The sequence below is a fragment of the Aulonocara stuartgranti genome (assembly GCF_965226115.1).
Source record: "Aulonocara stuartgranti genome assembly, chromosome: 7".
Taxonomy (NCBI): Eukaryota; Metazoa; Chordata; class Actinopteri; order Cichliformes; family Cichlidae; genus Aulonocara; species Aulonocara stuartgranti.
This window is the reverse complement of record NC_138945.1, coordinates 16,409,437-16,542,946: the sequence shown is the minus strand read 5'-3', so window position 1 is coordinate 16,542,946 and position 133,510 is coordinate 16,409,437. Positions and strand designations below refer to the sequence as shown.

The 133,510-nt window shown below is 40.2% G+C and overlaps 4 protein-coding genes and 1 long non-coding RNA gene across 11 annotated transcripts; 2 read left to right on the top strand and 3 right to left on the bottom strand.

Annotated features, from left to right (window-relative positions):
- Positions 1-4,311: 4,311 nt before the first annotated feature.
- Positions 4,312-10,775, bottom strand: LOC309709749. Its single transcript, XR_014277592.1, has 2 exons — positions 10,724-10,775; positions 4,312-5,428 (listed from the first exon to the last, which is right to left on the bottom strand). It is a non-coding gene; the product is annotated as an uncharacterized lncRNA (long non-coding RNA).
- A 19,335-nt stretch (positions 10,776-30,110) lies between these two features.
- On the bottom strand, positions 30,111-84,089 carry arhgef28a (Rho guanine nucleotide exchange factor (GEF) 28a). 6 transcript variants are annotated; one of them, XR_014277889.1, is made up of 37 exons: positions 83,726-84,089; positions 81,281-81,335; positions 72,297-72,441; positions 71,843-72,208; positions 68,095-68,284; positions 67,606-67,795; positions 65,655-65,724; positions 63,288-63,334; positions 63,084-63,156; positions 57,519-57,625; positions 57,135-57,406; positions 56,876-57,059; positions 56,665-56,773; positions 55,633-55,719; positions 53,493-53,535; positions 52,462-52,563; positions 50,928-51,051; positions 50,091-50,226; positions 49,946-50,001; positions 49,804-49,864; positions 49,548-49,677; positions 49,339-49,454; positions 46,522-46,662; positions 46,085-46,335; positions 45,875-46,000; positions 45,652-45,769; positions 45,246-45,500; positions 45,083-45,159; positions 44,803-44,981; positions 44,401-44,492; positions 43,536-43,721; positions 42,214-42,449; positions 41,534-41,581; positions 40,400-40,918; positions 38,380-38,644; positions 32,256-32,891; positions 30,111-31,445 (listed from the first exon to the last, which is right to left on the bottom strand). XR_014277889.1 is itself a non-coding variant. In XM_082541159.1 (36 exons), exons 2-36 carry the CDS (start codon positions 81,311-81,313, stop codon positions 32,740-32,742), a joined length of 5,286 nt encoding a protein of 1,761 aa, XP_082397285.1. In that variant the 5' UTR covers positions 81,314-81,335; positions 83,726-84,089; the 3' UTR covers positions 30,111-32,739. The 6 variants fall into 6 exon arrangements, 5 of the variants coding, with proteins under 5 accessions (XP_082397285.1, XP_082397286.1, XP_082397288.1 ...); XM_082541159.1 differs by having other exon boundaries at positions 30,111-32,891; XM_082541160.1 differs by having other exon boundaries at positions 30,111-32,891; positions 83,848-84,089.
- Positions 84,090-89,765: 5,676 nt separating this feature from the next.
- Positions 89,766-95,318, top strand: ankra2 (ankyrin repeat, family A (RFXANK-like), 2). Its single transcript, XM_082539632.1, has 8 exons — positions 89,766-90,541; positions 90,636-90,794; positions 90,896-90,961; positions 92,044-92,141; positions 92,252-92,377; positions 92,469-92,535; positions 92,669-92,749; positions 93,688-95,318. The coding sequence occupies exons 1-8, from the start codon at positions 90,241-90,243 to the stop codon at positions 93,741-93,743; spliced, it is 954 nt and encodes a 317-aa protein (XP_082395758.1). The 5' UTR covers positions 89,766-90,240; the 3' UTR covers positions 93,744-95,318.
- A 1,554-nt stretch (positions 95,319-96,872) lies between these two features.
- On the bottom strand, positions 96,873-102,471 carry btf3 (basic transcription factor 3). 2 transcript variants are annotated; one of them, XM_082539150.1, is made up of 6 exons: positions 102,367-102,471; positions 100,648-100,716; positions 100,198-100,311; positions 99,881-100,082; positions 98,323-98,376; positions 96,873-97,407 (listed from the first exon to the last, which is right to left on the bottom strand). In XM_082539150.1, the coding sequence occupies exons 2-6, from the start codon at positions 100,714-100,716 to the stop codon at positions 97,361-97,363; spliced, it is 486 nt and encodes a 161-aa protein (XP_082395276.1). In that variant the 5' UTR covers positions 102,367-102,471; the 3' UTR covers positions 96,873-97,360. The 2 variants fall into 2 exon arrangements, with proteins under 2 accessions (XP_082395276.1, XP_082395277.1); XM_082539151.1 differs by having other exon boundaries at positions 102,304-102,397.
- A 7,972-nt stretch (positions 102,472-110,443) lies between these two features.
- foxd1 (forkhead box D1) lies at positions 110,444-112,313 on the top strand. Its single transcript, XM_082541533.1, has one exon. It carries the CDS (start codon positions 110,739-110,741, stop codon positions 111,786-111,788), a length of 1,050 nt encoding a protein of 349 aa, XP_082397659.1. The 5' UTR covers positions 110,444-110,738; the 3' UTR covers positions 111,789-112,313.
- The last annotated feature ends 21,197 nt before the right edge of the window (positions 112,314-133,510 follow it).

Genomic DNA, 133,510 nt, shown 5'->3' with positions numbered 1-133,510 from the left:
GGGAAGAGCAGCAGTTTCCTCTGGAGGGGAAATCACATCAAAGACATCAAAAGATCCAAAAAGGTGATCCAAAGATCCAATTTCAGACCAAATGAGCATTATCTCGCACGACCAACCGTCCGTGACCACCGCCTAGCTTAACCCAAATACACCGAAATGTGTCCGAACTCTGAATAAAATGTTACCAAAATATTACTTCCTGACAGACTTTAAGCTTATCCTGAGCAGCAGTCCTGATCTGAGTGCAAAACTATCACCAAACTGTGGTCGGGATAGAAAAAATCTGAATGACTCTTAGATGTCATATAGTCAGCAGGCGTTTATCATCAACAGGAAATTTAATTTCAGTGTAGCAACTAAGTATTAAAATAATAATAATTAGCCTCAGCACAAACAAACACATACGGGTGGTACTAGTCTGTGCTCGGCTGTATAAGGAGGAAACGTTTTCTTTTTCTACACTTTCAGAGTAATGTGGAATTTTCTGAGGAACTGTTGCTTAGCACTGATGGTTATCATTCACAACAAAGAAACAACACACTGAAAGGGGATGTTCTAGAGGCTAGAAGTGAAGTAATGTTGATAATACATAGCTTAGCTATTTGCAATGATAGCGCCACAAATATATAAACCTCCATAGTTATTATTAGCCATACCATTAATATGTGAGTTGGACAGTCCAGTATTTCAGTCTGTATTAAATATTTCAAATAGTATTGAACAGCCTGCCACAAAACTTTCCTCCAGCACCACTTTGAGGTTGACATGTGGTTCAGAGTACAAAATACTTAAAAGTTTGAAATAGTTTAAATCATGAGGTGTATTTAAAACTATTTTTACATAACTAAACCTCTCAACGTCCTTTAGAATACCACAAAGTTGTGTTTAAATACTCATTTATCCAAGAGTTGTGTGACCTCCATAAATTCATCATCTTGTTTTAATGAAATATCTTGCTGAATCGTACAGATAGTGTCAAATCAGACTCCTACATGCAATAACAAGTTCTTATAAGTTATCATTCAGTCTTCAAGCATTCCTTCACAATCATATGATCTGTGAATGAGTATTTCATGGGAGAGTGAGAGAGAGGTGAGATAAAATGCCATTTCCTAAGAGAATAACATAATAACATATTCCAATTGCTCTGTAACACAAACAATATGCAAGCTGTGTACCATTGTAATTAAGAATATAGCTTTTAATTCAACTAGGATTGTTTTGAATACCATTTTTTGGGCTCCAGAGATTCACTGGTAATTAGCAGCGAATGTTCAAATGTTCATCCAGCAGAGCCAATGGGGTTTGTTCATGTTAATGGAGAGTCCTCTTCACGCACTAAGGTTAATTATGGAGTTCCACAGGATTCCCTGCTAGGACCAATTCTGTTTACATTATGGATGCTTTACCTTGGCAGTATAATTAAAAGCATAGCATGCAGTTTCTCTGCTAAGCAGATTATGCCCAACTTTATCTATCCATCAAGATAGATTACACACACCAATTAGTTAAACTGCAGGAATGTCTTAAAGATATAAAAATGTGGATGACCTCTAATGACCTCCTGCTTCTACATATTACAGTGAATATGTAGATCTGCTACCCTCCATTTGCGCAATATCTCTAAAATGAGAAACATCCTGTCTCAGAGTGATGCTGAAAACTAGTTCATTAGTTTACCTTACAATATAAAGCACCTTGAGGCAACTGTTGTATGATTTGGCGCTATATAAATAAAAATCAATTGAAATGAATTAAATTAAAAATTGAAACAATCAGTTTGCAAAATTTGTACCCATGTTAATGACCACAAAATCACTGCAATTTTTAATTTTACAATTAGTTAAAACAACAAAATGGACCTTTCAGCTTTTCATATACTTTGAAAGTGTTTTTTTTGGAGACCCTTTGAATGTGCCTGTCTCTAAATCACTTTGGGTCAACTTTTTTTTTTTTTTCATTTTTAATGTGCTATAGCTATAAAATGAAGACGTTATAGTCAACGCCAGGAGGTTCAGACATTTTTTATAGATTATGTTTGAGCTATATTTTTTTTTATTTCCCAAAAAATAAATTCTTTGTGATGACCGACAGCCACCAGTGATGGATGACCCAAACATTTGACCAACAAATTCAGCCTTCTCTCAGGCAGCTGTGTCTGCAACTAGTGGTAAATGACCCCTCATAGCTATAATTGCCAGTTCCCCATAGTGAACAGGCAGATGGAAGTGACTGACCTTTTTTTCACCTAGTTTAATGACCAAGGAGGGCCAACTCACTATCTGTTACCTGCTGCCTCCGCTAATGCCAAGGAGAATGTTATCAAAGGAATGAGCCTGTCAGACTGTGGCAGGAAGTTCATGGTCCAGTGGAAAAAAGGGATAGATGAAACTGAAAATATGCATGTGAATTCAAATTAACCATGTTAAAGGATAGAAGATGGAGAACCAGCTTCAACAAAACAACGTTGGTGAAGTCTGGAGAGGCCTCAGAACCATCTCGGGCCACAAACAGCAGAACTCTCTGCCTGGGAGGGATGTGAGATGGGCAAATGAACTGAATCATTTCTTCAACAGATTTGACTCAGCCATGAGGCAGTCTGCAACATCGGCTGCAGACTCACCCACCCCCACTGCTGCTGTTCCACCTCAGACACTTCACACCTCCTCTATTCACCCTGCTCACTCCCCCCCACCCCCAACAACAGCATCCAATACACACTCAACACAAGGCTCCAGCCTGTCTCTCTCAACCACCCAGGTTAGGAGGGAACTGAGGAGGATTAATGGCAAGAAGGCAGCGGGCCCAGATGGCATCAGCTCGAGGGTCGTCAGGTCCTGCGCGGACCAACTGTGTGGGGTGATGGAGCACCTCTTCAACCTGAGCCTGAGGTTGGGAAGAGTCCCACAGCTCTGGAAAACCTCCTGTGTTGTACCAGTGCCAAAGACTTCACGCCCCAAGGACCTCAACAGCTACAGGCCGGTGGCTCTGACATCCCACCTGATGAAGACCCTGGAGCGGTTGGTCCTGGCTCAGCTTCGGCGCCTAATAAGCTCATCACTGGACCCACTTCAGTTTGCCTACCAGCCTGGCATTGGAGCGGATGATGCCGTCATTCACCTCCTACATCGTTCCCTCGCTCACCTGGAGACCGCTGGAAGCACTGTGAGAATCATGTTCTTTGATTTCTCCAGTGCCTTCAACACCATTCTTCCCTCGGTTCTAAAGGACAAGCTGGTGAACTCTGGAGTGAACCATCACCTCACTACCTGGATCCTGGACTACCTCACCGACCGACCACAGTATGTGAGGACTCAGGGCTGTGTGTCGGACAGGGTCGTCTGCAGTACGGGGGCCCCACAGGGAACGGTTCTGGCTCCGTTCCTCTTCACCATCTACACTGCAGACTTCTCCCACAATTCCACCCAGTGCTTCCTGCAGAAGTTCTCTGATGACTCTGCAATAGTCGGCCTCATCACTGATGGGGACGACAAGGAGTACAGAGGTCTGACCCAAGACTTTGTGGACTGGTGCCAGCTGAACTACCTCCAGATCAACGCCAGTAAAACCAAGGAACTGGTGGTAGACTTCCGCAGGCACAAGCATTCTCCACTGCAACCACTGAACATCCAAGGTATGGACATTGAGGCTGTGGACAGCTACAGGTACCTTGGTGTTCATCTGAACAACAGACTGGACTGGACTCATAACTCAGACGCCCTCTACAGGAAAGGGCAGAGCAGGCTGTACCTGCTGCGGAGACTCAGGTCGTTTGGAGTGGAGGGCCCACTCCTGAAGAAATTCTATGACTCTGTTGTGGCTTCTGCTATCTTTTATGGCGTGGTCTGCTGGGGCGGCAGCATCTCTGCTGGGGACAGGAAGAGACTGAACAGGGTGATCCGAAGGGCCAGCTCTGTTCTAGGATGCCCTCTGGACCCATTTTTACTCAGTTGTATATAGTATTTGTATTTGTATTCTATTTTTATCTTATTGTATATTTATTTTATTTTATTCTACTGTATACAGTATTTTATTTTATTCTATTCTGTACAGTTGTGTACTGTATTTATTCTTATTGTATTCTAATTTTTGCCTCATAACTTTTGCACTGTCCACTTCCTGCTGTGACAAAACAAATTTCCCACGTGTGGGACTAATAAAGGTTATCTTATCTTATCTTATCTTATTTCCAGTTAGTTTTAACTTGGGTCTAATTTTGTCATTTGGCTATCATTCTTCCTACTGTTAAGATTCAATATTGAGGAAGGGTACAAGAGGTGATCGAAGAATAACCACACCGATCCGGCCGGGTGAAGTCAAACGATGATTTTAATGAATACACGCGTGGGAAGACAACTCTGTACGCAGACAGGAAGTAGTCTTCGACTTAATCAAAGCATGAACAGATATTTTATAGCATCAGGGTTTGTTTACTGACGCCCCTTCATGCGTCACAGATACATTTTATACATAGATCAGATCAACATCATCATGACTTTTCACCTAGAAAATCATCTTCTATTTTCATGACTAGCCCTTCCTGTCTACCTTTCAGTTCTTGTCTTGTTCCTCTTTCTTGCCGAGACACCAAGAAACGGTTCCTCTTTTACCAAGACAATTTTGCAGTTACAGCCAAACATAACTAACCTCTCCTCTAAATAAATCTAATTTAAAGTGTGTGTGTGTGTGTGTGTGTTGACCTCACATGCTCTTTGTGTCACCTCTTCACCTACTGTCTGTGTCTCGTCCTCAAATGCTCTTTCTCAATTCACCTGTTGCACTTCTGACCTTTTACCAGACCAGAAGCTCACTGAGACTATGTGTATGTCTTCTACTAAATAAATGTTTTAATCAAGAACCTCTACTAAAACCTTAATATAAAATGATCTGATATATAAGTGTTTTGTAAGCATGTATTGCGATTCCTTCTATGGCTCCAAGTCACTTGCACAATAGATTGTCCGAACATCGCGCCGAACAAAGCTTCCGACCCCCAATTAATTGACCGAGCTCCAACTCTTTAATAAGCACAGATATGCATTGTGTATAAAATAGTCATAACTGCTTAAGGCCTTCTTAAAGCTATCTGTTACATTGTTAAAGCCTCGTCTTAGCCTGCGGCTCAAAATAACTTCCTGCTTTCACTTCTGCATACAACTTCCTGTCAGCCTGCAACTCAGTCTTTCTGAAAGAGACACTGTTTAAACCTTGGAATGCAATATCCATGCTGCAGATTATATTATTAATGCAATGACAATTATTTAACAATAACAGTAAAATAATTTCCCTCCTCGACACTCCCCCTTTTGACCTCTGGAACACCAGAGGTCACAATACATTGTGTCCTCACGCAGACCCTTCTCTGGTGGTCTCGAACCTCGAGATCTCCAGGATCCTCGCCCCTCCTGTGGTCGCCGAGATCGATCTTCTGCAAAGGAAACAAAACACCTTTCCTGCATCTCCCTAACTTATCCTATCTGGGACTCTTTAATCAAAAGCCTGATCCTAATTATCTTCTTAACTTATTGACTTGTATTTATGTATACTCTTCAACGTTACTCATCACTTTAAAATTCTTTTAAGCGCTGGTTTCACGTCCAGTTGCTCGCTCTACTTTCCCTTATCTGATCATCAACATCCTGTGCACAAGTTGTCGCTGCTGCAAGTTAATCTACTCCAAAAGAAAACAACCACTTTAATCAATTAAGTTTAAGCATATAAGCAATTACTCCTGTATACATTTCATCATAGCTAAATGCTGCCTTGAAACAACTCCTATGTGTTAACACTAACTTCATTTTAAAACCTCACATTTCCTATGTTATCACCTGTTTTGGTATAACCTTTTTATTTCATTTTGCTCCCTTTAATGTAACAATACCTTCTAATTCTAATGTATCAGACTTAACCAAAATATATGCTATCCTTCCTCTTTGGTCCTTCTTTAAGTTCAGTTAAAAGCTAAATGAATTTAGGGCCTTTTGCCTGGAATCAATACTGTCATGTGTGTTTCATAACTCTGTGTCTGTAAGCGTGTGCAATCCTTCATGAACTCATATTATCCTCACAGTAGATTGGCTAATCATAGCGCTAGCCAAAGGCTCGTGACCCTCCAGAGACAAATTTGAGCCACAACTCCTTTAAAAGCACAAAATGCAATATGTATAAAATAGTTATAACTGCACCTGAAATACAAAGTTAACATCATCATAAACATCTTATGGTCATCAAAGCAATGGGCAGGGCTGCGACCCAATTTAGCCCTGTCTGCGCACAAATTTTAGCCAACTTGTTTTTCAAATTTAGGTTCATCCTCTCTATGCTTCGGGCCATCCAGTCAGAACATCCACACACACCAACAAATACCTCACCCCACCTGGGCCTGTATCAATCATGTCGGTATAATCAATCACGACCTCTTCTCCTGGCCTTCCTGGCATGAGAAACTTACCAGCTTCAGGTTTTACTGCTGGCTTTGGGTTGTGTGCCCCACAAATTAGGCACGTTCTGGCCTTTTCCAGTAACATCCTTCTCAAATCAGGATGCCACCATCGGCACAAATTTCTCTCCATCTGTTTCACTCCCACGTGACCAAGCCCGTGAGCCTCATTCACCTTTTGTTCCGCCATTTTGGCCGTTAAAGCGGGACGCCCATCTGGCCCCCTCCACAAACCGCCATCTTGCCAGGCTCCTTTGTTTTCCCACACCCCCTTTTCCTCTGGGGATGTCTCCTCCTGAGCCTGTCTAACTTCTTCCATGCTGTTAGTGCTAACCTCCTCTTCTGGGGTTACCTGCACCAGTTGTCTCTGTCCTTTGTAGCCCGCTGCTTCCTTTGCGGCTTCGTCAGCTTTCTGATTTCCTCTTGCCACCATACTGTCTGCTTGTGAGTGGCCTTTGCATTTTATAATACTTACCTCGTCTGGGTCCTCCAGGGCCTTTTTGTGACAGATGGGTGCATTAGTGGCCGTTCTGAACCCGGCTCCCTTCCACTGAGCCAGTTCCAAACGCATATGCTGAGTCAGTGTAGATGTTCACTCTCATGTTTTTAGCCAACCTCAGGGCTCGAGTTAGGGCTATCACTTCAGCTCTCTGGGCTGACTGTTGTCCCTCGATTTTTCCTGCTTCTTTTGCTTTCTTAATACAGTCATGTGGTTCTCCTGACCCCATTAGGTCTGCCATATTTATTCCTTCATGTGTGAATATCAGATTTGGCGCCTCTAAAATTTTGCTGAACCTTTGTTGCGTCAGTGGAGTCATTGTGAATGCCTGTGAGTTCACATAGGCCACTACACTGTGTGTAGTAAGCACTTTCAGTGGGTGTTCCCTCACTATATGTGCTGTTTTCTGAATTATCTTTGCTACTCCTGCTGCGTGTTGTGTGCATGTGGGATGCCTTGCTTCTGTTGAATTTAATCTTATGCTGACATACATAAGTACATCCCTACCTCCCCCTTTTTTCTGAAACAACACACCATTCACAACTCCCTTTGTTTCTGAAACATCAAGATAAAATGCCTCATCATAGTTAGGTGTGGCCAGATCTGTGGCTCTTGACAAATCCTGTTTTAGTGAAATGAACGCTGTCTCTGTGTCCGGCGTCCAAGGCAATTCAGCCTTCAGATTTCGAACACCAACTTTCTTGATCAGGTCCCTTAAAGGGGCCGTTTTACCCGCATAGTTCGGAATGAACTGCCTGCTGTAACCTGTCAAGCCAAGAAAGGAAAGCAACTCCTTCACAGTTCTTGGTTTTGGATGTGTCAGAATTTGGTCTCTGTGTGTGTTCATTAACCCCACTGATCTGTGTGCGATCACCCGGCCCAGGAATGTTACCTCTGGCCGGACCAACTGCAGTTTTTCTTTGCTCACTTTGAAGCCACACTCCGCCAATCTGTTCAACACCACGAGCGATGCTGCCGTACAGGCCGCTGCTGACGGGGCTGCAATAAGAAGATCATCAACATACTGTATTAATGTACAGCCCCCTGGCAGTTGACATGGGGACAATGCCTCTTTCAACACCTGATTAAAAATTCCTGGTGAGAGTGCAAAGCCTTGTGGTAGGCGTGTGTACCTAAATTTGCGGCCTCTGTATGTAAATGAGAAAATGTCTCTGAGTGACTCGTGCAGTGGGAGACAAAAGAATGCATTCGCTAGGTCAATACATGTGAACCACTTTTGGTCTTCAGTTTTGTGCTTCTATTATGGTCTGTTAAATGGTATGTCAGACTTCAGCTGGAACAGGACAGGCGAACAGTTAGCTAGACCTACATCTGTGGGCCCTGCGGACCACAAAGTACCAGGCAATTTTGAGAGCTCAGCTACTGCATCAGGATGATCCATTCTTTCCCTGCCATGTATTCTGGAGATTTCTTTATGTTCTAAGATCACTGCATCGTTGGACAAACAAGTTATGCGATATATTTTACATTTTGGTGCATACCAAACATTTGGAATTTGGGTGCTTTGCCAGCATGCGTTGTCCAGCGCCCGCTTGACCATTGGTCCCAGATCTCTTGGCCCATGACCCTCGTGGACCGCCAATGTAATGTGAGGGGCTGAATCCTCTCCCACATTGTACCAAGGCAGTTGTTCATCAGTAAATTTCACAGCCGCGGCCACACCTTCTGGTCCAACATAAATGTTATGTGTTTGCACATTCCACGTCTGTCCCTCAAGATCAGACTGGAACTTTTCCCGATAGATATCGTTATCTTCCCTATCATAAAAGAGTGTAACGTGGAAAGGATCTCGCGGAGGGGAATAGACGGCCAGGCTCATTATCCAGGGTTTCCATAGCTGATAATGTCTCAGAATGCCTTCTTCCACTAGCCTCCCCCAGTAGATTTCGGCAGTGGGTTGTTCAGAGTTCTGGACTAAATATTGAGTCTTTGAAGGTGATCCCAGTTTCACAAGCAGGTCCCTGCCCATGAGATTTTCCAGGCACCTGTGAGGACACCACATATTGGTGCTTCAAAGTCTGTTTTCCCAGCTTTGTCAATGCTGGATCATCATCATTGACAGCATAGGTTCTGCCGTCCCCACGCTGTTCAGTTTCTCCGGGCTCCATCAGTATTGCTCCCCCTCCCAGCCCCAGTCGGCTACTGGGTACTGGGGGCTGGTGCTGCATTCGGGTTTGGAGCTTGATGTGCTCCCCTGTAAGCAACTCTTTGTCTTGGGCCTCCTCGTGCCTGGGGTTGATAGCCTCGCCTCTGATAATTTCGCTGCGATTCAGGGCATTCTCGGGACCAGTGTCCTTCTGCTCCACAGCTGTAACAGCCAGTCCAAGACACACTGCCAGGATTCCCCGGATTCCGAGCCCTTTGTCCTCCCCTCACGGATCCACCACGCCCTCTCTGCGGTCCACCGGTCCCCCAATTCCCTACGGGTTGACGCTGCCTTGGTGCATTGGCGGGCCAACGGTCATCAGGGTAGAGACCCGGATCCTGATCTGGCCAGTCAGGCACAGGATCGGGCTGAGGCCTTGCCACCATTATTTTCCTTGCGCTCTCTTTATCCTCTTTCTTTCTGTCTCCTGCTTTGTTTTTTGCTTCTGCCAGCTGCAACTTGACCAGCCACGCCTGGGCTTCCTCCAACTCTTTCTTTTGTTTGTTTGCCAAATCCTGTTCCTGCTGAAGTCTGTGGGTCACATGTCTGTCCCACTGCATCGAGTCTGCAACGGCAAAATCTGGATTCTTTTCCAAGTCAACTGCAACCTGGTTGGGCAGCCCTGCCAGCACTGCCGAACGAAACCACGCTCTACTTTCACCCTCCTTCCCCGGATGTATTCCTGTTCCTAACAACCATTGTTCCTTTGCTTTAGCTAAACACTCTCTGGGTGTGTTTTTAGGATCCCAAATAATTTTTGGAATGGCTCCAAAGTTAGGAGTTGGGTCCTTCTCCCGAACTGCATCTGCTAAGTCACTCTGCACCTCATGATATTTCAGGTCATTTGCATATCTGGTTGTTTGAGCTATCTGCTCTACATCTGCTAACCCACCACCCAGCATACAACGTCCGGCCAAAGTGCGAAAGTCGCCCAGCGCTAATTCTTCTCCTTCCCAATGTTCTCCCTTGGTTATTGGTGGAAGTTGTTTAACCAATGCTTCCAAATCTCTCACCTTATAGGCGCGATAAACTGGTTCGTTCTTTGGACCTGCTATTAGAGGCAGACTTAAACCAGGGTCAGGAGCTCCTTGTTCAAAACTCACTTTTCTACTCTTTGAGCTCTTAAATATGGGCCGTCTCTGTGCTTGATCTCTCTTCACACTTCTTTTCCTCAAAATTAGGCTTGTACTTGGTTGAGGTTCAGCTCCTCCATCTTCGTCCTCCTTATCATCCTCTTCTTCTGATGACGTCGCACGGTCTTCATTCTCCTCTTCTGGCCCTCCCTGCATTACTCTCTGCTTTATAACCTCCAATGCCGTTAATGCCTCTATGGACGCACGTAGGGCCTCATGCATTTGTCCATACACTTCTCCTTCAGTTTTTAACACCAAGCTCAGAGGTATTTTATCACCCAGCCCTTTCTGTTGGGATGTAATAGGTTTACTTACCTCAACCTCCATCGCTTGGCACTCTTTCTCTGCTGATTTTAATACTCCAGGGGAAGCCAAGCGAACAGCTTTCTTAAGCTGTTCGAGCTGATCCTTCAGAGGTTTGCATCCCCTTTTCCTACTAGGTGTCGCACCCGAGCTGTCAGCCATTCTCTGAAACACAGATTTACCTCTTCCAATGGCGTTGGTCGACTCCACCTTCTTGGTCTAGGTCACCCAGACACGCTTAACTTTCAGTTTCAGTCTTCATCTCGCTGTTCTCGCAACCACTGGCTCCTCTTCCCCTGCTCGGTGATACACAAAGTTTAACCCAGCACTTTAGACGCTGTCCTCGCGTTCTCAAGCGTTGACACTCAATCAAAATTATTCGCCCTCAAAGTGTTAATATATGACACCAGCAACCCTTATGCGCAACGCGCTCACCTCCGTATACTTACCTCTCCAATAGTTCCTCGGATTAGTGTTTTTTCATTTATTGTAAACCCATTAACGGCGCTGCGCGTCCCTTATATACTTTACAGCAACACACCCTCAAGGGTCCCTCAACTTGTCCCGTACTAATAAGTCTAAAACCAAGAAATCACCTTTATGACATTATGTCAAAGCTTTCTCCATGTTGCACAGCCTGCCACAGGTTTAACAAAAAATCGCTGCCCGAGAAGGCTCCCACATATCAAGGTGGTCGTTTTCACAAACTTCCAGCAGACCCTCAAATAAACAAAAACAACGACCCAGGCAGGCTTCCAGTTCAGCCTCCTCAATTTCTATGCATACTGAAAACTCATGGGGAGATTCTTCTGTCTCCCCGTGTCCTACACAATTCACCTCCAAATGATCCCCTACAATTGAAATTTCAGTGTGGAATGACGCAGAGATTAACATTTCCTTATTTATTCACTATATGTAACCTGAATTTTCTCTCTCTTATCAAATAACCAAGGTTATCTTTACAATTTGTTATTGAACTACTAATTAAGTTGCTTTTTATTGTGTCAGTGATAAACTGCCCCTAAAAAGTCCACTTTATTGCGTGCTCATTGAGTTACTTCTATCAAAACTATTTAACAAGTTCAATTTACACATACTCATTAATTTGTCACGCTTATTAGTGGCTCATGGTTGCTTAAAGCCTATGTCTGACTTGACCACAGAGTTAGAGCATCATTCAATCCTCTCCGGATGACCACTCCACTTACTCTGCATCCAGTCAGCTCATGAATTAACAACCCTTGCAGACTGTAACCCTTTTATTTTTTGTTTATGCCTTCAAATCCACCTTAAATCTTCTTTACCTAAACGTTGGTTTTAAACACAAACAATTCTTATATTCTATTTTGAAACGCTGTCACCATTCATATATTTACAATGTTATTATTTACTAAGCCAGCATTTTAATTGCAGACATTTATCCACATTTGCAAACAATAGTTATAGAGCTGAATGACACACAAAACCGAAAGCATAGTCCTCTCATGCGCTCTGCATCAGCTGCCTCATTTGCATGCACACACACTCTTCATCTAAGAATAGCAGCAGGCAGTCAGTGCATTGCTGACTCGACCCACAGAGATCTTTTTAATACAGAGACGTCTTATATTTACAACTGCACAGATTTTAAACCTTTTAACACCTATCGAATTTCGACAAATTTAACATAACCGTTTTTTGCGATCAATTAACCAGTATCAAGACTTTAACTGTTTCTGGCCTCATTTCTAAAATCCCTAACTCAATTTAAAAGCGTCAACCAACCCAAACTTTGCCTGAAGCTCTATTTTTGGCATTTCACAGCCAAGGCTTACCCCGAAGTGTTAAGTTAAAGTTACACGCCCGAAGACCACTTCTGCTGGCCAAAAAAGCGCAGATACCGTTGCAAACGGTAAGGAGACTCTAACTCCTAGCTTAATTCCGGGATGCCCTGTACCCCACAGCTAAACCACACTGAACTAACCCTCTTCGCCGAGAGGTCAATGTCGCGCGTCCACGACAAGGAGGGAGCGTAACCTCCGGGCTCTGCGCTTCCTAGCAGACTCGAACTGCCGTTCTAGAATAATTTATAATATTTTGAAACAACAATCAACACCCGAAACAAGTGTATAACTGAAGTAGGTGCAACCTAGTGGTCAAATGGAGACTCCAACTCACAAAATGACCGCTCAGGTCCACTCTTATGACCAAATTTGGACTCTAACCAACACAATAACCAATTCCCTACCAAACTACTTGAGACTCTAACTCAATTTCTTTGGGACTTCAACCCAATATTTAAACTTTTTCCTGGCAGACTCAAACTGCTTTAGCAGACTTTACTGCTTTCATTTCTTCTTAGCAGAACTCTAACTGTTTCAACTCATGAAATTTTCATCAAAATCAAAACAGACATCCACCAGTAATTTCAGTGAGTAGACTTAAATTTTATCATATCCAATTTGGCACACTTTGGAAATAATTCAACAGGTAGTGCCTTACCTTTTGGATAAGCCGGCTTATGCCCACTCACTTAGACCACTGGAATTCATGTCTGCCCGTCAGACCACCCAAGACCCCGGATTTCTCCGTCCAAACCTCCAACTCTCCCTCCTCAATAACCGGACGAAGCCCCCAAATGTTAAGATTCAATATTGAGGAAGGGTACAAGAGGTGATCGAAGAATAACCACACCGATCCGGCCGGGTGAAGTCAAACGATGATTTTAATGAATACACGCGTGGGAAGACAACTCTGTACGCAGACAGGAAGTAGTCTTCGACTTAATCAAAGCATGAACAGATATTTTATAGCATCAGGGTTTGTTTACTGACGCCCCTTCATGCGTCACAGATACATTTTATACATAGATCAGATCAACATCATCATGACTTTTCACCTAGAAAATCATCTTCTATTTTCATGACTAGCCCTTCCTGTCTACCTTTCAGTTCTTGTCTTGTTCCTCTTTCTTGCCGAGACACCAAGAAACGGTTCCTCTTTTACCAAGACAATTTTGCAGTTACAGCCAAACATAACTAACCTCTCCTCTAAATAAATCTAATTTAAAGTGTGTGTGTGTGTGTGTGTGTTGACCTCACATGCTCTTTGTGTCACCTCTTCACCTACTGTCTGTGTCTCGTCCTCAAATGCTCTTTCTCAATTCACCTGTTGCACTTCTGACCTTTTACCAGACCAGAAGCTCACTGAGACTATGTGTATGTCTTCTACTAAATAAATGTTTTAATCAAGAACCTCTACTAAAACCTTAATATAAAATGATCTGATATATAAGTGTTTTGTAAGCATGTATTGCGATTCCTTCTATGGCTCCAAGTCACTTGCACAATAGATTGTCCGAACATCGCGCCGAACAAAGCTTCCGACCCCCAATTAATTGACCGAGCTCCAACTCTTTAATAAGCACAGATATGCATTGTGTATAAAATAGTCATAACTGCTTAAGGCCTTCTTAAAGCTATCTGTTACATTGTTAAAGCCTCGTCTTAGCCTGCGGCTCAAAATAACTTCCTGCTTTCACTTCTGCATACAACTTCCTGTCAGCCTGCAACTCAGTCTTTCTGAAAGAGACACTGTTTAAACCTTGGAATGCAATATCCATGCTGCAGATTATATTATTAATGCAATGACAATTATTTAACAATAACAGTAAAATAATTTCCCTCCTCGACACTACTTATAAAGATGTTGCACCAGTATGGTTGATCGCATTTGCAAATGATTAAAACAAGATTCCCCATTTGGTTTTATAATATTTTTCCTGTAAGACTACAGCAAACCAATAGCACCCGTATGCCATCGTGAAATTGTTATTTAACAGTATACTGATGGTAAATTTCATACTATGAGAACTTTTGCCATAATGTGCTGTACAGAATATAAACATGACACTGTTATAGACTGGTTCTTGTATTTTCTACTGTACTTAAGCACTCAAAGTACTTCATACCACATGTCTCATTCATACAAAAATTCATACAGCTATTTTTTCCTACTAATATTCTAGCTAATATTCACATGATTGACACATTGGGAGCAGCTTTTGCCCTTATCTGATTGCCATTACATCATTATTTTAGTTTTTCTATTGTAATGTCTTTGAAGCATTTATCAGTGTCAAATATATTAAAGTGTTCTAGAGTTATAGCAATAAAATGATTTATACTGCTCAGTTCTCAACTTGCATATCCTCTTTCATATAACTCAAATTGATGTTCTGTTATGTTTTGTTCTTTTCTGGACTATGGAAAGATATCAATCAGTCGCCCCCTACAAAAAAGCACTAGGCATCAGTGGGAAGAAAAAAACTCCCCTTTAACAGGAAGAAACATACTTATTATCTGCTACTACTACTGTAATATGAAAATGTTTGCTTGCTGTTAATATTTGGTCCTTAAGGACATCAGCATATAGTAAGCAATATTCCAGGGGGTCTTATCTTTAGCTGGGATAGGCTCCAACCACTGGATGGATGGATGACAACTTGTTATGTTTTTATGTTTCTGTTAAGTCAACACTTTATAATAACTGCACACTATCAAGCATTAGTTAATCATCTGTTAAGCATTAGTTAATGGTTACTTAATTATCTCTACAGCATCTACAAAGTATTTCACATCATCAATTAATAGTTTACAAGCACTGCTTTAAACTCTTTGTTCATGATGAATAAGCTAATGTATAACACTTTTTATTAATCATGTTGTCATGTTTTAATGTCATGATTAATCATTTATAAACACTACTCTGCATCAGTTACAAACCAGTCATTTCAGGATGTTCAGTGGTATACAAAATCATTGGTAAAAGGTAAGTAGATGGTTAACATACCCTATATAATACTATAAACTCTGCATGTACTACACATACTAGTTTCATACGTTTTATAAACACTGAATATCAGGGTTACACGAGCCACTCAATAACTATAAGGTGTTCTGACAGTAGTATATCATTTCTGTTACCCCCGAGTCTCCAGATTTGCTCCTTGTAAGACCTCCAGGCTCTCTCCAGATGTTGGGTATGGGCACCTGTATGAGGGTCAACATACCACCTGGTGTGGTTAACAGTATGGTGTTCATACCCTAAATTTGGGAGTACACGATAGGCCCGCCATTCATCACTTATCACTGAGGAACCAATCCAGACATGAAGGGTAATCACAGGAACAAGATGTCTTCGAGATCTTTTCTCCACAAGTCGCAAGATAGGCCTTGTGTCTGACGGAGGTTTGTTTGACTTGTCCATCATGTGCTGCTCCACGACAGATCCTATTTTCAAAATAGTAACATGAAACATGTATGTTTAAATATATGTAATAAGTATTTTGTTTAAACTAAACACCAAAATGCTCACCGTGCAGGAGGTAGTGATCGAGGTAGTTCTCCAGGGCTTCTGGGAGCTTCCTCCTCGTCCGCTCCTAAACATGGCCTCCCAGACTCTAAGCATCCTATCCACAAGTGTCATCAAGGCCACTTTGGATCATGTCTCCAAGAGCCTCACGGCGATTGAAACACAGGCCATCTTCACCCGCTCCATCCGAGACAATATGGTCGACAGCATCCTGACGGAGATCAGACACAAATTTCCTCAAGAAATTCTGTCGATCAAAATTGCAAACTTTGCACCAGTGTTGCTTAAGACCATTGCTGATGTAGCAATGATCCGGATATCTGAAATGTTTGAGCCCCCTTCAACTCTTCCTGATGTGAAGAACACAAATGAAGAACGCTCCTCTGACGGTCTTTCAATGGCAGATGTTCCACTAGCCGAAGGATCTTTTTCAGAAAGTGTTCCAGCGCCTGACGTTCTCTGTGAGGAAGTTCTTGCTGAAAGGGCATCCAGTCGGAGTTATCAAGACCTTAAGAGCGAAGGACCTCTTTCAGAAAGTGTGCCAGAGCCTGATGTTCCCGGTAAGGAACTTCTTGCTGAAAGTTTATCTAGTCTGAGGGCTGAAGACCTTACGATCAAAGGGCCTATTTCAGAAAGTGTTGCAGTGGCTGACGTTCCCTGTGAGGAACCCTTTGCAGAGTCCAAATCCAGTCTTAACAGCGAAGATCTTGAGATCAAAGGATCTCTTTCGGAAATTGGGTCAGTTCCTGATGTTCCCTGTGAGGAACCTTTTCCTGAACCCAGTATGAAGTCCAAAGACCTTCAGCTCAATAAGAAGAAGAAAAATGGCTTCTTCAAAAGACTTAAAACTCTGTTCTGCTGTTGTTGCAGACCAAAAGACACTGACTTACACTGAAACTGTCACTGTACTGGGTCTGCGACCCAGTATTGGTGTTCCAGTAACTGTAAATATGTAAATATAAATGGTAAATGGCCTGTATTTGTATAGCGCTTTACTAGTCCCTAAGAACCCCAAAGCGCTTTACACATCCAGTCATCCACCCATTCACACACACATTCACACACTGGTGATGGCAAGCTACATTGTAGCCACAGCCACCCTGGGGCGCACTGACAGAGGCGAGGCTGCCGGACACTGGCACTAGGGCTGGGTATCGTCACTGATTTCTAGAATCGATTCAATTCCGATTCGATTTAATTCGATTCTATTCAATTTGAATCTGGGAAATTTTGACAGAAATATTATAATTCAGATCAGTACATTTACATATTTTTGTATCTATAAAAAGGAAGCTGACACACGCAAGACTTTATCAAAGGTGTGAGCATCACAGCAGATGCCTTTGTGTCAAAGTAGCTGAAGATAAAACACAGAAAAACATGAAGGTGATTTTCCTGGCCTGGGATTTTATAAAAATATTCTGCAGTACATCAAAAACGAAAGAAAACCATTAATCAACACATGATTGTAATCTGAAGTTACAGCGGTTTTATTAGAGACACAGCTAAGCATTTTGCATAATTTTAAAAAGTTTAAATTTGGTCAGTATTGAACGGCAGAAATTAGGTTTTCTTTTCGGAAGTATATAAAACGAAAAGAAAAAAAAAAAGTCGGCCGACAGCGCTGTAAACAACGGTAGACTTGTGCATAACAAGTAAGCGAATAATGAAGAAAACAGATTTTTAGACGGGAAACTGTTCTTGAAGTACAGAGAGAGAGAGAGAGAGCTGTGCATCGTGGTCGAAGCAAAACAGTAAAAGTCAGAGTGAATACATGACAATGTTTATGTGAAGCAGTTTGGATCTTCTTTTGCTGCTGGTTCGGTCAATATTGTTTGGAGAGACATCAAACTAACAGCTTTAGAATCAGCGCATAAAGGGCGTAAACACAAAGCGCGGACCCGCCGACAGATCAGAATCAGCAAGCTGTCGGCTTTCAGCCCCGACCGTGAGAAAGCCGACAGCTAACTGATTCTAATCCGCGGGTCGCACTGTGTGTTTAAGTCTTTGTGCAGAATCCGTGTTCCTGCTCTCATTTACTGTCTTAGCTGTTTGGTGGTGGTTGAAATTTTGTGAGATTTCACCTGAGATTCTGGCATTTCGGGCAAAATAAATTTATATTAAAAAATCAATTCAGGATTTTAATGAATCGATTTTACGTTATCCAAGCCAGAATTGATTTTAATCGATAAATCGATTATAAAAACCCACCCCTAACTGGCACCACCGGGCCCTCTGGCCACCACCAGTAGGCAACGGGTGAAGTATCTTGTCCAAGGACACAACAACCGAGACTGTCCAAATATGTTGCTTGATGATTGTTGTTCATGTTTTTAGGGTTTCTTTAGTTTTCAGTGGGCTGGGTGTGTTTTTTTCCCCTTAGTGTTCTTTACTTAATTCTTGTTCATAGTTCCTGATTTGTTTTCCTAGTTCTTGTTTCTTAGTTTTTAGTTTCTTGAGTCTTGAGGTTTTGGTTTGTTTTTTGTGACGTTTATCTCTAATGAAAATGTTTTCCAGCAATAAAAGCTGCCGATTTAAGTTTCATTCCACGTAAGAGTCCTGTGTTTGGGTCCTACAACCTGCCTGTCACAGCACACCATGACAGAAATCAAATTTTATAAACTCATTCATATTTCTACACGAGTCTCCCATCTATATTAAATAATTTTTTTCTTTCAAACATTTGTAAGAGTCTTATGGTTCTCAAAATGCTTCCACAAGTCCAGTAAGTGTAGTGCAGTAACATAACATATTGATTGTATTATTTTTTAATACAGTTTGAACTTATTCTGTTAACATATGAACAACAGTAACTGAAACTGGTATATAAAATGCATTTCCTGTAGAAAATGCAGTGTGAAAGCTAATAGCTGAATAGTTTGAGTTGAATTTTTATAATTGCTGAAATCTCTGGTGAAAAACATGTTTAATGGGCTGAAATACAACGAAATATTCACCTGACAGCCAATGCGCAGAACTGAAATTCACACAGAAGAACTTGGAAACTAGCTGAACAGCTTGAAAATGTACATAAGAAAAAGTGTCTAATGGCAAAAGAAAATTTAGAGCTAAAACACATCTGAATGAATATTAGTAGCTCATATTCTTTAAACCACTGGGAGAGAGGAATTATGTATTTTAAATGTCTAAACTCAAGAATCTCAAATGAAAAAAAATGGAACATTTTCTTAATATCTGCTGTTTTTTGCCTTACCCATGTGCAGTGGTTCCCAAACTTTTTTTGCTAGGCCCCCCCTTTGTTTTACAAGAAAAATGTTCGCGCCCCCCCTTCTCGCGTGTGCACGTTCAAAACAACACTAAAAGCCTATTAAGAGAGATATGAATTTATTTAGAACTCACCGGAAAGAAAATGCCGCGAGCAAACCAACAAAAAATTGGGGATGGCAGGGAACTTGATATCCGCTCATCTGACCGCTGCAATCCAAGGTCTTCGTTTAGTAATATCGGATACATGAGATCCCTCCCGTTGCCTCCAGGAGGGGAAACAATGAAAAGAGAGCCCATTTTCCAGCTTCTTGCCTTCTCTATCGTGTGATCTAACGTTGCAACCGACGTACAACCATAGCTGATGCTTCTGCGTGCTTTGTTTGGCCTACTGTCATGGTGGGAGGGGTCGTGCCCCTCCAAAGCCCTATATGTGGAGGGATAGTAATTGTGCGTGTATATGTAAGCATTTAAACACTGCAGAGAGTAGTAACCGTATTTTGTCCCCCATTGCAGAAATCCATTTCACCGAAACAATAATGTGGCGCACAGTGTGACGTCAAAAAAGGCGCACACCTTTCACGCTGCGTTTTCCCCGTTTTCCTCGTCCACACGTAAATGCAAAAACGGAGTTTTTGAAAATATCCACCCTGGCAGGCGTTTTTAAAAATCAATTCAGTGACCGAAAACGTTGTTTATGTGTGGACGAAAGGTGCAAACATATAGAAAAATCTCATTTTTCAAAAATACCCGGGTACGTGTGGATGTAGCCTTTGTCTGTGTGAGTGTAACGGCTGCCGCAGGTGCAGCTGTTTGGGCGGGAAAAAGTACACAGCCTCTCTGATTGGTGGATTCAAATTGAGTTCAGACTCATTGACTGGCATAGATCCACACAGGCCCCTCCGTGCTCCATGTCTGTGTGTTTGTGTGAGTCTCTGTGTGCATGTGTGTGTTCATATGTGTCCATATTTGTAATTTTGTGTATCTGCTGGCTGTTCTTCCTTTTCTAAGGTTTCTGCCAATTTTTCACAGTTGAAAAGCAAGTAGTTTTGAGAAAACTTCAGCTTTTTTCAGATGGCCATTTTGCTTTTCCAATATTCTGCTTAAGTTATTACTTTTCTACTAAATTATACTATTTCTGCTACTATTATACTACTGTATATTAAGTTATACTGTTACACCACTTCTTTCAAACTGTTATGTTTGTGCTAAATATTAACATTTATGCTGAATTACAATACTTATGCTGTGTTTTACCATTTCTGCCAAGTTATTACATTTTTGCCAAGTTGAGCAAAATGATTACAAGTTCAACTACTTTTAAAATACTGACTTCAGCTTCTTCAGCTATTTTCAGCAGACAGCTTCAGCTTTACAGCATTCACACAGCATTTTTGCAGGAAATGCTAATTTTTCTAGTATTATGTTAATAACAGATTTGAGAAAAATCATATCTACATTATATCTTACTGTTATTATATTATTATGATCTGCTGCAAGCTGGTTAGAATCATATATGAAAACTAAAAAAAAGTAATTCCAAAATTTTGTCCTAACATTCAAACATTGAAACTACAAAAAGTGATGGCAAGAAGAAGAAGGTAATGTGATATCAATATAGTACCTGATAAAAGAAAAAAAAATGTTCTTTTCTGATTTGTTCATTGTAAGTTTGATCATATATCACTCGTACATCAGTTTTACAATTCCAAAAGAAAAATAAAGGTCAGACGATACAAAGTTGGGAATGCTTTGTGGTAAATGCTTTAGGATTACACTACATCTGTTAGCATTCCGTGACAGTAACCTATTCTATAGGTTGCACAACACCCTAGTAATACATTATTATCTAGTAATTACGCCACCTCTTGTTAAACGTCATGACACATGGCTACCTGACAGTCCTCTATAATTTAAAAGGACAAAGAAGCAAAATGAGGGTCCCATTGAAAACCTGGTGGTTGGGTTGATCAAATGAGTGAACCTATTGTGAGGGATTACCTCAGTGTCACGGTGCAGGATCACAGTGAACAGCTCATCCACACGGTCTCACGAACAGCATCACATGAGTGTCCGACACTCCTCAAGTGCTGACAGATATGAACCTTTGATGTGTATTAGTATGCCTAAGAGATGATTCACCTCCACCCTGTGCATAAACACCAAGACTGCAATTAAAAGGAGCACTAACAATATGGGCCGTAGATCGCCGACGACCGCAGCGCGTACACATCCAGTTAAAACGATTTTCATCCCTTGCATACAAACACATGCGTGCATGCACACGCCTTACTAATACTGTTGTGCCAACAATATTGCAGGAACGACTGATGACACTGATGACAGAAAGATGAGAGCGCTGACAGGGCGACAGGCGGTGAATACACTTTCATGGAAATAGCTCACGATGAAAAATGATACACTATTCATAGCAGAAAAGTACCCAATTGGTGGCAGATGTTAGATGCAGTATTTTTATGTTATTCCTCTCCTCTCAATTTGAAAAAAGCAATATACAGTATAGCTGGAAACTATTATACAAGTGGACATTTTACCAAATCAATGTAGAAAAAAACTGCCATGAAATGCACATAGACGCACGTAGATCATACTTGTATTGATTTGTGCTCGCCCTCTGGCAGTGTGAGGTATTTGAACACTACTAGAAGGCCATGGTTATCAATTCAGATGCTTTTTTGATACATGATAGCCATTAATAGAAAGTATTTCTTTGCCTTTAGCAAATAAGAAAATCATTTAGTCGTGCCTTTTCTGCTATGAGGACATATGAGTTTCTGTTTTGTCCCTCTCCTCTGTTTTAATTTATTTTAACTTTATCTGTTGTGATGCCTTCAACCATAAGTCTGGGAAACTAGATTCAGATGTACTGTACAGGGATGGGCTTGGATAGACACGAAAAAGAATAGAAACTGATTTTAAAAAATAATAAAAAACAAAAGAGGTTTCAGTTACCCTTATTGAATTCCCTTCCTGTCCTCTCCCAATATTCTGATAAAATATAAATGTCTTTTAAAACAGTTTTTGTCGCCCAGAATGCAGGAATGAGCACAGACTTCTGTCAAATGAGGTAACGCGTGCTCATTTTCTCTACTGTGCACAGCATTTATGTTTCCAGCTGCGGATATTCGACCCCCCCAAAGGCCTTTTCCGAGCCAGGAAAAACTCTGATGTAGGCCCCAAAGCACTTTGCAAAGCAGTCCCGTGATAACAGTCCTGGAGAGCCTGTTAATGCTGCATTTACGTCAAAGGGAAACAACATATTTGTATTTTTTCCAGCTTATAAAACAAACATAGAAGTCCTGGAAGGTAACTCTTACGAGCTGTTTGATGTTTTTTTCCCCCCTAAACCTCTGATTTATCCACCTGTGTTTCACACAAAATTGAAAGGACTGAAAAGCAGCTCAATGCAGTCATGCACATATCCCTACTTAAGTTCAAACTGAGCATCAAAATGGGGAAGAAAGGTGATGTACGTGACTTTGAATATGAAATGATTGCTCATGCCAGAAGGGTATGGCGTTATTTTTGTGCCACTATTCTGAGCGCACGTTAAAAAAAATTTGCTCTCAAGGTTCTTTCTGTGAAGTTCTAGCTGTTTAGCAGTGAACAGGACTCCTGCATGACTAAGAAGTCCTTCACAAGCTCCAGATGCAGGAAGAGCTGTACTGATTTTGATCGACAGCTTCCTGATGTGAGAAACGCTATGCAATGGTAAGTTTTCTCTAAATCTCTTTTTAGTTGTGATGGGATTTCCGGCTCTTTTTAGAGAACCGGCTCTTTCGGTTCAGCTCACTAAAAAGAGCTGGCTCTTTCGGCTCCGAACTGGCTCTTCAGGTTGTTTTGTTGCTTTAATTAATTTATTATTAACAATAATACAAAATTATGCACAAAAGGAATTACTAATGTAAAAAAAAAGTGGTTTTATTTATATATTTATATATGTTTATATATAAATATATGCGGTGGCCCCTAGAGACATGTGTTGCTTGGGATGAATTGGTTTCTTCTAAACCCAATTCATCCCTCCCACCTACTTCCCTCTCAAACTGTCTTATTGAGATTAGATCCTGGTTCTCCTCCAATTTTCTCAAACTTAACAAAGTTTTACTTGTTGGTACACCATCTATCTTAACCAAATCCCACAGTTTTTCCATTAACATTGAAAATTCTCCCACCCTTCCCTCCCCTCAGGTTAAGAGTTTGGGTGTCATGTTGGATAATACTCTTTCATTCCAGTCTCACATTAATTACATAACCCGGTCTGCTTACTTCCACTTACGTAATATTAACCGACTCCGTCCCTTCCTTACCCCCCATGCTGCTGCCATCTTTGTCCATAGTCTTATTACTGCAATTCCCTCCTATTTGGTCTCCCTAAAAGGTCCCTTCATAAACTCCAACTTCTTCAAAATTCTGCAGCTCGGGTCATAACTTGCACTCCGTCAAGAGCTCATATTACCCCAGTTCTTCAGCAGCTTCACTGGTTGCCCGTAGAAGACAGGATAAATTTTAAAATCGTACTTCTTACATACAAGTGTATCCATAAATCTGCTCCTTCATATTTGTGTGACCTGCTCCATATCACCACTGTTTCCTGCCTTTTCAGATCATCATCTGCTATTCATCTTACTGTTCCATCCTCACACCTTATCACTATGGGGAACAGAGCTTTCAGTCGCTCTGCTCCTCGGCTCTGAAACTCTCTTCCTCCTGCACTAAGAAATATTGACTCCCTTTCCGTATTTAAGACACAGCTCAAAACACATCTGTTTAAACTGGCTTATTCGCTTTAATGCCGATTTTATCTGTTGTCAAGCTCTGTTTTGTAATTTTAACTTATTTTATGTATTTTATGACTACTGTTTCTTTTATTAATTTAATTTTTTGTAAGGTGACCTTGGGTTTCTGAAAGGCACTCTCAAATAAAATGCATTATTATTATTATTATTATTCATTATTATTATTATTTCCTCAGGCTGAGTTTTTTCACGCTGAAAAGTTGATTTGTTTTGGGTCACACTGAAGACACCGACGCTGAAGACATAGCTGTTCTTTTGTACTGCTTTTAAGCGAAACATTCTTTGTATATGAGGCCAAGGGTGTTCATCCTCTTCAGCTCTAGCGTAGACAATTGGCTCTGCCATGTTTTCATGTGTTTCTTCTTTCCGTGTGTCCGCCACTTTGAAATGCTTGGGCGGCTCTGCCCGCCACAGTTTCAGACTGGTCATGTGACTGCATGGTCACATCTGATTGCTAAAAAAGTTACCGGAAACCCCACTGGCGGCATGTTATCTAATGTGTTAAACTAATTATTTTTTTTAAAAAGTAACGAGTAGAATTTTGCAAATGTAACGGAGTAAAAGTACCGTTTCTTCTTCACAAATGTACTCAAGTAAAAGTAAAAAGTACATTTTTTTCAAAAACGTACTTAAATAAATGTAACGGAGTAAATGTAACTTGTTACTACCCACCTCTGTTATCCACACACACACACAATAGCAGCCCCTCCTGCTCAGTTTTTGCATTTGCGCTCGCTCGCAATGTGTTGCTCGTGCTCTCAACATTTCTGCCCGTGCGTGTTCAACTCTTTCTGTACACCGTTATATTTGTACCTCAAAATCACACATTGCGAGCGAGCACAAATGCAAAAACTGAGCGAGAGGGGCTATTGTGTGTGTGTGTGGATAATAGCAAACACTGAAATACATTTTTTGCACGCAGCAATGAATTTTGTTCACTCAAATTGAGCTTTTCTTCGCTCAAAATAAATTTTTCCTCAAAATGCAACACTTGCACCTGCAAACCTTTTTTACGTGCGCTCAGAATAGTGGCACAAAAATATCGCCATAGAAGGGCTGGTCTGAGTATTTAAGAAACTGTTGATCTGCTAGGATTTTGCCACACAATCATCCCCACAGTTTACAGAACATGTCCAGTGAGCATCAGTTCTCTCTCTCTTTGCTGATGTCAAAGGTCAGATGATAATGGACAGACTAACAACGAAAGATTAACAGGCATTTAAGTAATCACTTGTTATAACTGAGGTATCCTGAAGAGCGCAAATCACTGAACACCGAACCGAGTGCCACTCCTGTCAGCTAAGAACAGAAAACGGTGGTTAAAACTTGCACAGGCTTATCAAAGTTGGTCAACCGAAAACTGGAAAAACATCTGGCCTGATGACTCTCGATCGCTGCTACAGCATTCAAATGGTAGGGTCAGAATTGGTGTAAACATGAAAGCATGGATCCTTCCTGCCTGGTATCAATGGTTCACGCTTGTGTTACCGATGTAATATTGCAGAGAATCATTTCTTAGCATGAAATGAGCATCTTTTAACTGCCGCAGCCTACCTGAATACTGACGCTGACCATGTCTATCTTTTTATGGCCACGGTGTGCCCATCTGCTGATGGCTGCCTCCATGAGGATAGTGCTCTATTTTACAAAGCTTAGATCATCTCACATTGGTTTCTTTAACATTACAATGAGTTCACCTTACTCCATATGATTGTGCAGCTGACAAACCTGCAGCAACTGTGTGATCATGTCTGTATGAACCAAACTCTCTGAGGAATGTTTCTGGCAGGCTTTTGAAAACATGTCAAAAAGAATTAAGTTAAAGAGTGGTTCAACCCAGCACTAGAAAGTGTCTGATAATTGTACTGTATGTTATTAACAGTGATAATCTTAGCTAGAAAAGAACATTTTGTAAAAGAGTGCCGTACCTGACCTGCCTTTGCTTTGAAGCTCAGACCCGTGGCAATGACACTGAAGCTGCACAGTGTGTAAGTGTTGTAATTAGCACTTATTTTGGATTAAACAGCATCACACTTGGCTTTGACACAGCTGGAGGAGATGATCGTGATTTTAAAGGGACGTGATGAGTGAGACCAATTAAAACGGGGGTCAGACATAAAGATCAGAGGATGTGTCAGTTAAAAATGTCTCCTCAAAAGAAGCAACTTTTTGCAAATGCTGCAAAGGCGTGTCATAAGCAAATCTGAACGGAAATGTTTGCTTGCACCAAATACAGTAAAAAAGAGAGAGCAGAAAACACTGAAAAGTACTGAAAGTCAAACAAACATGAATCACGTTGTTATGGTCATTATAGCTGTAGATTTCCCTCTCTGGGTATGGTTTTGAACAGTCTGTATATATACTGAGTCTATCCTGTAACTATAATTCACCCCTAAGAGAAATCTAATAACCTGTATATGTGTTGTATATTGTGCAGGTTTCTCATAAAAGCATCACTCACTGGGATAAGCTTTAATAGCTGTTATTTATATTTGGACTGAGCAGGTTTATTCTGTGTGCCTACAGAAATCATTACACCTCCTCTTGGGAGAGCCTGTAGCAACGTGTGGTTCGACCTGCCAGATGACTCAGCGATAATATGTTTCCCCTTTATCGGTTTTTCCGTCGGTGTTATTGGTCACCTTCCACAGAGGTCATTAAAAAACAACTAGGGAAGAAGGGACAGAAGCCTCGTGCCGTAATAAGGAACAAGCTTTAATTATTGATCCCAGACAAAGAAAAGCTAAACGGATGAAATGCTAAAGAGCTATTACTTTCAGCTCGAGTGTGTTTATGCTTTAAATTATGACACTTTTTGCTCCACTCCTCAGGTAGCCGCAAATGAAAAGTGTTTGTGATGATATCGGGGAACTTTCAGCTGAACTGGAAAAATCTAGATGGTTGATTGACATCCTACTGCTATAGCTCGAGTTAGAGCGTATTTCTCTGTCAAGCGCCTCCCGATTCCGCAGTTCCAAACATGCACCACACCGTAGATCCTCTGCATGGCCACATCACAGCAAGAACATTCCAGTTTTTGACCTCGCTGAGCCGGGAATTTCTGTGGCAAGTTTAAGGGCGAAAACACAACTTTACACTCAGTTACTTTTCTAATAGTTCAGAACCGTTTAACTCTTTGTGATGTACGTTGAACAACGTGCTGGAAACATTCCGAATTCCTGATCCATGTTGAAATCTACAACAGTGCAGATGATTTCAGTGTATTCATAGTTTTCACAGGACTTCAAATCATTATGGAAAGGACCACCTGAAGAGCTTGACAATTATTTATAAGCATGTAAAAAATTGGGCAGTCTGCCTCACACCTTAGTGGAGCTTAGAAGAAGATAAATGATACCACCCTTCACTTGCATCTAGTTTAAAGGAGCCAAAAGTTCAAACGGAACAGGAGAAAAATAAAGCAGAAGAGCAGGAGGAAAATTAACATCAAGAAGAATGAAAGAGAAGAGGTAAAACAATAAAAAGGTGGAGTTCACACAAGGCGTTAACGGGAAGAAATGAAGGAGAATATGAGTTAGCTCCACAAGGCCATCATTTCTCTTAAAACTTACAACGCCACCCCCGAACTTATTCACTGCCTCTTACTTCAAACCTTTACACCAACACACCCCCTAACTCATGCACCTGCCTATTTAACCCTTATAACATACACATTTACCCCAACCCATGTTTCCCAAATGTAGATAGACAGATATAGCCCAATAAAATCAAAGGAAATAGCTCAGAACAACAGCACAAAAATTGCTCAGAATGTGTAACAAAGAACAAAGACGACCAACAAACCAGGTCTGTTGAAGTGAACTGACCCTGTCTGTAAGGTCCTTTTTAACTAAAGCTCTTAAGCACTGTATTCTAGTGCTTGTTTATATAACATGTGGCTGTGCGAACAATGACACCTGTCACATATACACGCACACACACAGGCACCTCTATGACATGCATACAAAAGCTTGCAATATCATAAAAGGCTGTTTCTTTCTCTTCCCACACCTTTGTCCTAGACAAAAACACAAAAGATTCCTTTTCAAACAGCTGTTTGGTTTTCCTTCAAAACTGATGAGGTAAGGTACACCCTATTCCACTGAAAGCTCCAGAAGGCCTGAGGGAAATGGGCGTAATCTCAATTTTAAAGCAAAGGTAATACATACAATGGATCCTTGATAAGGTCTGACTAAAATGAATTCTTTTTAAATGATTTTTAAAAAAATGCTAATAGTGTTTTACCCAAAAGGCACAAAGTTATCGTACAGTCTCAGTGTCAAAGTAGCCCCTAATTTAATAAAGCAGTGGTAAATAGAAAACCATCAATTTTGCAGCAGTTAACATTTGAAAAAGCTCAGATCTCTCAGCAGCTTGTTTCAGATCTGTACCACAGAGAAGCTAAAGGCGTCATCACTATATTTTATTTCAAAAGTTGAAGGAGAAGCAGTTCCCAGATGACCTGAAAGGCCTCGAGGGTTTATAAGAGCGCAGATCAGAGTATTCAGAATGTCAGAACTGTTTTGGTCTTAAAACATTTAGTGTTTTATAGGACTGAAGTATATATATATTCACACACAAAGGAAAAAATAAACAATCAAGCTCTATGATCAATGACATTACTAGCAGAAAAATTACTTTCTGCTAAATATACTTAAATATATATATATATAGACTCTATATATCATTGCCATAATGATTGTGAAGTATGTGCAGTATGCATGTTTGCTCCTTAACTCCTTTCTGTGCATTTACACATAAAAACTGCACGATCGAGGAAAGGGTCATGAATGTACGCCATATTTATGCACATAAATCCAACGTCACATTTGCACATTCATATACACGCATTTATATTTAACACTCACTGCAGGGGTTCAATTTTAAGAATTTTAATAATGGTTCTACACCATTAATAGAGGGTTAAAGATAATCATAGAAGATGGCAGACAGAGGGGAATCTTTGCTAGCTATGTCCAAAACACCATGATCAGCGTACAGGCCACAGGTAATGGCTGTTTATTCCTTTAAGGTCAAGTACTGATTTCCAAATTTCTACATTTCCAATTAAAAGCTCTTATTATTAATATAATGTGACAGCTAAAGTGTCTGTCCTGCAGCAATATGTTGAAAAGGTGACACTTTATAATACTTTTATGCTATTAAGCATTAATAAAGTATTAGTGGGCGCTTAATTCATCATTTGTATATCATTACTCCTCCTTTGTCATTTTTAAATACAGATATTTTTATACAGCTGTTACTTTTTACACCATGTACAGCTACCACTGTGCAGTCACAGCTATCACTGCTAATACAGCACTGCTAGTAATAATCATAATAGTTGTAAAAATCTTAATAATATTAATCATAATATTAATAATTCTTTTACTAAGCCCAGTTTGATCACCTAGGCTACCACATGCAACCCTAACTCTGAGTCCAAAAAGTGATGAATTACACTGCAGGTCTTTAAACAAACAAACAAAAAAATCATACTTATTAAATGCAAAATGTACTAAGCCAGAAAAAAGACCGGGGCGTGCAGCTGACATGGAATGAAGTGGGCGTTTACAAAATATGCAATAGTCTGTGAAATAATAAGATGCAAATTGGGGGCAGAGCTGGGACCCTGTTGCTATCACAGACATCTGCTCTTCTTAAACCGCGACAGACGCAGAGACACAGGTGGAGCACATGAAATACATTACTTTTATTGTCAGGAAAAAAACCTGGAAGCTCTGTTTTTGTTTTTGGCCTCTCGTGAAAAGATCGATTTTGGTTCGCAGGAATCCGTATTTGAAAATAGCAAATAATGAAATGCCCAAGAAACGTATGGTTTGTTGCAAAACAACATATTGCATTCATCTGATACTGGAGCGGATTTTATGATTGCAATTCAGCAGTGCGCTCACATAGGAAATCATTGACTTTCACGCACCTGGTCTGCCACCTGTCACTGCTGGCAGCTGAACGGGAAGCTCAATCACACATCTGTTTACACTGTTGGAGACACTGCACAAGGAGACCAAGGACATAAAAACTGAAGTGTTATTGTCACCTATGCTGAGCTCTCTGTTTATGATTCAGCTATTTTGCTGTTTCAGTGTAATAAACCCCATCATGTAGCCCCATCAAACAAACCTCAAGAAAAACAAAGCACCGCGGGAAATTCTTTTTAAATGCAATTTTATCAGTAAAGTCAAGAATGTACAACACATGAGCTCAAAACAAGAAAATAGACCTGGTTACGCACGTTCACGTCTTTGTGCAATAGAACCCTTCACACCGCACAGTAAAACATGACTTTTTTTAATAAATAAATAAAAGCACATAAGTTATGTACATGGTATTAAGTCAAAATTTCAAAATACTCCACTGCCTTGTGGTCTGATTACACTACAACAGAAATCAAACAAGATTCATGTTATAGTGCCTGTACAAACACTAGGAGACACCTAAAGCATTGGCACATTTGATACAAAAAAAAATAAAAAATCGTCAGGAGAAGCAATATGTAAATGCTAGCTGCATTGTAATAGTTCAGCACAGAGCACAAGAGCATCAATAAGGCAACTTCTTATTGTTCTGGGCACTTGGGAGGATATTTATATTAGGACATTTTTCACCCTATGAAGCAAGCAAAGAAAGACAGCTAAACTGAGCAAACATATTTATGATGCTGAGCTTTAAGCACTGTAGTTCAATGGTTCCTCAGTCTTAGTTTAGGGTCTTAGCACACTAATATTACTAAATCAGCACTAAGTACAAAGAGAGACCCGTTAGGTCATTTTGTTTACAGGAACTGTTCAAAACTGTAGCATTTGCAAAATTAAAGGGACATTTGGTTTTATGAAAGAAGCACATTGTAATGGCTATGAAATGACAGTGTTTAGGCTTGCTGCCAAAAAATATCACTGTAACTATGCAGTTCTTCCTGCCACTAGTACTAAATCTGGACTAAAAAGCAGTAAGCACTTTCCCCATTACAATGCACTAATCAGGCAAGGAATAACTGTGGTCGGACATAGTTGCGTGACTGAAATTATTCGAATATGTGCAATGAACATTAGCTACTTACATTCAGAGTGCAGCCATAGATTTAAAACAGGAATGTAGTAGTTACTACATGACAGCAAGTTCACTGAAAAGGACACAGGCACTTAAAATCAACCTTGCTTTTATGTAGACGAATAACTAGACTACAACCAGTTGGCAACCAGTTCGAGTACATATTGCAAAAGACAAGACGAATTTCACTTATTGGCACAGACTGACTCGGACTGATTCCAATTTGTTGGCAACTTGTCTGTGTTTATAAATTAGGTGCCAGTTATTTGCAACCCTTGACAAATGTGTCTGAGTGATTTCAATCCAAGCTTGTGACTGTTTGGAGACAGGTATGCCTTACCAGGTGACCTGTGCAATCTTCTTGCAATAAAAAGTCGTCACCCAGAGGTTGAAGGTGTTGCACCAGTTGGTCAAGCTAACTACTTCCAATTAGTCGCTGAATGCACACAAAAAAAAGGAAAGAAATCAATCCAATTATCACTTTAGTCACAAGTAGGATGCAATTTTATTTTTACTAGAGCAGTTTCTTTACTCTAGTGTGACTGAGCCATTAGTGAGTGGTTCCTCTCCCCAGTTAGATGATGTGATGGGTGTGACAGCGGGTGCTGAAGTCTGTTGCCACTTTTAAATGTTTGACCTGAACATGACACTAGACGAAATGCTAAAGGCTCAATTACGGTGACATTTTTTCCTGTGGAGATCATTAACGTTTGTACCAAAGGTCATGACAATCCCATCAATATATGTCAAGACGTTCCAGCCAAGTGTCAAGCAGGATCACAAATGTCTTTAGAAAATGTTATGGAAATATATCCAACAGCTTTTAGGACATTTCATTTCATTTCTGATGGACAGTTGGACAATCCAAAGAGCCAGGCTAAATTTTGACTTCAGGACTTAAGGCGGTTTGAGCGAGTGTGCTTTTGTGTATTGCAGGAAATAATACTCAAGTGCTCGAAAGCTTATTTCTCATTTCTACTCCCTGATAAAACTGACAGATTAGCCCAGCTGCAACATCCCCACTAAGACCATAACTGGGCTTATTTTTTAAACAAGAAAAACATGCTTCAGATAAAAGGAAATAAATGAGACGGCAAGACTGCAAAACGTGGGACTGATGTTGTCGGCTCTCATCTCTCATTTCTAATGATCTGTGCTCCCCATTGCTCTTTAGCTGGTAAATAAACAGGACCTGTCTGATGAATGAAACAGGGACAGTTTACTCCAAGGGAAAACAATCGCCCACCTGAGAGATCCAGGCTGATGTTTCACTGATATGGAGTATATGCTTTTCTCTCACTCAGTGGGAACAATAATAAATATAGCGCTGGAGGGGTGAGATATGCAGGACCTGAGAAAAGGGAGAGACGGTAAAAAGCAGAGAAGGGGAAAAAGGCTGCAGGGGATTTGACAGTCAATATATGGCCAGATATATACACAGACACACAGACACAGAAGAAGAAGACAGAAAACAAGGAACACTGAACACTCAGTGGTGTTTTGAGCTAAGGTGCATGACAAGTGAGACAGAGTCTGTTTCTCTCTCAATGTTGCCAGAAACTGTTTACAAAAAAAGACCAAAATAACCTTTCAATGGTAGAAAACAAGCATGCCGAAAAACAAATGTAAAAAAACAGAAATGCTTTTTTAAGGCGGCACAGTCCAGTACTGATGCTGATCGTGAATGTCTTTCACCGGGTGTTTTTTTAGAGTTTGAAATGCACCAACGTTCATAGGTACACAATAGTTTCCTCCCTGCCCTCCTCCCCTCCACTGTCGGTCTCCAGGGAAACCAGCTGAGGGTCACCGGGATGCCGGCGCACCGGATACGGGTCAGTTCCACTTGCTGTTAGTGACCAGGTCTCCCCATTGTAGCTGTGATCTGAGTGGGCACAAAAAAAACACACCATTTGTAGGAGAAATACAATTACTGAAATTGAACAATGAGACATTATTTATTCACCACTGATCAAGTATCCGACAGTATGGGACACGTAGCCACGTGTTTAATGAGCTCGGTCTAATTGCTTAGCCCCCTTATGTAATCACTAACAGCATACAGACTAGGCGCTGCTGAGCCTGCTGCTCCCTCCTGCACCGTGTCTGAAAATGGGGAAAGAAGAGAATTTCAAGCTATGCATCACACCCCCTCAGCTCAGGCGTGTCACTTTTATCAGCAGCTTTCTCAACACGATCAATTGTCAGGCTTCGATGACATCAGCCTCCTCGCAAGCGATGGCGGACAAAAAGAGAGGAGGAGACAAGGGACCAGAAATGACAAATGAAACTGCTAACACCTACGAGTTGGCAAGCATATGGTTATGCTGAAGTACTCTCACAGCAAAATACTATAACCCTGACCAGCCTGTAGTTGCTGTTCTCATAATCTTTTTCAAGGATTAGTATCATTATTATTCAGATGCAATTAGCTCTTAAAGAGGCTATGCTTTTGTAGGTGGTAACTATCACTTGTCTCTGCTACGCTTGCATTCTTTTTTCCCTCCATGTGCTGTCTAGCATTAGGGCAGGTGTGCTGTCATGGTAACAGATGGCGTGAACTATAAATTGCCTCATTGTGTCCCTGTAGGAAAGTGTCTGTTTGATTAATTATATAAGAGTCTGTCAGAGTAGCTCTGTTAGCCAACACACAGGCCAGGCCTCCACTAGATGAGATGTAAAGATAAAAATACCAAATCTCTTTCTTTGAGTTTCATCCATGAAATATTAAGATTGAGTGATAATGTGACATGCATGCTGTTAAATATTTAAATTGCAATAAACACAAGGCTGTTAAAGCGTGGCACAGGGTTGTTTTATTTTCTGTCTACAGCAGTGAAAGGTAAATACTACACTACTGCTGTGTGTCATACTTAAACTCACTATTTTGAGTGCAGAAGTGTGTTCACATTATCAACTATGGATACATGAAGTACTTTAAGAGTTGGTGTACTCGTAATGGTCAGAAAGCCCAAAATTCCTGATGTTTGACTCGTCAAAAATCAAACACTACAGAAACAAGTGCTCGCTCTGCAGAAAGTAGTGTACAAAAGAGAAGTATCCACTTTAACAACTTAGCATCGCATTTTAGTTCACAGCATGAAATAAAATGCAGCACAACAAGAGATGAATCTATTTTTGAAGTGTATGTATTTTTTTGATTTGCATACATAAACCAAATGCAAAATTGGTGCTGACAGTTTAACCAGATGATTTACAATCAGGGAAGAGCTCGCACTCTCCCAAGTTCCTGATCAAATTCAAATCAGCAATGATTTTCTAACACCAGCCACCCGGTGATTGTCACCGTTTTATTTTTAATTTAACGATGCTCCCAATGTCTGGCATAATTATTGTTTGGAAGCAGCCACGACCAAGAGAGTATGTGCTGTAATAAATCCTTTATTGACCAATTATGGCTCAGTCACACTAGAGTAAAAACAGCACGCTGACCTCCTTGTGTCTACGAAAAGTCGATGGTTGACTGAGAATTGCAACGAACTTTGTTGCTTTCAGAAACTGATTGCGGGTACTTGCATCCCAAACAATCACCATCCAACTCAGACTGACTGCAGACAGGTTGCTGAAGGTTGCCGTTCAAATCATAAATGCAGGCAGACTGCCAACACAATAGTGGACTTGACTTGATTACTAACAGGTTGTATTCTGGTTACATTCGTATATAAAATCAAGTATGTCTGATTTTACAGTTTAATCAATGTCCTGCAGCAAATACGTCGTTATTGGTGGAGGCAATTCTGAATTCCTGATTGAAATCTACGAGGTTCTGGTTGGACTCTGAATTTTGCTGAATGCTTTTCGGTTGTCTGTTGTATTAAGAGTGTGCATGTGAGGATGGATGACTGACGTCTGCAGATCAAATCTACCTACAAATACAAATAAAGTAACCTCAAAGTGACCAGTTGTTAATATGATTTTTTGTGCAGAAGACAACAGATAAACTGCAGTTTTCAAGAAATTGTTCACACATAATCGACATATTATCACAAAGAGATTTCATTTAATTGCCAACCTGACCCAATTCGGTTGCACACTCATAGCAGACTAACTGCAGACTGACTCCATCAAGCATAGCTTGTTGTTCTATTGCCGTATTGTTGCAGTTGCTTTAAATATATGTCTCCAACTACTGTTTTCCCCGTGTGACTGAAGCATTTACAGATTTCTAGCTTTCTGTAGGGGATATCATGTTCTATGTATAAAAAACGAGCAAAAAAACAAAAACAATAGAATGTTACTTTTTCATTTAAATTCTGACAATAAATAAAAGCAAACTTAAACAGAATTAGGGCTCAGATTAACTTTAGCTGGCTTCAGCACAATGAAATAAAAGGAAGTGAACGGGCTCTCTGTAGATGGGCTCGATGGGTTTGATTGAAGAAGTGGCTGCGTTAAGCTAGTTAAATCTAACCAGCCTGGAGCTGCTGGCCTTAAGCAGAGACAACTCAATTCATTCTTTTTATTTCAGTCTTTTAGTTTTGTGAGCACTTGGACTGACAACAACACGCTGGTGTCAAAAAAACGATACCGTTTATTAGGGAACTAATGATGAATGAATAATGTGCCGTGATCGTTGTGTTATATAGGCTCACAGTGTACAAAGAAGCTTTTTTATTGAATGCCAAGGAATTTTTAATGATACACAACACTTGGACACCTTTCCACAAATAAATTGTACACAACCAGTGTTATAAAGGAAGCAGTAAAATGTCTTGATGAAGGGAGGTTTTATTAAGTTTGCACCTTTGCAAGAAAAAAAAACATTCCTAAGTTATGTGTTGCATTATTATTTGTATTGTGTTATGTCCACTGTTTTCTAAGTGTGTGGCAGATTCACAGAAAAATGATCTATTCAAAAGCTACTGTCCACTGCGATGCTTGAGCACAAAGTCACAAAGCAGGTTTTTTGCCTCCTGCAGCACTTTGCACAGGGTTTGAATTCGTCAGCGTGCCGTAAAGTGAAGCGGCTTCACCTTTCTTTTCTTCCTCAACCTCCTCACAGAGCTCTCGTCTTTTGTGTAAAAAGGTGAACAACAAAAACCTGATACGACTCATCAGATGAAGCGTCAGCGTAAAAAATTCCATCCAACTGGTTCTCCAAGATTACACTGAACCAGAACGAATTATTGAAATCCACTGAATTAAAAAAGGTGTGTGTGTGTGTGTGTGTGTGTGTGTGTCGTATGCACAAGAAGAAATAGTCACATGCACAGGTGAGGATGAGAAGAGAGATCATATTTTGATCCCTGTGACTGACAGCACAATGGATCATTTGCATCTGAAAGAGATTCCTTTTCTTTTCACACGAAAAAAAGAAGAATGGAGATACCAGGTTCCTCCACATACCAGGCAGCTTGTGACCCAGAATGAGATCGCACGAGAGCTCTTAAAATATAAGACTGCACCTAAGACACAAAAACATGTGTGGCGATTTGGTCTTTTATTAACTGTTGAGAAGACCCTCAAGGGACCCACTGAAGAGCCTTGTGGTTACACATCAGCTGGAGCACACCCTGCACTGTAGACTGCAGGCAGACATCCACCCCGGGCTTGTTAACAAGTGACTCAGGTTTCACTGGGGCATTGCGTGTGCTCAATAATGAGGAAAGGTTAATAAGCTGATCAATGGCAAAGAGATTGTGCTGCCTGCTGTAAGCTGGTAAACAATAGCGGGAACACCACATTAGGCTGCGCTGACCCGGTTTTTACGAGGGCTCAGGGAGACAGGCCGAATGTAAACTGTAATTTTCCCCGCCTGCTGAGAGCATCGGGGCGAGCACGCTGATGAATGGATTAGAAATGGAGACGGGCAAACATGGGATTGTAGCCGACACCTCCAGAGCGCAACCTGATTAATCTGTGACTGCATCTCTCATTCCTCCCCACCCCCCGCACGCTCACGCCGCCCCCTTTTCACCTGATGCGATGACAAGCCATGCTGTAATGAGTTTTGCAAAGATTTCTTTCAGATCGATGCCCCAATCAGTCAGCCATCGCCTGCAGACTGTGATTCACACGCTGTTGTCTCCCCGGCCACTCGATAGATAGAGAAAGCATTGATTTTCTTTTTCCTTTGGCAGGCTCGAGCATTGTGGGGTGGGGTGGAGTTTGGGGGACTCAATACTGCTGCAGGTGGAGGTGGTGGGAGGACAGGCAAGGCCTCACCGTGGATACGGCCTTGAGAGCGCGGCGTGTTTGTGTGTACAGTAGGCTCTCGCATGCATGGGTGAAACCAGTGCAAGCAGAAGGTTTGTTGACATTCTCACAGGGCGCAGATTTCTAATTTATGTTGACAGGGTGATAACACAGTACGCTACTGTTCAAATACATGAGGTAGATGCAATGTGTAGCACTGTGCTAAAATGCATGTTCTTATTACATGTAGTAGAAATGGAAATAAGAAATTGAGCTATTTGGTGCTATAAAAAATACGATCCTCTTTTGAGAGAATTGTCAAAATATATCCCAGCCTCAACTTTGAGAGGTCTGTTTGAGCAAAACAAAAGCTCTGAAACCAGCACTGTTACAAGTGTACCAGAGACTCAGATGGAGGCCAGCTGAGGGCTCAGTATCATTAGGTCTTCCTCAAAGAGGAAGGTCCCATCTTATCTTAAAGGCTTCATAGTACCATATCCCCTTTGCTCTCAGACTAAAGGCTTACTTGTGGTTCCTAGGATATTTAAGAAGTAGAATGGGAGGGAGAGCCTTCAGCTTTCAGGCCCTTTTTCTGTGGAAGCAGCTCCCAGTTTGGATTCAGGTGATAGGCAACCTGTCTAATTTTAAGACAAGCCTTTAAACTTTCCTTTCTAAAAAGCTTATAGCTAAGGTTGGTTGACCCTGCACTTTCCATTTGTTGTGCTGCAATAGGTCTAGGCTGCTGGGGGCTTCCTGTGAGGCACCGAGTGTTTTTCCTTCCCACTGTTGCAAACTATTTGCTCATAGAAGGTTGTCTGAATCGTGTGGTTTTCTCCCCACTATTGTAGTATCTTTAGCTTTGAATATAACAGTGACTGTTGTGATTTTTTTTGCTAAATAAATGAAATTGAATTGAACAGACAGAGGAGAGTAAGTACACCAGTGTACAGAAAAGAGACGCAATCCCATGAAACTAAAACCAAATCGAGACCATCAGTATATCTCAATTAGAACCACTGAAAGCCAAAATGTGAATGCAAATAACATTCAGTGTATCATACAGTCCAATTACTTCATTAGTTTTTGATCTGTTTGGAAATTAATATAGTAGCAAGTAAGTGACTGGAAAAGTTTAAAAAACATATGAGGCCCAAGCTGGATTTGCATTTGTGTCTTCTCTTTCTAACTTTGAAACTGAACTTTGTGGTAATTCCTACCATGCCTTCCTGCAGGGCTGTAGAGGTATCCAGTCCCCATCATCCATCCCTGGGAGTCTGAGTGTTGGCCGTGGGGAGTCTTAGCTCCAGAAGGCTGTCTGCCGTTGGATTGGGCCAGCAGGGAGTTGAGACAATTGTGTGTGCTAGCATCATTTCTTCTGTGGTGCACATGGCGGTTGTTGACGCTGGTACTGGCTAACGCGGCCTCGTTCACAAACACAGAGCCATTACCGGTATGGGCTCTGGACGGACTTGATGCCGAGTCCTGAGGGAGAGGGAGGAAATGTCAGGGCTCGATCCAGACTAGCAAGATCATCTTCGAGAACCGTGAGAACAGAAAGAGGAAACCCATTTTCGTTCCAGGATAAGGTCATTAACAAATCATGAATGCTGACAGCTGGATGGCATTCACACCTGTGAAATCTGTCAACAATCCACCTTTGAAATACACTCACGCATTTACATAAAAAGACCAGGAAACACATTTGACATACCTGCCAACAACTAGAAAAGCCTCCATTTCAAGATCTCTACTTTCCTCAAGCTTTAATTACAAAAAGACAAAAAGTGAGTCACTCGAAATGACATTTTCTCACTTCATGCAATAAACGGATCTCTTTCTCTGTCTCTCTCTCCAATACAAAGAAAGCGAATGAAATTTTATTTTTTGATGCTCGCAGTACTGAAACATTTCTTTCTGTGGATAATATAAAGACTTCACTGTGAAGTTTCTGCAGAGGTAATTTCTTCCAGAGAAAGCCATTTCCAAGAAAAGTGCTCACAGTATGTTCTGTGGATTTATGTGAATAATGGAGAAGCTGTTTCTGGAAAGACACTCTCGCTGACATTTTTTTCTCCCTCACAAATGATTCACTTATTGTTGCAAAGGCAAAAACTCTTAAGAGAAAATGAAAATAAAAGTATATCAACTAAAGGTAAGTGAGGGAACATGTTGTCATTTGGGTGAAGCGACCCTTTAATGTTTGGCTAAGGGCAGATTAGGACTCATCTTCACATAAACATGGCCTTTCCCTCTGCTGAGTGCAGGCAGCACAGCTAATTAGATGCAACCAGAGAGTCAAAGTGTGTGTGTGTCATTTGATCTGTCTCTGACCCTATGAACCATTGCCTCTGGCTGAAGCATTAGTGTGTGTGGGGGGGAAACATTAGGACCTGCACTGTCTCGGCACGCTTTTGTTGGACCGACTAAAATAGATGAATGGAAATAAATAAAGACTGCAAAAAGCCAGGAGAGCCTCATCACGTCTAGCCTGGAAAAGACCAAGGTGGGGGTGGCGGTTGTGTGTAAATTAATGAGGGACAGAGGGAATATCGAAACCTGAGCCTGCTCATTTGTCCATCCATTCTGTGCTCTCTGTGTGTCTTCTGAACAAGTCACACCTGCTGCCGAACAGAGCGACACAAGCCCCATAAGCCAGCGGAGGTTCAGATAGATGTATGTGCTAAATTAGTTTCACCACTGCTGCAGTTCCACGTGAGGTATATTGGGACTTAAAGGGCAGGGGGAACAGCACACCCTTTATCCTCCATGCCTTCCAGCTGTGTGGGACATTTTGCTGGAGTGCTTTTCAAACAAAGTGTCGATAATCTAAGCCCCTTTGGGTCACAATTGATTGGTTTCTTAGGCCGTGTGCCTTTGGTTTTAATTATTTTTGTCAGAGCTTTTATTTGCAGTGGTTTAATTATCATCAATCATTAAGATGTTTACTGGTGAGCAGAGCTGCCGGAGCACTAAGACAAATGGTGCTGAAATTGCTCTCATTATCGCGGGTCATATGTCAAGAGGGGATTGGACTGCTAGGTGTGAATGTGTGAGCCAGCGTAACCCTGGCTGATGGCTGTATGAGAAAAGCTTCTTATTAATGATTTTAGCACAAGAAATACTCCATAGATGCTGTATATCTGCTCCCACTGAGGTCACGAGCATCAGTGAGGGGCATTACTGGCTCATAGATTCACTGGTAAAAGAAAGGGCTATCACTTCTGGTTCCCCCAATACCTGCTGTCCATCAAGAGGGATGAACATGTGAGGATTCGCAGTTGGAGGGCTGTCCTGCGGCCCGTGCTTCCAGCACTGCAGCAGCTTTTGCTGCTCATCCAGGCGCTCTCGTTCCCTCTCCACGCTCCTCTGGCCCTCCCTGAGTCTCTCCAGGTTCTGCTGGTACTCCTCGAGCTGCTCGTCCAGCTCTACACGTTCACGTCTCAACCTCTCCGCTGCCACCTGGCACTGCCTCTCCCTCTCTTCCAGCATGCTCTCCTGCGCCCCCTGCTGACTCTTCCTAGCCTGGCACTCTCGCTCCCAGCGTTCCTTCTCCTGGCGCAGGCGGTCATGGAGCCGCTGGGCCACCGCCGCCTCCTCCTTCTGCTTCTCCAGGTTACGTTGCTTCTCCTGATCCTGGAGGGCGCTGCCCCGGACACTTGGGAGATGCAGCCGTTGGGCACGAGGGGAAGGGCGGCCGCTCTCTTGGAGAAGGAGCCTCTGGACCTCATAGCAGCTGTCCTGGATGGTCACCGCAGCCTAGCACAGAGAGGGGAAAGTCAAAAGCGACATGGTTCATCAAAATGCAAATGATCAACTGCCACTTTTACCACCGTGTTGCCTCCTCGCAACGTATTTGAATGGCAAAATGTGACGGAGATCATGATCAAGGCTAAAGTGATGACTTTTAATTTTTATGCATTAAGGTCACAGCAACTAGTGACAGGAAGCCACAGCTGCTCATACCCAAAATGAAACTTTGTATATGGAAATCACATCGTGATCAAATCCTCGAGCCTAAGTAGATAGGCAAGAGCGCGCAAACACGTCATTTGCAAATACACCCACATTCTCGTCCTCACACAAATTTTAATTTTACACCAAAGAAGGAGCGTGTGTACAGTGAAACAAACGATCCTGCTACGTCTCCTGACTGAAAAAACAAAACAAAAAACAGATCAGTGAGATGAGCTCCTGGAGCTCCAGCAGAGTGATGCTTCTGTTTAAAGTGCACAGGCGAATGAGAGCCTGCTTATGATACAGAACGTATCTGTTCATACTGAGATCACAGGAGGTGTGTTTCTTTTTCTTTTAATTTCTTTGTTGGCCTAATATAGATGAGGGCTGTGAGGGGGGTAAATAAAAATAGCTCACCTGCAGACTGTACAGCAACTGAGTCAGGTTTTGGACACTCTGAGCCACCTGTTAATAGACAGAGTCAGATACAAAATGCAGATTAATGGGTCTTCCGCAGTTTTCATGTGTGAACATCAAGATTTCACTTCCTATTAGTTAGCTACACAAGTAACTACAAGCTGCATTCCTCTTTAAGCTTGAAGTTGCATTGACAGAACACCTGTGCCCCCTGGAGGCCACGCGTGAAATGTCACCACATTGTTTAGGGTTAAATTATCACTCTCTCTTATCAGAGTAATTTACCTCACAGGCCACAGAAAGCTGCAAAGAGCAGCAAGGCTGTTGCATGGTTTTTGGAATAAGTCCCTATATCAATATTTAATGCTGCAATACCTCAGGAAACTAAATGGACTTCCTTTATTATGAACTTATCAATGATTCATTAGATTAAGGCCAAAATGTAATTCTAATAGACTGCACTGAATTATTAAAGCAACAATCTTGAGCCACACATCTGTAAAGACGTCGAAAGAAGCCGTGCTCAGATGCAGGGAACACGTTACCTCTGCAGTACAGCAGCGAGGGAGGCATTGCCTCCTGATATCTGCATCAATATTTAACTCAAAAAGCAATTTAATTTATCTTCTCTGTTTATATGGTGAAGTCACAGCACACATTTTAAACAGCAGGTTGCGTACCTTCAAGTCAACGTCGCCTCGATTGTCTTTTTGAAAGTCAGTTGTGGACTGAAATACAAAGGTCTCAGGCCAGCTCCCCTCGCTGCCCCGAGGGTCTTCAGGCGAGACCGTCAAAGAGTCTGAGGGCTCGACGGGTACGGCAGGGCTGACAGGAAACACGGAGTCTGTGTCAGAGTTCTGGCTGTGACTCAACGGTGAACGAGCCTTGGACGATAACATGGCCTTTAGGTTCTCAGCTGGAAAAAAAACAGACGGGACAAGTGTAAAACTCAAACTAGTAAGATCAGTAACAACATTACTGAATCAACTGAAGCCATCAACAGTTCAATTTTGTTGTAAGAACATAATCCAAGTTTTCTCGCCGGAGCCATTGGCCTTTTAAAAATCATGTAACTCTGTTAAATTAAAGCGCCAGCATCTCATACTTTATGAATTTTCCTAAAATGGGTTTATTCATCATGTAGTGCAGCGGTCCCCAACCTTTTTTGCACCATGGCCCGACAATATTTTCATGGACCGGCCTTTAAGGTGTCGCGGATCAATACAACAAAATAAAACTAGCACCGGTACTGAAAAAAAGAAGATTTATTCATAACACACGTGAAAAGACCCAGGAAAACCGAGTTAACGATAAAAATGATAACAAAATAACGCTGAAAACCGATAAAAACCCTGAAAACCATACATTTCACACCTGAGCCTCAACTCCCGCGGCCTGGTACCAAATGACTCACGGCCCGGTACCGGTCTGAGGCCCGGGGGTTGGGGACCGCTGATGTAGTGGATTACAGGGTGTGTGGAACAAAAAGAAAAAAAATCCCTTTCAACCTAGCACCAAAGACGTTACTTTGATCCCATGGAAATTAAGCTAAAACAACAGATGCTGCCTGCCGTGCTGTTTAGCATCATGCATTTTTTGCACCCCTTTAAATATATATACCAAGAGCTAGAGCTAGCTTGCTAAGATTATTTATATCTCTTACTTATATTTGTGATTTTTTGATTTATTCTTACAGTGTAAATATGTTTCTTCTTTTTGCATGTATTGCTCTTTATGTTTATAAAACACAAAAATAAAGGAATTAGGAACATGTGTTTTTGGATATTTTTCCTCTGTACTGTATTGCTACAGTAGATTTTTTAATTAAATGATCAAGATATGATCAAGTGCAAACTCTCAGCTTCAATTTAAGGGGTTTTACAAAAGCTTTTCAATAACTGTTTAGGATTTTTACAAGTATTATAAGGAGTACTGTAAGTTGAGAACACTGTGGATATGAAAATATGTTTGCTGAAGTGTGCAGTGCATGTGAAGGTTTCACCTTCTTGCAGCGCAGCGGTCAGCAGCACAGCAGCCTGGAGAAGCTCCTCTGAGTGTGGCTGCACCAGCAGTCGCGGTTCAGCTAGCGAAGCCTCCATCCTCCCACTCAGAACAGAGAGCTGTGTGTAGATCTGCAGCTTCTCCGCCAGGCTAGAGCAGATCTGCTGGTCCTGGCTCGTCAGGCTCTCTGGTACAAGAGTTCATGTAGTTCAAAGAGCGGAAAATGTTAACAGCTACTATGTTTACAGTTTTTCTCAGTTGCTTTGGCTCATTTCTTAAATGAAAGCTGAACGTAGCCAAATCATGTGTGAAACTCTTCAGAACAGTCTGTTACTTTAGCACTTCAGAACAAGCTTTAATTGTTATTAGTGTTTGCAAATATTTTAGAACATTTAGGCAAGAGACGACACTCAGTGTGGTGTAATTGAAACCATTCAGAGATGCTTCAGTCTTTAATAATGCTTCTATACGCTCAATATTTTTACTCTTGATAATATGTGAGCATCAGTTCATTTGCAGCTCAATGAACAGTGAATAGTCCATCTAACAGTCACAAATATGCTGAGCCAACATGTGCAAGTCATCAGACTCTAAAGCATCTTTTAGAGCTTCAGTGCAACAAAGTTACAACAATGTAACATTTTTCCATTACAATAGATGCAAAACATCATTTTGACAAATGCATAAAAGCGGGCAAGTTAAGAACCTTTGGCAGTTCATCTGCAGTGTTTTAACATTTTAAGAGAAATGCATCTGCAGAGCCAAAACAACAGCACTGAAAAAAAAACCCAACCCTGTAATAAATCTACATTTAAAATAATTACGGTCAATAGGAAAAACACCCCAAACAAAATGGTTAAAAATACCTTGTAGCTTTTGGATCTTCTGAAAACGAGCCTCGGCAGCTCGCTTCTCCTCGTCTGATTCACTTGTGTATTCCTCTTCGTCCTCCGGACAGCTGAACAGAAGCGACAGTTAAATCAGGTCAGGCAGGCAAATGTGTACACATCATAAAATCTGTGTATTCAGTTCTCAAAATCCTCCTTTTCCCCACAATTTAAACTGTAATTTAATTCAGTTTAGTTTTATTTATATAGCACCAAATTACAACAACAGACACCTCAAGGTGCTTTATATTGTAAGGTAGAGACCCTACAATAATACAGAGAAAACCCCAACAATCAAACAAACCCGAATGAGCAAGAATCTGGTGACGGTGGGAAGGAAAAACTGGCAGAACCAGGTTCAGGCAAGGGCCTCATACACACCTCTCTACGGCCTCTCTAATGAGCCTCATCCATGTGTTTCGCTCCTCTTTGGACGACGTGTGGACCTCATACATTTCTGGTCCAGCTGCTGAGGCGCTGATCAGAAACATCCCTCTCTCTTCGTTCGCTACTTCCCGAACTATTAACTTCTGTAGTGGAATCACTGGAGGCTTCTGGTCCTTTAACACATTTAAAGCATGGAGAAAAAAAACCAAAACAAAACATCAATCATCCTTACACGGTGCAGTGTTTATTACTGATTTCTTTACTGAATGCGTACCACAGTTGCAAATGTGTACTTCTGGTCTTTTTCTTGGAGGAAGATGAGGGTGTCTGTGAGTAGCAGCGCCAGGACGTCTGGGCAAAATAACGACGGGTGGAAAAACAGTTAGATCAGATAGGATGCAAAAATGACACATGAACTTCTGAGTATCATGTATCACCTTTGAGTCGCCCGGTGGCAGTCTTCCACAGGAGCACCCCCTGGTGTTTGAGCACTTGTCCGGGCCCCATCATATCCTGCTTGCGGAAGGTGTGTCCGCTCTTCAGCTTAGCTGCGCTGCGGTTCTCCATGCGATTAAAGACTTCCTGTAACCTCTGGTGCCGTTCGTATTCGCTGACCCTCATGTCCACGGCTGCTATCGCCTCTCGAATGTGAGCCAGGGCTTTCGAAAGGTCTGCGTGCTCCTCTGTTTCCTCTGATGGTCAGAGCAAAGGAAAAACAAAAAGAAAAAAAGAGGGTTTTCTTGTTTTTTTTAACTAAAGTAAGGTTTTATTTTTTGTCCCCCCAACACGTAGGTTTAGCAATCATAAGAGCCTGTAGCCAGCAGAGGGCAGTAGATGACTGACCTTGAGTATAGCGTAGGATCCTCTCTAGCAGCACTGGGTACTTTGTAATCCTTTGGGTTACCAGCAAGATGCACTCTGGGATTTCCCTCCGTCGTACCAAAGAATTATTCCCTTGTTGCTTTAAAAATGAAGTATAGCAATTATGAAAGATCTAGTGAGGTGAAAGGGAGTGAGTCTATTTTAATTTAATGATTTTTGAAAGCATGACACAAACGTTAAATACCCTGATGAAGGTCTGAAATCTTTTGTTATGTTGTTGGAGCTCTTTGAAAAAGCTGACAGCTTCATTATGGCGGCTGCAGAATTCCCCGTATACCTGCTTCATCTTCTCCCCGTTCTCATCCGTGAACTGCAAAAAGTAGAACCAGGCGACTCAAACATGACCGGTCTAACCACACCTGAGACAAAGGTATACCCATGAACACCAGCTAACCTGCTGGAGCAAGATGTCTCCTATTCTCTGGATGAGGTAGTTCCTGTGGCCCTGAGGCTGGGTCGAGCTGTGTCGCCGTTCCTTCATGGCGGCAAAGAAGGCGTGGTGAAAGAGGAGCAGCTGGTCCAGACAGGGGAAGACTCGCTCCACCGCTTCGGTGTCCAGCTGCACTTCTTGTCTCATGCCTCGCCGGAAAATCTCGGCCATGATGTGCAGAGTTTGCAGGTGATGAAGCTCGGTCTGCATCAACTCTGGATCAGGGTGGGGGAGGTGTTAGATTTGGGACATGTGCTAAATTATGCCAATAAAAAGCTGAATCTCTTACTCAGTCTTAAAACGGTTTTCTGTGGTTTGACACTTTTACATATGAAATCCTGACACATGCAGAAAGTAAAGCATTCCAGGAGACGCCTTTCACAACAGCAACATCTGCTTACCATAGATTACATCCTGCCTCTTGACAGCTCGTTTGTCTTGCTTCTTGCAGAACTTGTGCTCAACCGTCAGGCTCCATGATTCAGCTTCATATTCCACAGAATCAGCTGATATGTCACTGTGGATGTATGAGTCTGTGCAGTCTGCAGATGGAAAGAGGCATACGAATCACTTTAATTTCTTTCAGTCAGTTTTGTTTATTTTCTGTAACATTTTATTTAGTAAAAAGAGACTCCCTAGCTTCTTTCCCCACAAGTTTGACAAAATGACACCTGCAAGCTCTAACAAGGTGTTCAACTTTTTAACTGTTCAGCATTTTAATTGAGTGATAAAAGAAAGTTTGGACGCTTCTTATCTCACATAATGTTTCTGTACGATTCAATAGCGTAACCTTGAACTACAAAATGTTATGAGAATGTCAACAAAGTGCAGGTTATAATGTTCTCACTACAAGATGATAACAGTGAAAAAAAGCTTAACAGTACAGTGTTCTGAAACCACCTGCAGGATATCAGTGAGGCCTGAGATTTAGAGGGAATCACAGAGAAGTTGTTGGAGACAGATTATACAACAATCCACACTTAAAGTCTTCACATGCGAAAGTCTGGGATCACATTTTTGATCTTCAGTTGATCCTAGCAGCACTGGGTACCTCGTGATCCTTCGTGTAAACGATCCTTAGACGCCATCAGACCAAAACAAGTCAAGTTTAGTGACTATATGTTACTTTCGGCTGCTCTGGACACACACACACACACACACACATACACTGATACACACTCATCCCCCCTCCCTTTCCAAACGCCTTCGATGCTTGTCCCCTCCCGGGGAAGATGGCGGTCGACTGGACCAGCGCAGACATGCTGCAGGACCAGATGCGCTGTCTACACCGGCTCTCTCTCACCCTTTTACCCGCTCCTGTTGCTTGTCTTGTGTTTCTGTGGTGTATTGATAGTCATGTGCTTTTTGTGCCGGGGTGTTTTTTTCTGTTATCAAACTGTTCTCCCATTAGGAGCTCAGTCTGAGTGGAGGTTTTTTTTCCTCCTCTCACTTCATGTTATGTATTTTTGTTGTCTTTTCCTGTCAGCCTACCTCTCTGACATGTCTTCCCAATGTGTTGTTTGTGTAAAGTTTGGTCAGAAGGTTCCTTTATAAGTGTGCATGCGCCATTAGCGTGCTGCCTGCTGTAACCCATAATTTCCTTCGGGATTAATATTAGTATTAGTATTCTGATTCTGATTCTAACTTGTTACAAAGGATCAGCAGGTACTTAAATGTTTAAGCAAGAAAAATCCTCTAAAGTCAGATGTTGGAACTCTGAGCTTAGTGCATTTCATTAGCAAAGACAGAAAATTAAGGGCTGCTCTAACTTTACAAATCCAAGTTGAGGGGGGCATTACAGATTAAAATCCTCACTTAAATATTAGTTTAACTGGTGTGCATAAATTGGCTAGCTGTCTGTCCCTCTGTGTTAGCCCTTTGATGGACTGGCACACCCTCCAGGGTGTCACTAGTCCCTCTGTGACCCTGCACTAGTTAAGTGGTTAAAAAAAAGGATAGATGCATTTCAAATACTGGACAAATTGCTATGATATTCTGCAAAACAGAAAAAATAGTGCAACCACCATTTCCACTAATGGTTTGGCTGAAAGTTGGAATGCACAAAAGATTTTACAAATGCTTCGATAAACACTGAACGTTAAACATAAATAACACAAAAAAATCTGGCACAAAATCTTGCCCCTATCATATAGTCTCCATGAAATAATAATTCAAAAGATTAAAACTAACACTGAAACTAATAGAAACGAAATTAAAACTCAACATTTTTAAACAATAAAGACTGAAATTTAACAAGAAATTCCATTCTGGACTAAAGTGGATTCAAAACAAAAAGTCAAAATGGAAAAAAACATCAACTAATACAAAACTATAATACTTCTGGTTAGGCAATAACATTTTAAAATATTATTTGTATTGTTACAAGGTTATAAAAAACTAGGAATAGTTTTGGAGAATGTTTTCCCAAGTTTAAGAAGAAAGTTTTGGGAAAAAATTAAAAGCGCCACTCAAAACTTTACTAGATCTCTTAATCATAATCATTGGGGGTCCTACGCTATAAGTGTGTCTCAGAGTTGGTAAGGATAACTGCCCTGTGAATATAAAAGTCTAAAAACAGTGGAAGACCCCTGATTTATTTACAGACTGTGGAATGCATGTTAATGGTTCACTAAAGCTGTGTAAATCTGAGACTTGTCTGACACACGCTACATTTCAGTACATTTTCTTCCCCAAAGCATCTTCTCTCGGATGGTTTAAAAAAAAAACCCTTAAAAAACCTTAAAGTTAGTATTTAAATATGCATTTCACTGTTACATACAATTTTTTTGTATTTGGGGATCCTGAACGCGCCTTTATCACACCTTTCCTACAACTATTCTATTTGAATAGAATTTCTATTCATTGTTTCTATTTAAAAGTCAAATATAATGATCAAAAATGGGTGGAAAGCTACTTTTTACAGTAATATTATAATATAATACTTTAGAAAATAGGAATGTTTTGCAATTATTCTTTGAACACCCATCTGCTTCCAAACATTTCCTGTTTTAATCTACAGTAATGGGAGGAACTGTGATGCCTACTTATATGCCTTTGTCCCCCATAAAAAAAATACTTTCAGTTTCTGAAAAATATTCTTACAGTTTGACCTTTTAAACTGCACTGATCAGCTTTTTCTTGCAGCAGCAAACAATGAAACAGAAACTGATCTGTTTCTTTTTGGGTCTTTTAAACAACAAGCCCTATTCATACCTTACCCTCTCCAAAGGACGACTCGGTGGAGGTGGAAGACACTGGAGTTGGCAGGAGCTCTTCGGATTGGCTGCTCAGCTTCAGGGTATCCGACTCTGTCTCTGAACTCTCAATGAGTTGGCTGTACCAAGAGGAAAAACACAAACAATCGCTACTTCTCGCTATTTATTTCTTTTTAACACAACAAATTGTGTAAACGATAAAGATTAATAACCTTTCCACGTTGGGGAAACTTCGTGAGAGAGACTGCGACACGGCGTCCTTCTTCTCCTTGGGAGTCATGACGGGTAGAGAGGTAGAAGTGGGGATCACTGAGTGAGGAGGGCTGTCTCTCACTGTGAAGTCTGAGGGGGGTGACGGGATAGCAAAGCAAATTAGCCTAGATAACAATAATCATCCCAAGTTTTATAAACAGGAAACTCTTGCATGACATGGTTAAAATCACTGGCGACCAAGTGTTGTAAACTCACTCTGTGGAAGGGATGCTGTCCTGTTCTTCACCATGGACACGGCATATTTTTCCTGATGTTTCTAAGTAATACAAATGAGGGAGTCTGCTTACAGCACATAAACAACCGACAAAGGGACGATCTGCTTTAGGCTAAGACTCACCTTTAAACACGGGGGGACAGATTCCTTACAGCCCTTATGGACAATCGCAGTGCAAGCTGTGATGGAAAAAAAAACACAATTTTAACGTTTTTATACATGAAGAGAAATTAATATAAATGCTGGTTGGAATTTAAGTTTTACCAACTTGAGCAATGTAGTAGGTCCTTTCCAGAAGCTGGTTTGTCACACACCACACACACCGTGGGGCCTAAACAGGACCCTGTCGCAAAGCGATGTCCATTCGGCTGCCTGTCCTTGCCTTCTCTGTCCTTCCCTTTCCCCTTTGAAAGCCACGCCAGAGACATTGGAGTCAACAAAGAGGCCATACATACGCGAGGCGAAACGTGACTGACTGTTACACCTATAAACTCAAGCCCATGCAGGACTTAATACAAAAGACGATAAACATCTTTGTGAAAGTTTCTATTTGCAGGGTAAACTCTCCAGCATGCGAGCGGATAAACGAGGCCACCAGGAGGACCCGCCTTTTTCCAAACCGTAAGAAAGTCCACTGACACGGAAACGAAGCGTGGTGTAAACAACAGACACAAGCAGGGAGGGCTTCCACTCTCTGTGCTGACTCAACAACAGGGGATTAATCATTAAAAAGGAAAGAAGCTGGACATGTTTGGTCTGTCCCTCTGACCTTGAGTGCTTCCCAGAAACATTTCCTGGTTCGTGTCTCTCAGAAAGCAAAGACTTGAGTCTAGACGTGGGAATCACCCAATGACAGAAATAGGCTCACAAGAACAAAACACGAATGATCCTTTAATCTACGGATTTCATCACACCAAGGTCTACAGAGCAAACACCTGAAAATACTGCATGCCCTTTTAAGGTATTAGACTGAGAGTTTCATGTTGTAGCTAAAGCCAGCTTTAATCTACAACAAGGTGAAGTTATGCGAGTTATTCTTTACATTGTTGTTGTAAGTAAAACGTTTATAGGTGTAACAGCAGGACTCTTTGTGGCTGGGGTTTACCTTGCTTTTGTTACGTGTACTGGACATCCTGCTCTTGAGAAAACTGAATGTGCGGATGACTTTGTACTTCTCCGACTCCGTTTTGGCTGGAATGTTGTATTTATCCAACTCCTCCTCTTCAATTCTGTAGACAGGTTGATGTAAGTAATGCAGTTATTATTATTTTTTTGTGTGTGTTTGTGTGTGTGTTCTGCTTACTAACTGGATCGAAGACATAAATTAGTCACCGTGATCTGATTTCCTTATTCCTGAGTCAACAAAAGTAAACCAAGCATGACAGGTTTGTTGAGGTGCACACACTCTTACATGCAAAAAGTCTGCAAACCTAACGGATACATGACGTGACAAAATAGCGTTTCAGCTGATACTGTGCAGCATGTTGTTTCTGTTAGGGACAGGAACTGAAATAAAAGGCTGTACAAACATTTCTGTTATCTACAGTGGGGGAAATAATTATTTGATCCCTTGTTGAATTTGTCAAATAAACATTCTCTAACTTTTACGGTGGTTTCCTTTTAAAGCAAAGAGACAGAATATTGAACACAAATTTAGGAAATATGTCAAGAGTTATACACTGATCTGGATGTTATTGGGTGAAATAAGTATTTGATCTCCCTATAGCCAGAATTCTCTCTGTGAATTACAATCACTCAGTCAATTACACATTTTTTTTGTTGTCAACCAGTTTTTTCATTCTAACTTCTCCACCACCATGGGCCTGGCCAGTGAGCTGTCAAAGGACGTCATGGAGAAGATTGTAGACCTGCACAAGACTGAAATGGGTCATCAAGAACACCACACACTACAATGCAATGACTGCAACGATCTCCTGCTTAAAAAGTCACATTTAAAACCCTCTCCTAAGTTTGCCAATGACCTTATAAATGAAGGCTTGGTAGAAAGTGCTGTGATCAGATGAAACTAAAATCGAGCTCCTTGGCATCAGCTTGACAGAGAAATGCTGGGTATGATCCAAGTAACACCATCTCCACAGTAAAGCATGGAGGTGGAAACATTATGCTTTGGGGCTATTTTTCTGCTAAGGTTACAGGACACAAGTGCACTAAGAAACCAATGAATGAATCTATATTGTACCAAGCCATGTTTTGCTTGGGGATCAAATACTTATGACAAGCAAATCATTTTTTTGGTTGATATTCAAAAAAATGATTGAGACTGTTGCCAGTTAGAAAACTTCAAATTCAGTAAGAGATTAAATAATTACTTCCCCCACTCTACAAGCACAGACCAAATAACAAGTTCTCCATTTTTGCAACACTTTGCTGTGAAAGCAGGTAAAAAAAAACAAACTAAGAACTGTTAGAAGTTAGAGACATGCATGACAAAGAAAGACATTCGGTGCATATTGTTAAAAGATCCTAATTCTGTTCCTGTTCTGCTGTTAGAGGAAATGTGGTTTGTTGACAGGAGGTACACGTGCTGTAGGTTTTGTTACGTTTTTTAACGGTTAGTCTTTTATGTCAGATGGTTAATGACGCGGAACCAGGCAAACAGAGGTGGATCCCCCACATACTCTTTGAGAAACTCAGACAGGGTGAGATGTTGTAGGGACTCTGCCAGCTCCATGCTGCCTTCATCATCAGCAGACTGGGCACGCTTACGAAACTTGATCTCCCTGTAAAGAACAGCGCCATAACACACCATGTTTATAAATTCTCTGCCACTAGAGTAGCTTTGTATGAGTCACAGTTCAAAATAATCCTTATTTATCCAACACCGGGCTTTGGTAAAACAAAAAAACAAAAAAAACCCAAGCGTTTTCTTCTGTAAACAGGAGAGCTGAACATCAGATTGGCCCTCTCTGCTCCTGAGATGATCACATTAAGGATATCTACTCTCTTTGACATCATAGAGATCCTAGAGTAAGGAAAGCTGTGCGAGTGAGTGTTTAGGGCAGTCAGAATCCCAGGAATTTGTCTCACAGGGATTACTTTTGCATAGTTTGTCATCATTATACAAAACTATGAGCATCTGCCATTGTTATAAAACATCCACATAACCAGAAAGTTGAAGCGCAAAGTAGGTCCACTTAAAAGTGATTGATAAGTAATATCAATTGGCTTTTCTTCTTTAATGGAAGAACTGGAAACTGTGCTTTCATATTTAAATCATAAACATTTCAACTCAGTGATGAAAAACACAGAGCAGCCTTGTGACACTGACAAAAAAAATCAGGTTGGGTGTAGAGCAGGGTCACATTGATATCTCTGCGTCACTACCGCTTTTGTCCCTAGAAAAAAAAAATAGATCAAACACCAGTAATGCCAAAGAAAAGGCTCTGAGTCATCAGGACAAAAGAGCTTCACAAAAACCAGCAGCCAAGTTCACAGAGCGCCTGCTGTCACCAAGCAACCTGGTCATGATAGTTACCTACATATGCTGCGCTTGGGATTGCAAATTTATTGACGCATACGGCACTTTCAATTAAGAGCTCCAAAAGGTCACATCAGTTAGTGCTAGGAAACAAAAGGAGACAGAAAAGAGACCCTGGAGCACAAAATGATCCTAATAACGTTGAGTAAATTAAATGCAAAGTATAAATACCTTTTCTCATGAGACTGATCTGATATACTGGAGGCTCTTGGCTCTGTGAACACAAAAAAGGGGAAGATGTTGCTAAAGTTGAAAACAATAAAAAATTGATTATTGATAACCCAAAGAAAAACAGCAGGTAAAGTAATATTTAGACTAGGCAACAAGTTTTGTTGTCAGATTTATCAGATTTTATTTCCATTCTAGAGAAGCTGTTCAGTTTCATATGACAACATTTGAATACAGACACAATTGTTATGCAAAGCAACAAAGATGGTCCTCAGGTATCAAATCAGGACAGGATGATAATATGAAAAGCAGTAGCACAGACAGACAATCACAAGTGCTGACCCGCCAGAGACCCACAAGCAGTCATCGCTGCTGCGAAGCGAAGCTGTGTCGTGATTACGAAAGCCATACACAGACACAAAGACAAGCCAAGGTTATTACAGTTTGGTGATTCTAATTGAATTCTCTTTTTTAACTTTCTTTCTAATTTCTTGTTTCATGTGTTTTGATTGAAGAGCATTCGAGTATATTTTTACATTTTGCTGTTTTTTTAGGTTAATATGTGTTTTTTCTAAAGTCCGTATAAAACAAGAATAAATGTTTTCTGAATTTGTCACATCGCATAAAGTTGTGTTATTAAGTGTTTAATGTATATGATTAAAATATGATGAACAAATGAAGAAACTCAAGCGTTGAGGGCATTTGCAAAGACGACAAAACTACGCCCATCTGTGGGAAAGGTGCAGCCTCTCAAAAGTTGAAATACCAGTTGTGATTTGGTGAATGCATAACAGAAAATAAATGCATCCTAGCGGCAGTTTTAGAGTTTAAGCCAAAAAAGAAATTCCAGGCAACAATGCCCTACCCAAGAATCAACTTTTCCAGCAGACTGGTGTGTGGCCAAGTAGAGTAAGGCTGTCAGTAACAAAGACCCAAACATTATTTGGTAGTATTTCTTTGTCTCTCTAGAGTTAGATTAAATTGACAGATATGCTCCAAGCCATCTAAGTTGAAGTGGCAGTCATTGTGTAAACTATTCTCAAATTTCAGGTTCATGTTTCTTTTGTAGTAGTTTATATTTGCACACGAATAAAGACTGTACTTTTGTGCTTCGTGGGGGAAAAAAGAATTTAAATATGATACGCATCCAGCAGGCAATGTAATATTACTATAGGTTACTGTTACTAATTGGTTTTCCCTCATTGACAATTTGCATTTTTTGCTCAATATCAGCCCTAATTACCCCATTATATAGATTTTAGGCTAACATTGAACCTTAGTTGATAGTAAATAGCAAGCTATCATAGTACCGTATCATCCCAATGGAGCACTTTGCTCCCAGACTTCTAGTGTACTTGTGGTAGAATGGGAGGCAGAGCCTTCAGCTTTCAGGCCCCTCTTCTGAGCTCCCAGTTGAATTTAAGAGACAGACACCCGCTTTACTTCAAGATTAGGATTAAAAGTTAAGAGCTGGGTCAGGTGTCCCTGAATCCTTGCTTAGTTACGCTGCAATAGGCCAGGCTGCTGGGGGCTTCCAGTGATGTATTGAGTGTTTTTCCTTCACACTTGTTTTTATACACCAATCTGAATTTAATCATTAATTATTATGGACCTCTTTCACAGTGTGTCTTTTGTGCTGTCTCCCTCCACTCACAGGCTCAGAGAGGGGCAGCCGTCTGCTGCCATCTGGTTCCACAGGAAGTTTCTTCCATGCAAATGGGACTATTTCCCTTCCCACTGTCGCAAAGTGCTTACGGATAGTGGGTCAACCGATTGTTGGGGTTGTCTCTGTATTATTGTAGGGTCTTTACCTTACAATATAAAGTGACTTGAAGCAACTATTGTTGTGATTTGGCTCTATATAAATAAAATTGAATTTAAAATTAAATTGAATTATATGACTATTACTGCTTTTTCTCCACATTATTACCAAACTATTACCATGTTGTCACCAAGTTTCAATATAAAATTCTATCAAATTATGACTCAAGCCATTTTTCTTTTTTTTTAAGAGTTGAATCAGTTTACAATAATAACCTTGACTCGCCCCTCCCACACATATGCAAGCATTAACAGTGACAGTGGCATGCAGGCTTTGCTGGGCCTTAGCACAATGTGACGGCTGCAGGTGTCCAGTACTTACTACCAGGGTGGAGCAAAGACAGAGATTTAGACAGAGAGAGGGCCTGAAGAAGAGATCGGCTGTGGCTGACACTGTGGTGCACGGCATCTACAGGGCACAGTGGATAGAGGAGTGCTCATAGATCAACTAAAGACACTTGAGACTATCAGCATGTACAGTCAACTCTAAGCTAAAAGCTGTTAAACAGTACTTAAACTTTAATTTCATTCAGTTTCGTAAACTTGTTTTGAATAAAAACTGCTAATAACAACTATGTAAAGAAAAACCTTAAACTTTGATTGACATTTGGGGAAAAAAGTGTTTGCTTGTTTTTGTTTTTTAAATGGTTGCCACTGTTATGTCTACGCATTTCATATGAAGCTGGAGGCAGCAGCCAGTTACCAGCTGGCTCACCATTTTAACAGGAAACAGCTAGCCTGGAAGCTAGCAAAATCCATCTAATTTGTTTAGTCCGCACAAAGAACACTGTTTAAAAATGATAAATTGTGTTTTTCCAGGAGAAGTTTTCTGCCAGACTATTTCTTGTCTAGGTCTGGTACACTCATTGTGATGTCAGGACTCCAGAAATAACTGACTCCAGCCAAGAATTTGTCTGTCACATATAAGCACCCCTTTTATTAAATGCATAACGTACTAATTTGTGAACTATAACTGTTGCAGGTAGATTAGCTTACACCCGCTGTTTCCACCTTTAGATAAAGATAGATATTTTTTCTCTGTACATTTATTTACTATACAGACAAGAGGCTGAATGTTCTCAAATGCAGGAACGTGAACAAGCATATTTCCCATTCAAACCACTAATTTACTTAGAGTTGACTGTACATTATATTAGTTGTAAGGCTATCTAGTTCAGCTGATCTGTCACTTGAAAGCTAATTTAAAATTAGCTAAATAGAATTCTCACCAACCAACGATGTGAGACTACCCCATCAGTGACAGACAAAAAAAGCAAAATAAAAAGGTTAATTGGAAATGTTATTAGTCATGTGTTAAACTTTTATCATGCTCAACGATCTGAGCGTTACTAACCGGGGCTGATATCTGAGGCTTGGTTATCTCGAGTAAAACGAGCCGGACGTAAGCTGATTTTGGAGGAGTAGGAATATGATCGCAATCGAAGGCCCTCGTCAACCAGTTCCTACATGAGAAACAAGTAATGTTTGAAAGCATGAGTATAAAACTTGTAGAGCACTTCATGTACGGATAAGCCGAAGTACTTAATGAGAGGATGGTATATTACTTGTGAAGTGGGTTCATATGCTGATGCAGACTGGCTGCGGGTGCAAGTGAGATCAGGAGAGGGAAGAGGGAAAGTTTCCTCTTTGTCTTCACTTCTCTCCACATCGGATGAGAGTGGGGAAAGTGGAGACTTTGGCCCGACGCTTTCTTCTTCACTGTCCACTTCCAGAGCCACCAGACTGGGACTGGAGTTATAAATGACAAATTAGTTAGACACTATCGGTACACACAACGCACCGGAGAAGACATCTGATTAATACCTGAGGTCACAGGTCTCCATTGGTGGACTGCCTCTCTGATCGGCCTGCTCGGAGGAGGCGGGACGGATCAGCCTTGTGAGGGCCAGATCGACAGGTGAAAGCAGGGGAGAGCCGGATGCAGAGGATGGGTAGAAGTCTTCTGAAAAGGGCGGAGGGGTATCGGTGGCTAAAAGAATTTCCTCCGAGTTGATGGTATCCCATAAACTGCCATCTGTCCCTGTACTGTACCTCGTCACTCCGCTGACATTGTATTTAATGTTAACATCATTCGCCTGAGGTGAAAACATAAGGCGGGACAGGAAAGAGCAAAAAGAAAGAAATTTATTAAGCAGCAAAGCAAAAACTGAAATTTTATAACTAAAAAGAAAGAGAATGACGTATGACCTGTGCGATGGTGTGGCCGCTGCTGTGGATCGCAGAGAGCAGAGGGTGGGCAGCTTCCTGAGTGAATTGGCTCTGTACTTCACTGGACGGCATGCGATCTCCATTTACTATGACAAGCATAAGAGATTCACTTTGGTTTAGAATAATTCAAACAGACTACTTCTTCTTGTCACACACACACACACACACACACACACACACCACTTTCTTAGTAAAGATCAACTACTGCACACTCTTGATTACAATAATTCCTCCCAGCATCAGCCCCATCAGCCAGAAACTAGAGAGAGACAGCTCTCAAGGGCAGGATAAAATAATCAGGCGACTTATCCACACAAACAAATCAAGGAAACTTCACCATGACGTGGTCAAAAAAGCATGTCATCAAAATAGACCTTTGAATCATTTTTGCTTCTCTCTCCTGCTTTTTTCTGTTATTTGAAGTCTTTTTTTAACCATAATTCAGTCATCCTATTGCTTAAATGTCATGGCTTAACACGCATAAAGCAAAAACGTGATGACCTTTAAGGGGTTGTTTTTATAGAAACTTCCACATATGATCCTTTCAGGCAGCCTGTTTGTTTTCTGAGGGGGGAAAAAAAGCAGATTACTGATTTGCACTGAGTCATGCTCACTATCACTCTCTCTCTCTCTTTCCTTCAAGTGCTAGGTCAACACAGTGTTTACGAACACTCATTCTTAGCAATATTCAGAAATACAGGCAGTGACCTTGGTTAGATTTTAGATTTGAGCTCATAAAAATCCAATGATGAAAAATAAAAGAAACAATGTTGCCAAAGTTTTATATCCATGTGCATGGGGGTTTTTTCCCCAAAATTGAAGAGGTCATAAATACTTGAAATCAGAGTTGAAGTTGTTAGACTTGCTTGGCACTGAAGAGAGGCACGCATCTCTGTCTTAATCTCACCTTTCAAATCTGATCTGTTTTCCTTTTGTCGCCATATTAATTTTTTGTGACATTTTCTGGTCACTGAGCCTATTATACATGGTTAGGATCTGTTTGCGTGTGCTGCCTCTGGCATTCGGGAGTTATTTTGCCAATTAATAATCTCTTTTTAGGGCGACATAACATTAATATCTACTTTGTCTTAAAGTTTCTAAACACTACATACTTTGGTATTTAGACAGAAGTGAGGTTTTAGGACTGGTCAGAGTTTGTGTAGAAAGGAACAGTTAGTTCCAGGAGGCTGACGCAGAGAACTGGCAGTTACATCAAGGTTCCGATCTTGGAGTTAATGACCAGCAGGGGACGACACCTTTTCCTGCATACAGACTTTTGCTTGTATAGAAGTCTACGGCAGTGTTTCCCAACTACAGTGCCGCGGCACATAGGTGTGCCATGAGAAATGGTTAGGTGTGTCATGGAAGATTATCTGGTTCCACCTGATTTGTACTCTAAGCGATCGGCGTAACGGGCAGAACAATTACATTCTCTTCCACTAGAGGGCAGTACAACCAGTACTACAACTACAACTGCTCTAATTAAATGGGTTGATAACTGCCAATAAAACAGAAGAAGACAAAGAAGAAATTATATAATAGTCATGCTGTGAGTGAGAAAACACAGCGCGTAATAGCAATAGATAAATATTTGAAAAGAAAAAGTAGTCAATCTGACCTGGGTCCTGGGAAAAATTCCAACCCAGATGAAGTCCCTAGCATGAGTAGTGGCCAGAAGAAAGCAAAAACGGTATAATGGGGACAAACGGAGCCAATTCTGCTTTACCTGGTGCGCAGGGGGAAATGATCAATATGCTTTTTGTGACATTTTTGTTTGGTGGTGTGCCGTGTGATTTTTCTAATGTGAAATATGTGCAGTGGCTCCAAAAGGTTGGGAAACACTGGTCTACGGTCCTGTGCTCCCTCACTACGTGACCTCAATCGACATTTTTGTGATGACTCCCAGAGGACAATCACTAGTTTCAGACTATAGTGACTAAAACATGAATTTTATAATGTGAATCAGTCATTAACCGATGAGCATGCGGTGCTCTTTCACAGTCAGAATCATACCATATTCATCAGCTTGGGTTTCAAAACACTAAAATCACAAAAAAAGCTCAGTTTAAGTCTTCATAACAAGATGAACCAGTGGGTAACATACCATTAGGTACTTTTTTATAGTGTCTATGGTCCCAGCAGCTCCCTTATTTTGCAAGGGGTCGCCTTAGATACATTCAGTGACTCCCTGAAGAGTTTGTGGGTGATAACAAGCTATTATACTGACCAGAGGTCTGAGGTAATGAAGTACAAATACTTGGTTACTGTACTTAAGCAGAACAGCACAATTCACCATTACTCCACACTTCAAAACATTAAACCAATATGAGTCTAGATGGAGGTAACAATAGCTCATGAAAAACTGTCTCATTGGTGTATCCATTACAAGGGCTTTCTGCCTACACAGAGATGAAAAAGGCAAATATCTAAAAAATTTATGCATCGTTTATATCACTATGCTCGAGTTAAAATGGGTCGGAATGATCTGGAATGGCGTTTTTAGTCCAGATGTACATAAGTTGCGGTCACTGTACTTCAGCGTCTAGCTAGCACTACAATAGGAGGAGCAAGCATTTTAAGCATTTTAAGTAATTTAAAATGCAGTGTCACTAACAGTTCAACACACATCAGCAAACACACAAACTGTTTGTGTGCAGTTTGTCACACAGTGTGTTGCTAGCTAAAGGTGCAGCTGTTGCATTTCACAGGAAGAAAAGATAACTTCACTCAGACATGGAGAAAGATGTAAGAAAGAAAAAGATGTAGAAAGACGGACCGGACAAAGGATGTAATGTCCTCATTTTTAAAAATATGACACTGGATCCGTATATGATGTGAATACAGTAAAGCACTGTACTGGGCTGGTGCACAGCCGGTGACGTGTTCCTGGTCAGAGTTGGTTTACATAAAGGGTAGCAGAGATTAAATTGAATTTAAGATGATGATGCTTTGGTTCATTCAACTTTTATAATACTGTCTAGTATAATGATAGTATAAACAGTACACTGCCAGTGTAGGGAACGGAAATCAGAGAAGCTAGCTCATGAAAAATTTGCTTACAGCTTGTTCAATTCAGTTGTGTAAATCCACAAAGACCAGCAGCAACATAGGTCAGCTGATCACAGCATGTACACAAAGAACACAGCTCACAATAATAAACAGGAGTAGAGCTCAGAATAGAAATGACTGAGTTCCCTCCAGTGAAATCCCACTTTAATGTTGGACTGTACTCATTTCCCTGTTCAAAAAAAGTTTGTATTCTCATGTGTTAATATCATTTAATTATTTAATTACTTTATTAATATAGCACAAGGTTCAGTTTACTTTTTTACAAAAATAGCTGCCCTCCAAAAAGCTACTTTTAACTTTTTTAATCTGAGCACATCCAGAGCTTGTAATTTTTCACTTTTACTTGGGTAAAGAATTTGAATCAGTGCTTTGACTTTTACCAAAGTAATTTCAACACAAGTATGTGTACTAGTAAAAAATGCTTTTACTTTTGACACCCCTGTCTATGACACTGTCAGATATTTTAATCTATATTTTATTGGTGTTCAGATATTTTTTTTCTCTTGCTTTTTTCTGAATCTTATTTTTTCTTCTTTTCTAATCTGCATTAGTGGTTTCCAGTTAACTTCAGATGAATCTTGTCTTTAGTGCCTATTAGAAAATGTGAGCGTTTGGTTTAGATTAAAGGTAAGGCAGATTAAGCTTCTTTGTATAACTCTGCATGTATTTATACAAAAATACACACTATAATGCCTGCCACATGATCTGTATATTGTGCAGAACAAAAAAAACACAACAGTAATGTGACCGTTGACTATGAAATGTAGTAATTTAAAGTAGCCTGAACAATGTCTCAAAGTAAAGTCCTGTTGAACGTGTACAGTGTACATAATTACTTGGGCAACTGTGAGGGAGTGGTGGTTGGCATTTTTATTTTAAACACGTGGAAAATTGCCTTCCTTGATGAGTGCACTTTCCACCCAGACTTTGATGTCTGGACCTGCCATGGCTGCACTAATGTAAAGGAAATCCTGGGCATCACAGAGGCATTTCCTCTTTGCTGCTCTCACACAGTGAAGACATACAAGTAGCGCACATGGAGCTCAAATATACAAGGCAGACTTCTCATATAGTTCCATGACTTTTATCTTGTTTTTATGTATCTGCTGTGACCTTTAAGTAGAACCTTTCACACAGGCAAAAACAAAGAACCACGATTCCAGTACTGGATCTAATGGTGACAGACACAAGCAGCACAAGTCTCGGCTGGTAGACTAATCGTAACACAAGCTAGCTCCAACAATAACTGCCACCGCTGAGTTATGTCAGTGAAACATGAGAAACTGTTATGATCATTTCAACAGATCTGGAAAAAACAATAACTCCAAATGACACTTTTTCACCACAGTAGCCCCAAGCCACTGTCATCCCATCTAAAGCACTCAGGCCAAAAGAGAGTTTAAGAACTTGAGGAATATAAGGAGAAATCTGCAATCTGTGGAAAACAATGGGATCGATGCCTCGTGTTTTTCACGCGACACTACTTGACGCTGACACTTTATCGTAAACGCACACACATAATTTCATTTATACAGCATTTACAAGCGCCATTGAGTAGCACCAGAGCCTCTCCAAAGTTTACAACAAACTCTTCATTCTTCCACAGCATCACACAGGAAAATTAGCATTCGCAGTAACCGTGGTGACACCCGAAACACTTTAGCATCCTTTTCAACTTTTTTTTACTAGCCAATGAGCTTCAGCTTATATAGTCTTGAGTAGATGTTGGATTTAAAAGGGAATCAGTGTAAATGCATGTGTCTTATCTGAAATGTCAGCTTTTGTAAGCCGAGGACACTTTAGCTTGTTAACATTCCACCTCTTGCTTCGAGTACACAGCTCTACTGTTTGATCCAGGAGAGAATCGGGGGAGGGGATGGCAGGGCGACAAACCAGAGGGGGGGGGGGGCATCTCATAGCTCAGACAAAGTCTGAGTGGGACAAGCCTGACCCCATTCCTGTCTTTGTCCCACTGACAGGGCAGATTCCTGGACCCCTGGATTGAGTCATTATGGAGCCAGTGCGGGTAAAGACACAACCAGCATCATCCAAAGACTCCCGGAGGACAATATGTCCATTTAATAAACGAATACCACCTCTGTGCCTAATACAGAAGCCCATCCCTGTCTGTGCCTGTGAAGCAGCAACCGCATCGATTTCCAATGATGTGATTCAAAACAGAGCTTCGCATATTGTGCTAAGACCACGAGAGAAACAGTTCCTCCCCAGGCTTCTGTACTAGCTTAATATGTTCTGTTCCCACACCCCGCTGTTCAGTGCAGCCACAAATATGTTGTTGTATTTTTTATGGATTACCCATTCATCATTTAATCCAGATGCTGAAGAGTTACTGCCGTAATATTAAAACGGAAAATAAAAAGTTGTGATTGCTGGGCCAAAACGTTGGACCAGTGAATAAATCATCTGAAAATACTTGAAGCAGAGGTCGAAGAGAAGAGAAGAGAAGAGAGTTACCAGATAATGAGGATGAGTACTCTTCTTCATCATCATCGTCATCTAAAGACAGGACGAGCTGCTCTTCAAAAACCTTTAAGCAAACACAAAAAGCATGCACACCATTTCACTAAATTTACATATAGTTTACTTGAAAAAGTCATAAATGCATATGGCTGCATTCAAAAATCTGCAAACATCTACAACGTATGTATGTATACTCACACTGTCCACGAGCACATGCTCTTTCACATGTTGTTCCTTGTTGATGCCTGTGCAAAAGAAAAACACTTAACCAAAAGCTGAAGCCTGACACACAAACACCCTCATCTTCCTCCTCCTCCTCCTCTTGCTGCTGCTGCTGCTGCTACTCTAAAAAAGAGAGTTATGTGGAAGGCACAACATCAGGTTCTCTGGATGTGACTCTGCTATCCAGGAATGGAAAACTAACCAATCAGACTTTGCGCTCGTCCAAACCAGCAGGTCCAGAGAAAGAGCACAAGCTCCCTACTGTGGAGCTGTTATTTCAAGAGGATTAATGGACGGCTGCTAGAGTCGCGACGGGGTTAAGGTCAATACCGTGGTACACTTCCTGCTTCCCTTTATGAGTCGATGCTGCCACCTGCCATCTCTATGGTTACCAAAAAGAGTAGCCACAGGTTGAAGAAACACAAAATGTGTGTGTGTGTGTGAGACACAGATATAGAATGATAGAAAATAATTCGCGGCTGGCATCGAAGATTAGCAAAGATTACTCTCTGCATGTCTGCATGCCAGCCTGAACATGTCACCGCAGGGAAAGAGAAACAATGTGCTTCTTCGGTTTTCTCTGAAGGCTCAGATGTGCTGTGGCTGTGCCTTTTATGGTGTCTGTTGAAAGTGTTTTTCTAGTCTCTTTAGGTCCTAAGTGATGGATGTCTGATCATACCACTGTTTGCTCAAGTGAATCTGTGGCTGTTCATTTTTCCACTGCTCCAGAGTAAAGTCTCCAAACTTGCATGCCACCGCAGGCAGACAACACGCATGAGCTGTTTGCGCACGCGCAGATCAGTGTGATGACAATAGCAGGGTTGTAAGTAATTATTATTTTCATTATTGCAAAATCCTTTGATTGTTATTTTTGACAAATCAAACACTTTGTTTCGGCTACAAAGCATCAGAAAGCAGTTTAGAAATGACCGCTACAGGTTCTCAGAGCCTGGGATGAAGTCTTTATACTGCTAGACTGAGGTCCTTCAACATCTGCCAGAAAATGCTGAGGATTTTCTATGAGTCTGTTGTGGCCAGTGCGATCCTCTATGCTGTTGCATGCTGGGGGAGCAGGCTGAGGGTCGCAGATGCCAACAGACTTAATAAACTAATCCGTAAGGCCAGCAATGTTGTGGGGATGGAGCTGGACTCCCTCAAGGTGGTGTCGGAGAGGCGGATGCTGTCCAAGATAAAGACAATGTTGGATAACACCTCCCACCCACTCCATGACATGCTGGTCAGTCACAGGAGCTCGTTCAGTGAGAGACTGAGATTACCGAAAAGCACCACTGAACGACACAGGAAATCATTCCTGCCTGTGGCCATCTCCCTGTACAACGCATCCACTTAACACACTGTTTGCTGCTATAACTACACATGTTTCTTTTCCAACTATTTATTTATAAGTGACTTATGTATGTATGTATATATATGTATATATTGTACTATTCTTAGTTAGTGTATTGTCTGTCTTGTCTTAATGTTGGTTTAAAATGGAGCACTGTAACAAAAAATAATTTCCCCCAGGGATCAATAAAGTATTCTGATTCTGATTCTGATTCTGATTCTGATTTTGTCTGACTAAACAGTCCAAAGTCCAAATATGAGAGTAAGTGATCTGAAATATTGAAAAATGCAATGATCAGTTTATTATCTGTCAATCAAGAATTTGGATCATGACTAAGTTCATGGAAGAAACAGTACTGACATGTGTGTTTATGAACCTTTGTGTGTGTGTGTGTGTGTGTGTGTGTGTGGGGGGGGGGGGGGGGGGGGGGTTATACAGCCGGAAAGTCCATGTAATATGGGACAAGACACTGCTTTGGTGTGGACTGAGCTCAACCACTGCTTCTGTAGTAATAACATGGGTAAGGACAAACTTGATTAAAGCTATTTCTTATATTTACTGTCAATTAGTACGGTCGAAGACCATTCTTTATTCTAAAATCCATGATTCTAATCCAACATTTTTGGTGAAGACTTCCATTAAAGGTACAATCAGCTGCATTTTGAGGTTATTTAATAGAAGAAATACTGCTGTGCTCATAAATATAGACTGATTAGTGTGTAATTACATCTTCTAACGTACAAATTTGGAATTAATCCATAAAAATACACAGGAACAGACACCGGTTTGTGGATGCTGCCATGTTATCCCACCATCTTGGATACAGTGATAAATTGGACATGTGGTTAGAGACCGGCCCCATACAAAGTACACGAAAGGCTGGATAAACATTGGCCTAATATTTTTCAGATAAAAGCCTGAAAGTAATCAATTTCTCTGATATTATGAACACAAATTGACCACAATGCTACACATTAGTTTAATTCAGAACTTACCTTTGTTAGTCTGAACACCTTCATCTGTATCCCTCTTGCCCACCACAGTATCAGCTCTGAGCACATTGATCTTGGACAGAAACAGATGTTTGAGTAAATTAAAACTGCCATGAACTGTACAAAGAAACATGACATTATGATAAAGTACAATTATTTAGTCACTACTGCAGTCTTACTATAATATGTGTATATACAAACTATGTATGGATGTATGTCCATATGTACTCACATACACATACAGATGGGCCAATCTGAACCAAACTTTGCATGAACAACATCACACATCCATTATTAACATCACTATGTTTTTTATTTGCGTATTCATCATCCAGGAATGTCAAATGTCTCTGTTTGCGTTTGCTTCAGATGTGAAGTTCAGTGTAGGTCGGCCTTTGCTTTGTTTTTGCTAGTATATCAATATCAATGTCAATTTTGTTTATAGAGCGCATTTCATTGCATTTAAACTCAATGTGCTTAACACTATGGGTGGGTTTTGATTATCGATTTATCAATTAAAATCGATTCTAGCTTAGATAACGTGTTATCGATCCTGAATTGATTTTTTAACATAAATTTATTTTGCCCGAAACGCCAGAATCTCAGGTGAAACCTCACAAAATTTCAACAACCACCAAACAGCTAAAACAGTAAAAGAGAGCAGGAACACGGATTCTGCACAAAGACGTAAACACAACGCGCGGACCTGCCGACGGATCAGAATCAGTGAGATGTGGCTTTCTCACCCGACGGCACGGACTCTAAACAAACCTCTGTAACTTTGCTCTGCTTCACTTCAGCAGCATCAGGTAATGTTCATATGTTGTTTGATGACTTTCTTTCGTTTTTGATCTACTGCAGAATATTTTTAAGGTTATCTGCTATAAAATCCCAGGCAAGGAAAGTCGCCTTCATGTTTTTCTGTGTTTTATCCTCAGCTACTTTGACACAAAGGCATCTGCTGTGATGCTCACACTTTTGATAAAGTCTCAAGTGTCGGCTTTGTTTTTATAGCTATAAAAATATGGAAATGTACTGATACGTGATGAGAATTATAATATTTCTGACTGAGTCAAAATTTCCCAGATTCAAATCAAATCGAATCGAATCGATTCGGGACCTTGTGAATCAGAATCGAAACGATTCTAGAAATCAGTGACGACACCCAGTCCTACTTAACACACAGACACACACGTCCACACATAGATATTAATTATAAGCCTGTGAGAACAGAAACTCAAAATCTTTCTATTGGTTTTTCTGAGTGTAGACCCATTTGTAACTGACCTCAGGTCAGCAGGCATTATGTTCCAAAGAACAGGACCACATTGACTGAAAGCTCCCTCAGCTCACTTAGATCTAATTCTGGGAATAGTTAAGAGCTGCACCTGATGACCTGAGTGGTCTGATTGGGTTATCAACAGGAAGCAGGTCACAGAGTTATTGGAGAGGTCGAACCATTGTTTGCTTTATTAGCTCACAAAAGGATTTTCAAGCGTGTCCAAACATTAAAGGTGGACTCATTATATTGATTTTTAACTCCATATTTAAACTCGTGGACACTGCTATTGTAGTTTCACATGATCCACAGTTCAAAATAATCCTTACTTGATGCGACCCCTCAGCTTATCCTCTGCCTGAAACAATTTGCTTTGGCTTCTCGCTCTTTAAGGTAATCCCCTTAAGCCTGTTATCATCAGCTAACATCATCCATTTTCTTCCCTCGTGCCCTTCGTTTTACTGTACTGCAGAGGTAATGTATCTACTGCTTCACTCTTATCAAAACCTATGATTGTTAAAGAGCATGAGTGTTTACACAAGGGTTTACTAAACTTATGATATGGCCTTAACTTAACAACATAACTTTACATCAAGCACAGACAGGCATTGGAACAGTCTTTTGCATTTTCTTCCCTAAATTTTTTAACAGACATCCCCTGTGGTTTATTCTCACCATTTTAGAAACACTGAAGTCTTCTAGTCTTTCTCGCAGGACCATGATGCTATCCTGAGGGGAGCTTCCCGGGGTATGCCTCACAGAGAGGGCTAGAGAGTCGGTCCCAGGACAGAACCTCAGCATGTAAGAACTGTTGGACCACAAGCACCACACACCAGGAAGAGGGCTGACTGCAGGACCTGGAGAGCTGATGAGGAAAAGATTTACTACAATAATCCCCAATATATCAGCTATTGTACATACTTCTCAAGCTCAGTCTTTACAATGTTATTACTGCATGTGGAAATGTTAGAGGTTTATCATATTTAAAATAAATTTTATGCATGTGCATTTTGTGTATATTTCCATCTTAATTTCTTTCATCATTACTCATCATTTACTTCATAAAGCAATTATTTACGATATTACAGTAATACCTTCAAAAGGAAAATACTACTACCTTTCAATAGTCGAAAAGAGACAACAGTAAAATAATAAGAGTCTTACGCTGCTAGCAGCATGAACATGGCATGCTGTCCAGACTTTTGAGCTAATTGGAGGGGTGTGTCTCCATCCTGATTGGGTAAGGTCAATGCCCTTTGACCTCTTGGTTGGTGAATTAAGAATCGGGCAAGGTGAACCAAACCCAAACGCACCGCAACGTGGAGAAGGGTTTCTCTGGGATGATGTTTGACAGCTGGAGAAAAAGAAAAGAAAAGAAAGAATTATCTGGAGGGAGAAAGATGCTGAATAATCTTTCAATCGAGGAGATGTTTAAAAAGCGCTGACACATGTAAAACAGCCTTCTTAGCATGTGTCTTCTGAGTAATCAATGTCAGAATTGTTTGTGTGATTTGTTCATGTAAACAAAAATGACTTTTAGTCAATATGAATGTATTTGGAAATCCCAAATATCAAAAGCGGTATTAGCTTCAAGAATCCAGAACTTTTCCTGCTATTTCAAATAGACTTCCAGTGCATCAACACAGCAGCAGGGCACTGTGCATATAAGGAATGAGTGACTCTGCGTTCTGCCTGTATGCACTATATGAATATTATCATTGCCAACTAAAACCAAATGCTTTCCTAAGCAAACACCTGCTGTGACACAGTTGCTAGATCTAGCCTCCTGCTCACTGGAGTATAAGGGAACATAAACAATGAGTATGAGGACATGTCAGCAGTCGTTATTCCCTATGACTGACTGATCTTTTAACAGTCTGTAGTCTAATGTAGGGCAGCAGGAAAGAGCAAGCGAAAAACCACCAGTAAAATCCTTCTCTCTACATCGTTGTCGTCTTGTAAGCTCAGGAAGAAACTTTAAAAAAGACTTTATCTTCTGGGTCTTCCCCCCGTCTGTGGGTGAGAGTTACCATGGTACCATCTTTCCAGTGCAGAAACAATGTGCAGAACAATTCAACTATTTCTCTTCTCCTTTCCAATTCTTGTTGAAACCCCAAAATGAACTGAAATGTCCTGCCGCCTCAACAATGGTGCCATTAAATTGTGACCCAGTTTGGAGAGGGCTGCGAATGCTGCACATGCTCTTTATGCAAAGTTCAACAAACAAGCACGTCATTGTCAAATTGTTGCCATTGCAAATAGTGCACCGCATGGCTATGGGGGCCAAGAGCTACTTTGAATTTGCACCACACCCAAGCTTTGCATCAGCATTTGCTTTTTTTTTTTTAAGCAAACCATGACCATACATGCATTGTCAAATACAAGGACACACACACACACACACAGTCTGAATGCAGCCTTTAGCACTACATGTGAATATGCTGCTTTAGGCTGCCTATAGTCTCATTTGCTTTTTCTGCTTATGATGAATACAAACAGTCTGGAATTGTAAAGGCATAATGAAACAGCTGGACCAGTATATGTAATTCCTAATTTCTTATTTTCATTAAAATTTTGTTATACTGTTGAGCATTTTAATCCTTTTCATTACAAAGGATAGCACAAAACATAATAAATAACTCAATCTAAGGCTAGATGCCAGAAACTCTAGCAATGGGAGTGTAGTGCAAAGGGTTGTGGAAGTTGATTTAGCAGCCACGGAGGTCTGCAGGACAACTCTAATCTGACCAAGAAAGAATAATGGCAATAATTACTTTGTCTTTGGAGCAAACCAGCCTCTGCCCGACTGGCTGCCTGGTCCTCTGGATCATGTGATGACTGAGGTGAGCCGCACAGTCAGATCTCATTGGGTTTGAAACCACTGAACACCAGAGCACCGGAGCAATAATGACCTGAAGGATTAATACGTTCCTTTCCTCAAAACTACAAAAAAAATGTTTTCCAAATGATTCAATAACTTTACTTTTGTGATATCAACGTGTGAAGATAGTAGGCACCTTGTGTGCTCCTTTCTAGCACAATGTTTTATTTATTGTTTTATATTATCTAATACCAGACCTTGCTGCAACCACTCAGTTTCATCTCTGTCTGAAACCAACAGTTTCCCCATATTTCCCTTTAAGGTCAACTTTTCTGATTGGCTGCCCCTTTTTAACAGTGTTGACTGGCAAGTAGGTGGGGTTTCTCTACTCACAGCCAGAGCTGTGTGGCTGAAGTCATGATATTAGGCATATCCACTCTCAGTGGCATCGTTAGACAGCCAAGAGACTGTCCTTATTATATTAAACTTGACCAAGTTTCCATACACTCATCATGCTAATTTGCAGCTTTTAATCATTTTTTTGAAAATTTCTTTTTCCAGGGTGGAATATTTTTACAGCATAGATCTTACTTTTTTTTAAAAAAAATCTATGCACAAGTTTACATTTATTTTGGATTTTCTCTAAAGCACAAAGGCACAACAGTATTTGGTTAAATTTCCCGATAACAATTGCACATTGACCAGACACTTTAACTAGCTTGTAGCATAATTTTGGATGGATATTTGACCACTCTTCTTAGCAGTATTGGTAAAAGCCTTTCTGATGTGTATTTGGGATTGTGTATCACTCTCCTGTTGTAACACTCAGTTGGTATCAGTACCACAGCAGCAAAACAGCCCCAAAGCATGATGCTGCCACCACTGTGCTTAACAGTTAGTGCAGTCTTCTTGGGTTTAAAAACCTTACCTTTACCTTACCTGCCTCCAAACAAACTCTTGTCAATGTGACAAAAGAGCTCAATCTTTCTGTCTTATGCCCATAAAACTTTTCTCCAGAAGCGATTTGACTTGTCCATGTGGGCAGCTGCAAATTTTAGTTGATTTCCTTTATCAGCGCCCTCTCATTTGTTCATCCATCCATCCATTCGCTTCCGCTTATCCTTTTCAGGGTCGCGGGGGGCGCTGGAGCCTATCCCAGCTGTCATAGGGCGAAAGGCGGGGTACACCCTGGACAGGTCGCCAGTCTGTCGCAGGGCTAACACATAGGGACAGACAACCATTCACACTCACATTCACTCGCACATTCACACCTAGTGGCAATTTGGATTAACCAATTAACCTATCCCCACAAGCTGCATGTCTTTGGACGGTGGGAGGAAGCCTCTCATTTGTTGATGACGCAAAACACGTTCCACTGAGAACAGCGACTGGTATTCCTGCAGTTTACAGGTCATGTCAGGCTTGAGTTGGTGGTTCCTGGGTTGTTCTTGAACATTCTAACCAAGTTCCTCTCATCTGAGGCTGGCAGGTTGGGTTTTCTTCCAGACCTTGGCAAGTGCCAACATATCCAAAAAACTTGTGATTGCTTACAGTTGTTTGATCTAATGATCTTGCAATCTCTGATTATTTAGAAATGGCTTCAAGAGACCTCAACTTGTGTAAATCTACCGTTATTACTTGGACATTCCCATTTTTCAGAGTACTGGTCAATCTAATGAGTGCTGTCAAAAAATTTGTTTTATTGCTGGCAAAAAAAACAGTTAATCATGATTGAATCATGATTGAATCATGATTATTAACGAGATGTTAATAGGCCTTCACCTTGTCACATTAAAAGACATAAAAGAATCTTCAGCACCACGTAAAAGTTTAAAGTCAAAGCATGTATATATTTGAGCCTGTGTGGATGAAAGCTTCAAAATAAATTCAAAGTTGTGTACCCACAATTGTACTTTTTAAAGTCATTAAAGATGTGTGGTGTACAATTATTCTACCATGGAAAAAGAACATGAAGCAAAAATAATACGAAAACACATTTGGGCTTTAGAGATAGAAACCTGAGATGCAAGTGGTTACTGAAGTCTCCAGAAACTAACCTCCGACTTAAAGTTGGACGTTTCATTTCATTACCTTCTTTAGGTTGGCCATCTGTTTTCCACTGCTGAGGGTAATCCATGTTAGCCAAAGCATGTGTGATCTTCTCATCCAGCAGCCGAAGATCAGCTGAACTTTTATTGATCTCCACCTCCTGCTCAAGGTGAGCTAACTGTTCAACAAAGAGCTCATCATCCTCTCCCTGTGCGCAACAAGGAAACTTCTTCAGGATCTCTAAGAAGCTCTGGGGGTCAAGCTGGTCTCTGTTTTCACTTAGGTATTCTGCTACTTCCTGGGCATCATCCCTGACGTACTTAAAGGACGCTTCCCCCTCACAAGGTTTGACTTTGTTCTCAATGTGAAAGTAGGATGTGACAAAAACAACTTCCTCAAGGTTGTGGCCTGTGGAATATAGAGAAAATCATTTTAAAAAATCAAAGCAGGAAGTGATGACAACGTGAGAGCCAAAGTGGTTGACTAAAGGACATACCTGGAACTGTGAAGCAGAGACTCAAGCCATCATTGGCTCTTTTTGCTCTAATCACGTGTGCAAGTCTAGAGCCTTGTACAACAATGTAGAAATCTGCATGTTCAGAAACTCTGGTTTGCAGCCTTACATGAGCCTCCACTTGTCCCTGGTTTGAGAAACAGAAAGTCAGGCAATATTATCACCCTTGAGCATGATTTCTAGTAGAACTGAAGAATATTCTATCACTTTGGCTAGAAATCACCAACTTATGCGATTGAGTCCAATGATGATGTTTCAAAGATGTGTACCAAGTTTGCAAGAACTTGCAATCAGTTGCAATTCAGAGCAACTTTTGTGCATCAAGACAGTAATAAAACAGTAATAAGACAGAGCCACTCTGCTGTCAGTGTGCAAGAGAATGTGATAACAAAGCAATTAACTCTGATACATCGATGATAATCATGAACTTATTGCGAATCTATTGCCATCAACATGCACAGAATTTCTCACTAAACATTAATTTGCATTAACTACTTACATTCAGAGTCCAGCCAGAACCTCATGTATTTGAAATATATATTCAGAAATTCCTTCACAAAATTAGAGACAAAATGGCACAGATGCTCAGCAACCTTGATTGTATAGTCAGTTGGCAACCGGTTGAATCAAGCCCACATATGCAAAGAAACTTGTCCCAGGTGACTTGTGCTCATCTTGACAATCCATCTGCGTTTTTAAGTCAGACAGCAATTATCTGCAAATCTTTACCAATCTGTCACAGTGTGGTTGTAGTCAGTCCAAGTCAGACTGTGACTGTTTGGAGACAAGTTGCCTCCCACCAGGCAACCTGTGGCTTATCATTCAACTTCTTGGTGACCAAATGATCACTGCAACTACTTACAATCTGTCAATTCAATTCAATTTTATTTATATAGCGCCAAATCACAACAACAGTCGCCTCAAGCCGCTTCATATTGTAAGGCAGACCCTACAATAATACCACCAAACATAAAAAAAGTTTATGCAATTACTGGGAAACCACCAGTTGTTCCTAGGATGCAAAATGTAAAAACAGGCCATCCTATTTTAAATCTAGTGTGACCGAGCCACTAAGTGTGACCTATACTGTAAGAAACCCGAACTTAAAAAGGCAAAAAATGGGCGATTTAGTTTCACAACTTTTACTGCACTCCTTGTACTTAACCCTCCTGTTGTGTTTTCCCAGGAAGAAAACAGGGGCTCTTATGTTCTCACAATCTATCCTATGAAGAGATTCTACTTTTTAACCCACTCTAGCCTTCTTTCCTGCATTATCCGACTATACGACTGTCATAACTTTACCATCTTTTATGGATATCAGCAGGAAACATGACGGCACTGACTTATTCTGTTTGTACACAAACACCAGCAAAAACCACCAAGGTTTTCTTGCATTCCAGCTCATACATTGCAAAGAAAACACAATGACATCGAATCAGGAATATGCTGGAAGGACAACTGTCCTCTGTAAACACTGTCCTCGTGCCAGTATAGATAGCTCAACACTGGAATTCATCTACTTGGTATTATGTTCATCCATAAGAGAGTCGGCAAACAGTTTGTCCGGACTCTGACGTTCCAGATACATTGTGTGCAATACTCTTATCTAAAACATGTCACTTTCTAATGGATTGGAAGTGCCTGCAGTGATTTCACTTTCAAGGAATTTTTTTCTCAGGACAACTTATGTCTTCAAACATGTTTTGACCTATATTATACATGCGAGTATAGGTCAATCTTTCCCATGGAAACAAAAACAAAACAAAACAAAAAGTCTATAATCATTTCAACTGCACTTAAAATCTGGTTCCAGTCAAATTTCTAACCTTTACCCCTGTTCTTTGGAAACCCTTGGGGGTTTCAAGAGTTGCTATCTTCCTGTTGTTTGCGAGGCTGCTATTTGAAAGTGATAAACAGGTCTGACTCAAGCTGCAGTTTCTCCGTTTTCAGCGGTTAGCTGCAGTACCACTTAGTGCACACTTATCTCTGATTGTTTTTCCGCATAACAGAAGATAAGATTTCATCCTGCTGCTTGTGTAGCCTTCGTTATTTCCTGTAAGTCTAACTCCACATGAAGAGTCATTCATAAAAGTACATTTACAAAAAAAATTTAATAGAATTTATTTAGATATTAATGCTATGTGCAGTTTTCTGTATTTTTTATACTGTATTCCTTTGTAAATGTCTATAAAAGACACATCACACAATATTGTTTGATTGCATTTTGAATCCTGCACAGAGGATATAGTTTCCACTCAATTGTCTCAACATTGTCCCATAGCCTCAGACAATATTACTTTAAGAGGGGCAAAATTTGATCAGACAAATCTGTACCTCCTGAGTCTTGGAGATTAGAACAGAGGTTGGCTGGGGTTGCGATATGACAACACACCGATGTGATCTATGGCCTTTTTTCCAGGGCACCGTCATGACACAACCTGATCCAGTAACAATGAAATATTCAACACCTTGTGGTTTTTTACTTCATGCCTTCCACGTGGCAAGGTTGAAGGTCGGGGAGTATATTTAGTTATGAATACAAGGTTTTTCATATATGCCTGCTATGAATCCACAAGGTGCTTTTGCTGTTGTGTGACATAACAACTGGGCTGCTTTGTTTTTAATGTTTATTTTTATTAAAACACTAACACTAAACACAAATTAAAACACTAAGTCAAAGTCAAAAGTCAAAGTCAACTTTATTTGTCGATTCTGCCACATGTACAGGACATACAGAGAATAGAAATTGCGTTACTCTCAATCCCTAGATAAATAGCAAATGAACATTTAAATATATTTAAATATAAAAGTGATTAAAAATGCAAGTAAAATAATTAAAAAGTAAAAATTTAAATAAATACAATTTTACATATAACAAGAAAGCTATACAATATACAATATAATGGGTAAGTGACATTGAGTGTAAACCAGGCAGAGTAGTGCAAATAGGCAAATAGTGCAAATGGAGATTTAGTAGTGTACGGTAAGAGAAAGTGTAACAACAAAGTCTTATGAGGTAAGTTTGGGAGAGAGAGAAGCCGCTGCGTGTGCACGCGCCGCCATGTTGGAGGTAAATGATACACCAGAGAGATGGTCTTCTAACCTCCGCATGTTATTGTCCATTCAGTGTGGGGGGTGGGAGGAAAAACAACATCAAATCTGCTGCCCGGTCTCCAGGAAACCTGTAGTTGTCAGCTCTACAGCTCTTTGCCATGATCTCCTGAGTGTATCACACGGGTGACGTCAGGGGAGTAAGATCAGTGCCACCGCAAAAACAAAAACAGCTCCAATAACAGTTAGCTCCCCTCAGTGCAAAGACCTACTGATGTCAGCTCTCAAGCATAGTTATTTCAGTTTAATAACCAATACAAATAACATTTGGTATCATTAAGAAAAACTGCACTGTGCAATGGAGTCTGCTATAATCATAGAGTCACTATAAACCCTCATAGCCTATTTAATTTGATCAAAGAACAACAGAGGCCACCGTTCCACTTACTTCCACATGCTCTAAGATGATATGCTCATGAACGTTCACACACAAAGGCATTACATTAAGCAAAACAATTGTCCAACCACAAGTATGTGACAGTACGTCACACACTACCATAGTGACACTATGGGCTGTTCACATCTGAACTAACATAAACTCCAGAGTCTTGAGAGTGACAACCAGCTAGTGCTGAAGGCCTTTTCTCATGCTCAGCTGAGACACATACCTCTGATTTAATCTGCTGTGCAAATGGGATACTAATAACTAGTCTACATGTCAAAAGGGGCTGGTGCAGTGCCACAACCATTCATCTCAAAGAAAAGTCCTGTCGGTAGACTAGCTGTTACATAATATTCTCAAGAAGTACTGAAATGAATAATTACGACATCTGAGAAAGCAGCTGTAATAGGAGAGCGTGTCTATTTGGTGAAGTAATGTTGTTTTATCCTTTATGGACAACTTTCTTGTTCCGCATCAATAAATATTTGGAAACGTGAGTCTTTCTGTTGGTTTGACATGTGAAAAGCAAACACAATCATCACAGCACTTAAAGGGGAAAAAAACCCATAAACCATTACACACACACATACCTGCTATAGTTTAAAGGAAACCACCATTACACTACACAAACCACACTCGCAATCTAACAAACATTGTAATAAGGGGACACCCAATCTATCTTCATTTGTCAAAATGTGGCAGTACTGCGCTGAGATAAAAGCTGCTGTTAAGGGGAAAAAAAGAGCCTTGCAAGCAGATGTGTACTGGTTTAAGTGAAGCCCAACAATGCATTCACCAGCCACTTTACTTAGTACACCTTCCTATTAAGTTGGACCCCTTTTGCCTTCAGAAAAGCTTTAATTCTTCATGTTGTAGGTTAAACTAGCGGTCCCCAACCTTTTTTGGGCCACGGACCGTTTTTTTGTCCAACAATATTTTCACAGACCGCCCTTTAAGGTGTCGCGAATAAAAACAACAAAATAAAATCAGTACCCGTACCAAAAAAGGAGGATGTATTCATAACACACGGGGAAAGACCCAGGGAACGATAAAAACGATTAAAAAAAATAACGATAAAAACTGAAAAAAAACCCTGAAAACCATAAGTTTAACAACCGAGCCTTAACTCTCGTGGCCCGGGGGTTGGGGGCCGCTGGGTTACAACCAAACAACCAGTCTGATCACCTGCCTCCCCAGTTCTGATGCTCATACCGAGCAGGTCATCTTAACCATGTTTACATGTCCTGAGTTGCTTTTTGGATTAATGAGCAGTTGACCAAGTGTACCTAGCGTACTGTAGCCCCAGTGACCTAATCCCTAAATTAGGGATTGTGAGTCCCAAGCAGAGTGGCTCAGTAGAAGTGTTCTGGGCCCATAACCCAAAGGTCGATGGCTCAAAACCATCCTCTGCTCGAAAAATATTTAACCACAATTTTGTTGTACAATGACAAAAGGCTATTCTATTCTAATAAAGTGTATGTGCGAGCATATGCTGATATTAACAACTGATACTGGCCTATAACAGATGTATCGTCCTGCCAGGTATGTTGACATGTGCCAATACAAAAGCGTTTTCACAGAAAATAATCCAGATTACAAAAATGGAGCCAATTTTAAAGAACTGTTTTTCAACAAAATGTACCATAATTGTATCAGGATCAACCTGGGTTATTCTTATTATCATCTGTCAATATTAGCTATTTGCCAATCAATTGGTATCTGCATTTATGTTATTCGGAAATTGTAAAAAAGATGCAGGAGCAAAATTATTAGTAAACAATGTTGAAATAGAGCAAGTTTCGGATACAAAATTTCTGGGTGTGATAATAGATAACAAAATCTGCTGGAAACCTCACATAAAGCATATACAAGCCAAACTGTCAAGAAGCATCTCCGTACTAAGTAAAGTTAAATATTTTTTGCCTTCCAAATCACTCCGGGTACTTTATTGTTCACTTATATTGCCATATTTGGAATACTGTGTGGAAATTTGGGGAAACACATATAAAACTGCACTTCAACCAATATGTAAAATTCAAAAAAAAGCAATCAGGATGATTAATAAAGCAGGATTTAGAGACCATACTAACATCATGTTTTTGAAATTAAAAATACTGAAGTTTATGGATCTTATAAAATATAAAACTGCAAAAATTATGTACAAGGCCAGATACAATATGTTACCAGGAAATATACAGAGGATGTTCTATGACAGAGAAGGAGACTATGAATTGAGGGGGAAATTGAATCTAAGGATTCTTAAAGCACGGTCAAAGGTTAAAACCTTTTGTGTCACTATTTATGGGGTAAAACTGTGGAATAGTTTTACTATAGATCTACAGCAATGCTCAGGAATTAGTAAGTTCATGAAAATACTTCGAAAACTGATTTTGGAAGAATATGATACCGATAAAGATGATCACCCATTGTATGTATAAAAAATATCAAATTATATCCAAATTATATCAGTCACGGTAGCCAAGTTTATATAGGTTCTCCTCGTGTATCGTGTGGAGTATGTGATGATGGGAATTAGGTGAATTATGTGGGATCAATAAGATGTTGAGCAGGGGTAGGAATTAATAAGTATGTTCATACTTCTTCCTACTCCTTTTCAGACCAAACATTGTTACATTATGTCAGACGATTTTGTTTTATTTCATTATATATTTTTTGTTTATCTGAACACATACGTGTGTGTGTGTATATCTACATATATATTCGTATCTGTAAATGAAAATATATGTAGTGTGTATATATTGTTTTTTGTTTTATATGTCTGAAACAAATAAAGATACAATACAAAAAAACAATTTATAATAGCCAGTAAATTCAAGTTTAAAATACAAAGGGAACCAGGTGAAAACACCCTTCAGCTATGTTATGAATGTTAACATTGCATAGTTTGTCCAGCAGAGGCACTTTGCAACTTCCTTGTTGGAACCACATATGTTTGGAAGACCACAAACATAACAACCACGTGATCCAAGCAGAGTCAGACACAGCATAAATGTGTAAATAAATAACTTCACATAATAAATGTTAGGGAAATTTATTTATGTTTCATTTCTGAAAGCCAAAAACTATTGGCCGGCATATTGAATTGGCCGGAATATTGAATATTTATGCTGACTTGCTCACAACAGCACTGCTAACATCCTGATGTTAAGCAGTTGTTATGGTTACCCTATTTACCACCTTATTTGGCAATCCACAGATTTAGATCAACTAAAATGACCTGAAAAATATAAAATAATGTACAAAAAATGTTAAAATTACTATTTACCCCTCCAGAACACAAATATGTCAGGCAGATTTCTATATAATAGCAGTAACAGCAGAATTTTGGGGTTTTTTTTAAATCTGCTGTCTAGTTTATCACATTTAAGCCTCATTAATAGTTTCAGATCCTTAAGCATGAACGAATGTGGTGGCAAACCAAGAAAGAAGCAAGCTGCTGGTGTTGCTACAACTGGAAATGCAGTTAGTTCAGCCTCTGTTGTGGTAAAATTGCACTTTCCATTTCACCAACATGGCCACACATTCTTCTTTCAGGGGCATAAGTTTGATTCAATCATGCACCTGGACAAACAAAATGACTTTCGCATGAACCTGAAGCTAAACTACAGCTCAATAAAATCTCCTTCCACACAGGAACTCCCAACGCTTTTTCCATCCAACTCATGGCAGCCACTTCTCCATTGATCTCGTTCATCAGTATTTGCTATGGGCATGACACTGTGTTGCGTGCGTGGAGGTGCGCCATAAAACTTTACTAGGCATGCTACAATAGTAGTCTTTATATCACAGCAGTGTGCCACAGCTTGTCTACACAAAGCCCAGCATTGAAATCTGGATCTCATTCAGTCCTGAGAGTTGCTCCTGTTCAGCTGTGTCCTCTGAGGGTGGAGACACCACTTCCTCTTAGTATGTGTAAGTTCTAGCGCCCATAATGATTCACATGTCTGGGCCTCGAGACCGGCCCTCCATCAGATTCTGTGAGCGAATGGAGGCAACGATTTCGAAGCGACCCCCACCCCCATCACCATCCCTCTCTCAAACTGGTGACACAGCAAAACAAGCAGGCACTCCGCTTACCAGAAATCTGGCAACGCTTCAGTGACTGGCCCACCCAGGCTTCCACATTTACAGGAGAATAGGCAGAGAGAGAGTGAAAGAGGAAAAGAGAGAAAGAGATGGCGAAACAAAACTAAAACGTCCAAAAGTTAAAACAAAAAAAGTTGAAAAGACAACAACTTGACAATTTTAGAAAAGAAAATCCACTTTTCTTTTTTTTTTAAACTTGTGTAACCAGTAGTTTTTAAAGAGCCAAGAATACTCTATTATTCTTAGTCCCATGTTCACTATGGGAGCCATGCTTTCAGAAGCCCTTGTCATGTGGTGGGCGGCATAGAGCCTGGCTTCCCCAGGGACTGAAACCCTGCTGGGTTGGGTTTCACCTGCGACACAAGGCTCACTAGTCAACCAGTGCACACAGAGAGAGTCAGGACTGAGAGAGGAGGAGGATAGCTGGAGGGAAACACTTCTGCTGAGGTAAAAAAAAAATCATGCCTGAAACATAAGGCTTTGGGGTCAGTATCAGCCTGGCAAAGACCTCAATCTGGGCCACTTGATGGCTTTGGAGTATATGAAAGAGGGCATAGATTTTGCACTTTCAACTGTGTTTTCTTAAGGTTCACAGCTTTTCTTACTGATAAAGATACCCCCCCTCCCACCCACCCACCCACACACACCCCACCCCACATTGCCATTGTTGTTCATATTACACCAGAGTAATTAATAGATAAACTTGAACAGAAAATCTTCTGTTTTTAATTTTTACTATCGCCTGTAGAAATTTCTGTTTTTACAATGGGTCCACAGAAAAATAAATAAAACCTTTTCTGTATATTAATGAAGACTTTCAGTTTTGCAGTTGCAAGAGAGTCTGGGCAATGACCAATGACAATTTCTTTGATTTACTACAGCATGTCTGTGAAGGTTCTCAGTCATCCAGGTCATCGTAGTCAAAGGAGCTTGCAAAGAAAAGCATCTGGACTTCTTTAAGTTACTTGAAGACGTTTCACCTCTCATCCGAGAAGCTTCTTCAGTTCTAAGGTCAAATGGTGGAGAGTCCCAGATATAAACCTAGTGGGAGTGACCCCCCACAGAGGGACAAAAGGACCCCCTGATGATCCTCTAATCGCCTGAGCCAAGGTGTGAAACTGGGTGTGGGTCCCAATCAGCCAGAGTTTCTACAGCAACTTTTCCATATAGAATAGAATTCAGAATAAGCATGTAAAAAATAAACACCTGCTGTTCAAATTGCACTTCTTGTTCTTCTTCTATGAATTGGAATTAAATGTGTCTTTGACAGTAATGGAAACTGTGGACCATCATGCAGAATAAGTTTGACAACCCTGCATTATGCAAACACCTCAGACACACACAAGCTAAGGAGGTAGTCACTTACAAATAAAGGCAGCTCCCTCTGGTTCACGTCCATTTTCTCTCCATCCACCAAAGACCTGGAGACAAAACAGAGGTGTTACTATGACATCGGGTTAATAACAGCACCGCCTAATGTAACCTATAGCCATGCTACAACTGAAGCATTGAATGTTGCACCAAATTTATTGCACTTATGTTATTGTTTGGCGTGAAACTTTAACCTCCAAGATCTGACCCTCCTCTTAGCCCCACTGTCTCCCAAAGTCAGGACCAAGAGATCGCTTGCTATTTTTGTGTGCCACGTTTCAAAACATTTCCTGAGGTGAGTAAGATGAAGACTCTTATAGGGCTTAGTTCGCTGCCTGCATGAATGGAAAAACAATAGCCTTCAGACAGGATACAGCAGTGGTAGAAAGGGTAACTGTATCATCAGCACACACCTGATCCACTGTGACTTCAGTCTCAGCTGTGAATAGTGCATGACTTCAAAGCTGCACAGCAGGTCTGCAGGCTGCTCTTTGTCTAGACACTCATCTGCATCAGCTGGGGCACATCCAGCAGGCCTTGTGGCTCTGCAGACTTTTTGCATGTCCCAAACAGGCAAAAGTTCCATTAAATGAGCCGAATGTTAATGTAATCCTAACCCATAAATGGCTCCCTTGCATGAATAAACTGTAGCCATGATTTTATTTTAGGAAAATTTTCATTTAATTGTAGAAAGTAAGCCACGTGAATGTCCTGGCTAAAATATCGAGGATTTTTTTTTATGGTAACCATAATGAAAAAACAGCTATAGTTTTGGGTAGATTAAGTACTTCCTGCTTTTAAAAGATGAACCTTTAAAAAAAAATCTACCAGTATGCAAGTTTTCACACTTTTGAAGAAATTATGGTTAAAATTGTGTTGTTGGTTTTTTTTAACCAACCAAAATCAGGAATCATGCTTTCATGTTTATTAATTTATTAACTGAATACTCTTCTCGGCTTTGATTTCAATACACATATTTTAATGATTGTTGAATATTTTTTGATTATGCCACTTCTTCCATATAAAAGTACGTAAAGGAAAGGTGGGCAGGTCAATTCATTTACAGTGGTGGAAATGATTATTTTAATTTCTAGCTAAATTTTTAAGAATAGAGCAGGATCTAATTCTGATGGTAGTTTAAATTTAATGGAGAAAGACAGGATATCAAAAAGAAAAAAAGACTACATAGAAATTATAAATCGATTTGCACATCAATGGGTGAAATAAGTTTTTTTACTTATATCTATAGGATTACACTACTGTGATGTACAACTAATGATGGTTAATCTATCCTATTACAGATTTTTTTTAAAATGCCCACAAATGCGATTGTTCTGCTCATCTTCCCTTTATAGAAAGTTCAAAACAAGATTCACGTCCAAACACAGAAGGAAGACCTCACCTGAGCTTCACGAGCTCAAAAACAACTTTTGAATAGACTGCAGGTGAAAACAAAGATTGGATGACCAGGAAACCAAAGTAAGGCACACCACCATCTACGGATTAACTTTAAACCCAACGTTTATTGTCTATTTTTTTCTAATACTATGCAAAGCATTAGTGTCATTCATTGTCCTCAGTCTGACTATTCAGTATGAAGGAGAAACCTGATATGAGTCGTGGCCAGGCACGCCAGAACAGAGCGTGAGAAAACAGAAAAAAGATTACACATAACCGCACGCTGTCAAAAAGCATTTGGAAAGCATTTTGACATACATAGATGGGAGTATGTAAACCCTGTCTTCATCAGCCCTTTTTCAGATGACGCACGGTTAAACTATTTAATTTCCGTTCACATGGCAAGCTGCAAAAACAGGCTGTCGAAAGCATTTTTATGCACACATTGAATGACAACTGCATAACTCCACAATTTTCAACATGACGTATTTAAACTTAATAAAAGAGCTCACAAATTCATGAATGATGTATGGCGACTTATGAGCGTCTCCGTAAATTAGAGTTATCGGACTCAGAATGTAAGGTATTACTTCGAGGAAAACCACCTCGCTTTCACACTAATGCATGGAGCAGCCACACAAAGAAGTGAAAACGGGGGACCGCACACATTGTGAGCACTCCTATGAACAATAAATGATCTCCACTGCTACTGTCAGTAGGAAGCGAAACCCCTGCACTTAACAGTCAAATACAGTCAGTAAACGAATCATTTATCTCTCTCCGGGATCACAACAGCGGGTTTGAATAGACGACATAGACAGGGGAAAACGCGCGTTTTGCCTTTTACCTGTGAACGCACCAGCATTTCACTCCATCCACGCCTCACGTGAACAATTAACAAGTAAAAAATATATATATACAAAAATTAAAAAGTACATGAAAACAGTTTCGCTGTCTGCACACTGCTCCTTCCTTTAAGTTTTAATGAAAATCTGCGTGAAACGGAACTTTTCCGAGTGAGGATGAATCAGCTTCCCATTACCTGCTGCGCTTTCCTCCCTCCCTCCGCTTTCTCGCTCCGGGAGTCTATTTGGAAAGTGTTTGAGCCGCTCGCTTCTGCTCCGCGTAGTAGTTGTGACGAATAAACATACTTTATTAATGCACCTTTTATTCCGAATGAGTTGTTTCTTTCCGCTTCTTTCAGGTTTCCATGTTTTTGCTCCGAGAGAGAGCAGGTTAGGAGTCTGCAGGTGTCGCCAATGTTTTTCCTTTTCCTTTGCTGCCTGTCCTTTTTTTTTTTTTTTTTTTGGTCCACCCCTTCAAGGACCGGGCAGCATGAGTGAAACCTCTCCGGGAGGCAGGGCCAAACGTGGCGACATGTGCTTAATTCCGTCTCTATAAATGTAACGTCCCCAGCATAGGGAACTCATAATGACATTTAATGCTTCATTTGACATTTCCTTTAACTGAGCTCCTGTGTTTAGTGTTCATCATTTTAATTTTCTCCAATCAGAGATCAGCCTGAGTGATGTCACTGTGATCGAGTACAAAGAAACCACAGCAGCAGCGGTGAAAAGACTATAAGTACAAAGTCAGTTCAATTCACTTCAGTTCAGTTACATTTTCTCACACAATAGTCGCCTCAAGGGACTTTATATTGTAAGGTAAAGACCCTACAGTAATACAAAGCCCCAACCATCAGATGACCTTGTTCAAGCAAGCACTTGGCAACAGTGAGAAGGAAAAACTCCCTTTTAATTGGAAGAAACCTCATCCAGAATTAGGCTCAGGGAAGGACAGCCATCTGCTGCTACCTGCTGGGGGTAAGGGGAGGGAGACAGATGGAAGAGAGCTAGAGATTAATAATAACTGGAAAGAATGCAAAGTGATTAAAGCACATTTTTATTCTACTACACTTCTTCCACACTTTAATTATTATTAACCTTAGAAAAAAATTGCTCCACTTTATCAGCCCCAATGTTAAAATGCACCTTACACATTAATACAACATCAACATGCCACATCACTATTCTTTGAACTTCTTCTTGAGTTGGATAGTTGTAGAGTGTACGTCCTTGGTAGGGATAATGGATCTTTTAAATACCAGGCAGGCTGTTACAGTAAAGTCCAGAAATTTACTGACAACTGTTTTGGATACATTAACTACATTTTTTTTGTTGTACTTTTACTTTGTATTTGTAATACAGTCTCTCACTGAGTATTTTAGCACTTTGGTGTGTGGCTACTTTTGGCATTAGCTAACATGGTAATAAATATAGTATAAATACACACACGATAAGTGTGTTTCACAGAATTCTAATGTATTATTAATATTATAAGCTAGACTGGATGTATGAATGGTCATGACCTTACACTGATAAATTCCATGTTGTTGCCAATAGCCAACTTCAGACAACATGGCCAATATCAGCTGAAACAAATCTTATATACTGATGTATCCTCATCAATCAAGGCTAGCTTTCAGTTCAGTTCAGTTTAATTTCATTTATGTAGTGCCAAATCACAACCACAAACCCCATTTATATTGTAAGGTAAAGATCCTACAATAATAGAGAGGAAACTTCAGCAATCAGATGACCTCCTATAAGTAAGCACTTGGCAACAATGGGAAGGAAAACCTCCTTTCCACTGTTGCCAAGGAAGAAACCAGGAAGAAAACTCGAGCAAAACTAGGCTCAATGCAAAGTGATGTATAAACATACTGACAGTGAAAAAAGGTGAATAAAGAAGAAATACTCAGTGCATTGTGGGAAACCCAAGTAAGCTAGATCTATTGCAGCATTACTAAGGGAGGGTTTAGGGTCACCTGATCCGGCCCTAACTATATGCTTTATCAAAAAGGAAAGTTTTATGCCAAATCTTAAAAGTAGAGATGTGCCTGTCTCCCAAATCCAAACTGGGAGCTGGTTCCACAGAAGAGGGGCCTGAAAGCTGAAGGCTCTGCCTCCCATTCTTCTTTTAAATACTCTAAAACCACAAGTAAGCTCACAGGCTGAGTGCTCTACAGAGGTGATGTGCTACTTTGAGGTCTTTACGATAACATGAGGCCTGATTATTCAAGACTTTTTACATCGGCAGGTGCATGAGGGAAAAGTACAAATGAAAGGGCCTTTCTGGACTTTGAGATGATTCTTCTTCTTTTTAGTATTTTAGCATGAACTATTGACTCAATAAACGTGGCTGTACAGCTGTTTTATGTAGTGACATCAGGTGTATCAAGCATAACTCACATTTAATATGTAAGCTGATTGGTGATTTTTGCACAATCTACTTTAGGAGTTATTTTTTCTTTTTTATGAAAATGAACTCAAGTGGAGTTAATTGCACACTGATAGCAGAAGGACAGAGCTGTCTCAAAATAGTGCTTAATTTGTGTGGGACTCTATACTTACTTTTTAACTGGCTCGGGGGGGAAAAGACCTCTTTCATTTTCAGCTGGATTCTCATCTTAGTTGCACACAGAGGAGGGCAATTTATCCTGACATTTTACATTAATAAGAAACACAAAAAGAAGACAACTTTCCCACAATTCCTGCTCCCTGGTCACTCATAAACCCTGTTCCCCCACTAACTAATAATGAGCAGCAGATGAACTAAAACGATGGTCCAGCTTTCACACAGTTGGCAATATCAGTTAATTTCACCCTGTCCACCAAAAAGTGCTGTCTTGCTTAATTGGGTGATCAAAGGATTATAGAAAGCTTGAAAGAAGAACAAAGCCTCCCTCAAGTTCAAGCTCCGATTTCAGAATTCATAAGACTATGGTGCCATCTGCTGGTGTAACCAAGAAGTGACTAAAATAAACAACACTTGTGCAGGAGGCTTTTCCATACCACATTCCACTTGCATCCTCGGTAATGTCATACACTAAATTCCAAAGTAGTTAAGGTGCAGTAATCTGCTGTATTTTCTGCATGCAATTCCTGTTTCCTGTAGATGGCGAGAGCGGTACACAAAAAGACACACTGAGGTTCACTGAGTCACATTTAACAAGGCACAGCTTCCTCAGTGCAACTGACCTGGAAGGGGTTTTTTTTCCATCAAGACCCCCTGGTGTTGTTGGAGCAGCTTCATGGACATCCCAGGACCCTTGACCTCCTCGTTAGAAGCTTGAAAAAACAAAAACAACAGAACAAAAAGGCCTCGGGAGAAGCATCGCCATCACTTTTTTACTTCAAAACAACAGGAAACAAAGGCGCTAATATTTGAGATACAAAAGCACTTTCCTAAAACAATTAAAACAACAAAACAAGAAGAGTTTCTGTCCCAGCGCAGCTGCCATCGCACTGTTTCAATGAAGCCTTTTTTTCCCCAGCTGAAAAGACATTTCAGTTACAGTCCAATAAAAACTGATTTTGAATCATAACTTCAATCTCCAAATCCTCCTCTGATTTCTTAAATATGTAAAGCATTTCAAAAAATCATCCAGGGGTTTCAAAGGCAATAATTCAAATAACTGTATTTGTTTTCTCTCACAGAATTTGTAACGTCTGTGTCTTTGCAGTTTAACACGGTGATAGATTACCAAGTTTAACTCAAACACTGCATAATCATGAGTGAGGAATTAGCCATCAACCAGCAGTAAACATTGCTCACAGAAGCATTAGAGGAAGGCTGCTGGCATGGATACCAGGCAGTTAGTCTGATTTTTTTTAAAGAAATTATACAGTAAAAACACTATTAAACCTTCTATTTAGGACTGCAGGGATAAATACTGCAGGGACTTAAATACTGTTTATCCTCCAAAGCCTAATCACACCATTAAGAAATCTCTACTTTGCAAAACAAACAGAGAAAGTCAAAGAACACAAACGCTTTCAGAACATCGACAGCAAGCAGGGAAGCGAGATATGGAAATACACAGATTGTGAAACAAACAACATAACACGAGAAAGGGGGGACGGGGGGGGGGAAGGATCATTCCACATTTATTTCTGAATAAAAGGATTTCACTGAGGAAATAGTTGTCACGGCCTTTAAATCTGATTATTGTGTTGTAAGGTTGACCTTGCCATGAAAATAACCACGATTGGCAGGACGTTTGAATTCCCTGTCATTAGTGTGGCAAACTGTTTAAAAGGAATAAGTAAACAAGCTCAAATTCTTCAGCTTTTGTAGCTTTTCTCACATAAGCCCCTACTTAATTATATAATTTGAATATTATTTAGAACACGCGTCCACACAAGGTGGGATTCATTTCTCTCAGACTTTAGCTTGAACCAAAGACATATGCAAACTAAGCATTTTATTAGGTGCACCTTGCTAGTACTGGGTTGGATCCCCTTCTGCCTTTAGAACTGATTTAATTTTCATGGCATAGAGTCAAAAAAGTGCTGGAACCATTCCTCAGAGAATTTGGTCCATATTAACATGACATCAGCACACATGTTGCTGCAGATTTGTGGGCTGCACATCCACGACACCAATCTTCCATTTCAACACATCCCAAAGGTGCTGTACTGTGTGCTAAGAGGTGCTGACTGTGGAAGCCGTCTGAGTACAGTGAACTCAGTGGTGTATTTAAAGACCAAATTTGAGATGATCTGAGTTTTGGGATTTTGCGTGTTATTCTGATGGCAGCAGGCATCAGCAGATGGGTTACACTGTCTTTATAAATGGGCTGAGATGTTCAGCAACAATACTCAGGTAGGCTGTGGTGTTTAAATGATGCTCAAGTGTGCCAAGAAAATATCCCCCGACACCATTACTCCATCACCATCAGCAGCCTGAACCGTTGCTCCAAGGCAGGATGAATGCGATCCATACTCTTTTATGCCAAATTCTGACCCTACCCTCCAAAATTCACAGAATGACATCGAGACTCATCAGATGAGGCAGCACTTTTTCAATTTTCTGTTGTTCAATTTTGATGAGCCTGTGCAAATTGTTGTCATGGTATTGGGGGATTTGACCCAGTGGTTCAGAGTTTTTGGACTTTCTAGTGTTTATTTGAATATTCTGTTCTGATTCCTGGTTTGTTTAATGTTTATATTTCAGGTATTCATGTATGTTTCATGTATTCTTGGTGTACTTGCTCTAGCTTGCACCTCCTAGTGACTTTAAAGTGTAAAGTAGCTGTCTCCGCTTCCCTTAACTGCCCTTCTGCACATATACAGTGAGTGCCCCCCATTTTCCTGTGTCAGACCATGTGTTTCTGTTCCTGTCTCTCTTGCCCCTAGTGGTTTTCAGCATGAGTGTGTTTCCTAGTGGTTATACTGTAGTTTTCAGTTTCCCCTTTTTGGATTTATGTTTCACTTTTTGGATTATGGCCACTTTGCTCTTTTGTGAACAGAAAAGGGGCTCACTTTTTGTTTTATTCTGGCTACCTCCACACGAGTGCATGTGGGTCCTTTTCTCTACGTCCAGTCTCTATAATCCACAGGCTGTGACAACTGCAGCCTTTGATTCCTGGTCTTAGCTGATAGGAGCAGCGCCAATTGTGGTCTTGTGACCATCTGCTTCAGTGTTTGTGTTCAATGTATGTTTTTCTGCATACATTTGTTCTAACAAGTGGTTGTTTGAGTGGCTGTTGTCTACAGCTCAAAGCAATCTGGCCATTCTCCTCTGACCTCTAGGATCAAGATGGCATTTCTGCCCAGAAACCTGCTGCACACTGGATATTTTGTTTGAGTGAACAGGATAGACGGTGAATATATTTGAAGCATTAGATAAATAACCTTTTTTTTTCAGACTTCACTAAATGATTTTGTGAACTTGGAAAACCAAATAAAACCAAATAAAACAAAAATATAGAGGAAATATCCTCACTTTTAATATATGATAGTTTGTTAAATAAACTCAAACATTCAACATAAATTCAAACATTAAAAAGGAAAATAAGAAAATTCACTCTGTAAACTAACTAAAACTAAACTGAGTTAAAAAAAATTTTAAATGAAATAAAAAGAAAAAATAAATAGAAGATACAAAACTATGGTAACTTTGCTTCAAACTGTAACAGACCGTCGATTAAATGGCCTACCATTAAATAACAGCTTTGGTATTTTGTTTGTGTGATGTAGTTTCCGGTCGGAACTTACTAGGGGGAGTTTAAAAGATGATGCACCGACCTTTAAAAGACGTCCAATTGCGCATGTGCAAATCTATCAAAACACCGACAAAAGAGCGACGCTTGCATGGAATTTATCTAGAAAAAATGTCTAAAAATGCTTATGGACTTAGATTAATTGATTTTATAAAATAAATATTTCTTTCTTGATAGTTACGGTTAATTTGTATGAAGGTTAGCAATCCGTTCTCCATACACAGCGTACCGGGCCGAAGGTTACATTAACAGTAGCTAGCATGCTAAGTACTGGTTAACCACCATCTGTTGTTTGCTAGTTAATATGTTTCACACGCTGTTGTTTGCAAGGCTTTTCTGTGTCCCTTTAGTACGCAGGCGAGGATAAATGAAAATGACTCTGACGCAGAGTGCTGATTTCCATCGATTTTTAGCATAAATTTCCTCCGTGTTTCAAGCGTGCATAGTACACCGTTTAACCTCAGTGTGAAAGCTCAGTGAGTGATCCGGGGATGGACAACGTTACGGTGTCAGCGTCAGATGGGACCGCAGAGTGCCCTCTGGTCTCCGAGGACATGGAGGGGATCTGTGTAATGCCTGACTTGAGTGCCATAAAGACTGAGCAGTCGGTGGGTGCAAGCCCAGACGACACAAACACCCAAAATGTCGCTATGGGCATCAAATTCATCTTACCCAACCGCTTCGACATGAATGTTTGCTCAAGATTTGTAAAGTCGCTCAATGAGGAGGACAGTAAGAACATCCAGGATCAGGTGAACTCTGATCTGGAGGTGGCTTCCGTTTTGTTTAAAGGTAAGAAAAAAGCAAAACCCTGTTTCTTCGTCTTAGATTAACTTGTGATTGTGTCGAATACACGATACTAATAAACGTGTTTTACTTCTGTCAGCCGAGTGCAACATCCAAACCTCACCTTCCCCGGGTATACAAGTGCGTCATGTTTACACACCATCCACCACCAAACATTTCTCGCCGATCAAACAGTCCACCACTCTCACCAATAAACATCGAGGCAATGAGGTGTCTTCCACACCTCTTTTGGTGCACTGTAAGTACCATCATTTCTTTCAACTTCAGTTTCTTTCGTTGTTTTTATGTGAGCGGAATTGTTAAAATGTAATTGTTACACATGCATTTGTTTCCTTTCAGCTTTATCTATTCATCAGCTGGCAGCCCAAGGGGAGATGGTGTTTTTGGCCAGCAGGATTGAACAAGGTAGGCTGTCAAAGGATTACAGTTTTTGTTGTCATGGAGTGCAAGCCATCCAAAATTAGTTAAATGAAAAATTGCACCACGGTAACAACCAAAAACATCACTGTCATACATGCACTGTTAAGCATGCATAAATTATATACCAATGAAGTTCAACACTTTAAAATAGAAACATAAATTAATATAAATGATTCCACATTTTTACAGACTAGGTCTACTTTCAATCTTCTATAATGTTTAGTTCGCAGAGGTGTGAACTGTATATGAACCAACCATATGAACAAACTTCTTCCATTTTCCTTTAACAATGTTATTCTTTCCAGACTGATACATTCTGAAAGTTCCTTTATCCCATGTTTCATAGAAGGAGCATCCATACTCTTCCAGCATAGTGCTTTTGTGTTTGTCAGAAGCCCACTGGGTAAATTCCCAGCAGGCACAGTTTAACATTTAGAGGGATGTAGAAGTTGAACACCTCTGACAGACAGTTGATGACATCTTTCCAGATTTTATGAATGTTTGGGTATTCCCATGAAAAGTGAAGAATGATTCCTTTTTCATTTAAACATGTTTAGGTTTAACAGAAGTTATAAGTCCACATCAGCTACTTGTATTGAAGATGCTTTATTTATATTTATGCCTTTAGACAAGCCTCATTCCAGTTTGTTTCATATATGTCCTGTTATCTGCTGCTTCTCGGGGCATTTAACTTGTTCGCTGCTGAGACTTTAAAAGTAGATATTAGTAGGTTATAGCAAATAGAAACTCGACCTTTTTCTTCCAAATCTCCAAAAGAGACTAATTCTATTTTTCATTGCTGTTGGATAAGCGTGTATTTTTTTTTTTTTTAACTGTAAATGTTTAAAGATTCTGCTTTTTTAGAATTTTTAAATCCTTCTTTCTCAGACATTGAATTCACCTTCACATAAAAGAGAAAAACAACAGTTCTTCATCAGTTTACCAGCAGATATTGAATCTTAATAATTACTTGTGTATGCAAAATATAAAGTTTAAAAATGTAATTAGACCAGTAGATGGAGATTAAATACAGTGTTATGTTTTATTTTCCATATTTATTTTAACAGAGACTGTAATCAATCTCCAAGATGAGGAGGGCTTCACCCCGCTGATGTGGGCAGCTGCACACGGACAAATCGCTGTGGTGGAGTTTCTGCTCCAAAATGTACGGAATATTCATTGAAAACTTTTTATTCTGTTTATATGTTTATTATATCCGAGCAAGACTTCTTCACTTACTGTCTGTTTGTCATCCTGTGACACTTTTCGCTGTAGGGTGCTGACCCTAACCTCCTAGCCAAAGGGAGAGAGAGTGCATTGTCCTTGGCTTGCAGTAAGGGATACACAGATATTGTGAAGATGCTCATTGACTGTGGCGTCGATGTCAATGAATATGACTGGGTATGTTATTATAAAAAAGTTAGTTTAAAGTAGCGCCTCCGCTCAGTTTGTGATCTTGGTATTAAATGTTATTATCTCTGTGGGTTTTTAGAATGGAGGAGCCCCTCTGCTGTACGCTGTCCATGGCAACCATGTGCGCTGTGTTGAAATCTTGTTAGGTGAGCAGAAATCTTTGACTTGCAGGAACATCTGTGTTCATATTTGTTAAAGGGTAAGCAAAGCAGTTGTGTTGAGTTCTAACAGAAAATGATGTACAGTGATTGAAATTTTGTATGTTTGCATGTCTTTCAGAGAGCGGTGCTGATCCTACCATAGAGTCAGATTCGGGTTTCAATGCAATGGACATGGCTGTAGCCATGGGCCACCGAAATGGTATGTGAGAAAAAGAGCAAAACACAGCTGAGAAACATGCTGGAACAGTCTCAGTAATCAAGTTGTCTCTGGAGTAACCCTGACTGTATTCTAATATGTATTAACTTTAGAGTTTGCTGCACAAACCCCAGAACTATACTTTTATTTATAAAAAATGAGAGAGAGAGTGTGTGTTTCTTTAAAGGAATAAACAACCAGGCACTGTTATGACTTCATTTCATTTTACCTGTTCAGCTAATATCTTTAGAGAGAGTAGGGTTTGGACATGCAGAGGGGAGGTAGTGGATCAATTGAACAAAGGATGTTTAATATAGAGCAGCCAGGCAGGAGGAAAAGAGGAAGACCACAGAGAAGATTCATGGATGTAGTGGAGGAGGCCATCTTCCATTCACCGCATGTGCTGGAACTGGTCAGCACAGCGCTGTTGTTCCATATCTGCCACATAGTTTGTGGTGGATTTTTTCTGAGGGGGATGCTTGAAATATATACAGGCATATTCCCTCTGTAAAAATCTGACACCTTATGGGTTGAGGACAGCGAAATTAGATTTGAGATTTCTTTTTTTTCCTATAATGAATCATTCGGTCATGGCATGAACTTACCAAAAAAAAAAATTAGATTTTGTCCTGCTGCCAAAGTTTAAAATTAGTAATTGTCCTGGCGTTTGTCCTGTAAAACTTGATTTGAGTCGATAAGAATTTGTTGACAGTGCTGCTGTTTCCAAAAAAGTAAAAGTCTGCTAAGATAAACACAAAGTCGCCTTTTCCTGCCAGATCCACACTTTCTCCTTTCTCAGAGTGAAGAATGGTCACATGGAAATGTGAATATTGTTCTTAATTTTCACTTTTAATGCTTATAAACTATCGCAGTAATCAGGATTTGTTTCCACAAAGCCCACAGTTCAGTTAAATGACCTCAGTGTATGTTTCTCTGTTTAGTTCAACAGGTGATGGAGGCACACTTGCTAAAGTTATTGATGGGGATCAGAGAGTGAACTGCTGCACTTGAGGGAGAACAAATACTGAAGAGATGCTGCTGTGCACTGGATAATCATGTAGCATGGCCAGTCTGTCAGCCTGCAGGAGTATTTTGTTCCCTTAAGAGATATTTCATAAGCTTCATATTATTCATGATGCAAGTGAAGGTTTGTGGTGTGTGAAACATCAGTTTTAACCCTCTTTAAAGCTGTTAAGCTCTGCACTTTCTTCCTTTTTTCAACATTGACTGTGGAGTTGCATATCCAATCACTATACACTGACTGGTTGTCAAAGAGCATGCTGAGTTCTTCAGTACAGCCCACCACGCACTCCCCTCCACCTGTAGTATGTTGCCAAATGAGCAGTGCAGACTGGAATTGACTTTGCTCTAAAGTTGCAAAGAGCTTACTTTTTACGTTGTTGTAATTTAATACCTTTTGCCCATCTTTGTGTTCTAAGACTAACCTATTATCTTCTATTACATTATTTTATTGTAATATTTTCACGTTCGCACTCTCTGAACTCGGGATATTTCTGAGGCACGAGATTTTATGACTCTGTCAAGCTGTTTGTGGTCCGTTTACTGAAGATCTTTGTGTTTCATGTATTGAATTTATTTATTTTAATAATTTAAACTGTTATGATGTCAGTTTGTTTCTTTGTGTAGTGATACGAAATGTTCAGATGTGTTGTGAATTTTAAAAGACCTCACACAAAAATTAAATGACACACAAAAATGCTGTGGTGCTGTTTGTATGAAAATAGTAATACTGTTTATTATAGATATTTATCTGATGTGCAAGAGTCAATGAAGTTAAGCAGTTTAACTTAAATGTCAAACTTTTGAAAGTACAACCAACAGCATCACATTCTGTGATTCTGTGAAGCTTTTCTTTTTATATTGTTCATAAGATGGGAAGAAAAGCCTGTGTTGAACAATTTTACCCTGAAAAGCACTAGAAAATTTGAGTTTCATGCTTCAGTGGCCATAATGCTCTGAAAAAAAACAAGCAAATAAAATGTAATGGGGGAAAAATAAAAACATACTCATTACAAATGAAAGGTACAGTCGTGAAAATAGGTTTTAACAGGACTTTGTGGAGTCTTGTGAAAAACAGAACACCCCATGTTCAGAAGCTTGTAGATCCACTGTTTGCAACAATAACTTGAGGTGCTTGTTTTCTGTATCACTGTATTCTTACATCACTGTGGAGGAATTTTGGCCCACTCTTCTTTTAGTAGTTCTCTTTTACTTCAGTTATTGGGATTTGCAGGCATTCGTTTATGAATGGTTCTTTTAAGCTCCTGCCACAGCGTTTCAGTCAGATTGAGGTCTGGATGTGACTGAGCCATTGTAACCGGAGGGGGGGGATTTGCTGGGATGCCCCCTCCCTGGATCATTTTAACGCACACCTTAATGGCTGGTAAAATTGTTATTTTGCCAAGTTTAATTAATTTGACACATTGTTTCATTTAGCTGCTGTTTCTTTGTATCCAAAATGCTGTATTTCCAAAATTGCTCATGCAGATTGCAGCATCAGCTACTCACAAAACTGGAAAATGGCTTTTTAAAAATAAAATTGTGAAATCAGCATTGCCTCTCTGACCTAAGTTTTAGCTAAAAGAGTCCTTGAAGCAAATCTTGACTCTTCAGCAGCCATCTTCAAAGGCCGTCGGTCTTTTATTTAAAGCATTGTCTAAATTATCTTTAACCATCTTTGTTGTTGTGGCATTTCAAAACAGTTTTCTATTCAACATGCTTTGTGCTTAGCCTGAACTCTCTTAGGGGAGCTTCTGTTTTTTTAAGTAATCTTCAGAAATAGTTCTCCAGCTTCTTGAAAGACACCCAAAGCTCCTTGGATGTTTTGCTGATGATCCCAGACTGCTGACCCCTGTTGCGGTCTGGACTTTGGGGAGGCCTATCCATGATTATGACCGTGTTTCCAGATGTGTTCTTTATGGTGAAATCAAAATCCCGATCTCCTCCGTATATAGTGATCATGTTTAAGTATGGCTTGTCAAGTCAACCTTCCATACTGACCATGTCTGATGAGGCATCAGTGAAAAGTAGATGGATGACACAAAGGACCAGATGCATATCTTTGATCTTGTATTGGGACTGGATACTGCTCATGTGTTAAGCATGCCATTTCTTTTGTCCTCCACTTGTCCAGATTCCCTGATTCCTTTAGGGGCACACTACACTTCATCCAAGGTCTCTGGGAATCATAGTGATGCTGGAAAAATACAATTTTCTGTCTGTTAAATTGTTATTTTTGGCATTTTCCATAGAGACAACTAAACAAATGGAGGGGGAAAAGTGTTTGCAACAGGCTGCTAGTAAAGTACTTAAAAACAGTGCGCTACACTGTTTTGTCACTCAACCAAAATTAAAGTATGGTTCCTTAGAAGCAAAATATAATGATTCAAGACTTTTTCATATTTTTGTCATCATAGATAATTCTGTAGTTGTTATAACTGTATTCTAATATACACTTACAGTCACACTCACCCTCTCCATTTTCTTGACCATAAAGTAAAACTGAGGGATTGACAGCCATGGTTACTCGCCCAGCAAAAACACGCCTCTTACTCTCATTTTCATAAGTGTAAATTGTGGAACATACTAAAGTTTACTGAATACTTTACCTCCCTGTTACTATCTGCAGACAAAGAATGTCTGCAACTGCCCTGACCTTACAGGAACTAAACGATGTTACAAGTTCAACCTGCAGTTCATGGTTTCTCACCAAATCTACAGAAGAGCATCTTCTTGATGCATTCTCAATCATCCAGGTAAGTAAATCTCCAAAAGTTGAATCTGTTCATCTGGACGTAGCGTTTTGTGGGAGAAATGTTTCGTCACTCATCCAAGTGACTTCTTCAGTCTCAGCTGACTGCAGGTTTCCCCAATCTTATAAACAGTACATTTGCATAATGACTGAAACCAGCCCAGTGAAGGAACAATGGGCTGGGAGGTCAGTTCCTTAATCATAATTATGCAAATTCTCATGACCATTGATCAACAACCACTGATCAAAGACCACGAGTACCATTCACAGAGAGTTTGGGAATGGCTACAGAAGAGCAGTTGCAGTGTTTCAATTGTAGAACTGTACTTGACCAAGAACACAAAAAACAAAAACTGAATTTTTAGCTATTTATTGACAGTAGCAAAGGTTTATTCCAGATATGGTGTTTTTAGGGAGGCCACAGATTCAGGGGGTCAGTAACATGGAGGAAACAGAAGGACAACGTGAGCCTTTAACGCCACATTTTTACAAACACACTCTCACTCTGACCACACAGCACAAGCATTAAGGAAGTCTGGTGGCAAAGAGGAGGTGGAATGAGTACTAAAATACCTTTCACGGAAATACTGCTACTCGAGATTTAATACAGAGTACTATTCTAAAAAAAAGTTACTCAAAAATAATCCACTTAAGAGTATGCAAGTACTTTCAGGTGTTGCACATGTTACAGAATGCTCACAAGCCAAAAAGAATTTGACGTGTTTTTCCATCTTGTCAGGTACTTTAACTGTTACATTTTCCACCCCTTGAAAAAGGACATTACAACATCTTGTGCCCCACATGGTCCTGTCAAGTTTCAACACTCTGGAGTCCCAGCCCCTCTAGTTGGCCTCATCTTTGGATGCTTCATCGAAATTCTCCACCAGATCTGAAACAAAAGATTAGACATTAAATTGATTGATTGGGGAAGAAAGTAAATGCGTATCCCATCTGCACAAGTGACTCAAAGGTGCTGGAGAACAATTCAGGAAGTGTGTGTTTATGTGAAACAGGATACTTGGTGTAATGCAATTCTTTGCTCATCTCTCCCACTCCTACACACAGACGGCAATGTGCTCGACATATGAGGCCCTTATAACTACTGAAAGCAGCTGTAAAAATGACAGCAAAGGGCATCAAAAAGTTGGCTCCAATTACCCCATGAAATGTGAGAAACCCACCTATCCAACTCAAAGCTCAGAGGGTCGGGGGTTCAAATGGAAACAATTCAAAAGGTCTGAGCAAACATGTTCCTTCAGTGAGAGAACAAAAAGAAATCCTTAACTCCAAAAACAATGTGATGGCAATGGATGTTAACCCCTGAGCCATCGGGCTTCAACTGCTGAGTACATATGTAATCGTTTGTTACGTTAGTGAGAGAAAAAAAAAAAAAGCTGAGATTATTGTAATGGCAACCTCATGTGCTCGGTCCATTTTCTTCACAAAGAAAAGCAAACTGAATCTTACAACCCTATAAACAAAGAACATGAGATTCAAACAAAACCCAGCACTGCACCATTGTCAAAAGTAACTGATGAGTCCCCTTCACATGACCCCTTTTTATGAGCCAGAAAGAAAAGCAAACCCACCATGATTTTTTTCTTTTTTTAGCTAACAGAAAAAAGAAGAAAAATCCCGCAGCAATAAATGACAAGTGTAAAGCAGGATTTCCAAACAGAACCGCAAAAAAATCTGTAATGTGAGGCAAACAGATTTTTCTCGAGAAATGTCGGGATGGTCTTTGATTCTGAGTGGTGGAGCAAACTGCTCAGACACTTTGATTCAACATATGAAAATTGCTCACCTGGAACATCATCTTCTTCTTCTACTGCAGCAATTGGCGCTTTTCCATCTGCAGCTGTAAGAAGAGAACAGATCTGTGAGAAGCCTTAGAGTAGCCACAAACTAAACCAAAGCCTTTTTCAGACACAGCTGGCTTCATCACTCCATCACACTGATGGCATTCTTCATGGCTTCACTGAGACTTTACCAGGACACGGACCAAACTATCCACCGTGCTAGTTCAATATGGTACAAGCAAAATATAACGCATGAGGCCGTGGGTTTTCTCTCTTGCAGATTACATTTTAAAAGTTACTTAAACAGAGCACTGCTGCTTCACAGCAAGAAGGTTCTAAATTTGAATCCACCATCTGGCCGGGGTTGTTCTATGTGGAGCTCTGTGTGTTCTCTCCAGGTACTCCGGCTTCCTCCCACAGTCCAAAGACATGAAATTATTTGGGTTAGATTATTGGATGAGTTTAATTTGCCCATAGGTGTGAATTTGAATGAGAACAGTTGTCTGTCTCTCCGTTAGCCCTGTGATAAGAGTATCAACCCGCCTAGGGTCTTCCCTTCCTCTCGCCCTATAACAGCTGGGATGGCCTCCAGCCCCCCGCGTAACCCTGATAAGGATAAGCCGAAGAGAATGGATGGATGAATTTAATTAGATGCAGTGAATCAATCCCACAGCTGTAACAGCTCATCAGTCTGAAATACATAATGTTGCATGTAGTTACCCTGATCTATCCTGTCTTCATGTTCTATGATATTACAAATAAATTAAATTACTGTTGTTGTGCAATATGTAAATATAAGGAAATCTCAATTGACTAATGGATGGATTGTGTTGTCGTCTGCTGCAGCAGGTTTAAAAAAAAAAAAAAAAAAAAAATCATACAGGACTTCTAGGAGCAGCTAGCAGCAACAAAAAAAAGCTTCGCCTGCTGTGGAAACTCTGTCAAAACACAGATTAAAAACATTCACAGCTAGTCTTCTTATTCTGTTGTCACTGATGTGGTCTTCACTGCAGTCAGATTTTAGAACTATTGCATTTTCACTCTGCAACAGACCTGAAACTGCAGTACAAGCTGCAGGAGAGACGTGAACCTGTAATCTCAGATATGCATTCAGACTTTAGTTTGCTAAGTATTGTTGTATTTAATTTGATGGGAGGTATGTTTTATTTGGTATACTGGTGTCACCAGATGTAAGTGGTGGTGTTAAAAACTGTAAATTATTGTTCTGGGGTTAAAGTACAGTACCATCAGATCTAACCACACTGTATGATTGACAGCTTACAAGCAGTCAGACGTTGACGACTGACTCAGCGTCTGACTGCTAGTAAGGATTCTTCCTCTATTTCTTTGATTTACTGTAGGTTGGCTGACAGTTTCTATGCATTAGAAACGTTGACTCTTACAAAAAATAGCTGTGCAAGCAGACATGAAGCTGATACCATAAAATGTGTCAGATTAACAGAAACAAGTGGATATCTGAAAACCGCTAAAAGTCTGACTAAACATGCTCAGAGTATAAAGTGTGGTCAACCACACGCTACATTATAACTTGAGGCTACCGACCTTGCTTGGGCAGAGCCTCGGCGAGTCTCCTGAGGCTCGTCAAGCTGTCTGCTCCCAGCTGGTTCAAGATGCCTGGCAGCATCTCAGTCAGCTGTTTGGTCTCAGCGTGGCCGGTGATGGTGAAGGTGTTGGCTGCGAGGGAGGCCTGCACTTTGGGATTGTTGAAATGGATGACTGTTCCTTGATTTGTAAACATGTTGACCTGGAACCGATCAAAACAGATTTCCCATTCTTAGTGATAAAAATGACAATCTGTACTGGTGCATGTAAGAAAAATCACAAGCAAAGGAATAACTCAAGAGTGATTTATGCCCCACCTCCTCAATGCCGGAGATGTTGTTCACACCGAGTTTCTTTAAGGAGAACTGTAGCTTCTTGTCATCTGCGGTTGCTGTTCTGTGGACCACCTTCTTCTTTCTGCGAGCTGTTCCCTGAATGTGGGCATTCGCACAAACATATTTCTTAGTCAACATAACCTGAGTGATGTTTTATGCTCAAATGAGGGAGGATGTTTTTATTCTATTTATATACTGTACGCAACGCTGCCTAAAATTACTGCTGCCATGCAACAAAACTATAGATCAAACTGTTGGTTGTCATAGAAACTAACTATAGAAAATTCAGCTGCTTGAGCTCAGGTTTCATGTCCCTAGATTCACATTTAAAGGGAAAAAAAGACAGCAGCAGATTTACACTCAGAAAATGCTTTGCAATAAAAAAAATCTACCCATTTTCATGTAATGCCAGATTCACTTTGCGTGCATTACCTTTCCACCGATGCGGACTTGTGCTTGTAACTTTGCAAGTTTTTCTTGATTCATTATTGCTTCTTTCATCTGAAAGGCAGGAAAGTTGCATATTATTATGTCAGTATGTAAATGTAATTATCTGAAAACTAAGTAAGCAAAACAAGTTAATCCACCCCAAAGGAGGCACCAAAATAAAGTGCAACATGCAGATAAGAAAGCAGCACCCTGAGTCAGCAATGCAGTTAAAATGACACCTTTATACTCATCTACACCAGTAAAAAGATTAATAATGGTTTGCCCCATTATTAAGGCAGAGCGTTATCTGGCTGGACACCGACTTGAAACATTTTTGTCTTAACATTTGACCAGATTTAATAAAAGCCAGCTGGCAAAATACAGTCACTTCCCAGTCTGCTGTTTAGAAATTAACTCTAGCTAGTGCAGTCACTGACTGGCTCACACAGACTGTATTTTTGGTCCTTCCATGTGTTGATCAGAGGCCGTCTTACCTACATGACAAAAGCTAACCAAGCACTTACAACAGGGGTGTGGAACTCCAGGCCTTGAGGGCCGGTGTCCTGGAGGTTTTAGATGCATCCATGATCCAAAACAGCTGATCTAAACGGCCAAATTACCTCCTCAACATGTCTTAAGGTTCTACACAGGCCTGGTAATGAACTAATTCAGGTGTGTTGACCCAGAGTGATATATAAAACCTCCAGGACAGCGAGGCCTGGAGTTTGACAACCCTGACTTACAAACTCCTGTGTATGTGACCACGTGAATTACAGGAGGTCAAACACACACACAGTGGTGTTATTCTAAATAATCTACAAAACAAAATATTTGGTTTGTATTTGTTCTTATTTTTCATTTAATAAGGCCACTCTGGCATTTCCAGCTATTTTCTCTGTTTTGTTTGTTTTTTGTATGCCTTTGTAAACTTAAATGTTTAATAAACCGAGCTGCGTACACGCATCCATTTGTGTTTAAAAAGCACAAATTTGCGTATTAAGAAACTGTCATATTAAATACGGGTTCTGTTGATTACGTTCACACCTGCTGATGGCCTCTAATTAACCACGTGACCATAACTTCGTTTTTTTCCCCCCCACTATACAATTTGGCTAATGACTCACAAAAAAAAAAAAAACATACTGTGCCGCGAAAATTCACAACAACAATGCTGGGCAAGATATCCCTGTGAGGAAATTAGATGAAAACAAACAAACAAACAAAAGTAAGGCGGGTGTGGCTGTGGTAATGGGCGGTAAAATAAGATATTAAAAACAGCAAGCAGACATTTTAAAAAGCCAGAAAGGAGCCGTGAGCGTCACAGCAAGCGCTGCTCGCTTCACAGGTTAATTAGCAAACGCCTTTTCCCTGTAGTGTGAACTACCGAAGGTAGACCAATATTAAGTTATTGTTGCTCAAATAAATTGAGGCGAAAGCACCACCGCTAACAGCAGGTCTGGTTTAGCTGATGAACACTGAACCGAAATGAGGTGTGGTTTAGCTTTTGTGCCAGAACTTGCAGGCTAACTTCTGCTAGCTTCTAAGCTAACTGGGGAAATTATCGGCCTGTCAGTCACAGCCTCTCACAACCCCGTCAGTACGGTTAGCTTCACACCGCGGCAGATTTCAGCCATCTAGTCAGAAAAGGCTTTCGTTTACCTCTTGCCGTCAGATCAGTGGAAAAAAGAGGAGAGAAGAAGGTATTTAAAGCTCCTGACTGACCTGTAAACTAACAGCAAACACATGCGGGGAGCAAGATGGAAGCGAGAGAGGAGGGAGGAAGTGACGTAGTAGAAGAAGAGCGAACTAGCGCGAGTTGGGTTTCCTGCCCTGAGGTTTGCTTTCCAGGCAACACTTTCGAGATTCTTGCAGATTGCCAACCATGCCTGAAAGTTCTTTATTAGGGTAAATTTAGGGATTTGTTATTTATGAGAGTTTAAGGCCTAAAGCCTCTTAGACAATACAGAATCATTTTGTAACTACACAGGCTATTTTATGCCATAGAAAAGTGGGATAATTTTGATATAATTCCAGGTTTGCAACAAACAAGTCTTCTGGAATAAGGTCCTTTAAAGAGATGCAGCCACACAACACAACATATCAGCACAAACACATTATACAAACTGTCGAGCATGATGGTGGAGGGGTGACTATTTGTTTTTGGGTTTTTTTCCAACTACAGGGCTTGGGCACCTTGCAGCAAAGCACACCAGCAAATCTACAGCAGAATGGCTGAGAAAGAAAAGAATTAAGGTGTTGCTATGCTTGAGCCGAAGTCCAAACCCTAACCCAATTGAAATGCTTGTAGGAGGAACCTTAAGAGAGCTGTGCATAAATGAATGCCTGCAAACTTCAATGAACTGAAGCAACGCTGTAATGGAGAGGGGGGCAAAATTCCTTCACAATGATTTGAAAGACTGAGAGTCATTCAGAAAGCAATTACTTCACGTTATTCCTGCTAAAGGTGGTTCTACAAGCTACTGAATAATAGGGTGTGCTTTTATGGGACTCTTTTTCACAGAGTCCCATGAAAACTTTGTTTCATTATCTGCATGTTTAAGAATGACTCTAATTTGAGAAAGATTGAGAGCTCCTTCTATCAACACACATGTCAGTTTTGCTTGCTCTTTCTGCTTATATCTTATTTTTATACCTGCGGATTATATGCAATTATATTTGGTGATCATCACACCATACTGTTTATTTATTGTTGGAAACTTTGGCTAGCCTTTGTTATGGATTTCCTGATGTCTGTCTCTATGCTAGATTACTAATGAATGAAAGTTTATTATTTATTCTGTCATCTCTTAAGTAGTTGCTATGGTAGTTGAACAACTGTATGCACTTGGATTGCAATGAAAATGAGATATCTCAAAGGGGTTTGTACTAATAGATACATTTTTAAACATGACCACAATGTGGCAATGCTTAAAACAAATGAATAGTCCGATTAGACTAACACTATCAGGTAACAAGCATGCCATCCCAACTCAGCTAACTGTGTGAAAGTAATCGGGACTGATTGCTGATTTATAGAGATAGACAGATTATTACACTCTTAAATCTAAACCGACAGTCAGCTTAAATCACCAATTTATTTACCAAGCACTCCAAGGATGTCTTTTAATTGTGCGATGATACACAAAGGCAGAAGCAGAATATGCAAACAGCACAAGGAAAGTCCCCAGCTAACCAGGCAGTTCAAACCCAGCACCTTCTTGCTTTGAGGTGACAGTGCTAACCACTGCACCCCAACCCTGAACAATGTGAAATGGGATAGCCTGTAAAGTGAGCTGATTGCTTGCTGAAGTATGTCTTATAATTAGGTTATTTTCTGTTTTCAGGTCTTTGTAATGAACCGAAAAAGATGAGGGATTATATCCAAATCCTACTTAGAGCCACAAGATTATAATTGGTTTGGGATTAGCTACAACCTCGAAGGTGAAATTCCTCAAAGTGGCTGATGTTTATAAAAGTAACCAAGCCTCAATAGATCTATTCTTAATTATTTAAGTTTAGTTTTTTAATGTTGCAAAAATTTTGGAAAAGTGGTGTATCCTATCCAGCTCATATTCACTTTAATGTATTATAATAGAATATGTGATATATCAGTCAGGCTTTAGAACACAGAAACTATTCAAACTATTTAGTCCTCAGGTTAACCACTGATGTCCTTTTAGCAGATGATAGGGAAAAGGGTGTAATTTTGATTCTTTAAGGCATAAATGCAGCCTTTGACATGGTAGATAAGTCATTCTGAATACCAGGTTGGCATTGAGGATACTGGAGTTAGTTGGTTTATAGAAACAAACTGCTGGCTCACCTTAGGACAACTATTCACCAGCAGCAGCTTACCTGTGGTGTCCCACAAAGTTAATTTCTAGGTCCCCCTCTACAGTGGGGCAAAAAAGTATTTAGTCAGCCACCGATTGTGCAAGTTCCCCCACTTAAAATGATGACAGACGTCAGTAATTTGCACCAGAGGTACACTTCAACTGTGAGAGACAGAATGTGAAAAAAAAATCCATGAATCCACATGGTAGGATTTGTAAAGAATTTATTCGTAAATTAGGGTGGAAAATAAGTATTTGGTCACCTCAAACATGGAAAATCTCTGGCTCTCACAGACCTGTAACGTCTTCTGTAAGAAGCTTTTCTGTCCCCCACTCGTTACCTGTATGAATGGCACCTGTTTGAACTCATCATCTGTATAAAAGACACCTGTCCACAGCCTCAAACAGTCAGACGCCAAACGCCGCCATGGCCAAGACCAAAGAGCTTTGGAAGGACACCAGGAAAAGTATTGTAGACCTCCACCAGACTGGGAAGAGTGAATCTACAATAGGCAAGCAGCTTGGTGTGAAAAAATCAACTGTGGGAGCAATCATCAGAAAATGGAAGACATACAAGACCACTGATAATCTCCCTCGATCTGGGGCTCCACGCAAGATCTCATCCCGTGGGGTCAAAATGATCATGAGAACGGTGAGCAAAGATCCCAGAACCACACGGGGGGACCTGGTGAATGACCTGCAGAGAGCTGGGACCAAAGTAACAAAGGTCACCATCAGTAACACACTACAACGCCAGGGAATCAAATCCCGCAGTGCCAGACGTGTTCCGCTGCTGAAGCCAGTGCATGTCCAGGCCCGTCTGAAGTTTGCCAGAGAGCACATGGATGATACAGCAGAGGATTGGGAGAATGTCATGTGGTCAGATGAAACCAAAGTAGAACTTTTTGGTATAAACTCAACTCGTCGTGTTTGGAGGAAGAAGAATACTGAGTTGCATCCCAAGAACACCATACCTACTGTGAAGCATGGGGGTGGAAACATCATGCTATGGGGCTGTTTTTCTGCCAAGGGGACAGGACGACTGATCCGTGTTAAGGACAGAATGAATGGGGCCATGTATCGTGAGATTTTGAGCCAAAACCTCCTTCCATCAGTGAGAACTTTGAAGATGAAACGAGGCTGGGTCTTCCAACATGACAATGATCCAAAACACACCGCCCGGGCAACAAAGGAGTGGCTCCGTAAGAAGCATTTGAAAGTCCTGGAGTGGCCTAGCCAGTCTCCAGACCTCAACCCCATAGAAAATCTGTGGCGGGAGTTGAAAGTCCGTGTTGCTCGGCGACAGCCCCAAAACATCACTGCTCTCGAGAAGATCTGCATGGAGGAATGGGCCAAAATACCAGCTACTGTGTGTGCAAACCTGGTAAAGACCTATAGTAAACGTTTGACCTCTGTTATTGCCAACAAAGGTTATGTTACAAAGTATTGAGTTGTATTTTTGTTATTGACCAAATACTTATTTTCCACCCTGATTTACGAATAAATTCTTTACAAATCCTACCATGTGGATTCATGGATTTTTTTTTCACATTCTGTCTCTCACAGTTGAAGTGTACCTCTGGTGCAAATTACTGACCTCTGTCATCATTTTAAGTGGGGGAACTTGCACAATCGGTGGCTGACTAAATACTTTTTTGCCCCACTGTATGTATATGTTTCCACTGGGCAAATTAGACAAAGTCACAACATCTCTTTTCATTGCTGTACAGATGACAGCAGGTGAGTGAAAAGGGCTCGCTGATGTAAGCTGTTGGATGGCACAAATGTTTCTTAACTCAATTTATTTTAACAAAAACACTTAAAGCACATTTGAATGAGTCTCCAAGCTTCATAGCCAAAATGTTGACCCCCCATATGAACCCTTTCACAGTCCAACTGTGAAGCGTAAATCTAAGTCCTGTTTTTGCCAACATGAAGCCTTAGCTCTGCCCAATAAGACAAGGCTCACAGAATCGGTGACTTTATTAAAATCCCTTCCAAAAACACATTCCTAACGACTTTCTTATATGTTTTTCATGTGATGTTGTCTCTTTCAGTCTTCTCGATGTCTGTCATCCTTTACTTGTCTTGCTTGTCATTTCTGTTATTGCTTCATATGCATGGTATTCATTCATATTCACAAATGTCTGCATCGCATTCTATTAATGGTGCTTAGATTGTGTGCCAAAGCTAGTTACTCTTGCTTTCAAAAGAGAACAAGTCAAAGCAAGTCAAGTCAATTGCAAGGAAATATTTATTTGTTTCTGTTATTGTTTCATGCTTATGGTATTCATTAATATTTGTTATTGTTCTTTGTATTTTGTTCTAGTTTCAGCTCAGTTTTATGTCTTTTTTGTTTGGTCTTAATTTGGGGGTTTCTCTTTGAATATATTTATGCTTTCTGTTATTACAAATAGCAAACACTCAAACCAATCAGTTAAAGTTACATATAGTGTGCCACTGGGGAATGTGTCCATATTCATCTAAACATATTCTGCGAAAACAAAGAATGAACAAATTACATTATACACCTGTTTTAAGCCAATTATCGTTATTATTATTATAATACTTCGCACCTTGTTTTGTTTTGTATATTTGTATATCTACTACACCGATCACTGTGTAGTGATCATATACCACTGACGTTTATCATGTATTCTTCAGATGAGTCTACATCTGGTCATTTGTCCTCGTGTAACCATATAAAGTAAAAAGCGTGATTTTGTAACAAGAGTCGCGCTGAAGTGGTCCCAGGACCCGAGAGGGACAGAAAGAGCGAGAGAAAAACCCCACAAACGTGGGAAATTATGCGAACTTCCCGAGACTGAAGAAATCACTTGGATGAGTGATTGAAGGTTTCTCCCACTGAGAACTACGTCCAGATGAACAGAATCAACTTTTTGAGATTTCCTTACCCGGATGATTGGGCATGCATCAAGACATACGCACTGTAACGCTTCCAAAGCCTCAGACGTTGAGATCGATATTTTCCCACTAAGTCTTACAAATGAAGGCACTTAGTCGACTAATTTTCACTAAGTCGACACATTTGGTTTGATGACTGATCAGGAGGGAAAGTCGAACGATTTTGTGTCAGGACTGCACGGAAAGTGTGCGCAAAACCAAAAACATCAGCATAAAATGTCCGCAGTTAATCTTAAAATATGACAAATGGACTCGACTAAGTATTCTATCAGGTGTCCTCTCAGGGCAAAAACTCTCTCTTGAATTCAATTTATTGAGTGTTTTTATTTTTATTTTTTTAGCTTATTAATTATTTGTCTATGACGGCTCTTAGACATACATTCCGGGCAACACATCATTGCCCTTTTCTGCATGTGATACACATTAATCACATGCTCCACTCAGACGGAGCGTTTTGGTGACATTAGGAGTTTTAATCAGAGCAAGATCGAGGCAGGCAGGGTTGCCTTGAAACAGCTACTGAAAGTGCTTTCTTGGTTGAACTTAAAGACACTTTAGAGGTGCTTTACCACCCATGCATTTTATAATACTACTACTACTACTACTACTAATAATAATAATAATAATAATAATAATAAATTATTTATTTATTATTATTATTATTATTATTATTATTATTATTATTATTATTATTATTATTATTATTATTATTTTAATGATAGTGGATGGTTGGATACGACCATTAATGAATCCACTCTTCCGTCTTGACTCTGTTGGGTCACTTACATTCCGAGTACATTACAGAAAAGAGAGGACTCATAAACTCATCACACAAATTAACAACTCGTAGCGTCAAAGGAACTTTGCTAATAAAACGTCACATCTGATGTCAAGTTTCAGGATTTCCAAATGTCGGTGACTCGTGAGTCATCATCTTCTGCGCATATGGTTTCAAAACTGGGGGATAAGCTATGAAAGACTAAAATGCAAAGAGTAAAATGTAATTATTTAATGAACACAAATATGTTTCGAGTGTTACCTTATCATTCTTGATGAGAACAGAAATATGATCGTTACAGACCGATAATTGGTTATTAATGTAGGTAAACTGGGCATACATTTAAAACCTATAATCGTTTTAGAAGCATCAGTCTTAGCTGTTGCAGTAATTCCTCTCATAGGCCTATTTTGCACCGATAAATAGCACAGATGAATTTATTTGAAATCTCTAATTTTAAAAAGTTCATTTAATCATAGCGAACTTTATCTGTTGGTACAATAACAGTACACATCATTTCAAAGAGGAAAGTGGCAAAAGTGGTAAGCAGGACCACGATCACTGGCGTAAGCAGAGATATCAGAAATACAGTTTGATCCATCCATGACAGTAAATCATTATAAATAATGAATAATCTAAACGGGCTGGTTGGAACCTAAAGCTTTATGCGAGGATGCTAAACTGTTCAAAAATGTTGTTTCCCATATTTAAAAAATGCCACACGCCATATTTCTGTCTGTCTGCACAGTTAAAGGAGCTTGAATCCTTGGAGGAGGTAGACGGGTAGTGTTTTGTTAATTGTGAAACAAGTTCACCACTAGATGGCGTTAGACAAATGGGAACGTCTAAAAGGTTCGAGAGGTCCTACACAGGACCTAAGCATCTGTCAGACTTAATGAAGCACACGTTTATACCCCAAGTGGAAATTGCATTTAAAAGTCAGCTGCCTTTATTAAAACCTGAGTGATGACTTCCTTTTTTTAATTTAGAAAAATATTTAAAAATCAAATTAAATTAACTAAATAATTTAAAAGGCTGTTTTGTTAAATGTGCGTGCTTTGTTTTTAGTTATTTGTCACGTCTGCTGTTGTTTCCTATAAAAATGGGTAAGTGTGGCAGGGTGACAACTTGTAAACTGTCACATATGGCGGTAAAGTCGGGTAAAACACAGTCCTTCGATATTCATATTTTAATAAGCCAGACATATTCATCTTGACTTGGTTTACTGCAGCTCCCCCGAAGTAAGAAACAAATAATATAAACTAAACTATATGCTGGTAGAGTCAAACTGTATCTGCAAGGAGAACAATTAGGTTGGAAGTATAATATATATTACTGTGGGTTTTAATTGGCTTACACAAATTCTGCAGCTTCTGAAAATTTTAACTTTATTGACACCATTTTTATCACGTGTTTATACTGCTTCCTAAAACGCAGGCCGATTGATAATTTTGATCTAATAAAGAGTATAAAAAATAAATACATTAAAATAAATTTTGATAAAAAAAAAACACCTAATTGCCGCAATTCAGTGAAAATGTTGAAAATTCCAAATAATGTCCAAACACAGGCACAGATACACGTACACACACACAGTGCAACGTGCTCCTGACGCACGGCACGGCCTTCTTTCTGTGCCTTGCATGCGTGACCCGTGACTGATTCGAGTTAACAGCTGACTCTTTTCCATTGCAAATGGCTCGCGGATAATCTAGATAACTACCGGATCACGCAAACCGAGCTGCCTGAATATGGTGCAGCAGACTCTGACAAAGGCTGTCTGATAAGAAATGTAAATATCGTGGGTGGGGGGCGTGTATTTCACGCCTTTATGATTTTATATATACATCGCTGCGTAGTTTGTTTGGAAATTAAAAATCCAAATGTTGCCTCCAATAATTTTTGTCATTCGGTAACTTAACAAAGTTCAACAAAGAAAAAAAAATGCTTGTCAAAATATCCTCTCGGATCCTTCAACGACCACACCACCGATTAGACTTTTCTAAAGATTTTTTAAAAAAATGTTGAAAACATTGCGTGGAATAAAAGCTTTAGATTAGTTATGTGTGGAGTGTAGGCCACCGTGAATGGCCACTAAAAAGGATGCAGGCCACACCAAACTTTTTTTTTCCATAAAAACACTCATAGCTCATTTTCAGTCCCTTTTTTGTGATTGAATTTGTTCCTCTCTTTTCATTCGCCGTGCTGACGTTTCCTCGCCATGTGATCAGAGCAGTAGTATAAATACCGCGAGAAGGTCCGCCCCTTGTTTGATTCAGGTTTGGCCCTTTTGCAGGTTTCACAGCACAGTTTCTCAGCCTGCCATCGACGGGGGTCGCTCCTCATAGTTGTTGATTTTTTTTTTTTGGAAAAAGGAAACAGCCTGTAAACATATGGAAATAGCGACAAAGCGGAGGGACAATTCTCACCGGTGGCGAAGCGTGCTCCTCTCATCTCCCCCTCCTCATACGAGTTGCTGAAGAGGGAGGAAAGGGACAGCTTGTGCATCTCACGGTCTTCCTCATCTGGCGTCGGAGGGGCACGGCCGTGCGTGAGCCATGACTCTGAGCTCAGAGATGTCGGATGCCTCCATCCTTTCGGAAGAGACCGACATAGACGTGGTCGGAGAAGGCGAGGATGGAGACAGCCAGACGCGCTCCTACGTGGATGAAGTAGCGCAGATGCACGACGGTATCCTCCTGGCCGGCTCTCCACCTCCGTGCCTGGACAGCTCCACCTCTTCAAGGGATACCTACAAGCCGGCGGGCAAGAACACCCTGGTGAAGCCACCTTACTCCTACATCGCCTTAATCACCATGGCCATTCTTCAGAGTCCCAAAAAGAGGCTCACTCTCAGCGAGATCTGCGACTTCATCAGCAACCGCTTCCCGTACTACAGGGAGAAGTTCCCGGCCTGGCAGAACTCCATCAGGCACAACCTATCCCTCAATGACTGCTTCGTTAAGATACCGAGGGAGCCCGGGAACCCAGGGAAAGGCAACTACTGGACTTTGGACCCGGAGTCGGCTGATATGTTTGACAACGGAAGCTTTCTGAGGCGGAGGAAACGCTTCAAGCGGCAGCAGACTCAAGACCTGCTGCGCGAGCACAACACTTTTCTGCCCGCGGCCGCTGCCTATGGCTACGGACCGTACGGCTGCGGGGGATACGGCATCCAGCTCCAGTCCTACCACGCACACTCTGCGCTTTTTGCTTTCCAGCAGCAGCAGCAGCACCCGAGGCATTCACACTCACACTCGGGGACCATTATCCCTGCACCGTCCCTGATGCCCACCAGCACTACCACGGACTTAACCAGAAGTAGATTTTATCCCCAGCTCAGCTCCAGTCTGGGCTCAGCCGGCGTGCAGGCAACATCACCGGTCCAGAAATCGAGCTCCCCGGTGCAGCGGTCCCCCTTCTCCATAGAGAGCATCATCGGAGGGTCTCTTAGCCCCTCCAGGACTTCTCCTGTCGTTGTCCCAGTCTTACCGTCCTCTCTGGGGCCTGCAGTGACCAGCCAGTCGCAGACCATACATCCTGGAGCTGTTTTACATCCGGTTGAAAACTTTCCGAGCAGAGTTGTCAGCGGCACTAGCGCCTGTTAAATGTCTTAACTCCAAACTTTTCAAGACACTTAAAAAAAGAGACAGCAACCTAAACAAAAACGCCCCTCTTTGAAGGTAGGATTATTTTTGTATGTTTGTTTTGCTAGCACGCAGCTGAATGATGGACATGCAGAACACTATTTGTGCCTATATATTCATGCTGTTCATGAAGATATATTTATGTTCATTATTTTTGTTTGTTTATTTCGGTGTGAATCAGACTTTCGACCACGAATTTAACTTTCCAGCCTTTTTTTCCCCTACCATGAAGTGATTCGTTTTCAGTCACTGTATAAAGGCGTCTCAGGATAACGGACAGGTTACAAACGATCACGTGTCTGAAACAGGCTTATAATGTATTTGTGTCAAACACATCAATGTTTTCTATCAGCCAATCAAAGCGACCTTTTTTGAAGGTTTTGATTTGATGTTTGTATTAAAGAGAAACGCAGAGCAAAGTCATACATTTATAATAATATGCAGTGTTTATTTCAGTAATTAAACCTTGTACATTTTTGGCAAGTATTGTGTAATTCAAGTGTGATATTTTTACACAGTTTATTGTTTTGTTTTTTTCCAACAAGAATAAATTTCGTTTTGCAAAAAAAGAAGAAAAAAAGCAATTTGTTTGGAAATAAATTTATGAATTGATGTTGAGCTTTCTTGGCGGTTACTGTTGAAACAGACGTGTTGCTGATGTTGTTGTGTCTTTACACTGCGGATGTGTTAACTATAACTGTATGATCCAAATATAGTAACCACTGAATGGCTTTAAGAAACACACAGAACTCTTTATAACACACACACACATGTGCGTGCCAGTCAGATAATATTTACAAATGCATTAAATCTGACTGCACTCTAAAGTCATTGCTGTGCCCTTTGGAACATGCGCACACAGGGCCTGCGTGTCCATCTGACCTCTTTCACACTCATCCTCGTAATTACAGTGAGCGGACAGGAGTGTGTCGTAGGGGTGAGACAGGGGCTGTATTTCTGCCTGCTTCAGCTCAGCGATTATCCCGGTGCTGGTGTCGACAGGCGGCCTGGGCTCTTGAGCAAACACTACTCATCCAGAATTTCATTATCTGCTCGTATTAGACCCGAGAGAAAAATGAAATGTTGCTCCTGAAGTCAACAGCGCTCACGATGTTTCGGAGGTTAGAATCACCTTTAATCCACTCACCGTTTTCAGTGTTTGACAGTCTTAATGCAACTTTATTTGCCCCACACGCAAGAACCCACTAACACATGGATCCAAGCAGACTGTGTTGTTTTTAAATACACAGGTAATTTAATTTGACACTTGAAAGAAAAGAAGAAAAAGCCTTCCCAAGCACCTGCGCTGTCGTGATGCTGTGTCTGTCGGAGCTGTGCTTTTTAAAATTTTTATAAGCTTTCATAATGTTGCCTGTACTGTACAGCCCTGCTGCTTCCGTGACTGTAAGTGCGTTTGCCTCCCTTTATTCAAAGCAACGTGTGTGTGCGTGTGTGTAGTAGAATGGCTAAATTGGTGCAGCGCTTAGGGCCAGTTCACTAGGCCACGAGAGAACAGCTATTGCGTGATGATGTAACACGCAATGAGAGAAAAAGCTACACGCACGCGCTTACACTCTGGAGAGTGAGAGTGACTATAGCAGGGAAGGAGGTCAATTGTACTGTGTGGGCTTGTTTACAAATACAGGAGGTTAAACAGCGAAAATGAAGAGATGAGCATGATGTAAAACATTATAATAACGCATGTACTCGAGATTGTGTCTGCTGAGCAGTGGCTTGTAATTAAGGCCTAGCCTACAGGGTTTAAATAGCATCTGTCTATACGGCCTGTAATATATATATAATATCCGGGTATTCAAAGCAGATTTTTACACCAAATGTGTGTTTGAGTTTCCTTCTCATGGGTCTGCACGCCGTGTTTGACATTAGACATCTCTATTCTACAGGATTTTATTTGAATAATACTAAACTCACTACAGTTAAGCTGCTGTTCTTTTTTAACATAGTTTCTCTGCACATTTGCTCTGCCGATTAACGTTAAGAGTTCTTCTTTTAGAGACTAAGAGTGAATCCAAACTATGCAACAGGGCTCCGTTATAATTTAGAAATTGCATTCATAGGAAGAATTTATCCTTGTATTCAGGGCACTATACTTGAAAAATGACACTGTTTTAATTACGATAATATTACAGATATACACACATATATATGGTAATATATACATGAGTATAATTTTGCCAGTTATGTCAAAAATACAGTGATTCTCAAGAGAAGCTGCTACATAAAGACGCCAGATGGTAATTTATCTATTTATCTAATAGTAAAGTGTGCACTGATTTTCCTGGTTAAGGTAGTTCATGAAAAATTAATATCTACGCGTTAAATTGAAAATTAAATTTTACGATGTTAAGCAGAATAATGATTATTTTTTTTAAAACACTAGAAACTTCTGTTGCTAACTCACTACTTTGGCTCCAGTGCCGCCATAATAATAAAAATGCCAAATAATATATAAAAGAAAGAAAGCGTAAGAGACTGATCAGAAAGTTTGCTGTCTATGTAAAATAAAAGAAAAAGAAAAAAGAAAAGTAATTGACAGTGATACTCTTCGGGAGAAAAAGAATAGTTGAATCGCTTAAGAGAGAGAGAGAGAGAAACGTTTTCTAAAGCTTATTTTGTGGATCAAGTAGCCGAACTCAGAAATGATCTCAATGAATGTTTTGCGATGATCTGCAACAGCAGCACACAGTCCTGCAGTTGTGTTAAAGAAGGGTCTTTTCACGAAATGTCACGGATCATGTGGTCATCAGCCTCCGTGAGCATGACTGAAGCTCAGTTTAGCAGCCGATACTTGGGGGTCACAGGTCATGAGGAGAGGGGATAAAGCAAAAACACTCAGCCCATAAAAGACACTAAAACTTTGGGAACATGCGTAAAAGCCATTCAGCGCAGTGATAATAATCTATAATTCAAAGGAAGTAAGGACACTTAACGACTTCTGTTTAAGATGACCAATAAGTTGTTTCGCTCACTCTCAACCTCGACATTTCAGACAGCAGACTAAGCACACACACACACACACACACACACACACACACACACACACACACACACACACACACACACACACACACACACACACACACACAAGGGAGTGCAGCACAGCTACTCTGAAAGGTCATATCGAATGGATTTGAGGTGAAAACCTGATGTAAAATAGGATTCATAGTCAGTTGTATTGGGATAAAATGTGTTTTGCAACCGTACAAAATAAAACAGACACGACAGAACAGTTGGAAAGAGAAAAATATAAGCGTTTGATAATATTCAAGAGGCCTTTATTAATTATTATTGATTATCTAAACGGAATGTAAGAAGCATTTTGTCCTTTGATTAAAAATAATAACAAAGTTTATATCAAAAAATAAAAAAATAAGTTCAAACTGTATACATACATACATACATATATATATATATATATATATATATATATATATATATATATATATATATATATATATATATATATATGAGTCATGTTTTTCATGTTTTAATTTGTAAAATGTGAAATTATTTATATGCCATCTGCGTGAAGCCTTGCCAGAAGTCTTTTGTTGTCAATGAGGGAAAGAACGTTGTTAACGCGTGTATGTGTGTGTTTCCATATAGTAAAAATCACCTCTATCACTATTTTGTAATTATGTTTTTAAAAAAAAAAGTTTAAAAAAGACGTTGTTAACCTCTATAAGACAATATATTAGAAAGACTGTCTTCTACCAGTTTCTATTTATGTTAAATGCCAAAAAATAAAGAAAGAAATAAGGAAAATATGCTGATTAAAAGAATCATTAAAGATTCTGAATTAAAAGCACATAAAACATTTTTTTTAAGTTTTTCAGATATTAAATTAAGTATTTACAAGATTTCATTAGATTTTTATTTAGCATCTGATATAAATGAAGGAAAATGAACAAACCATTTATTAGAAAATGTGGAAAAAGGACACACTTTGTGATCAAAATCACAGTAAATGTGAAAGTGTGAAACTCAATTTCGACTCTTGATCGTTAAATTATGTTTTCGAAATTCTAAGAACAACTTGCCTGAAGCTTGTGGTATCTGCAGATGTGAAGACAGATGTGTATAAAAAAAAAAAACTAAGTAAAATACAAAAAAAAAAATTTAAAAATAAGATTGCTTGGAAAAGTGGGGAGTTTAAGGAGCAATGTAAAAAAAAAAGTGAATACCTCCCAGGAGGTGCAGAATCTCTCCATCTGCTATTCAGTGTATGGCACAGTGGCTACACTTATCCACTCTCTCTAAAAGGAGCTCCGCTTTCCACCCCATTAAAAAGTTTGGGAACTAATGCCACCCCTGAATACTACCCTAATTAGAGGCTGCTCAGAATTGCAAGGACCTGCTACACAAGAGTGGCTTTGGGAGAAATTCTGCTTTTCCCCTTTTGTAATGACATCGTTTCTTTCTTTCTTTCTTTCTTTCTTTCTTTCTTTCTTTCTTTCTTTCTTTCTTTCTTTCTTTCTTTCTTTCTTTCTTTCTTTCTTTCTTTCTTTCTTTCTTTCTTTCTTTCTTTCTTTCAGCAGAACAAAGCTTTTTATAATTTTTTAAGCTCTTTTGATGCCATCCTACAGATCCAAATTGGTGGTGAAAATCCAGTGATGAGCACACACGATGAGACTTTCAGTTACAGTAACAGCTATAGAGATGCATGAGGTGCTGTTTGACAGAGGAATTAAAGACTCTGGCTCCAGGCCACGTCGCTCCAGACAGGCCAGGGAGGAACTCTGAGCTTTCACCACTTCATGAAGTGCAAGCTTACAAGTCCTTGCACATAATTTATTTAGCTGAAGACTTTTCAGGGGTGTTTTTATTTGTTCTACATCTTGCCTGTCTCACCTCAGTGTGAACCCACCGATCCGGGATCTGCTGCAGAATTATGTTGCCTGCCTCTCACCGCATTTTTCACTTTCTTTTCTTTTTTCTTTTTTAAGTACTGCACGTGTTTGCTTTGGCATGTTATCCACTCGTGCAAACAACTAGGATCCGTAGCTTATCCATCACGCTTGTGCAGAATGTGATGATAAAACAACAGGCGGCTTGAAACAAACCATTTGTTGCAGCAGGATTTATTATTCTGTCCACTTGAAATAAAGTACAGAGGTTACCTAGACTTCTCCTACTTAGGTTACAACAATAAATAGAACAAAAATTGGCTACCCCCAGCATCTCCGCCAAGTCTCCAATCTTGGTCATTCCAAATACCTCTGAGTCCAGCAGCTGTGTGATGTCACTGCAACATCCGCTGACGGTTTGCATCCTACACATCATTAAGCATCGTTGCATTGCCTTTCAAAGGGTACTTCCAAAGAAGCATTGCTCGCCTACCAGCGTCAGGCCTGATTAGTTACATGCAACAACGCCTTTTGGTCATAAACACTTCACCGAGCTCCAGAAGCCCGTTCATCATCATGACGCCCACAGGTAATCCACACCAATGGCTGCAGCTGACACAAGGCAGACCCCAAACATTTCCTCTGAGCAGAACCTGCCTCTAAACACAGTCTGCCGCTGCACACAGCAAAATATCCCAACATTTTTTGTTCATGTACATCCTGCACTTTTGTATATGCATGTGTGTAAATTGGTGGAAGGGGTAAATTTAGCAGGTGGGGTGTAATTCAAACTTTGAGTTTGAACTTTCAGTCCTCGTTTTCTGCATCATGTCATTGATTTTGCAGCTATGATGGCCTTGTCACTCAAAAGAAAGAAAGAAAAGAAAAGACACATTAAAACTGGAAGCCACACATGTAGGACCATTTGCTCCTTAGCTTCTTGTCTAAATCTCCTCCCCAGATCATTTTCCTCAGTTTCTACATATCTTTTCCTTCCATCCTCCTTTCTAGCTCTAGCTTCATTGACTCAACCACAAAGTGTTTATAAGGCAGATGCCTTAGATCTCTAAGAGGAACAGGGAGACGCTGGAGCTGAATATTTAAGTGGTTGATTCAAGTCACCGCACCCCTCTCTGTGTCGCCGTATCTTCTCAAGCTTTTGGAGGTCTGCCCAAATCTGCCTAAGCATTTGACAGACGTGCTATTCTCACACAGCAATGGATCAACCCCACAATTAGATCCAGAGATGTTAGGGTACAAACACACAAGCCCTGCAACTCATGGATACGGTCCTTGCTGAAATGTATGCCACATTAAACTATCATTCCCTGCAACATATTAAGAGTCTGAGGTCTGATTCCCCGATCACACACTTCATGGTTTTATGGTCGGAAGTTCCCTTAAAAAAGGCATATTCTTTATTTGTTAAAGGTCTTCAAAATCACAACTCGGTAAGAGCAAAAGATTGAGCATCAACACAGCTTATGCATGGGTGCGCAAACAGCTTTCAGGTGTCTCCTATCAATGAAATATAATCATCTTAGAGAACTTTTCCGAAATCTTTATGAAATTCAAGAAAAGTTTTAACCAAATCTTTTTCCTTTGCCTTCTTTTTCTTCCACAGGTTTGATTCTCTAAAACAGGGGAATGAAAGTGCATAAATGCCGTATTCGGTTCTGATCTTTGCGCCAGTGTTAAAACTCCCATGAATTTTTTTGAACGGCAAGATCACACCAAAGTAGAAAAAAAATTTCTGTTTTATTTGATATTTCCTCCCAAGGCAGCAGGAACTTCCTGTGCTCCGTCACAACATTTTCAGGAGCCTCTATCAAAGTATAGCTTCACCGTCGGGGGTGTCCAGCAACCCCTGTGCTTCACGGTGGTCAATTCAACCATTTCTGGTGGCTCCACTGGCTGGTAACTGAATACATATTCAGAGCTCAGCAGACTTACTGACATCTAGACTACCGACATCTACTTCTTGTGTTAGTGCAGGCTAAATTTACCATCTGAATCCTAATGTAGTTTTGCCGCTAATGTAAGCTAAATACACTCGATCAGGGCAAAAAAATTAAATAAAAAATCTGCACTGCTACTCAATTCACACAAAGTGCAACAGTTCACAAAGCAGTGAGAGAGGTCCATCTTGTGTGTTTACTGAATTATCATAATCTCAACTTGCTTTCTGTATCCCATTTGAATCTACAGTTACTCTGGGGGAGGGAGGGGTCCACATGTTTTATCTCCAATGCTTAGAGTGCCTCACTTATGATTCCATTTTGCCCTCTCGTACATGGCTAAGCTGGAAAAGTGGCTTTTACACTCCCACATACCCTCTGTGCACACGCACTCCTAAATGCGAAAACCAAGACTAATTACCACCATCAAATAATGGTAATTCAGTGCGATCATTATACAAGCGGTCTTCTCCAAACAGCAAAATATCTCTTTTACCAGGAATCACTTAAGTTACTCTGTCAGTAACATGCTGATGGCATGGCCACTGGTCAAAGGCACTAATTACCAGCTACTAATTACTTTCATTTGTATGAATTTGTATTTCTAAGCTGTACACACAACAGGTTATAAACAATGACACAGAGGATATACAGTAATCATACACAATATTAAAACCACCTCATGTTGTGTTGGTCACCGGTTCTGACCTTTTGGGACATGGAAATTGGGTCACTGAGGTATTGTTTGGCATCGTGATGTTTGGAGCCGATCCTCTGGGTTCTGTAGGTCCCTCCCTGTAACTAGCTTGTTCGGGTACATCCCATGGATAGATAATTGGATTTGAATCCAAGGAGTTTGGAGGGCTTTTAAAGGGCGTGTGTGCGTCCTTGTGCTCCTTGAACTGTTTGTGAGTGTAGTTGGACACATTGTCCTGCTGGAGAAATCATTGCTAACATTTTGCCTGGTCTGGGAGTTATGTGGTGATTTCCAACAACATTCAGTTTGTTATATAGTAACATCCATGTGCACAGTATTACCAAAAGACCTTCCATTAGAATTAATCATAAGCACTTCAAGAAGGTGTCAGTGTTTTAAATGTGGCTGAGTAGTGTATTCTAGTGGCATTCAGAGCACTGAAGACACAGAGGTCATGCTCTTATCGTGTTTTGGAATTTGGTTGATTTAACACCCTGAAAGAGTTTACAAATTAATATTTGAACTCAAAATGTATTTTGAGGGAAATGGAAGAATGGATATCCATCCATGCATTGTTTTAACAGCTTGTCCAACCTGGACCACATACACTCGGAGCCCGACGCTGATATTATGGAGTAGGAGGCGGGGTGAACACCGGACAAGCCATCTGTCTCACAAAGAGACACATGCAGGTGCATATATGAATATTTCTAGAATATTTCTCATCTGAACTGTGGACTTCACTTGTGATATTATTGCTTGTCAAATATATGAAAACTACATTTGAAAAAATACACTTTTAATTAACACATGGAATGTATAAGTTCAGTGAAAAATTTTTGTGTATTTGGTCAGGTATTCTTACATACTCGTATTATATGCAGCTCTCTGCATATGCCTCATTTCTTTTCTATTAAAAAAAAGAATTACTACAATCTATATCAGGGGTGTCAAACTCAAATACACAGTGGGCCAAAATTCAAAACTGGAACAAAGTCGCGGGCTAACGTTAATATTTATTGAAATATATTTATTCCTCCAGATATGAGAATGAATCTTTTCTTATGGACTCAAACACGTTTTGCTGAAAAACTGAATATGGAACAAGCAAAGCTTAATACTAAACAATATATATATTAGCTGTATAATACCAGTAGGCCAGCTCTGATAGTAATTTGGTATGGCTTTGCGGGCCAAATCTAAGTAGGCTGCGGGCCAAATTTGGCCCGCGGGCCAGAGTTTGACACCTATGATCTATATCTATGCATAATATAAACACTGTGACATGTCCTCATCTTCCTCTAATAATATTTCGGGTGGGCTTTGCTGAACATATGCAACGTTTCACTAATTATGGTCTATTGTATGTGAAGCCTAAGAAAACAACATCTGACGTCTGTATTTGTTTCTTTGGCCTGAGGCAGTTCCTCAAACGATGCCCTGGATGGTCTTCAGTGACTGTTTATTTTTTACTGATTCATGTACAGCTCTGCAGCTCGTGTAGCCAACTCAAACATCTAACAATAATATATGTGGAAACTTTAAACAAAACTGGATTACATGGTGAGCTCTTGCTGTAAAAGCAAAGAAACCAGGTGACAGATAAAAATAGTTTGGAAATGTGATTAGAAGTGAGACAGAAAAATGGCTTTAAAAAGAATAAAAGCATCTTATTTCATGTCCTGAAGGTCATCTGAAGGAACCCATGATGCATTAAGTAATAAAAAGTGCAGCTTTATTCTAGTTTTAAAGGTATCAAAGAGCCCAGAATGACACTGAAGCATACGGCATGGAGGCGAGATTCAGCAGTAGCAGCAGCTCTAACAGCTGTGGCCTCTCTTGCCGTTTTCACAGTAGCCTAATTGATTCATTGGCTGCTCCGGTCTCCTCTTTTTGATCTCTCCATCCTCTCTCGTCACTCTGCACTCAGGTGGAACAAGGCAGTAGGGGGTCCAGGACGGGGTCTCCACCCAGCACGAGCACATATGTTACACAGATCAGCATGCTTCCATTTCTCTGCCCGTCACCAGAAGGGATAGAGTTACTGTGTACTGATGAGAGGGGGTGAAATACAGCGCTGGTTGGATGGCAGTAGGACGTCACATAACAAGCATATATAAATCTTTGCATCTAAACGCTGGTCATTATTCAGCCGTGGGGCTCCTTCTCCTCAACATACTTCATCAGTTCTCTCACACCGTCTTTGGCCACCCTTAAACTGGGTAGTTTTAGACTGGAGTTTACATTTCAGGCTATTAAAATGCATAAATGGCTTTCTTATGCAGAAATCAGAAAGTTGTATTAACAATCAGCCATGAGGTAAAGATAGAGCTGGAACTGGTTCTTTAAAATATAGAAAAGGCCATTTCTCTGTTAAGTTAGTGAAATTTTGGGCAGTCTACTTGTTGTCAAAATGTGACATCATGCTCATCGTCACGTGTTAAGCAGCTGCAGCAAACTTTGTGCATCTATGACCTACAGTGCCACGAAAAAAGTATTTGCCCTCTTCTTGATTTTTTTAGTCTTTTTTATATTTGTCACACTTAAATGTTTAAGACCGTCAAGCAAATTTCAACATTAGGCAAAGATTACCAGAGTAAATACAAAATGCTGTATTTAAAAGGCAATTTTATTTATTAATGGAAAGTTTTCCCAACCGATCTGGGCAAATGTGAAAAAGTAATTGCTTGCTAAACTTAATAACTGGTTGTGTCACCCTTGGCAGCAAGAACTGCAATTGAACATTTGCGATAACTGGTAATGAGGCTTTCACATCACTGGGGAGGAATTTTGTTCCACTGTTCTTTGCAGAATTCAATTCAGTTGCATTGGAGGGTTTCAAATGGTTTTGAATGGCCTGTTTAAGGTTATGACAAAGCATCTTAACCTAATTGAAGTTTGGACTTGAGCAGGTCACTCCAAAACCTTAATTTTGTTTTTTGAATCCATTCAGAGGTGGATTTGTTGGTGTGTCTGGATCATTATCCTGCTGCATAAGCCAAGTGGCTTTGAGCTTGAAGGCACAAACCTATACCAGACATTCTCTTTCAGGATTTTTTTTAGAGAGCACAATTCATGGTTCCATCAATTACTGCAAATCGTCCAGGTCCTGAAACACCACTATCACCACTGTGTTTAACTGTTGGTATGATGTTCTTTTTATAGTTTTATGTCAGATATAACAGGACACAAACCTTCCCAAAAGTTCAACTTTTGTCTCATCAGTCCATAGAATACTTTCCTTAAAGTCTTGGGGATCATCAAGATGTTTTTTGGCAAATGTGAGACGAGCCTTTGTGTTCTTTTTGGTCAGCAGAGTTTTATTTCCTTGAACTCTCCTGATGGATGCCATTTTTGCCCAGTCTCTTTCCTATCGTTGAATCATGAACACTGACCATAACTGAGACAAGAGAAGCCTGAAGCTCTTTAGATGTTGTTTTGGGTTCTTTTGTGACCTCCTGAATGAATCACTAATGTGCTCTGGGAGGAGTTTTGGTAGGTCAGCCACTCCTGTGAAGTTTCACCACTGTTCCCTCTATTTGCAGATAATGTCTGCAAAAAAGACATTTTGCTGTCCACCGGGCTCTCAAAGCCTAGAGAAATGCCTTTCTAAACACATTTTCCATCCAAACAGGTTCTCTTTGAATAATGTTATAATGATTTGAATATGCAAAATCAGCATCAGGAAGAGGGCAAATAGTTTTTCATGGCACCATACTAAAAATTCTAATAAAACATTTGGGCTTTTTAGTCATTACCCAAGTTGTGATGTTGCATTCAGTGGCCTATAAAACAGTGTTATATAGACTTTTAGAACATCTCAAATTATTATATAGTGTCTGGCTGTTTGAAGCTTTAACTGAATTTAACTTAATTCACATGAGACAGAAACTCTATGAGAAGCGGGGGAAACAGCTAGCCTAAAAAGAGAAATCCTGTCAGCACCTCTGGAGCTAATATAATTCTTTACACTCCCGTGTCCATACAGATTTGAGAGTGCACGGTATCAGTCAAGCAGCACAAAAACTTGAGCGGCAGTTCTGCCCAGGCTAAAACAGGAAGTATGGGAACGCAAACAAAATAAGCCTGAAGTTTCAGTTGTCAAACACATTCATCTTCTCCTGCCACATTACCTCCATGTTAGCAGCTGACTATAAACTGCACGTTTGTTCTTGATCTCGCTGAAGAAAGCAATTCATCATTTAATCACAATCCACTTTATTTAGCGACACATAGGAGAATCTTCATTGTTTTTAGCTCAGTTCTCTTTCAGTGTAGCACAAGCTGGCTGTTAAACAGCCTGACAGATTGATACTCTGTCGTTAATACTTAATGACTTTCCCAGTCTAAACAAATAATCAGTCTCTCAGTAGCAGAGCTGGGGGATTCGTATGGCTATCAATTCTCTCTTTAGGGATGCAGGAGGGAGGGCTGGAGGGAACCAGGCTTGATGGCATTGGAGGTGTTCACCAAAGAATTTATCCTCCTGGTTTTTGGCTTTCTGCGTGGTGGTGCTATGAGGGCGGTCAGTGTGGTGACCTCTCCCCAGTAGGAGGGGTCCTCTTGTGACCTCTATATTCCCCTGCATCTCCTTCCAGCCCTGGCTCAATGCAGGCCATTCATGAGTGTGTGTTTATCCTAGTGATGCTCCGCAGGGACAGACTGCTATCCACTGCCATTTTATGGAGCCTGAGGGGCAGGAGGAGCGAGAAAGCGAGAGCAATGGAAGCGTTTAACTGCTCCGCTCACACTCATACACAATAGCATTTCTATTCAACTCTTCTCTATGTGTTTGTTTTTCTTCTTCTTTCCCTAAAATGGTGTTACCATGCACCTGATTCTGGGTTTTCTTTCCTTCAACGAGAAACCTTTTGGCCGCATAAATGCAGAAGGATTGATATGCACTGAAGAATAACACAAACTTTCACTCTCTCACACTGCCTTAGAGAAACATACAGTTGAGGCGCACCCACAGAGAGCAAGAGGGAGAAAGCGAGGAAGTGCTGAAGTATGTCTTACGGCGCTTAACCAAGTGAACCTTGAAGTTATTTAGCTTCCTTGGAACCACGCATCTGGATCCCCCCCCACCCTAAAATCCCTGCAAACTCCCCCTCACCAAAACTGGCCTCCAGGGACCCGCTGTAGGACAGGGCAAGGAGGAGGAGATGCGTACGTGTTCTGTTTTTACAGCTGAGATCATTAAAGTTGTACGTGCAGGATTAGACAAAGAGAGGAACAAGGTGGGTGATGTCTTAAGGGAAAGAATCTTCAAATTCATGATGGTCTTTAGGCTGAAAATGTGGAAATATTGCAATAAACAATCGGATCATCCCCCTCTTCTGACCCACCTCTTTTTTTAGCCTGTGAGCTTCTGTCCACAATTTGCACTGTGTTTGTTTCTTGGTTCTTCAATATAATGTTGACTAGAGTTTTGCATAATTAATAGAAATACTTTGTGTAAGAAAGATGTGAGAAGGGGCATGTCCATGAGTAAATAATAGCAGCATATAAATGGTATGAGAGGTACAAACATTTACTGTAAGTTGTTTCAGTTCCTTTTTAACGTGGATGCTTTTAGGCAGCAAGATTGTTAGATTGAGGGGAAGAACATGGTTTGAGTTAAAATAGATCCTTTCACAACATTAAGCACATGTTACAATGCTCCATTTGACATTTCAATATATTTCCAAAGAGTAATGAGTCCCACCCATGGAACACAATGAGACAAAAAGTGTAGGGATCTCATAATTTTACAGCTTTATTGTAAAACAGACTTTATTGTATAAACTGAGGTCCTGAAGACCAAATGCTTTTGAAAACTTTAGTGTTTTAGTCTTGATTCAGCGGGACTTTGGTGACCCAGAGTGCAGTTTAATACTAGCACAAATACCCAGCATCACTGGGGGAATGGAGGGTGTACCTGTTTACAGGTCAACATGCTCACGCTCCTTTAAGAAAAAAGCTAGTCAAAAGTGATCACAAAGCTTGTGTAGTTTTTTCTCACAGTAGCAGACATAGTAAAAGGAAGTGGGTATTACTGAGGAGTTGCTGGTGGGTAATGTGTTGCCTGTAGTTCTTCATTTTACAGCTCAGTGTATCTGCTCCTTCTAAATCTAGAGCACAAGACCCAGACTTCTCCTACCAAGAAACGCTAATCTATGGAGAGGTAATTATATTACTAATGTAAATAAACAGAGTAAAAAAAAAGATTATGATCACTAATGGTATAAAAAAAAATAGGATTTGACGTCATGAAAATTTAAGGGCTACTACTTATAAAGTAGGATGTCTAGTTATGTCGGTAGTTCACTGATGACTATAATATCATTTGCAAGAGCAGCACAGATGGACAAAGTGCAAAAGCTGTGGGTAGAAACAGAAAAGCCTGTCGTGAATGGTAACATCTTACTTTTTTTCCTCCAGTGCTGCACCTCACTGTGCTGCACTGACTGATTTAACTTCACTTTGACAAGAACACTTCTGCCCACACAGAGTAAACACACACTAATTAAAACATATCTACTTCAGCTGTAATGGCTGAAAAAAAAAAAAAGTAAAACTGAAAAACTGTGTTTTTCCATTTAGTGTCAAGCTCATATCAGGTATTGGTCATAGGTCCAGTACAGTGTAAGTGTAAAGGACATGCTGTAATGGATTTTGGGGGTGATCTCTGGGGGAGGTTGCTTGTCCGGTGTGTACTGAAGAGTGTAGCTGCCACTGAAGAGAAGTCTTCTAAAAACTACCAAAAGAGCACGCTCACATTAGTCAGCCTCATTGGCTTCCACTTTGGTTTAAAGTCAATTTTTAAATTATCTTACTTACAATTACCCGGCAAAGCCCCCAAGGACATTTTGTCTGTGGTCTACTGGCTGTTTCTCCAACTAAACTTGAAGTTAAAGAAGACAGATTTTGCAGTTGCCTCTTTAAACTTTCCATCTGCTTATTCGTGGCCTTTTCCCACGTACTTTATTGCACAGTACTGTATTTATTTCACCTGCTGTATGCATATATGCTAACATTTTACACACTAGGTGCATTTGTGCATGTTGCTGTGTTGTAGGCTTATTGCCAGGTTGTCAGAGCAATAAAACAATCTGACCACCCAACAACAAAGCTCTGCTAATCACATAGCAGAAGTTCCTACAATAAATAAAGCAATTAACCCATTGTCCATTGCTTTGTAGCAAAGAGTAGGTTGCATCAAGTTGTTGCCATGAATGTTGGGCTTAGTTTAACTCAGAGTTGTCTCAGGAACTTAATTATTCCGGATGTGCCCCCATTTGTCACAAATAGAATTTCGATGAATATATTAACTTAGGTAAAAGAGAAGTGAGGTGGCTGAAGTAAGACACAAAGTAAACACACTGGCCAGCTCGTATACACTGGGAGACCCAGGCAAGCTACCCTCTGCTACCCTCTCAGCAAATATTGTCAAGGTGTATGTTCAATCTAAAAATTCTGAAGAACTTTTCAGTCAATTAATTTGGAACAGTGGACACCATGCTTTGATATATGTTTTTTTCCTACTGACTAGGTGTGTCAGAACAAAATTCTGTTTATCTGTTAAGATTGCAGTCCTTAGGTAGCAAAAGTTCAGCTCAGCTCCTACAAGCTGTCTAATGAATTTGAGCATCCTGGATGAGCCCCCAGTTGTCACAATTTCACAATTAGAATTCTGCTCAATACATGAAGTTAGACAGATTAGAAATTAAGGGGACTGAAGAAAGAGACCAGCTAAACACAATGGGCAGGTTTTATAGACTGGAATAACCAGGTAAGTTGAATTTGCTGTTATCATCTTAGCACGTGTAATCAAAGTGCATGTTCAACTTGAAAATGCTGAAGTTGGGTAAAAAGACAGAATCACATATTTACAACAAGTAAATTCAAACATAGCTTTCCTGTGAGAAACAGAAATAGATATTTCATTCACAGTTCAATGCTAAAGCCAGTGGAACAGCTATCCTCATTTAAATACATCTCAATCCAAGTAAAAGTGGTGGTTGCTGATACAAACAGGAGATTTGTCAATGTGTACACCAAAACTGATGACTGTAACTTTTTCAACAAGCTGTTTGACTCCCATCGATAATAGTTAAAACTTGATAATAGGTGGTGACTTTAACTGTGTGCTTAACATCATGCTAGAAGGATCATGGTGTAAACTTGAAGCCCTTATCCAATATGCTAGAATTATAAATATTTTCATTGCACATAATTGTACAAAAAGTCCAGTCTTCTCATTTATTCCTAAAATTTATAGCCAAACAGGCGTTCCTCTCATAAACCCAGTGGAAATTAACAAAACTTTCAAACAATATTACAACACGTTATGCAGCTCTGAATCTGATGACTCTCTCTCAGCTGCACCATTCCTTTGATAACTTTAGCCTTCCTCGTCTTCCATCTGAATATAATAATCCATTGGGAGGTGAGATTTCTAACTCAGAGACTATTAAATCCCTAAAATGAAGCAAAACTCCTGGTCCAGACAGTTATACATCAGATTTCTTCAAGAAATTTGGATGAGAATTATGCCCACTGTTACAAGCCATGTTCAATGAATTTCTGTCATAAGGACATCTTCTCACCTACCTTACAACAGGCTGCTATTACACGCCTACCAAAAGCAGGTATAAAACCAGTCCAGTGTGCTTCCTATCAGCCAGTTTCACTACTGAACATAGATTATAAAATCTTATTCAAGATTTTGAAACAGGTTTTATTTTCAAATCTAGTTCAAATCTTAGAAATCATTTTAATATTGTTTACTCATCTCCATCCTATTCCCCAGAAATAGTTATATTACTAGATGCTGAAAATGTGTTTCATCATGTCAAGTGGTAATATTTAATTTTTACCCTGAAAGTGTTGGGCTTTAAAGATTCTTTTAACTCCTGGATAAAGCTGCTCTATACCCAGCCTGTCGCCACAGTAATTATCAATGGGCAACAATCTAAATATTTCTCTTTACAAGAGGTGCATGTCAGGGGTTTAGCCTATCTCCTTTACTTTTTGAAAATGCCATCAAACCTTTTGCCACTGCCTTTCGACAATCAAAGGACTACCTGGGTATAGAATGTGGGGGCCTCTTGCATAAATTATCTCCTTAGGCAGATAAAATCATCTTAGATGTTGCAGACCCATTGAAGTCATACCCAGCAATTCTCAACACATTAGCCCAATTAAGGAAACTCTCTGGAGACAAAATAAATTTTGAGCAAAGTGAAATGTTCCCCCTCAATCAAAGCATGTCTCAAATTACTATTTCCGCTTTAGAACTGTTAGGAAGGGCTTCAGATATCTTGGAGTTGAGATCACACCTGGCTTCGCTTCCCTCTTCACAAAACAATTTGGCATCTTATTTGAAAAATGTAAAAAAGATATGAGTAGATGGGCCAAGCTTCCTCAATCCAAGGCCGAATTGATCTAATCGAAATGATAGTGTTACCAAAATTCATTTATTTATTTCAAAGCATCCCAACTCTGATATTATTAATATTATCGACCACACCCTCACACCCTCATATCACAAGGGTTTGATTTCCATTCTTTATAACAGTATATGCACTATCACTCATGATTCCTTACAGGATGTTAGGAGATTGTGGGAGATCAACGTTGGAAGGGAAATAACAGATGATATTTGGGAGACAGTAATAAAGTTAGTACGCTCATCATCCCTGTGCGCCAGGTTGATACAACTTAAAATTGTAATGAGACCACATTTAACCAATGCAGGTCTGGCAAAAATCTTTCTTTAGATGGGCTCTTCATGCCCTTGCTGCAAAGGCCAACCAGTAGACTATATACCAGACCCGTCAAACTCCAGCTCTCGAGGGCCGGTGTCCGCCAGGTTTTACATATCACCCTGGGTCAACACACCTGAATCAAATGATTAGCTCATTACCAGGCCTGTGGAGAACCTTAAGACATGTTAAGGAGGTAATTTGGCCATTTAAATCAGCTGTTTTGGATCATGGGCACATCTAAAACCTGCAAGACACCGGCCGTCGAGGCCTGGAGTTTGTTTGTTTATTTATTTACTTATTTTTTTCTATTTGTTTAATTATTTTGTATTTCATTGATGTTCTTTTTTTCTTTCAACCCAAATGGACAGGAATAGGGTACCTCTGGGCTGGGCTAGAGTGGGTGGAGTAGATCGGTATGGTGGGCACGCCATTTCTTGTTTGTTTTTTGTGATTGACACTTTCACTGTCATGCTGCAAAAAAAAAAAAAGAAAGTTAAAAAAAGTAAGGGCTTTTTTTGTTGGTTTTGTTGTTGTTGTTTTTCTTGTTCTTTTCCCCACCCCATACTGTTATTAAAGTGATCAATAAAAATGTTTTAAAAACATTTAAAAACATTTTTTTTAAATGCCAAAGAACCTGTTCATGAATTAATTTGCAACAATGGACTATAGGCTTTTATGTATACTTGTTCGATGTAATTAATAAATCTGTTAACATTGCAATGTTCAGGTAACAAAAGGCCTACCTGTTGTTGCTGTTTTAAATTTGAGTTGAATGTAGCCCTGGACTGCCTGAAAGAAAGCAGGAGCAGCGCCACACTTCAACATCCAACACTGGCTCTTAAAAGCCAGTGAAGGACTACATCATCCTCCAGAGAGCCTCCTGCATATGAAGGTGTTGTGGTGAGTGATGCCCCAGGATGTTTATTTTAAAATCCCCATAAGTGAGGCTGTTGGACAAAGGCAAACCACAAGCAAAGTAAAGGAACCTGCACTTAAATGCTTTTAAAACTCAGGCACAGCACAATGAAAAAACACAAGCCTTCCACCATCGTACGCTGCTTTTACACCAATGTGAGAACAGTGATGAATTTTCTTCTCCTCTTTCCTGCCTGCTGCCATCCTCACAATATACTGTTTATGCAAAACCACAATCATTTTGAAGATCACATAATTTAAGGGCCCGTGGCCATCACTGTAAAAACAATGTAACACATCTGATATTTTAGGCACCTATCTGTACAAACTTTAACTCATAAGGCCCTCTGCACGTATGCCTTTGTTGCGCGCAAGCTTTTATGTGTACTTTATGGCCCTGCTATCTTTAGTTCCTTGGGAATATCACAAGAATGCCTAAACTGGCTGCTTCCATAAAATTCCTGCTATAGTCCTCCCACTTTGAGGTTTCTGGCTTTAACATGCTTTGACATACTTCAGTAAATATAATTTTCTTTATTTTTTATGATTAGTTCTATACCAAACCATGCTCTTCAAAGGTTTTTTAAATCTTTTTTTTTTTTGCTAACCCCCTTTTTTTCCTCAGTTGTTGAGTCCATTGCCAAGGAGCCATGACCTCATGCTGTAATTTTAGTCTAATTCAATTTGGACTAGGGGAACTCAACTGAACAGGCTTTTGATTTGAGACCAAAACGGTTAAGAAACTACCACTGGCTAATAGCAGAGGTGAGGACGCTTAAAAAAAAAAAAATAAAGATCACATTTTGACCTTCTTCACTTCCTCTTTCAATTGTAGCTCTCAATCATTTTGCCTCCAAAGGGCCACAGCGGCATATGTTTTCATCTATGAGACATTATTATGACGCAGATTTTGCTGTTGCTTCGCAGTCCGGTTAATTTTGTACATTGCATTGGTGCTTCCAGCAAGCATTCACTTTAATGTATTAAAATGTACTAACTGGGAAACATGAATATTTGGTTTCTTGCTGAGAACTGAATAAAACATCATGTTTCATCAACAGTAGACAGCAGTAGAAGCGAACACCTGCAGCTTTGGTTAGTACATCATTATCTCACCACAAGACTGGAGAAAAAGAGGGAAAGAGAAAAACCCAGTGTGTGCTGTGTTATTTCTTGGAGTGTCCACAGATTTAGGTCCTGTACAAAAAGTGCAGTAACCTATAACCCAAAACATACACTTTGATATATTTTTTTCAGCATCTGACATAACAGTGATATGTTGATGTCCCTTTTTTTAAGGTGGGTGAATGTGAACTTCTCAAATGACTGTTTAATAAAAGTGACTGACAAGAGCAAAAGCGGGTTAAGCATTTAGGTGTGTTTTTCCTGCATCTGGAGTCACAGGACTGTAAGCTGCCTGATTCATTTAAGCGAGATTTCCAGCCATCTTGGCACACAAAAAGGGGAGGTGTATGAATTGAGGTCTGGGTGTCAGTCTGCTGTAACTGATTCAGCGGTAATGAACCCGCGGCTTGGGAAAAATGCCAGTGAGCACACTGAGCCACCGGCAAATGATCCACTCTGAACTCTTGAGGTTTGCCAAATGATGTGTTTCCTTATTTTTGACAGCTTTTTTCCCCCTAATACATGCTTAATGCTCTTGTTATTCCTCTCATCGGGACTCCATCAGTTATGTTGGTGTACATGCTGTCCTCTGAGCTTTGTTGCCGAGAAGTGTGCAACTCCTCTAGGACGCTCGCTTTGAGAGAGCTCACGAGTCAGCACCGTGCCCCCACCCCTTCTCACTCCAAGACAGACAGGTCTTCCAAGCTCCCATTAGCACAAAATCACATAATACCCATAATGTGTTTTGTCTATTTTCATCTCAAACACCCATACACACACACACCCCATCTCTGTGACACCACCCTACTCTTTTTGAGATAGCGGCTCCTCCTCTCCAAAACCCATTCATCTCAGTCTTTTGTCGCCACTGTTTCTCATGCAGTGTGTGTGCCCTCAGCTAACACACCAGGTGAGTAATTCCAGGGCTTTTATCATGACATGAATAAAGCACGGTACCTTCAGGCCCATTAGGAAGATGTGCAAATGTATCTGGATATCATGAAAGACGTGGCAGAGCTAATACTGAGATGTCAAGATGATAATGTAAAGATAACGTTTCTGGCGAAGGAGCGCAGCTAAGGTGCTGTGTAGACGTGTGTGTGTGTGTGTGTGTGTGTGTGTGTGTGTGCGTGCGTGTTATGTTTATTTGACTGTGTGGTTATATAGTGAGTCCCATATGAGACATCTCGTGCATTGAGCACACAGGGACACTGAAGCCACACAGAGCATTTGTGAGAGATTATTAGAGCGAAAGATATCGAGTCTGTTTCTCTGGGAGGAGGTTCCTCGAAAGATTGAACCAGAGGATGGAGATGGAGCGCATGCATGCAAACCATAGGGCGGAAGTGTTTTGGGGGAAGGGGCTTTAGAAAAAATATGACTGACATTTAGATGTATAACAGTAACACACACCGCTCTATTGTGACATTAGTGTGGCAGTGATAGATTCAGTGACATTAGGCTACATAAATATACAGATGATGCACTAATAAATCATTTGGGTGCAGAGCGGTGCCTGCTCAGCTTCATCCTTGAAAACCATCAGAGCACAGTATTGCAGCTGCGTCGCTCGATTCCAAACTTTAACATTATACTAAACAATAAGCACATTACCGGGAAACAAGAAGGCCTATGCACTTTGAAACAGTTTTATACAAATACAGACAAAAATATAACTTAGTGTTGTTTACAAATGGATGCTGTACGTGAGAGCTCAGATTTAATCTCTACAAGAGCACTTTGTGACGTCAACTAGCCTGAAAGCCATTTAAGTACCTTTCACTGAGCAAGTGCAACTTTTATCTGGTATTTATATTTTGAATGTTTTTAACAAATATATTCGTAGATTTTTCAACATTTGTAGTATATAAAACCTTCCCCTTCCCCACATGTTGCGACAGAGAGTAACTTAAGCTTTCACTTCAGAGTCCTTGTTTCCTAGGTTGTTCAAGTCAGTGTTGTATAATCTAAAATGATCATACATATAAGTGTTAACTTTGATGACCATTTGGTGTTAATTTTAACTACTTCATAAAAAGGTAATGGTTTCCAACCTGGGGGTCAGAACTCTTAAATGAGTTGTAAAAAAAACCCCAATGGGAATCTTCTACAGATTACTGAGTAGTCAAGAAAAAAAAATACTATTGCACTTTAGCACTCTAAAAATCCTTCAAAAATAGCGATCTCACCAGAGAAAAAGCAAGGGCTATAATTCACAACGTTACATCATATTTTATGAGCTCATATTGTGTTTAATATATACAACCCTAATCTTTAAAACGCATTAGAAACTATAGATGTTAAATAATATGGAGTAGTGAAAAGCTGCCATGTTCACGTCTGAAACATGGAGGAATGTGATCGGTGG

Coding starts and splice junctions, on each gene's coding strand:
- arhgef28a (XM_082541159.1), bottom strand. CDS start 81,313: ATGGACGTGAACCAGAGGGAGCTGCCTTTATTT. Junction 72,442..81,280: donor AGAGGGAGCTGCCTTTATTT/GTAAGTGACTAC, acceptor TTCTCAAACCAG/GGACAAGTGGAGGCTCATGT. Junction 53,536..55,632: donor GTCTTTGCTCCACCCTGGTA/GTAAGTACTGGA, acceptor TTGTGTTCACAG/AGCCAAGAGCCTCCAGTATA.
- ankra2 (XM_082539632.1), top strand. CDS start 90,241: ATGGACAACGTTACGGTGTCAGCGTCAGATGGGACCGCAGAGTGCCCT. Junction 90,542..90,635: donor GGCTTCCGTTTTGTTTAAAG/GTAAGAAAAAAG, acceptor TACTTCTGTCAG/CCGAGTGCAACATCCAAACC. Junction 90,795..90,895: donor CACACCTCTTTTGGTGCACT/GTAAGTACCATC, acceptor GTTTCCTTTCAG/CTTTATCTATTCATCAGCTG.
- btf3 (XM_082539150.1), bottom strand. CDS start 100,716: ATGAAAGAAGCAATAATGAATCAAGAAAAACTTGCAAAGTTACAAGCA. Junction 98,377..99,880: donor CGAGGCTCTGCCCAAGCAAG/GTCGGTAGCCTC, acceptor CTCTTCTTACAG/CTGCAGATGGAAAAGCGCCA. Junction 97,408..98,322: donor AGAAGAAGATGATGTTCCAG/GTGAGCAATTTT, acceptor CTTTTGTTTCAG/ATCTGGTGGAGAATTTCGAT.
- foxd1 (XM_082541533.1), top strand. CDS start 110,739: ATGACTCTGAGCTCAGAGATGTCGGATGCCTCCATCCTTTCGGAAGAG.